The following is a 144,179-nucleotide window of genomic DNA, read 5'->3' on the forward strand; positions in this document are numbered from 1 at the left end:
AAGAAGAAATATCTCGAAATATGTCCGTCAGGCCAGTTCCTTTGAGCTGAATCTGCAAATATCTCGGAAACGAAGCGAGCTATGGCAAAATGTTAAGAGACGTTTTTTGTAGAGAATTATGTTTCCTACAATTTATGTTCTAGGATATTTTTTGATCAGAAGCGTAGTTTTCGAGATATATCGAGATATTTAAAAGTTCCGAAGACGCACCAACATAATAGAGATACAGAAACACCGTGGCCCCTTTCTTTGAGATAACTGTGCACCAGTGCGAGCCGCAAATGCCACTTCCAGCTTAGCTGTGCAGAAGAAGAACAACAAGAAGAAGAAATATCTCGAAATATGTCCGTCAGGCCCCTTCCCTTGAGATATATCTGCAAATATCTCGGAAACGAAGCGAGCTATGGCAAAATGTTAAGAGACCGTTTTTGTAGAGAATTATGTTTCCTACTTTTTATGTTCTATGATATTTTTTGATCAGACGCGTAGTTCTCGAGATATATCAAGATATTTAAAAGTTCCGAAGCCGCACCAACATAATAGAGATACAGAAACACCGTGGCCCCTTTCTTTGAGATAACTCTGCACTATTGCGAGCTGCAAATGCCACTTCCAGCTTAGCTGTGCAGAAGAAGAACAACAAGAAGAAGAAATATCTCGAAATATGTCCGTCAGGCCCCTTCCCTTGAGATAAATCTGCAAATATCTCGGAAACGAAGAGGGCTATGGCAAAATGTTAAGAGACCTTTTTTGTAGAGAATTAAGTTTCCTACTTTTCATGTTCTATGATATTTTTTGATCAGATGCGTAGTTCTCGAGATATATCAAGATATTTAAAAGTTCCGAAGCCGCACCAACATAATAGAGATACAGAAACACCGTGGCCCCTTTCTTTGAGATAACTCTGCACTAGTGCGAGCCGCAAATGCCACTTCCAGCTTAGCTGTGCAGAAGAAGAGCAACAAGAAGAAGAAATATCTCGAAATATGTCCGACAGGCCCCTTCCCTTGAGATAAATCTGCAAATATCTCGGAAACGAAGCGAGCTATGGCAAAATGTTAAGAGACCTTTTTTGTAGAGAATTATGTTTCCTACAATTTATGTTCTATGATATTTTTTGATCAGAAGCGTAGTTTTCGAGATATATCGAGATATTTAAAAGTTCCGAAGCCGCACCAACATAATAGAGATACCGAAACATCGTGGCCCCTTTCTTTGGGATAACTCTGCACTATTGCGAGCTGGAAATGCCACTTCCAGTTTAGCTGTGCAGAAGAAGAACAACAAGAAGAAGAAATATCTCGAAATATATCCGTCAGGACCCTTCCCTTGAGATAAATCTGCAAATATCTCGGAAACGAAGCGAGCTATTGCAAAACGTTAAGAGACCTTTTTTGTAGAGAATTATGTTTCCTACTTTTTATGTTGTATGATATTTTTTATCAGAAGCGTAGTTTTCGAGATATATCGAGATATTTAAAAGTTCCGAAGCCGCACCAACATAATAGAGATACAGAAACACCGTGGCCCCTTTCTTTGGGATAACTCTGCACTATTGCGAGCTGCAAATGCCACTTCCAGCTTAGCTGTGCAGAAGAAGAACAACAAGAAGAAGAAATATCTCGAAATATGTCCGTCAGGCCAGTTCCTTTGAGCTGAATCTGCAAATGTCTCGGAAACGAAGCGAGCTATGGCAAAATGTTAAGAGACGTTTTTTGTAGAGAATTATGTTTCCTACAATTTATGTTCTAGCATATTTTTTGATCAGATGCGCAGTTCTCGAGATATATCAAGATATTTAAAAGTTCCGAAGCTGCACCAACATAATAGAGGTACTGAAACACCGTGGCCTCTTTCTTTGAGATAACTCTGCACTATTGCGAGCTGCAAATGCCACTTCGAGCTTAGCTGTGCAGAAGAAGAACAACAAGAAGAAGAAATATCTCGAAATATGTCCGTCAGACCCCTTCCCTTGAGATGAATCTGCAAATATCTCGGAAACGAAGCGAGCTATGGCAAAATGTTAAGAGACCTTTTTTGTAGAGAATTAAGTTTCCTACTTTTTATGTTCTATGATATTTTTTGATCAGATGCGTAGTTCTCGAGATATATCAAGATATTTAAAAGTTCCGAAGCCGCACCAACATAATAGAGATACAGAAACACCGTGGCCCCTTTCTTTGAGATAACTCTGCACTAGTGCGAGCCGCAAATGCCACTTCCAGCTTAGCTGTGCAGAAGAAGAACAACAAGAAGAAGAAATATCTCGAAATATGTCCGTCAGGCCCCTTCCCTTGAGATAAATCTGCAAATATCTCGGAAACGAAGCGAGCTATGGCAAAATGTTAAGAGACCTTTTTTGTAGAGAATTAAGTTTCCTACTTTTTATGTTCTATGATATTTTTTGATCAGATGCGTAGTTCTCGAGATATATCAAGATATTTAAAAGTTCCGAAGCCGCACCAACATAATAGAGATACAGAAACACCGTGGCCCCTTTCTTTGAGATAACTCTGCACTAGTGCGAGCCGCAAATGCCACTTCCAGCTTAGCTGTGCAGAAGAAGAGCAACAAGAAGAAGAAATATCTCGAAATATGTCCGACAGGCCCCTTCCCTTGAGATAAATCTGCAAATATCTCGGAAACGAAGCGAGCTATGGCAAAATGTTAAGAGACCTTTTTTGTAGAGAATTATGTTTCCTACAATTTATGTTCTATGATATTTTTTGATCAGAAGCGTAGTTTTCGAGATATATCGAGATATTTAAAAGTTCCGAAGCCGCACCAACATAATAGAGATACCGAAACATCGTGGCCCCTTTCTTTGGGATAACTCTGCACTATTGCGAGCTGGAAATGCCACTTCCAGTTTAGCTGTGCAGAAGAAGAACAACAAGAAGAAGAAATATCTCGAAATATATCCGTCAGGACCCTTCCCTTGAGATAAATCTGCAAATATCTCGGAAACGAAGCGAGCTATTGCAAAACGTTAAGAGACCTTTTTTGTAGAGAATTATGTTTCCTACTTTTTATGTTGTATGATATTTTTTATCAGAAGCGTAGTTTTCGAGATATATCGAGATATTTAAAAGTTCCGAAGCCGCACCAACATAATAGAGATACAGAAACACCGTGGCCCCTTTCTTTGGGATAACTCTGCACTATTGCGAGCTGCAAATGCCACTTCCAGCTTAGCTGTGCAGAAGAAGAACAACAAGAAGAAGAAATATCTCGAAATATGTCCGTCAGGCCAGTTCCTTTGAGCTGAATCTGCAAATGTCTCGGAAACGAAGCGAGCTATGGCAAAATGTTAAGAGACGTTTTTTGTAGAGAATTATGTTTCCTACAATTTATGTTCTAGCATATTTTTTGATCAGATGCGCAGTTCTCGAGATATATCAAGATATTTAAAAGTTCCGAAGCTGCACCAACATAATAGAGGTACTGAAACACCGTGGCCTCTTTCTTTGAGATAACTCTGCACTATTGCGAGCTGCAAATGCCACTTCGAGCTTAGCTGTGCAGAAGAAGAACAACAAGAAGAAGAAATATCTCGAAATATGTCCGTCAGACCCCTTCCCTTGAGATGAATCTGCAAATATCTCGGAAACGAAGCGAGCTATGGCAAAATGTTAAGAGACCTTTTTTGTAGAGAATTAAGTTTCCTACTTTTTATGTTCTATGATATTTTTTGATCAGATGCGTAGTTCTCGAGATATATCAAGATATTTAAAAGTTCCGAAGCCGCACCAACATAATAGAGATACAGAAACACCGTGGCCCCTTTCTTTGAGATAACTCTGCACTAGTGCGAGCCGCAAATGCCACTTCCAGCTTAGCTGTGCAGAAGAAGAACAACAAGAAGAAGAAATATCTCGAAATATGTCCGTCAGGCCCCTTCCCTTGAGATAAATATGCAAATATCTCGGAAACGAAGCGAGCTATGGCAAAATGTTAAGAGACCTTTTTTGTAGAGAATTAAGTTTCCTACTTTTTATGTTCTATGATATTTTTTGATCAGATGCGTAGTTCTCGAGATATATCAAGATATTTAAAAGTTCCGAAGCCGCACCAACATAATAGAGATACAGAAACACCGTGGCCCCTTTCTTTGAGATAACTCTGCACTAGTGCGAGCCGCAAATGCCACTTCCAGCTTAGCTGTGCAGAAGAAGAACAACAAGAAGAAGAAATATCTCGAAATATGTCCGTCAGGCCCCTTCCCTTGAGATAAATCTGCAAATATCTCGGAAACGAAGCGAGCTATGGCAGAATGTTAAGAGACCTTTTTTGTAGAGAATTAAGTTTCCTACTTTTTATGTTCTATGATATTTTTTGATCAGATGCGTAGTTCTCGAGATATATCAAGATATTTAAAAGTTCCGAAGCCGCACCAACATAATAGGGATACAGAAACACCGTGGCCCCTTTCTTTGAGATAACTCTGCACTAGTGCGAGCCGCAAATGCCACCTCCAGCTTAGCTGTGCAGAAGAAGAACAACAAGAAGAAGAAATATCTCGAAATATGTCCGTCAGGCCCCTTCCCTTGAGATAAATCTGCAAATATCTCGGAAACGAAGCGAGCTATGGCAAAACGTTAAGAGACCTTTTTTGTAGAGAATTATGTTTCCTACAATTTATGTTCTATGATATTTTTTGATCAGAAGCGTAGTTTTCGAGATATATCGAGATATTTAAAAGTTCCGAAGCCGCACCAACATAATAGAGATACAGAAACACCGTGGCCCCTTTCTTTGAGATAACTCTGCACTATTGCGAGCTGTAAATGCCACTTCCAGCTTAGCTGTGCAGAAGAAGAACAACAAGAAGAAGAAATATCTCGAAATATGTCCGTCAGGCCCCTTCCCTTGAGATATATCTGCAAATATCTCGGAAACGAAGCGAGCTATGGCAAAATGTTAAGAGACCTTTTTTGTAGAGAATTAAGTTTCCTACTTTTCAGGTTCTATGATATTTTTTGATCAGATGCGTAGTTCTCGAGATATATCAAGATATTTAAAAGTTCCGAAGCCGCACCAACATAATAGAGATACAGAAACACCGTGGCCCCTTTCTTTGAGATAACTCTGCACTATTGCGAGCTGTAAATGCCACTTCCAGCTTAGCTGTGCAGAAGAAGAACAACAAGAAGAAGAAATATCTCGAAATATGTCCGTCAGGCCCCTTCCCTTGAGATATATCTGCAAATATCTCGGAAACGAAGCGAGCTATGGCAAAATGTTAAGAGACCTTTTTTGTAGAGAATTATGTTTCCTACAATTTATGTTCTATGATATTTTTTGATCAGAAGCGTAGTTTTCGAGATATATCGAGATATTTAAAAGTTCCGAAGCCGCACCAACATAATAGAGATACAGAAACACCGTGGCCCCTTTCTTTGAGATAACTCTGCACTAGTGCGAGCCGCAAATGCCACTTCCAGCTTAGCTGTGCAGAAGAAGAACAACAAGAAGAAGAAATATCTCGAAATATGTCCGTCAGGCCCCTTCCCTTGAGATAAATCTGCAAATATCTCGGAAACGAAGCGAGCTATGGCAAAATGTTAAGAGACCTTTTTTGTAGAGAATTAAGTTTCCTACTTTTTATGTTCTATGATATTTTTTGATCAGATGCGTAGTTCTCGAGATATATCAAGATATTTAAAAGTTCCGAAGCCGCACCAACATAATAGGGATACAGAAACACCGTGGCCCCTTTCTTTGAGATAACTCTGCACTAGTGCGAGCCGCAAATGCCACTTCCAGCTTAGCTGTGCAGAAGAAGAACAACAAGAAGAAGAAATATCTCGAAATATGTCCGTCAGGCCCCTTCCCTTGAGATAAATCTGCAAATATCTCGGAAACGAAGCGAGCTATGGCAAAACGTTAAGAGACCTTTTTTGTAGAGAATTATGTTTCCTACAATTTATGTTCTATGATATTTTTTGATCAGAAGCGTAGTTTTCGAGATATATCGAGATATTTAAAAGTTCCGAAGCTGCACCAACATAATAGAGATACAGAAACACCGTGGCCCCTTTCTTTGAGATAACTCTGCACTATTGCGAGCTGCAAATGCCACTTCCAGCTTAGCTGTGCAGAGGAAGAACAACAAGAAGAAGAAATATCTCGAAATATGTCCGTCAGGCCAGTTCCTTTGAGCTGAATCTGCAAATATCTCGGAAACGAAGCGACCTATGGCAAAATGTTAAGAGACGTTTTTTGTAGAGAATTATGTTTCCTACAATTTATGTTCTATGATATTTTTTGATCAGAAGCGTAGTTTTCGAGATATATCGAGATATTTAAAAGTTCCGAAGACGCACCAACATAATAGAGATACAGAAACACCGTGGCCCCTTTCTTTGAGATAACTGTGCACTAGTGCGAGCCGCAAATGCCACTTCCAGCTTAGCTGTGCAGAAGAAGAACAACAAGAAGAAGAAATATCTCGAAATATGTCCGTCAGGCCCCTTCCCTTGAGATATATCTGCAAATATCTCGGAAACGGAGCGAGCTGTGGCAAAATGTTAAGAGACCTTTTTTGTAGAGAATTATGTTTCCTACTTTTTATCTTCTATGATATTTTTTGATCAGATGCGTAGTTCTCGAGATATATCAAGATATTTAAAAGTTCCGAAGCCGCACCAACATAATAGGGATACAGAAACACCGTGGCCCCTTTATTTGAGATAACTCTGCACTAGTGCGAGCCGCAAATGCCACTTCCAGCTTAGCTGTGCAGAAGAAGAACAACAAGAAGAAGAAATATCTCGAAATATGTCCGTCAGGCCCCTTCCCTTGAGATAAATCTGCAAATATCTCGGAAACGAAGCGAGCTATGGCAAAACGTTAAGAGACCTTTTTTGTAGAGAATTATGTTTCCTACAATTTATGTTCTATGATATTTTTTGATCAGAAGCGTAGTTTTCGAGATATATCGAGATATTTAAAAGTTCCGAAGCTGCACCAACATAATAGAGATACAGAAACACCGTGGCCCCTTTCTTTGAGATAACTCTGCACTATTGCGAGCTGCAAATGCCACTTCCAGCTTAGCTGTGCAGAGGAAGAACAACAAGAAGAAGAAATATCTCGAAATATGTCCGTCAGGCCAGTTCCTTTGAGCTGAATCTGCAAATATCTCGGAAACGAAGCGACCTATGGCAAAATGTTAAGAGACGTTTTTTGTAGAGAATTATGTTTCCTACAATTTATGTTCTATGATATTTTTTGATCAGAAGCGTAGTTTTCGAGATATATCGAGATATTTAAAAGTTCCGAAGACGCACCAACATAATAGAGATACAGAAACACCGTGGCCCCTTTCTTTGAGATAACTGTGCACTAGTGCGAGCCGCAAATGCCACTTCCAGCTTAGCTGTGCAGAAGAAGAACAACAAGAAGAAGAAATATCTCGAAATATGTCCGTCAGGCCCCTTCCCTTGAGATATATCTGCAAATATCTCGGAAACGGAGCGAGCTGTGGCAAAATGTTAAGAGACCTTTTTTGTAGAGAATTATGTTTCCTACTTTTTATCTTCTATGATATTTTTTGATCAGATGCGTAGTTCTCGAGATATATCAAGATATTTAAAAGTTCCGAAGCCGCACCAACATAATAGAGATACAGAAACACCGTGGCCCCTCTCTTTGAGATAACTCTGCACTATTGCGAGCTGCAAATGCCACTTCCAGCTTAGCTGTGCAGAAGAAGAACAACAAGAAGAAGAAATATCTCGAAATATGTCCGTCAGGCCCCTTCCCTTGAGATAAATCTGCAAATATCTCGGAAACGAAGCGAGCTATGGCAAAATGTTAAGAGACCTTTTTTGTAGAGAATTAAGTTTCCTACTTTTTATGTTCTATGATATTTTTTGATCAGATGCGTAGTTCTCGAGATATATCAAGATATTTAAAAGTTCCGAAGCCGCACCAACATAATAGAGATACAGAAACGCCGTGGCCCCTTTCTTTGAGATAACTCTGCACTATTGCGAGCTGCAAATGCCACTTCCAGCTTAGCTGTGCAGAGGAAGAACAACAAGAAGAAGAAATATCTCGAAATATGTCCGTCAGGCCAGTTCCTTTGAGATGAATCTGCAAATATCTCGGAAACGAAGCGAGCTATGGCAAAATGTTAAGAGACGTTTTTTATAGAGAATTATGTTTCCTACAATTTATGTTCTATGATATTTTTTGATCAGAAGCGTAGTTTTCGAGATACATCGAGATATTTAAAAGTTCCGAAGCCGCACCAACATAATAGAGATACAGAAACACCGTGGCCCCTTTCTTTGAGATAACTCTGCACTAGTGCGAGCCGCAAATGCCACTTCCAGCTTAGCTGTGCAGAAGAAGAACAACAAGAAGAAGAAATATCTCGAAATATGTCCGTCAGGCCCCTTCCCTTGAGATAAATCTGCAAATATCTCGGAAACGAAGAGAGCTATGGCAAAATGTTAAGAGACGTTTTTTATAGAGAATTATGTTTCCTACAATTTATGTTCTATGATATTTTTTGATCAGATGCGTAGTTCTCGAGATATATCAAGATATTTAAAAGTTCCGAAGCCGCACCAACATAATAGAGATACAGAAACGCCGTGGCCCCTTTCTTTGAGATAATTCTGCACTATTGCGAGCTGCAAATGCCACTTCCAGCTTAGCTGTGCAGAAGAAGAACAACAAGAAGAAGAAATATCTCGAAATATGTCCGTCAGGCCCCTTCCCTTGAGATATATCTGCAAATATCTCGGAAACGAAGCTAGCTATGGCAAAATGTTAAGACACCTTTTTTGTAGAGAATTACGTTTCCTACAATTTATGTTCTATGATATTTTTTGATCAGAAGCGTAGTTTTCGAGATATATCGAGATATTTAAAAGTTCCGAAGCCGCACCAACATAATAGGGATACAGAAACACCGTGGCCCCTTTCTTTGAGATAACTCTGCACTAGTGCGAGCCGCAAATGCCACTTCCAGCTTAGCTGTGCAGAAGAAGAACAACAAGAAGAAGAAATATCTCGAAATATGTCCGTCAGGCCCCTTCCCTTGAGATAAATCTGCAAATATCTCGGAAACGAAGCGAGCTATGGCAAAATGTTAAGAGACCTTTTTTGTAGAGAATTAAGTTTCCTACTTTTTATCTTGTATGATATTTTTTGATCAGATGCGTAGTTCTCGAGATATATCAAGATATTTAAAAGTTCCGAAGCCGCACCAACATAATAGAGATACAGAAACACCGTGGCCCCTTTCGTTGAGATAACTCTGCACTAGTGCGAGCCGCAAATGCCACTTCCAGCTTAGATGTGCAGAAGAAGAACAACAAGAAGAAGAAATATCTCGAAATATGTCCGTCAGGCCCCTTCCCTTGAGATAAATCTGCACATATCTCGGAAACGAAGCGAGCTATGGCTAAATGTTAAGAGACCTTTTTTGTAGAGAATTAAGTTTCCTACTTTTTATGTTCTATGATATTTTTTGATCAGATGCGTTGTTCTCGAGATATATCAAGTTATTTAAAAGTTCCGAAGCCGCACCAACATAATAGAGATACAGAAACACCGTGGCCCCTTTCTTTGAGATAACTCTGCACTATTGCGAGCTGCAAATGCCACTTCCAGCTTAGCTGTGCAGAGGAAGAACAACAAGAAGAAGAAATATCTCGAAATATGTCCGTCAGGCCAGTTCCTTTGAGCTGAATCTGCAAATATCTCGGAAACGAAGCGAGCTATGGCAAAATGTTAAGAGACGTTTTTTGTAGAGAATTATGTTTCCTACAATTTATGTTCTATGATATTTTTTGATCAGAAGCGTAGTTTTCGAGATATATCGAGATATTTAAAAGTTCCGAAGACGCACCAACATAATAGAGATACAGAAACACCGTGGCCCCTTTCTTTGAGATAACTGTGCACTAGTGCGAGCTGCAAATGCCACTTCCAGCTTAGCTGTGCAGAAGAAGAACAACAAGAAGAAGAAATATCTCGAAATATGTCCGTCAGGCCCCTTCCCTTGAGATATATCTGCAAATATCTCGGAAACGAAGCGAGCTATGGCAAAATGTTAAGAGACCTTTTTTGTAGAGAATTATGTTTCCTACAATTTATGTTGTATGATATTTTTTGATCAGAAGCGTAGTTTTCGAGATACATCGAGATATTTAAAAGTTCCGAAGCCGCACCAACATAATAGAGATACAGAAACACCGTGGCCCCTTTCTTTGAGATAACTCTGCACTAGTGCGAGCCGCAAATGCCACTTCCAGCTTAGCTGTGCAGAAGAAGAACAACAAGAAGAAGAAATATCTCGAAATATGTCCGTCAGGCCCCTTCCCTTGAGATAAATCTGCAAATATCTCGGAAACGAAGCGAGCTATGGCAAAATGTTAAGAGACCTTTTTTGTAGAGAATTAAGTTTCCTACTTTTCATGTTCTATGATATTTTTTGATCAGATGCGTAGTTCTCCAGATATATCAAGATATTTAAAAGTTCCGAAGCACCACCAACATAATAGAGATACAGAAACACCGTGGCCCCTTTCTTTGAGATAACTCTGCACTATTGCGACCTGCAAATGCCACTTCCAGCTCAGCTGTGCAGAGGAAGAACAACAAGAAGAAGAAATATCTCGAAATATGTCCGTCAGGCCCCTTCCCTTGAGATATATCTGCAAATATCTCGGAAACAAAGCGAGCTATGGCAAAATGTTAAGAGACCTTTTTTGTAGAGAATTATGCTTCCTACAATTTATGTTCTATGATATTTTTTGATCAGAAGCGTAGTTTTCGAGGTATATCGAGATATTTAAAAGTTCCGAAGCCGCACCAACATAATAGAGATACAGAAGCACCGTGGCCCCTTTCGTTGAGATAACTCTGCACTATTGCGAGCTGCAAATGCCACTTCCAGCTTAGCTGTGCAGAGGAAGAACAACAAGAAGAAGAAATATCTCGAAATATGTCCGTCAGGCCAGTTCCTTTGAGCTGAATCTGCAAATATCTCGGAAACGAAGCGAGCTATGGCAAAATGTTAACAGACGTTTTTTGTAGAGAATTATGTTTCCTACAATTTATGTTCTATGATATTTTTTGATCAGAAGCGTAGTTTTCGAGATATATCGAGATATTTAAAAGTTCCGAAGACGCACCAACATAATAGAGATACAGAAACACCGTGGCCCCTTTCTTTGAGATAACTCTGCACTAGTGCGAGCCGCAAATGCCACTTCCAGCTTAGCTGTGCAGAAGAAGAACAACAAGAAGAAGAAATATCTCGCAATATGTCCGTCAGGCCCCTTCCCTTGAGATATATCTGCAAATATCTCGGAAACGAAGAGAGCTATGGCAAAATGTTAAGAGACCTTTTTTGTAGAGAATTAAGTTTCCTACTTTTCATGTTCTATGATATTTTGTGATCGGATGCGTAGTTCTCGAGATATATCAAGATATTTAAAAGTTCCGAAGCCGCACCAACATAATAGAGATACAGAAACACCGTGGCCCCTTTCTTTGAGATAACTCTGCACTATTGCGAGCTGCAAATGCCACTTCCAGCTTAGCTGTGCAGAAGAAGAACAACTAGAAGAAGAAATATCTCGAAATATGTCCGTCAGGCCCCTTCCCTTGAGATATATCTGCAAATATCTCGGAAACGAAGAGAGCTACGGCAAAATGTTAAGAGACCTTTTTTGTAGAGAATTAAGTTTCCTACTTTTCATGTTCTATGATATTTTTTGATCAGATGCGTAGTTCTCGAGATATATCAAGATATTTAAAAGTTCCGAAGCCGCACCAACGTAATAGAGATACAGAAACACCGTGGCCCCTTTCTTTGAGATAACTCTGCACTATTGCGAGCTGTAAATGCCACTTCCAGCTTAGCTGTGCAGAAGAAGAACAACAAGAAGAAGAAATATCTCGAAATATGTCCATCAGGACCCTTCCCTTGAGATAAATCTGCAGATATCTCGGAAACGAAATGAGCTATGGCAAAATGTTAAGAGACCTTTTTTGTAGAGAATTATGTTTCCTACAATTTATGTTCTATGATATTTTTTGATCAGAAGCGTAGTTTTCGAGATATATCGAGATATGTAAAAGTTCCGAAGCCGCACCAACATAATAGAGATACAGAAACACCGTGGCCCCTTTCTTTGGGATAACTCTGCACTCTTGCGAGCTGCAAATGCCACTTCCTGCTTAGCTGTGCAGAAGAAGAACAACAAGAAGAAGAAATATCTCGAAATATGTCCGTCAGGCCACTTCCCTTGAGATAAATCTGCAAATATCTCGGAAACGAAGCGAGCTATGGCAAAATGTTAAGAGACCTTTTTTGTAGAGAATTAAGTTTCCTACTTTTTATGTTCGATGATATTTTTTGATCAGATGCGTAGTTCTCGAGATATATCAAGATATTTAAAAGTTCCGAAGCTGCACCAACATAATAGAGGTACAGAAACACCGTGGCCTCTTTCTTTGAGATAACTCTGCACTATTGCGAGCTGCAAATGCCACTTCGAGCTTAGCTGTGCAGAAGAAGAACAACAAGAAGAAGAAATATCTCGAAATATGTCCGTCAGGCCCCTTCCCTTGAGATATATCTGCAAATATCTCGGAAACGAAGAGAGCTATGGCAAAATGTTAAGAGACCTTTTTTGTAGAGAATTAAGTTTCCTACTTTTCATGTTCTATGATATTTTTTGATCAGATGCGTAGTTCTCGAGATATATCAAGATATTTAAAAGTTCCGAAGCACCACCAACATAATAGAGATACAGAAACACCGTGGCCCCTTTCTTTGAGATAACTCTGCACTATTGCGAGCTGTAAATGCCACTTCCAGCTTAGCTGTGCAGAAGAAGAACAACAAGAAGAAGAAATATCTCGAAATATGTCCGTCAGGCCCCTCCCCTTGAGATAAATATGCAAATATCTCGGAAACGAAGCGAGCTATGGCAAAATGTTAAGAGACCTTTTTTGTAGAGAATTAAGTTTCCTACTTTTTATGTTCTATGATATTTTTTGATCAGATGCGTAGTTCTCGAGATATATCAAGATATTTAAAAGTTCCGAAGCCGCACCAACATAATAGAGATACAGAAACACCGTGGCCCCTTTCTTTGAGATAACTGTGCACTATTGCGAGCTGCAAATGCCACTTCCAGCTTAGCTGTGCAGAGGAAGCACAACAAGAAGAAGAAATATCTCGAAATATGTCCGTCAGGCCAGTTCCTTTGAGCTGAATCTGCAAATATCTCGGAAACGAAACGAGCTATGGCAAAATGTTAAGAGACGTTTTTTGTAGAGAATTATGTTTCCTACAATTTATGTTCTATGATATTTTTTGATCAGAAGCGTAGTTTTCGAGATATATCGAGATATTTAAAAGTTCCGAAGACGCACCAACATAATAGAGATACAGAAACACCGTGGCCCCTTTCTTTGAGATAACTCTGCACTAGTGCGAGCCGCAAATGCCACTTCCAGCTTAGCTGTGCAGAAGAAGAACAACAAGAAGAAGAAATATCTCGAAATATGTCCGTCGGGCCCCTTCCCTTGAGATATATCTGCAAATATCTCGGAAACGAAGAGAGCTATGGCAAAATGTTAAGCGACCTTTTTTGTAGAGAATTAAGTTTCCTACTTTTTATGTTCTATGATATTTTTTGATCAGATGCGTAGTTCTCGAGATATATCAAGATATTTAAAAGTTCCGAAGCCGCACCAACATAATAGAGATACAGAAACACCGTGGCCCCTTTCTTTGAGATAACTGTACACTATTGCGCGCTGCAAATGCCACTTCCAGCTTAGCTGTGCAGAAGAAGAACAACTAGAAGAAGAAATATCTCGAAATATGTCCGTCAGGCCCCTTCCCTTGAGATATATCTGCAAATATCTCGGAAACGAAGAGAGCTACGGCAAAATGTTAAGAGACCTTTTTTGTAGAGAATTAAGTTTCCTACTTTTCATGTTCTATGATATTTTTTGATCAGATGCGTAGTTCTCGAGATATATCAAGATATTTAAAAGTTCCGAAGCCGCACCAACATAATAGAGATACAGAAACACCGTGGCCCCTTTCTTTGAGATAACTCTGCACTATTGCGAGCTGTAAATGCCACTTCCAGCTTAGCTGTGCAGAAGAAGAACAACAAGAAGAAGAAATATCTCGAAATATGTCCGTCAGGCCCCTTCCCTTGAGATAAATCTGCAAATATCTCGGTAACGAAGCGAGCTATGGCAAAATGTTAAGAGACCTTTTTTGTACAGAATTATGTTTCCTACTTTTTACGTTCTATGATATTTTTTGATCAGACGCGTAGTTCTCGAGATATATCAAGATATTTAAAAGTTCCGAAGCCGCACCAACATAATAGAGATACAGAAACACCGTGGCCCCTTTCTTTGAGATAACTCTGCACTATTGCGAGCTGCAAATGCCACTTCCAGCTTAGCTGTGCAGAAGAAGAACAACAAGAAGAAGAAATATCTGGAAATATGTGCGTCAGGCCCCTTCCCTTGAGATAAATCTGCAGATATCTCGGAAACGAAGCGAGCTACGGCAAAATGTTAAGAGACCTTTTTTGTAGAAAATTAGGATTCCTACTTTTTATGTTCTATGATATTTTTTGAACAGATGCGTAGTTCTCGAGATATATCAAGATATTTAAAAGTTCCGAAGCCGCACCAACATAATAGAGATTCAGAAACAACGTGGCCCCTTTCTTTGAGATAACTCTGCACTATTGCGCGCAGCAAATGCCACTTCCAGCTTAGCTGTGCAGAAGAAGAACAACAAGAAGAAGAAATATCTCGAAATATGTCCGTCAGGCCCCTTCCCTTGAGATAGATCTGCAAATATCTCGGAAACGAAGCGAGCTATGGCAAAATGTTAAGAGACCTTTTTTGTAGAGAATTAAGTTTTCTACTTTTTATGTTCTATGATATTTTTTGATCAGATGCGTAGTTCTCGAGATATATCAAGATATTTAAAAGTTCCGAAGCCGCACCAACATAATAGAGATACAGAAACACCGTGGCCCCTTTCTTTGAGGTAACTCTGCACTATTGCGAGCTGCAAATGCTACTTCCAGCTTAGCTGTGCAGAAGAAGAACAACAAGAAGAAGAAATATCTCGAAATATGTCCGTCAGGCCCCTTCCCTTGAGATAAATCTGCAAATATCTCGGAAACCAAGCGAGCTATCGCAAAATGTTAAGAGACCTTATTTGTAGAGAATTAAGTTTCCTACTTTTTATGTTCTACGATATTTTTTGATCAGATGCGTAGTTCTCGAGATATATCAAGATATTTAAAAGTTCCGAAGCCGCACCAACAGAATAGAGATACAGAAACACCGTGGCCCCTTTCTTTGAGATAACTCTGCACTATTGCGAGCTGCAAATGCCACTTCCAGCTTAGCTGTGCAGAAGAAGAACAACAAGAAGAAGAAATATCTGGAAATATGTCCGTCAGGCCCCTTCCCTTGAGATAAATCTGCAAATATCTCGGAAACGAAGCGAGCTACGGCAAAATGTTAAGAGACCTTTTTTGTAGAAAATTAGGATTCCTACTTTTTATGTTCTATGATATTTTTTGATCAGATGCGTAGTTCTCGAGATATATCCTGATATTTAAAAGTTCCGAAGCGGCACCAACATAATAGAGATACAGAAACACCGTGGCCCCTTTCTTTGAGGTAACTCTGCACTATTGCGAGCTGCAAATGCCACTTCCAGCTTAGCTGTGCAGAAGAAGAACAACAAGAAGAAGAAATATCTCGAAATATGTCCGTCAGGCCCCTTCCCTTGAGATAAATCTGCAAATATCTCGGAAACGAAGCGAGCTATGGCAAAATGTTAAGAGACCTTATTTGTAGAGCTTTAAGTTTCCTACTTTTTATGTTCTACGATATTTTTTGATCAGATGCGTAGTTCTCGAGATATATCAAGATATTTAAAAGTTCCGAAGCCGCACCAACATAATAGAGATACAGAAACACCGTGGCCCCTTTCTTTGAGATAACTCTGCACTATTGCGAGCTGCAAATGCCACTTCCAGCTTAGCTGTGCAGAAGAAGAACAACAAGAAGAAGAAATATCTGGAAATATGTCCGTCAGGCCCCTTCCCTTGAGATAATTCTGCAAATATCTCGGAAACGAAGCGAGCTACGGCAAAATGTTAAGAGACCTTTTTTGTAGAAAATTAGGATTCCTACTTTTTATGTTCTATGATATTTTTTGAACAGATGCGTAGTTCTCGAGATATATCAAGATATTTAAAAGTTCCGAAGCCGCACCAACATAATAGAGATACAGAAACACCGTGGCCCCTTTCTTTGAGATAACTGTGCACTATTGCGAGCTGCAAATGCCACTTCCAGCTTAGCTGTGCAGAGGAAGAACAACAAGAAGAAGAAATATCTCGAAATATGTCCGTCAGGCCAGTTCCTTTGAGCTGAATCTGCAAATATCTCGGAAACGAAACGAGCTATGGCAAAATGTTAAGAGACGTTTTTTGTAGAGAATTATGTTTCCTACAATTTATGTTCTATGATATTTTTTGATCAGAAGCGTAGTTTTCGAGATATATCGAGATATTTAAAAGTTCCGAAGACGCACCAACATAATAGAGATACAGAAACACCGTGGCCCCTTTCTTTGAGATAACTCTGCACTAGTGCGAGCCGCAAATGCCACTTCCAGCTTAGCTGTGCAGAAGAAGAACAACAAGAAGAAGAAATATCTCGAAATATGTCCGTCGGGCCCCTTCCCTTGAGATATATCTGCAAATATCTCGGAAACGAAGAGAGCTATGGCAAAATGTTAAGCGACCTTTTTTGTAGAGAATTAAGTTTCCTACTTTTTATGTTCTATGATATTTTTTGATCAGATGCGTAGTTCTCGAGATATATCAAGATATTTAAAAGTTCCGAAGCCGCACCAACATAATAGAGATACAGAAACACCGTGGCCCCTTTCTTTGAGATAACTGTACACTATTGCGCGCTGCAAATGCCACTTCCAGCTTAGCTGTGCAGAAGAAGAACAACTAGAAGAAGAAATATCTCGAAATATGTCCGTCAGGCCCCTTCCCTTGAGATATATCTGCAAATATCTCGGAAACGAAGAGAGCTACGGCAAAATGTTAAGAGACCTTTTTTGTAGAGAATTAAGTTTCCTACTTTTCATGTTCTATGATATTTTTTGATCAGATGCGTAGTTCTCGAGATATATCAAGATATTTAAAAGTTCCGAAGCCGCACCAACATAATAGAGATACAGAAACACCGTGGCCCCTTTCTTTGAGATAACTCTGCACTATTGCGAGCTGTAAATGCCACTTCCAGCTTAGCTGTGCAGAAGAAGAACAACAAGAAGAAGAAATATCTCGAAATATGTCCGTCAGGCCCCTTCCCTTGAGATAAATCTGCAAATATCTCGGAAACGAAGCGAGCTATGGCAAAATGTTAAGAGACCTTTTTTGTACAGAATTATGTTTCCTACTTTTTACGTTCTATGATATTTTTTGATCAGACGCGTAGTTCTCGAGATATATCAAGATATTTAAAAGTTCCGAAGCCGCACCAACATAATAGAGATACAGAAACACCGTGGCCCCTTTCTTTGAGATAACTCTGCACTATTGCGAGCTGCAAATGCCACTTCCAGCTTAGCTGTGCAGAAGAAGAACAACAAGAAGAAGAAATATCTGGAAATATGTCCGTCAGGCCCCTTCCCTTGAGATAAATCTGCAGATATCTCGGAAACGAAGCGAGCTACGGCAAAATGTTAAGAGACCTTTTTTGTAGAAAATTAGGATTCCTACTTTTTATGTTCTATGATATTTTTTGAACAGATGCGTAGTTCTCGAGATATATCAAGATATTTAAAAGTTCCGAAGCCGCACCAACATAATAGAGATTCAGAAACAACGTGGCCCCTTTCTTTGAGATAACTCTGCACTATTGCGCGCAGCAAATGCCACTTCCAGCTTAGCTGTGCAGAAGAAGAACAACAAGAAGAAGAAATATCTCGAAATATGTCCGTCAGGCCCCTTCCCTTGAGATAGATCTGCAAATATCTCGGAAACGAAGCGAGCTATGGCAAAATGTTAAGAGACCTTTTTTGTAGAGAATTAAGTTTTCTACTTTTTATGTTCTATGATATTTTTTGATCAGATGCGTAGTTCTCGAGATATATCAAGATATTTAAAAGTTCCGAAGCCGCACCAACATAATAGAGATACAGAAACACCGTGGCCCCTTTCTTTGAGGTAACTCTGCACTATTGCGAGCTGCAAATGCTACTTCCAGCTTAGCTGTGCAGAAGAAGAACAACAAGAAGAAGAAATATCTCGAAATATGTCCGTCAGGCCCCTTCCCTTGAGATAAATCTGCAAATATCTCGGAAACCAAGCGAGCTATCGCAAAATGTTAAGAGACCTTATTTGTAGAGAATTAAGTTTCCTACTTTTTATGTTCTACGATATTTTTTGATCAGATGCGTAGTTCTCGAGATATATCAAGATATTTAAAAGTTCCGAAGCCGCACCAACAGAATAGAGATACAGAAACACCGTGGCCCCTTTCTTTGAGATAACTCTGCACTATTGCGAGCTGCAAATGCCACTTCCAGCTTAGCTGTGCAGAAGAAGAACAACAAGAAGAAGAAATATCTGGAAATATGTCCGTCAGGCCCCTTCCCTTGAGATAAATCTGCAAATATCTCGGAAACGAAGCGAGCTACGGCAAAATGTTAAGAGACCTTTTTTGTAGAAAATTAGGATTCCTACTTTTTATGTTCTATGATATTTTTTGATCAGATGCGTAGTTCTCGAGATATATCCTGATATTTAAAAGTTCCGAAGCGGCACCAACATAATAGAGATACAGAAACACCGTGGCCCCTTTCTTTGAGGTAACTCTGCACTATTGCGAGCTGCAAATGCCACTTCCAGCTTAGCTGTGCAGAAGAAGAACAACAAGAAGAAGAAATATCTCGAAATATGTCCGTCAGGCCCCTTCCCTTGAGATAAATCTGCAAATATCTCGGAAACGAAGCGAGCTATGGCAAAATGTTAAGAGACCTTATTTGTAGAGCTTTAAGTTTCCTACTTTTTATGTTCTACGATATTTTTTGATCAGATGCGTAGTTCTCGAGATATATCAAGATATTTAAAAGTTCCGAAGCCGCACCAACATAATAGAGATACAGAAACACCGTGGCCCCTTTCTTTGAGATAACTCTGCACTATTGCGAGCTGCAAATGCCACTTCCAGCTTAGCTGTGCAGAAGAAGAACAACAAGAAGAAGAAATATCTGGAAATATGTCCGTCAGGCCCCTTCCCTTGAGATAATTCTGCAAATATCTCGGAAACGAAGCGAGCTACGGCAAAATGTTAAGAGACCTTTTTTGTAGAAAATTAGGATTCCTACTTTTTATGTTCTATGATATTTTTTGAACAGATGCGTAGTTCTCGAGATATATCAAGATATTTAAAAGTTCCGAAGCCGCACCAACATAATAGAGATACAGAAACACCGTGGCCCCTTTCTTTGAGATAACTCTGCACTATTGCGCGCTGCAAATGCCACTTCCAGCTTAGGTGTGCAGAAGAAGAACAACAAGAAGAAGAAATATCTGGAAATATGTCCGTCAGGCCCCTTCCCTTGAGATAAATCTGCAAATATCTCGGAAACGAAGCGAGCTATGGCAAAATGTTAAGAGACCTTTTTTGTAGAGAATTAAGTTTCCTACTTTTTATGTTCTATGATATTTTCTGATCAGATGCGTAGTTCTCGAGATATATCAGGATATTTAAAAGTTCCGAAGCCGCACCAACATAATAGAGATACAGAAAAACCGTGGCCCCTTTCTTTGAGATAACTCTGCACTACTGCGAGCTGCAAATGCCACTTCCAGCTTAGCTGTGCAGAAGAAGAACAACAAGAAGAAGAAATATCTCGAAATATGTCCGTCAGGCCCCTTCCCTTGAGATAAATCTGCAAATATCTCGGAAACGAAGCGAGCTATGGCAAAATGTTAAGAGACCTTTTTTGTAGAGAATTACGTTTCCTACAATTTATGTTCTATGATATTTTTTGATCAGATGCGTAGTTCTCGAGATATATCCTGATATTTAAAAGTTCCGAAGCGGCACCAACATAATAGAGATACAGAAACACCGTGGCCCCTTTCTTTGAGGTAACTCTGCACTATTGCGAGCTGCAAATGCCACTTCCAGCTTAGCTGTGCAGAAGAAGAACAACAAGAAGAAGGAATATCTCGAAATATGTCCGTCAGGCCCCTTCCCTTGAGATAAATCTGCAAATATCTCGGAAACCAAGCGAGCTATGGCAAAATGTTTAGAGACCTTATTTGTAGACAATTAAGTTTCCTACTTTTTATGTTCTACGATATTTTTTGATCAGATGCGTAGTTCTCGAGATATATCAAGATATTTAAAAGTTCCGAAGCCGCACCAACATAATAGAGATACAGAAACACCGTGGCCCCTTTCTTTGAGATAACTCTGCACTATTGCGAGCTGCAAATGCCACTTCCAGCTTAGCTGTGCAGAAGAAGAACAACAAGAAGAAGAAACATCTCGAAATATGTCCGTCAGGCCCCTTCCCTTGAGATAAATCTGCAAATATCTCGGAAACGAAGCGAGCTATGGCAAAATGTTTAGAGACCTTTCTTGTAGAGAATTAAGTTTCCTACTTTTTATGTAGTATGATATTTTTTGATCAGATGCGTAGTTCTCGAGATATATCAAGATATTTAAAAGTTCCGAAGCCGCACCAACATAATAGAGATACAGAAACACCGTGGCCCCTTTCTTTGAGATAACTCTGCACTATTGCGAGCTGCAAATGCCACTTCCAGCTTAGCTGTGCAGAAGAAGAACAACAAGAAGAAGAAACATCTCGAAATATGTCCGTCAGGCCCCTTCCCTTGAGATAAATCTGCAAATATCTCGGAAACGAAGCGAGCTATGGCAAAATGTTTAGAGACCTTTCTTGTAGAGAATTAAGTTTCCTACTTTTTATGTAGTATGATATTTTTTGATCAGATGCGTAGTTCTCGAGATATATCAAGATATTTAAAAGTTCCGAAGCCGCACCAACATAATAGAGATACAGAAACACCGTGGCCCCTTTCTTTGAGATAACTCTGCACTATTGCGCGCTGCAAATGCCACTTCCAGCTTAGCTGTGCAGAAGAAGAACAACAAGAAGAAGAAATATCTCGAAATATGTCCGTCAGGCCCCTTCCCTTGAGATAAATCTGCAAATATCTCGGAAACGAAGCGAGCTATGGCAAAATGTTAAGAGACGTTTTTTGTAGAGAATTAAGTTTCCTACTTTTTATGTTCTATGATATTTTTCGATCAGAGGCGTAGTTCTCGAGATATATCAAGATATTTAAAAGTTCCGAAGCCGCACCAACATAATAGAGATACAGAAACACCGTGGCCCCTTTCTTTGAGATAACTCTGCACGATTGCGAGCTGGAAATGCCACTTCCAGTTTAGCTGTGCAGAAGAAGAACAACAAGAAGAAGAAATATCTCGAAATATGTCCGTCAGACCCCTTCCCTTGAGATGAATCTGCAAATATCTCGGAAACGAAGCGAGCTATGGCAAAATGTTAAGAGACCTTTTTTGTAGAGAATAATGTTTCCTACAATTTACGTTCTATGATATTTTTCGATCAGAAGCGTAGTTTTCGAGATATATCGAGATATTTAAAAGTTCCGAAGACGCACCAACATAATAGAGATACAGAAACACCGTGGCCCCTTTCTTTGAGATAACTGTGCACTAGTGCGAGCCGCAAATGCCACTTCCAGCTTAGCTGTGCAGAAGAAGAACAACAAGAAGAAGAAATATCTCGAAATATGTCCGTCAGGCCCCTTCCCTTGAGATATATCTGCAAATATCTCGGAAACGAAGCGAGCTATGGCAAAATGTTAAGAGACGGTTTTTGTAGAGAATTAAGTTTCCTACTTTTTATGTTCTATGATATTTTTTGATCAGACGCGTAGTTCTCGAGATATATCGAGATATTTAAAAGTTCCGAAGCCGCACCAACATAATAGAGATACAGAAACACCGTGGCCCCTTTCTTTGAGATAACTGTGCACTAGTGCGAGCCGCAAATGCCACTTCCAGCGTAGCTGTGCAGAAGAAGAACAACAAGAAGAAGAAATATCTCGAAATATGTCCGTCAGGCCCCTTCCCTTGAGATATATCTGCAAATATCTCGGAAAAGAAGCGAGCTATGGCAAAATGTTAAGAGACCTTTTTTGTAGAGAATTAAGTTTCCTACTTTTTATGTTCTATGATATTTTTCGATCAGAGGCGTAGTTCTCGAGATATATCAAGATATTTAAAAGTTCCGAAGCCGCACCAACATAATAGAGATACAGAAACACCGTGGCCCCTTTCTTTGAGATAACTCTGCACTAGTGCGAGCCGCAAATGCCGCTTCCAGCTTAGCTGTGCAGAAGAAGAACAACAAGAAGAAGAAATATCTCGAAATATGTCCGTCAGGCCCCTTCCCTCGAGATAAATCTGCAAATATCTCGGAAACGAAGCGAGCTATGGCAAAATGTTAAGAGACCTTTTTTGTAGAGAATTAAGTTTCCTACTTTTTATGTTCTATGATATTTTTTGATCGGATGCGTAGTTCTCGAGATATATCGAGATATTTAAAAGTTCCGAAGCGGCACCAAGATAATAGAGATACAGAAACACCGTGGCCCCTTTCTTTGAGGTAACTCTGCACTATTGCGAGCTGCAAATGCCACTTCCAGCTTAGCTGTGCAGAAGAAGAACAACAAGAAGAAGAAATATCTCGAAATATGTCCGTCAGGCCCCTTCCCTTGAGATAAATCTGCAAATATCTCGGAAACCAAGCGAGCTATGGCAAAATGTTAAGAGACCTTATTTGTAGAGAATTAAGTTTCCTACTTTTTATGTTCTACGATATTTTTTGATCAGATGCGTAGTTCTCGAGATATATCAAGATATTTAAAAGTTCCGAAGCCGCACCAACATAATAGAGATACAGAAACACCGTGGCCCCTTTCTTTGAGATAACTCTGCACTATTGCGAGCTGCAAATGCCACTTCCAGCTTAGCTGTGCAGAAGAAGAACAACAAGAAGAAGAAATATCTGGAAATATGTCTGTCAGGCCCCTTCCCTTGAGATAATTCTGCAAATATCTCGGAAACGAAGCGAGCTACGGCAAAATGTTAAGAGACCTTTTTTGTAGAAAATTAAGTTTCCTACTTTTTATGTTCTATGATATTTTTTGATCGGATGCGTAGTTCTCGAGATATATCGAGATATTTAAAAGTTCCGAAGACGCACCAACATAATAGAGATACAGAAACACCGTGGCCCCTTTCTTTGAGATAACTCTGCACTATTGCGCGCTGCAAATGCCACTTCCAGCTTAGGTGTGCAGAAGAAGAACAACAAGAAGAAGAAATATCTGGAAATATGTCCGTCAGGCCCCTTCCCTTGAGATAAATCTGCAAATATCTCGGAAACGAAGCGAGCTATGGCAAAATGTTAAGAGACCTTTTTTGTAGAGAATTAAGTTTCCTACTTTTTATGTTCTATGATATTTTCTGATCAGATGCGTAGTTCTCGAGATATATCAGGATATTTAAAAGTTCCGAAGCCGCACCAACATAATAGAGATACAGAAAAACCGTGGCCCCTTTCTTTGAGATAACTCTGCACTACTGCGAGCTGCAAATGCCACTTCCAGCTTAGCTGTGCAGAAGAAGAACAACAAGAAGAAGAAATATCTCGAAATATGTCCGTCAGGCCCCTTCCCTTGAGATAAATCTGCAAATATCTCGGAAACGAAGCGAGCTATGGCAAAATGTTAAGAGACCTTTTTTGTAGAGAATTACGTTTCCTACAATTTATGTTCTATGATATTTTTTGATCAGATGCGTAGTTCTCGAGATATATCCTGATATTTAAAAGTTCCGAAGCGGCACCAACATAATAGAGATACAGAAACACCGTGGCCCCTTTCTTTGAGGTAACTCTGCACTATTGCGAGCTGCAAATGCCACTTCCAGCTTAGCTGTGCAGAAGAAGAACAACAAGAAGAAGGAATATCTCGAAATATGTCCGTCAGGCCCCTTCCCTTGAGATAAATCTGCAAATATCTCGGAAACCAAGCGAGCTATGGCAAAATGTTTAGAGACCTTATTTGTAGACAATTAAGTTTCCTACTTTTTATGTTCTACGATATTTTTTGATCAGATGCGTAGTTCTCGAGATATATCAAGATATTTAAAAGTTCCGAAGCCGCACCAACATAATAGAGATACAGAAACACCGTGGCCCCTTTCTTTGAGATAACTCTGCACTATTGCGAGCTGCAAATGCCACTTCCAGCTTAGCTGTGCAGAAGAAGAACAACAAGAAGAAGAAACATCTCGAAATATGTCCGTCAGGCCCCTTCCCTTGAGATAAATCTGCAAATATCTCGGAAACGAAGCGAGCTATGGCAAAATGTTTAGAGACCTTTCTTGTAGAGAATTAAGTTTCCTACTTTTTATGTAGTATGATATTTTTTGATCAGATGCGTAGTTCTCGAGATATATCAAGATATTTAAAAGTTCCGAAGCCGCACCAACATAATAGAGATACAGAAACACCGTGGCCCCTTTCTTTGAGATAACTCTGCACTATTGCGAGCTGCAAATGCCACTTCCAGCTTAGCTGTGCAGAAGAAGAACAACAAGAAGAAGAAACATCTCGAAATATGTCCGTCAGGCCCCTTCCCTTGAGATAAATCTGCAAATATCTCGGAAACGAAGCGAGCTATGGCAAAATGTTTAGAGACCTTTCTTGTAGAGAATTAAGTTTCCTACTTTTTATGTAGTATGATATTTTTTGATCAGATGCGTAGTTCTCGAGATATATCAAGATATTTAAAAGTTCCGAAGCCGCACCAACATAATAGAGATACAGAAACACCGTGGCCCCTTTCTTTGAGATAACTCTGCACTATTGCGCGCTGCAAATGCCACTTCCAGCTTAGCTGTGCAGAAGAAGAACAACAAGAAGAAGAAATATCTCGAAATATGTCCGTCAGGCCCCTTCCCTTGAGATAAATCTGCAAATATCTCGGAAACGAAGCGAGCTATGGCAAAATGTTAAGAGACGTTTTTTGTAGAGAATTAAGTTTCCTACTTTTTATGTTCTATGATATTTTTCGATCAGAGGCGTAGTTCTCGAGATATATCAAGATATTTAAAAGTTCCGAAGCCGCACCAACATAATAGAGATACAGAAACACCGTGGCCCCTTTCTTTGAGATAACTCTGCACGATTGCGAGCTGGAAATGCCACTTCCAGTTTAGCTGTGCAGAAGAAGAACAACAAGAAGAAGAAATATCTCGAAATATGTCCGTCAGACCCCTTCCCTTGAGATGAATCTGCAAATATCTCGGAAACGAAGCGAGCTATGGCAAAATGTTAAGAGACCTTTTTTGTAGAGAATAATGTTTCCTACAATTTACGTTCTATGATATTTTTCGATCAGAAGCGTAGTTTTCGAGATATATCGAGATATTTAAAAGTTCCGAAGACGCACCAACATAATAGAGATACAGAAACACCGTGGCCCCTTTCTTTGAGATAACTGTGCACTAGTGCGAGCCGCAAATGCCACTTCCAGCTTAGCTGTGCAGAAGAAGAACAACAAGAAGAAGAAATATCTCGAAATATGTCCGTCAGGCCCCTTCCCTTGAGATATATCTGCAAATATCTCGGAAACGAAGCGAGCTATGGCAAAATGTTAAGAGACGGTTTTTGTAGAGAATTAAGTTTCCTACTTTTTATGTTCTATGATATTTTTTGATCAGACGCGTAGTTCTCGAGATATATCGAGATATTTAAAAGTTCCGAAGCCGCACCAACATAATAGAGATACAGAAACACCGTGGCCCCTTTCTTTGAGATAACTGTGCACTAGTGCGAGCCGCAAATGCCACTTCCAGCGTAGCTGTGCAGAAGAAGAACAACAAGAAGAAGAAATATCTCGAAATATGTCCGTCAGGCCCCTTCCCTTGAGATATATCTGCAAATATCTCGGAAAAGAAGCGAGCTATGGCAAAATGTTAAGAGACCTTTTTTGTAGAGAATTAAGTTTCCTACTTTTTATGTTCTATGATATTTTTCGATCAGAGGCGTAGTTCTCGAGATATATCAAGATATTTAAAAGTTCCGAAGCCGCACCAACATAATAGAGATACAGAAACACCGTGGCCCCTTTCTTTGAGATAACTCTGCACTAGTGCGAGCCGCAAATGCCGCTTCCAGCTTAGCTGTGCAGAAGAAGAACAACAAGAAGAAGAAATATCTCGAAATATGTCCGTCAGGCCCCTTCCCTCGAGATAAATCTGCAAATATCTCGGAAACGAAGCGAGCTATGGCAAAATGTTAAGAGACCTTTTTTGTAGAGAATTAAGTTTCCTACTTTTTATGTTCTATGATATTTTTTGATCGGATGCGTAGTTCTCGAGATATATCGAGATATTTAAAAGTTCCGAAGCGGCACCAAGATAATAGAGATACAGAAACACCGTGGCCCCTTTCTTTGAGGTAACTCTGCACTATTGCGAGCTGCAAATGCCACTTCCAGCTTAGCTGTGCAGAAGAAGAACAACAAGAAGAAGAAATATCTCGAAATATGTCCGTCAGGCCCCTTCCCTTGAGATAAATCTGCAAATATCTCGGAAACCAAGCGAGCTATGGCAAAATGTTAAGAGACCTTATTTGTAGAGAATTAAGTTTCCTACTTTTTATGTTCTACGATATTTTTTGATCAGATGCGTTGTTCTCGAGATATATCAAGATATTTAAAAGTTCCGAAGCCGCACCAACATAATAGAGATACAGAAACACCGTGGCCCCTTTCTTTGAGATAACTCTGCACTATTGCGAGCTGCAAATGCCACTTCCAGCTTAGCTGTGCAGAAGAAGAACAACAAGAAGAAGAAATATCTCGAAATATGTCTGTCAGGCCCCTTCCCTTGAGATATATCTGCAAATATCTCGGAAACGAAGCGAGCTATGGCAAAATGTTGAAAGACCTTTTTTGTAGAAAATTAAGTTTCCTACTTTTTATGTTCTATGATATTTTTTGATCGGATGCGTAGTTCTCGAGATATATCGAGATATTTAAAAGTTCCGAAGACGCACCAACATAATAGAGATACAGAAACACCGTGGCCCCTTTCTTTGAGATAACTGTGCACTAGTGCGAGCCGCAAATGCCACTTCCAGCTTAGCTGTGCAGAAGAAGAACAACAAGAAGAAGAAATATCTCGAAATATGTCCGTCAGGCCCCTTCCCTTGAGATATATCTGCAAATATCTCGGAAACGAAGCGAGCTATGGCAAAATGTTAAGAGACGGTTTTTGTAGAGAATTAAGTTTCCTACTTTTTATGTTCTATGATATTTTTTGATCAGACGCGTGGTTCTCGAGATATATCGAGATATTTAAAAGTTCCGAAGCCGCACCAACATAATAGAGATACAGAAACACCGTGGCCCCTTTCTTTGAGATAACTGTGCACTAGTGCGAGCCGCAAATGCCACTTCCAGCTTTGCTGTGCAGAAGAAGAACAACAAGAAGAAGAAATATCTCGAAATATGTCCGTCAGGCCCCTTCCCTTGAGATATATCTGCAAATATCTCGGAAACGAAGCGAGCTATGGCAAAATGTTAAGAGACCTTTTTTGTAGAGAATTAAGTTTCCTACTTTTTATGGTCTATGATATTTTTCGATCAGAGGCGTAGTTCTCGAGATATATCAAGATATTTAAAAGTTCCGAAGCCGCACCAACAAAATAGAGATACAGAAACACCGTGGCCCCTTTCTTTGAGATAACTCTGCACTATTGCGCGCTGCAAATGCCACTTCCAGCTTAGCTGTGCAGAAGAAGAACAACAAGAAGAAGAAATATCTCGAAATATGTCCGTCAGACCCCTTCCCTTGAGATAAATCTGCAAATATCTCGGAAACGAAGCGAGCTATGGCAAAATGTTAAGAGACCTTTTTTGTAGAGAATTAAGTTTCCTACTTTTGATGTTCTATGATATTTTTTGATCAGATGCGTAGTTCTCGAGATATATCGAGATATTTAAAAGTTCCGAAGCCGCACCAACATAATAGAGATACAGAAACACCGTGGCCCCTTTCTTTGAGATAACTCTGCACTAGTGCGAGCCGCAAATGCCACTTCCAGCTTAGCTGTGCAGAAGAAGAACAACAAGAAGAAGAAATATCTCGAAATATGTCCGTCAGGCCCCTTCCCTTGAGATAAATATGCAAATATCTCGGAAACGAAGCGAGCTATGGCAAAATGTTAAGAGACCTTTTTTGTAGAGAATTAAGTTTCCTACTTTTTATGTTCTATGATATTTTTTGATCAGATGCGTTGTTTTCGAGATATATCAAGATATTTAAAAGTTCCGAAGCCGCACCAACATAATAGAGATACAGAAACACCGTGGCCCCTTTCTTTGAGATAACTCTGCACTATTGCGAGCTGCAAATGCCACTTCCAGCTTAGCTGTGCAGAAGAAGAACAACAGGAAGAAGAAATATGTCGAAATATGTCTGTCAGGCCCCTTCCCTTGAGATATATCTGCAAATATCTCGGAAACGAAGCGAGCTATGGCAAAATGTTGAGAGACCTTTTTTGTAGAGAATTAAGTTTCCTACTTTTTATGTTCTATGATATTTTTTGATCGGATGCGTAGTTCTCGAGATATATCAAGATATTTAAAAGTTCCGAAGCCGCACCAACATAATAGAGATACAGAAACACCGTGGCCCCTTTCTTTGAGATAACTCTGCACTATTGCGCGCTGCAAATGCCACTTCCAGCTTAGCTGTGCAGAAGAAGAACAACAAGAAGAAGAAATATCTCGAAATATGCCCGTCAGGCCCCTTCCATTGAGATAAATCTGCAAATATCTCGGAAACGAAGCGAGCTATGGCAAAATGTTAAGAGACCTTTTTTGTAGAGAATTAAGTTTCCTACTTTTTATGTTCTATGATATTTTTTGATCAGATGCGTAGTTCTCGAGATATATCAAGATATTTAAAAGTTCCGAAGCCGCACCAACATAATAGAGATACAGAAACACCGTGGCCCCTTTCTTTGAGGTAACTCTGCACTATTGCGAGCTGCAAATGCCACTTCCAGCTTAGCTGTGCAGAAGAAGAACAACAAGAAGAAGAAATATCTCGAAATATGTCCGTCAGGCCCCTTCCCTTGAGATAAATCTGCAAATATCTCGGAAACCAAGCGAGCTATGGCAAAATGTTAAGAGACCTTATTTGTAGAGAATTAAGTTTCCTACTTTTTATGTTCTACGATATTTTTTGATCAGATGCGTAGTTCTCGAGATATATCAAGATATTTAAAAGTTCCGAAGCCGCACCAACATAATAGAGATACAGAAACACCGTGGCCCCTTTCTTTGAGATAACTCTGCACTATTGCGCGCTGCAAATGCCACTTCCAGCTTAGCTGTGCAGAAGAAGAACAACAAGAAGAAGAAATATCTCGAAATATGCCCGTCAGGCCCCTTCCATTGAGATAAATCTGCAAATATCTCGGAAACGAAGCGAGCTATGGCAAAATGTTAGGAGACCTTTTTTGTAGAGAATTAAGTTTCCTACTTTTTATGTTCTATGATATTTTTTGATCAGATGCGTAGTTCTCGAGATATATCAAGATATTTAAAAGTTCCGAAGGCGCACCAACATAATAGAGATACAGAAACACCGTGGCCCCTTTCTTTGAGGTAACTCTGCGCTATTGCTAGCTGCAAATGCCACTTCCAGCTTAGCTGTGCAGAAGAAGAACAACAAGAAGAAGACATATCTCGAAATATGTCCGTCAGGCCCCTTCCCTTGAGATAAATCTGCAAATATCTGGGAAACCAAGCGAGCTATGGCAAAATGTTAAGAGACCTTATTTGTAGAGAATTAAGTTTCCTACTTTTTATGTTCTACGATATTTTTTGATCAGATGCGTAGTTCTCGAGATATATCAAGATATTTAAAAGTTCCGAAGCCGCACCAACATAATAGAGATACAGAAACACCGTGGCCCCTTTCTTTGAGATAACTCTGCACTATTGCGAACTGCAAATGCCACTTCCAGCTTAGCTGTGCAGAAGAAGAACAACAAGAAGAAGAAATATCTCGAAATATGTCCGTCAGACCCCTTCCCATGAGATAAATCTGCAAATATCTCGGAAACGAAGCGAGCTATGGCAAAATGTTAAGAGACCTTTTTTGTAGAGAATTAAGTTTCCTACTTTTTATGTTCTATGATATTTTTTGATCAGACGCGTGGTTCTCGAGATATATCGAGATATTTAAAAGTTCCGAAGCCGCACCAACATAATAGAGATACAGAAACACCGTGGCCCCTTTCTTTGAGATAACTGTGCACTAGTGCGAGCCGCAAATGCCACTTCCAGCTTAGCTGTGCAGAAGAAGAACAACAAGAAGAAGAAATATCTCGAAATATGTCCGTCAGGCCCCTTCCCTTGAGATATATCTGCAAATATCTCGGAAACGAAGCGAGCTATGGCAAAATGTTAAGAGACCTTTTTTGTAGAGAATTAAGTTTCCTACTTTTTATGGTCTATGATATTTTTCGATCAGAGGCGTAGTTCTCGGGATATATCAAGATATTTAAAAGTTCCGAAGCCGCACCAACAAAATAGAGATACAGAAACACCGTGGCCCCTTTCTTTGAGATAACTCTGCACTATTGCGCGCTGCAAATGCCACTTCCAGCTTAGCTGTGCAGAAGAAGAACAACAAGAAGAAGAAATATCTCGAAATATGTCCGTCAGACCCCTTCCCTTGAGATAAATCTGCAAATATCTCGGAAACGAAGCGAGCTATGGCAAAATGTTAAGAGACCTTTTTTGTAGAGAATTAAGTTTCCTACTTTTGATGTTCTATGATATTTTTTGATCAGATGCGTAGTTCTCGAGATATATCGAGATATTTAAAAGTTCCGAAGCCGCACCAACATAATAGAGATACAGAAACACCGTGGCCCCTTTCTTTGAGATAACTCTGCACTAGTGCGAGCCGCAAATGCCACTTCCAGCTTAGCTGTGCAGAAGAAGAACAACAAGAAGAAGAAATATCTCGAAATATGTCCGTCAGGCCCCTTCCCTTGAGATAAATATGCAAATATCTCGGAAACGAAGCGAGCTATGGCAAAATGTTAAGAGACCTTTTTTGTAGAGAATTAAGTTTCCTACTTTTTATGTTCTATGATATTTTTTGATCAGATGCGTTGTTTTCGAGATATATCAAGATATTTAAAAGTTCCGAAGCCGCACCAACATAATAGAGATACAGAAACACCGTGGCCCCTTTCTTTGAGATAACTCTGCACTATTGCGAGCTGCAAATGCCACTTCCAGCTTAGCGGTGCAGAAGAAGAACAACAAGAAGAAGAAATATGTCGAAATATGTCTGTCAGGCCCCTTCCCTTGAGATATATCTGCAAATATCTCGGAAACGAAGCGAGCTATGGCAAAATGTTGAGAGACCTTTTTTGTAGAGAATTAAGTTTCCTACTTTTTATGTTCTATGATATTTTTTGATCGGATGCGTAGTTCTCGAGATATATCAAGATATTTAAAAGTTCCGAAGCCGCACCAACATAATAGAGATACAGAAACACCGTGGCCCCTTTCTTTGAGATAACTCTGCACTATTGCGCGCTGCAAATGCCACTTCCAGCTTAGCTGTGCAGAAGAAGAACAACAAGAAGAAGAAATATCTCGAAATATGCCCGTCAGGCCCCTTCCATTGAGATAAATCTGCAAATATCTCGGAAACGAAGCGAGCTATGGCAAAATGTTAAGAGACCTTTTTTGTAGAGAATTAAGTTTCCTACTTTTTATGTTCTATGATATTTTTTGATCAGATGCGTAGTTCTCGAGATATATCAAGATATTTAAAAGTTCCGAAGCCGCACCAACATAATAGAGATACAGAAACACCGTGGCCCCTTTCTTTGAGGTAACTCTGCACTATTGCGAGCTGCAAATGCCACTTCCAGCTTAGCTGTGCAGAAGAAGAACAACAAGAAGAAGAAATATCTCGAAATATGTCCGTCAGGCCCCTTCCCTTGAGATAAATCTGCAAATATCTCGGAAACCAAGCGAGCTATGGCAAAATGTTAAGAGACCTTATTTGTAGAGAATTAAGTTTCCTACTTTTTATGTTCTACGATATTTTTTGATCAGATGCGTAGTTCTCGAGATATATCAAGATATTTAAAAGTTCCGAAGCCGCACCAACATAATAGAGATACAGAAACACCGTGGCCCCTTTCTTTGAGATAACTCTGCACTATTGCGCGCTGCAAATGCCACTTCCAGCTTAGCTGTGCAGAAGAAGAACAACAAGAAGAAGAAATATCTCGAAATATGCCCGTCAGGCCCCTTCCATTGAGATAAATCTGCAAATATCTCGGAAACGAAGCGAGCTATGGCAAAATGTTTAGAGACCTTTTTTGTAGAGAATTAAGTTTCCTACTTTTTATGTTCTATGATATTTTTTGATCAGATGCGTAGTTCTCGAGATATATCAAGATATTTAAAAGTTCCGAAGGCGCACCAACATAATAGAGATACAGAAACACCGTGGCCCCTTTCTTTGAGGTAACTCTGCGCTATTGCTAGCTGCAAATGCCACTTCCAGCTTAGCTGTGCAGAAGAAGAACAACAAGAAGAAGAAATATCTCGAAATATGTCCGTCAGGCCCCTTCCCTTGAGATAAATCTGCAAATATCTCGGAAACCAAGCGAGCTATGGCAAAATGTTAAGAGACCTTATTTGTAGAGAATTAAGTTTCCTACTTTTTATGTTCTACGATATTTTTTGATCAGATGCGTAGTTCTCGAGATATATCAAGATATTTAAAAGTTCCGAAGCCGCACCAACATAATAGAGATACAGAAACACCGTGGCCCCTTTCTTTGAGATAACTCTGCACTATTGCGAACTGCAAATGCCACGTCCAGCTTAGCTGTGCAGAAGAAGAACAACAAGAAGAAGAAATATCTCGAAATATGTCCGTCAGACCCCTTCCCATGAGATAAATCTGCAAATATCTCGGAAACGAAGCGAGCTATGGCAAAATGTTAAGAGACCTTTTTTGTAGAGAATTAAGTTTCCTACTTTTTATGTTCTATGATATTTTTTGATCAGATGCGTAGTTCTCGAGATATATCGAGATATTTAAAAGTTCCGAAGCCGCACCAACATAATAGAGATACAGAAACACCGTGGCCCCTTTCTTTGAGATAACTCTGCACTATTGCGAACTGCAAATGCCACTTCCAGCTTAGCTGTGCAGAAGAAGAACAACAAGAAGAAGAAATATCTCGAAATATGTCCGTCAGACCCCTTCCCATGAGATAAATCTGCAAATATCTCGGAAACGAAGCGAGCTATGGCAAAATGTTAAGAGACCTTTTTTGTAGAGAATTAAGTTTCCTACTTTTTATGTTCTATGATATTTTTTGATCAGATGCGTAGTTCTCGAGATATATCGAGATATTTAAAAGTTCCGAAGCCGCACCAACATAATAGAGATACAGAAACACCGTGGCCTCTTTCTTTGAGATAACTCTGCACTAGTGCGAGCCGCAAATGCCACTTCCAGCTTAGCTGTGCAGAAGAAGAACAACAAGAAGAAGAAATATCTCGAAATATGTCCGTCAGGCCCCTTCCCTTGAGATAAATATGCAAATATCTCGGAAACGAAGCGAGCTATGGCAAAATGTTAAGAGACCTTTTTTGTAGAGAATTAAGTTTCCTACTTTTTATGTTCTATGATATTTTTTGATCAGATGCGTTGTTCTCGAGATATATCAAGATATTTAAAAGTTCCGAAGCCGCACCAACATAATAGAGATACAGAAGCACCGTGGCCCCTTTCTTTGAGATAACTCTGCACTATTGCGAGCTGCAAATGCCACTTCCAGCTTAGCTGTGCAGAAGAAGAACAACAAGAAGAAGAAATATGTCGAAATATGTCTGTCAGGCCCCTTCCCTTGAGATATATCTGCAAATATCTCGGAAACGAAGCGAGCTATGGCAAAATGTTGAGAGACCTTTTTTGTAGAGAATTAAGTTTCCTACTTTTTATGTTCTATGATATTTTTTGATCGGATGCGTAGTTCTCGAGATATATCAAGATATTTAAAAGTTCCGAAGCCGCACCAACATAATAGAGATACAGAAACACCGTGGCCCCTTTCTTTGAGATAACTCTGCACTATTGCGCGCTGCAAATGCCACTTCCAGCTTAGCTGTGCAGAAGAAGAACAACAAGAAGAAGAAATATCTCGAAATATGCCCGTCAGGCCCCTTCCATTGAGATAAATCTGCAAATATCTCGGAAACGAAGCGAGCTATGGCAAAATGTTAAGAGACCTTTTATGTAGAGAATTAAGTTTCCTACTTTTTATGTTCTATGATATTTTTTGATCAGATGCGTAGTTCTCGAGATATATCAAGATATTTAAAAGTTCCGAAGCCGCACCAACATAATAGAGATACAGAAACACCGTGGCCCCTTTCTTTGAGGTAACTCTGCACTATTGCGAGCTGCAAATGCCACTTCCAGCTTAGCTGTGCAGAAGAAGAACAACAAGAAGAAGAAATATCTCGAAATATGTCCGTCAGGCCCCTTCCCTTGAGATAAATCTGCAAATATCTCGGAAACCAAGCGAGCTATGGCAAAATGTTAAGAGACTTTATTTGTAGAGAATTAAGTTTCCTACTTTTTATGTTCTACGATATTTTTTGATCAGATGCGTAGTTCTCGAGATATATCGAGATATTTAAAAGTTCCGAAGCCGCACCAACATAATAGAGATACAGAAACACCGTGGCCCCTTTCTTTGAGATAACTCTGCACTATTGCGCGCTGCAAATGCCACTTCCAGCTTAGCTGTGCAGAAGAAGAACAACAAGAAGAAGAAATATCTCGAAATATGCCCGTCAGGCCCCTTCCATTGAGATAAATCTGCAAATATCTCGGAAACGAAGCGAGCTATGGCAAAATGTTAAGAGACCTTTTATGTAGAGAATTAAGTTTCCTACTTTTTATGTTCTATGATATTTTTTGATCAGATGCGTAGTTCTCGAGATATATCAAGATATTTAAAAGTTCCGAAGCCGCACCAACATAATAGAGATACAGAAACACCGTGGCCCCTTTCTTTGAGGTAACTCTGCACTATTGCGAGCTGCAAATGCCACTTCCAGCTTAGCTGTGCAGAAGAAGAACAACAAGAAGAAGAAATATCTCGAAATATGTCCGTCAGGCCCCTTCCCTTGAGATAAATCTGCAAATATCTCGGAAACCAAGCGAGCTATGGCAAAATGTTAAGAGACTTTATTTGTAGAGAATTAAGTTTCCTACTTTTTATGTTCTACGATATTTTTTGATCAGATGCGTAGTTCTCGAGATATATCGAGATATTTAAAAGTTCCGAAGCCGCACCAACATAATAGAGATACAGAAACAGCGTGGCCCCTTTCTTTGGGATAACTCTGCACTATTGCGAGCTGGAAATGCCACTTCCAGTTTAGCTGTGCAGAAGAAGAAGAACAAGAAGAAGAAATATCTCGAAATATGTCCGTCAGGACCCCTCCCTTGAGATAAATCTGCAAATATCTCGGAAACGAAGCGAGCTATTGCAAAACGTTAAGAGACCTTTTTTGTAGAGAATTAGGTTTCCTACTTTTTATGTTCTATGATATTTTTTGATCAGATGCGTAGTTCTCGAGATATATCAAGATATTTAAAAGTTCCGAAGCCGCACCAACATAATAGAGATACAGAAACACCGTGGCCCCTTTCTTTGAGATAACTCTGCACTATTGCGAACTGCAAATGCCACTTCCAGCTTAGCTGTGCAGAAGAAGAACAACAAGAAGAAGAAATATCTCGAAATATGTCCGTCAGACCCCTTCCCATGAGATAAATCTGCAAATATCTCGGAAACGAAGCGAGCTATGGCAAAATGTTAAGAGACCTTTTTTGTAGAGAATTAAGTTTCCTACTTTTTATGTTCTATGATATTTTTTGATCAGAAGCGTAGTTTTCGAGATATATCGAGATATTTAAAAGTTCCGAAGCCGCACCAACATAATAGAGATACAGAAACACCGTGGCCCCTTTCTTTGAGATAACTCTGCACTAGTGCGAGCTGTAAATGCCACTTCCAGCTTAGCTGTGCAGAAGAAGAACAACAAGAAGAAGAAATATCTCGAAATATGTCCGTCAGGCCCCTTCCCTTGAGATAAATATGCAAATATCTCGGAAACGAAGCGAGCTATGGCAAAATGTTAAGAGACCTTTTTTGTAGAGAATTAAGTTTCCTACTTTTTATGTTCTATGATATTTTTTGATCAGATGCGTAGTTCTCGAGATATATCAAGATATTTAAAAGTTCCGAAGCCGCACCAACATAATAGAGATACAGAAACACCGTGGCCCCTTTCTTTTTGATAACTCTGCACTATTGCGAGCTGCAGATGCCACTTCCAGCTTAGCTGTGCAGAGGAAGAACAACAAGAAGAAGAAATATCTCGAAATATGTCCGTCAGGCCAGTTCCTTTGAGCTGAATCTGCAAATATCTCGGAAACGAAGCGAGCTATGGCAAAATGTTAAGAGACGTTTTTTGTAGAGAATTATGTTTTCTACAATTTATGTTCTATGATATTTTTTGATCAGAAGCGTAGTTTTCGAGATATATCGAGATATTTAAAAGTTCCGAAGCCTTACCAACATAATAGAGATACAGAAACACCGTGGCCCCTTTCTTTGAGATAACTGTGCACTAGTGCGAGCCGCAAATGCCACTTCCAGCTTAGCTGTGCAGAAGAAGAACAACAAGAAGAAGAAATATCTCGAAATATGTCCGTCAGGCCCCTTCCCTTGAGATAAATCTGCAAATATCTCGGAAACGAAGCGAGCTATGGCAAAATGTTAAGAGACCGTTTTTGTAGAGAATTAAGTTTCCTACTTTTTATGTTCTATGATATTTTTTGATCAGACGCGTAGTTCTCGAGATATATCAAGATATTTAAAAGTTCCGAAGCCGCACCAACATAATAGAGATACAGAAACACCGTGGCCCCTTTCTTTGAGATATCTCTGCACTATTGCGAGCTGCAAATGCCACTTGCAGCTTAGCTGTGCAGAAGAAGAACAACAAGAAGAAGAAATATCTCGAAATATGTCCGTCAGGCCCCTTCCCTTGAGATAAATCTGCAAATATCTCGGAAACGAAGCGAGCTATGGCAAAATGTTAAGAGACGTTTTTCGTAGAGAATTATGTTTGCTACAATTTATGTTCTATGATATTTTTTGATCAGAAGCGTAGTTTTCGAGATATATCGAGATATTTAAAAGTTCCGAAGCCGCACCAACATAATAGAGATACAGAAACACCGTGGCCCCTTTCTTTGAGATAACTCTGCACTATTGCGCGCTGCAAATGCCACTTCCAGCTTAGCTGTGCAGAAGAAGAACAACAAGAAGAAGAAATATCTCGAAATATGCCCGTCAGGCCCCTTCCATTGAGATAAATCTGCAAATATCTCGGAAACGAAGCGAGCTATGGCAAAATGTTAAGAGACCTTTTTTGTAGAGAATTAAGTTTCCTACTTTTTATGTTCTATGATATTTTTTGATCAGATGCGTAGTTCTCGAGATATATCAAGATATTTAAAAGTTCCGAAGCCGCACCAACATAATAGAGATACAGAAACACCGTGGCCCCTTTCTTTGAGGTAACTCTGCACTATTGCGAGCTGCAAATGCCACTTCCAGCTTAGCTGTGCAGAAGAAGAACAACAAGAAGAAGAAATATCTCGAAATATGTCCGTCAGGCCCCTTCCCTTGAGATAAATCTGCAAATATCTCGGAAACCAAGCGAGCTATGGCAAAATGTTAAGAGACCTTATTTGTAGAGAATTAAGTTTCCTACTTTTTATGTTCTACGATATTTTTTGATCAGATGCGTAGTTCTCGAGATATATCGAGATATTTAAAAGTTCCGAAGCCGCACCAACATAATAGAGATACAGAAACAGCGTGGCCCCTTTCTTTGGGATAACTCTGCACTATTGCGAGCTGGAAATGCCACTTCCAGTTTAGCTGTGCAGAAGAAGAAGAACAAGAAGAAGAAATATCTCGAAATATGTCCGTCAGGACCCCTCCCTTGAGATAAATCTGCAAATATCTCGGAAACGAAGCGAGCTATTGCAAAACGTTAAGAGACCTTTTTTGTAGAGAATTATGCTTCCTACAATTTATGTTCTATGATATTTTTTGATCAGAAGCGTAGTTTTCGAGATATATCGAGATATTTAAAAGTTCCGAAGCCGCACCAACATAATAGAGATACAGAAACACCGTGGCCCCTTTCTTTGAGATAACTCTGCACTAGTGCGAGCCGCAAATGCCACTTCCAGCTTAGCTGTGCAGAAGAAGAACAACAAGAAGAAGAAATATCTCGAAATATGTCCGTCAGGCCCCTTCCCTTGAGATAAATCGGCAAGTATCTCGGAAACGAAGCGAGCTATGGCAAAATGTTAAGAGACCTTTTCTGTAGAGAATTAAGTTTTCTACTTTTTATGTTCCATGATATTTTTTGATCAGATGCGTAGTTCTCGAGATATATCAAGATATTTAAAAGTTCCGAAGCCGCACCAACATAATAGAGATACAGAAACACCGTGGCCCCTTTCTTTGAGATAACTCTGCACTATTGCGAGCTGCAAATGCCACTTCCAGCTTAGCTGTGCAGAGGAAGAACAACAAGAAGAAGAAGTATCTCGAAATATGTCCGTCAGGCCCGTTCCTTTGAGCTGAATCTGCAAATATCTCGGAATCGAAGCGAGCTATGGCAAAATGTTAAGAGACGTTTTTTGTAGAGAATTATGTTTCCTACAATTTATGTTCTATGATATTTTTTGATCAGAAGCGTAGTTTTCGAGATATATCGAGATATTTAAAAGTTCCGAAGCCGCACCAACATAATAGAGATACAGAAACACCGTGGCCCCTTTCTTTGAGATAACTCTGCGCTAGTGCGAGCCGCAAATGCCACTTCCAGCTTAGCTGTGCAGAAGAAGAACAACAAGAAGAAGAAATATCTCGAAATATGTCCGACAGGCCCCTTCCCTTGAGATAAATCTGCAAATATCTCGGAAACGAAGCGAGCTATGGCGAAATGTTAAGAGACCTTTTTTGTAGAGAATTAAGTTTCCTACTTTTTATCTTCTATGATATTTTTTGATCAGATGCGTAGTTCTCGAAATATATCAAGATATTTAAAAGTTCCGAAGCCGCACCAACATAATAGAGATACAGAAACACCGTGGCCCCTCTCTTTGAGATAACTCTGCACTATTGTGAGCTGCAAATGCCACTTCCAGCTTAGCTGTGCAGAAGAAGAACAACAAGAAGAAGAAATATCTCGAAATATGTCCGTCACGCCCCTTCCCTTGAGATAAATCTGCAAATATCTCGGAAACGAAGCGAGCTATGGCAAAATGTTTAGAGACCTTTCTTGTAGAGAATTAAGTTTCCTACTTTTTATGTAGTATGATATTTTTTGATCAGATGCGTAGTTCTCGAGATATATCAAGATATTTAAAAGTTCCGAAGCCGCACCAACATAATAGAGATACAGAAACACCGTGGCCCCTTTCTTTGATATAACTCTGCACTATTGCGCGCTGCAAATGCCACTTCCAGCTTAGCTGTGCAGAAGAAGGACAACAAAAAGAAGAAATATCTCGAAATATGTCCGTCAGGCCCCTTCCCTTGAGATAAATCTGCAAATATCTCGGAAACGAAGCGAGCTATGGCAAAATGTTAAGAGACCTTTTTTGTAGAGAATTAAGTTTCCTACTTTTTATGTTCTATGATATTTTTTGATCAGAAGCGTAGTTTTCGAGATATATCGAGATATTTAAAAGTTCCGAAGCCGCACCAACATAATAGAGATACAGAAACACCGTGGCCCCTTTCTTTGAGATAACTCTGCACTAGTGCGAGCCGCAAATGCCACTTCCAGCTTAGCTGTGCAGAAGAAGAACAACAAGAAGAAGAAATATCTCGAAATATGTCCGTCAGGCCCCTTCCCTTGAGATAAATATGCAAATATCTCGGAAACGAAGCGAGCTCTGGCAAAATGTTAAGAGACCGTTGTTGTAGAGAATTAAGTTTCCCACTTTTTATGTTCTATGACATTTTTTGATCAGACGCGTAGTTCTCGAGATATATCAAGATATTTAAAAGTTCCGAAGCCGCACCAACATAATAGAGATACAGAAACACCGTGGCCCCTTTCTTTGAGATAACTCTGCACTATTGCGAGCTGCAAATGCCACTTCCAGCTTAGCTGTGCAGAAGAAGAACAACAAGAAAAAGAAATATCTCGAAATATGTCCGTCAGGCCCCTTCCCTTGAGATAAATCTGCAAATATCTCGGAAACGAAGAGAGCTATGGCAAAATGTTAAGAGACCTTTTTTGTAGAGAATTATGTTTCCTACAATTTATGTTCTATGATATTTTTTGATCAGAAGCGTAGTTTTCGAGATATATCGAGATATTTAAAAGTTCCGAAGCCGCACCAACATAATAGAGATACAGAAACACCGTGGCCCCTTTCTTTGAGATAACTCTGCACTAGTGCGAGCCGCAAATGCCACTTCCAGCTTAGCTGTGCAGAAGAAGAACAACAAGAAGAAGAAATATCTCGAAATATGTCCGTCAGGCCAGTTCCTTTGAGCTGAATCTGCAAATATCTCGGAAACGAAGCGAGCTGTGGCAAAATGTTAAGAGACCGTTGTTGTAGAGAATTAAGTTTCCTACTTTTTATGTTCTATGACATTTTTTGATCAGACGCGTAGTTCTCGAGATATATCAAGATATTTAAAAGTTCCGAAGCCGCACCAACATAATAGAGATACAGAAACACCGTGGCCCCTTTCTTTGAGATAACTCTGCGCTATTGCGAGCTGCAAATGCCACTTCCAGCTTAGCTGTGCAGAAGAAGAACAACAAGAAGAAGAAATATCTCGAAATATGTCCGTCAGGCCCCTTCCCTTGAGATAAATCTGCAAATATCTCGGAAACGAAGCGAGCTATGGCAAAATGTTAAGAGACCTTTTTTGTAGAGAATTAAGTTTCCTACTTTTTATGTTCTATGATATTTTTTGATCAGAAGCGTAGTTTTCGAGATATATCGAGATATTTAAAAGTTCCGAAGCCGCACCAACATAATAGACATACAGAAACACCGTGGCCCCTTTCTTTGAGATAACTCTGCACTAGTGCGAGTCGCAAATGCCACTTCCAGCTTAGCTGTGCAGAGGAAGAACAACAAGAAGAAGAAATATCTCGAAATATGTCCGTCAGGCCAGTTCCTTTGAGCTGAATCTGCAAATATCTCGGAAACGAAGCGAGCTATGGCAAAATGTTAAGAGACCTTTTTTGTAGAGAATTAAGTTTCCTACTTTTTATGTTCGATGATATTTTTTGATCAGATGCGTAGTTCTCGAGATATATCAAGATATTTAAAAGTTCCGAAGCCGCACCAACATAATAGAGATACAGAAACACCGTTGCCCCTTTCTTTGAGATAACTCTGCACTATTGCGAGCTGGAAATGCCACTTCCAGTTTAGCTGTGCAGAAGAAGAACAACAAGAAGAAGAAATATCTCGAAATATGTCCGTCACGCCCCTTCCCTTGAGATAAATCTGCAAATATCTCGGAAACGAAGCGAGCTATGGCAAAATGTTTAGAGACCTTTCTTGTAGAGAATTAAGTTTCCTACTTTTTATGTAGTATGATATTTTTTGATCAGATGCGTAGTTCTCGAGATATATCAAGATATTTAAAAGTTCCGAAGCCGCACCAACATAATAGAGATACAGAAACACCGTGGCCCCTTTCTTTGATATAACTCTGCACTATTGCGCGCTGCAAATGCCACTTCCAGCTTAGCTGTGCAGAAGAAGGACAACAAAAAGAAGAAATATCTCGAAATATGTCCGTCAGGCCCCTTCCCTTGAGATAAATCTGCAAATATCTCGGAAACGAAGCGAGCTATGGCAAAATGTTAAGAGACCTTTTTTGTAGAGAATTAAGTTTCCTACTTTTTATGTTCTATGATATTTTTTGATCAGAAGCGTAGTTTTCGAGATATATCGAGATATTTAAAAGTTCCGAAGCCGCACCAACATAATAGAGATACAGAAACACCGTGGCCCCTTTCTTTGAGATAACTCTGCACTAGTGCGAGCCGCAAATGCCACTTCCAGCTTAGCTGTGCAGAAGAAGAACAACAAGAAGAAGAAATATCTCGAAATATGTCCGTCAGGCCCCTTCCCTTGAGATAAATATGCAAATATCTCGGAAACGAAGCGAGCTCTGGCAAAATGTTAAGAGACCGTTGTTGTAGAGAATTAAGTTTCCCACTTTTTATGTTCTATGACATTTTTTGATCAGACGCGTAGTTCTCGAGATATATCAAGATATTTAAAAGTTCCGAAGCCGCACCAACATAATAGAGATACAGAAACACCGTGGCCCCTTTCTTTGAGATAACTCTGCACTATTGCGAGCTGCAAATGCCACTTCCAGCTTAGCTGTGCAGAAGAAGAACAACAAGAAAAAGAAATATCTCGAAATATGTCCGTCAGGCCCCTTCCCTTGAGATAAATCTGCAAATATCTCGGAAACGAAGAGAGCTATGGCAAAATGTTAAGAGACCTTTTTTGTAGAGAATTATGTTTCCTACAATTTATGTTCTATGATATTTTTTGATCAGAAGCGTAGTTTTCGAGATATATCGAGATATTTAAAAGTTCCGAAGCCGCACCAACATAATAGAGATACAGAAACACCGTGGCCCCTTTCTTTGAGATAACTCTGCACTAGTGCGAGCCGCAAATGCCACTTCCAGCTTAGCTGTGCAGAAGAAGAACAACAAGAAGAAGAAATATCTCGAAATATGTCCGTCAGGCCAGTTCCTTTGAGCTGAATCTGCAAATATCTCGGAAACGAAGCGAGCTGTGGCAAAATGTTAAGAGACCGTTGTTGTAGAGAATTAAGTTTCCTACTTTTTATGTTCTATGACATTTTTTGATCAGACGCGTAGTTCTCGAGATATATCAAGATATTTAAAAGTTCCGAAGCCGCACCAACATAATAGAGATACAGAAACACCGTGGCCCCTTTCTTTGAGATAACTCTGCGCTATTGCGAGCTGCAAATGCCACTTCCAGCTTAGCTGTGCAGAAGAAGAACAACAAGAAGAAGAAATATCTCGAAATATGTCCGTCAGGCCCCTTCCCTTGAGATAAATCTGCAAATATCTCGGAAACGAAGCGAGCTATGGCAAAATGTTAAGAGACCTTTTTTGTAGAGAATTAAGTTTCCTACTTTTTATGTTCTATGATATTTTTTGATCAGAAGCGTAGTTTTCGAGATATATCGAGATATTTAAAAGTTCCGAAGCCGCACCAACATAATAGACATACAGAAACACCGTGGCCCCTTTCTTTGAGATAACTCTGCACTAGTGCGAGTCGCAAATGCCACTTCCAGCTTAGCTGTGCAGAGGAAGAACAACAAGAAGAAGAAATATCTCGAAATATGTCCGTCAGGCCAGTTCCTTTGAGCTGAATCTGCAAATATCTCGGAAACGAAGCGAGCTATGGCAAAATGTTAAGAGACCTTTTTTGTAGAGAATTAAGTTTCCTACTTTTTATGTTCGATGATATTTTTTGATCAGATGCGTAGTTCTCGAGATATATCAAGATATTTAAAAGTTCCGAAGCCGCACCAACATAATAGAGATACAGAAACACCGTTGCCCCTTTCTTTGAGATAACTCTGCACTATTGCGAGCTGGAAATGCCACTTCCAGTTTAGCTGTGCAGAAGAAGAACAACAAGAAGAAGAAATATCTCGAAATATGTCCGTTAGGCCCCTTCCCTTGAGATAAATCTGCAAATATCTCGGAAACGAAGCGAGCTATGGCAAAATGTTCAGAGACCTTTTTTGTAGAGAATTAAGTTTCCTACTTTTTACGTTCTATGATATTTTTTGATCAGAAGCGTAGTTTTCGAGATATATCGAGATATTTAAAAGTTCCGAAGCCGCACCAACATAATAGAGATACAGAAACACCGTGGCCCCTTTCTTTGAGATAACTCTGCACTAGTGCGAGCCGCAAATGCCACTTCCAGCTTAGCTGTGCAGAAGAAGAACAACAAGAAGAAGAAATATCTCGAAATATGTCCGTCAGGCCCCTTCCCTTGAGATAAATATGCAAATATCTCGGAAACGAAGCGAGCTATGGCAAAATGTTAAGAGACCTTTTTTGTAGAGAATTAAGCTTCCTAGCTTTTATGTTCTATGATATTTTTTGATCAGATGCGTAGTTCTCGAGATATATCAAGATATTTAAAAGTTCCGAAGCCGCACCAACATAATAGAGATACAGAAACACCGTGGCCCCTTTCTTTGAGATAACTCTGCACTATTGCGAGCTGCAAATGCCACTTCCAGCTTAGCTGTGCAGAGGAAGAACAACAAGAAGAAGAAATATCTCGAAATATGTCCGTCAGGCCCCTTCCCTTGAGATATATCTGCAAATATCTCGGAAACGAAGCGAGCTATGGCAAAATGTTAAGAGACCTTTTTTGTAGAGAATTATGTTTCCTACAATTTATGTTCTATGATATTTTTTGATCAGAAGCGTAGTTTTCGAGATATATCGAGATATTTAAAAGTTCCGAAGCCGCACCAACATAATAGAGATACAGAAACACCGTGGCCCCTTTCTTTGAGATAACTCTGCACTAGTGCGAGTCGCAAATGCCACTTCCAGCTTAGCTGTGCAGAGGAAGAACAACAAGAAGAAGAAATATCTCGAAATATGTCCGTCAGGCCAGTCCCTTTGAGCTGAATCTGCAAATATCTCGGAAACGAAGCGAGCTATGGCAAAATGTTAAGAGACCTTTTTTGTAGAGAATTAAGTTTCCTACTTTTTATGTTCGATGATATTTTTTGATCAGATGCGTAGTTCTCGAGATATATCAAGATATTTAAAAGTTCCGAAGCCGCACAAACATAATAGAGATACAGAAACACCGTGGCCCCTTTCTTTGAGATAACTCTGCACTATTGCGAGCTGGAAATGCCACTTCCAGTTTAGCTGTGCAGAAGAAGAACAACAAGAAGAAGAAATATCTCGAAATATGTCCGTTAGGCCCCTTCCCTTGAGATAAATCTGCAAATATCTCGGAAACGAAGCGAGCTATGGCAAAATGTTAAGAGACCTTTTTTGTAGAGAATTAAGTTTCCTACTTTTTACGTTCTATGATATTTTTTGATCAGATGCGTAGTTCTCGAGAAAATATCAAGATATTTAAAAGTTCCGAAGCCGCACCAACATAATAGAGATACAGAAACACCGTGGCCCCTTTCTTTGAGATAACTCTGCACTAGTGCGAGCCGCAAATGCCACTTCCAGCTTAGCTGTGCAGAAGAAGAACAACAAGAAGAAGAAATATCTCGAAACATGTCCGTCAGGCCCCTTCCCTTGAGATAAATATGCAAATATCTCGGAAACGAAGCGAGCTATGGCAAAATGTTAAGAGACCTTTTTTGTAGAGAATTAAGTTTCCTACTTTTTATGTTCTATGATATTTTTTGATCAGATGCGTAGTTCTCGAGATATATCAAGATATTTAAAAGTTCCGAAGCCGCACCAACATAATAGAGATACAGAAACACCGTGGCCCCTTTCTTTGAGATAACTCTGCACTAGTGCGAGCCGCAAATGCCACTTCCAGCTTAGCTGTGCAGAAGAAGAACAACAAGAAGAAGAAATATCTCGAAATATGTCCGTCAGGCCCCTTCCCTTGAGATAAATCTGCAAATATCTCGGAAACGAAGCGAGCTATGGCAAAATGTTAAGAGACCTTTTTTGTAGAGAATTAAGTTTCCTACTTTTTATGTTCTATGATATTTTTTGATCAGATGCGTAGTTCTCGAGATATATCAAGATATTTAAAAGTTCCGAAGCCGCACCAACATAATAGAGATACAGAAACACCGTGGCCCCTTTCTTTGAGATAACTCTGCACTATTGCGAGTTGGAAATGCCGCTTCCAGTTTAGCTGTGCAGAAGAAGAACAACAAGAAGAAGAAATATCTCGAAATATGTCCGTTAGGCCCCTTCCCTTGAGATAAATCTGCAAATATCTCGGAAACGAAGCGAGCTATGGCAAAATGTTAAGAGACCTTTTTTGTAGAGAATTAAGTATCCTACTTTTTATGTTCTATGATATTTTTTGATCAGATGCGTAGTTCTCGAGATATATCAAGATATTTAAAAGTTCCGAAGCCGCACCAACATAATAGAGATACAGAAACACCGTGGCCCCTTTCTTTGAGGTAACTCTGCACTATTGCGAGCTGCAAATGCCACTTCCAGCTTAGCTGTGCAGAAGAAGAACAACAAGAAGAAGAAATATCTCGAAATATGTCCGTCAGGACCCCTCCCTTGAGATAAATCTGCAAATATCTCGGAAACGAAGCGAGCTATTGCAAAACGTTAAGAGACCTTTTTTGTAGAGAATTAGGTTTCCTACTTTTTATGTTCTATGATATTTTTTGATCAGATGCGTAGTTCTCGAGATATATCAAGATATTTAAAAGTTCCGAAGCCGCACCAACATAATAGAGATACAGAAACACCGTGGCCCCTTTCTTTGAGATAACTCTGCACTATTGCGAGCTGCAAATGCCACTTCCAGCTTAGCTGTGCAGAAGAAGAACAACAAGAAGAAGAAATATCTCGAAATATGTCCGTCAGGCCCCTTCCCTTGAGATATATCTGCAAATATCTCGGAAACGAAGCGAGCTATGGCAAAATGTTAAGAGACCTTTTTTGTAGAGAATTATGTTTCCTACAATTTATGTTCTATGATATTTTTTGATCAGAAGCGTAGTTTTCGAGATATATCGAGATATTTAAAAGTTCCGAAGCCGCACCAACATAATAGAGATACAGAAACACTGTGGCCCCTTTCTTTGAGATAACTCTGCACTAGTGCGAGTCGCAAATGCCACTTCCAGCTTAGCTGTGCAGAGGAAGAACAACAAGAAGAAGAAATATCTCGAAATATGTCCGTCAGGCCAGTTCCTTTGAGCTGAATCTGCAAATATCTCGGAAACGAAGCGAGCTATGGCAAAATGTTAAGAGATCTTTTTTGTAGAGAATTAAGTTTCCTACTTTTTATGTTCGATGATATTTTTTGATCAGATGCGTAGTTCTCGAGATATATCAAGATATTTAAAAGTTCCGAAGCCGCACAAACATAATAGAGATACAGAAACACCGTGGCCCCTTTCTTTGAGATAACTCTGCACTATTGCGAGCTGGAAATGCCACTTCCAGTTTAGCTGTGCAGAAGAAGAACAACAAGAAGAAGAAATATCTCGAAATATGTCCGTTAGGCCCCTTCCCTTGAGATAAATCTGCAAATATCTCGGAAACGAAGCGAGCTATGGCAAAATGTTAAGAGACCTTTTTTGTAGAGAATTAAGTTTCCTACTTTTTATGTTCTATGATATTTTTTGATCAGAAGCGTAGTTTTCGAGATATATCGAGATATTTAAAAGTACCGAAGCCGCACCAACATAATAGCGATACAGAAACACCGTGGCCCCTTTCTTTGAGATAACTCTGCACTAGTGCGAGCCGCAAATGCCACTTCCAGCTTAGCTGTGCAGAAGAAGAACAACAAGAAGAAGAAATATCTCGAAATATGTCCCTCAGGCCCCTTCCCTTGAGATAAATATGCAAATATCTCGGAAACGAAGCGAGCTATGGCAAAATGTTAAGAGACCTTTTTTGTAGAGAATTAAGTTTCCTACTTTTTATGTTCTATGATATTTTTTGATCAGATGCGTAGTTCTCGAGATATATCAAGATATTTAAAAGTTCCGAAGCCGCACCAACATAATAGAGATACAGAAACACCGTGGCCCCTTTCTTTGAGATAACTCTGCACTAGTGCGAGCCGCAAATGCCACTTCCAGCTTAGCTGTGCAGAAGAAGAACAACAAGAAGAAGAAATATCTCGAAATATGTCCGTCAGGCCCCTTCCCTTGAGATAAATCTGCAAATATCTCGGAAACGAAGCGAGCTATGGCAGAATGTTAAGAGACCTTTTTTGTAGAGAATTAAGTTTCCTACTTTTTATGTTCTATGATATTTTTTGATCAGATGCGTAGTTCTCGAGATATATCAAGATATTTAAAAGTTCCGAAGCCGCACCAACATAATAGAGATACAGAAACACCGTGGCCCCTTTCTTTGAGATAACTCTGCACTATTGCGAGCTGGAAATGCCGCTTCCAGTTTAGCTGTGCAGAAGAAGAACAACAAGAAGAAGAAATATCTCGAAATATGTCCGTTAGGCCCCTTCCCTTGAGATAAATCTGCAAATATCTCGGAAACGAAGCGAGCTATGGCAAAATGTTAAGAGACCTTTTTTGTAGAGAATTAAGTATCCTACTTTTTATGTTCTATGATATTTTTTGATCAGATGCGTAGTTCTCGAGATATATCAAGATATTTAAAAGTTCCGAAGCCGCACCAACATAATAGAGATACAGAAACACCGTGGCCCCTTTCTTTGAGGTAACTCTGCACTATTGCGAGCTGCAAATGCCACTTCCAGCTTAGCTGTGCAGAAGAAGAACAACAAGAAGAAGAAATATCTCGAAATATGTCCGTCAGGACCCCTCCCTTGAGATAAATCTGCAAATATCTCGGAAACGAAGCGAGCTATTGCAAAACGTTAAGAGACCTTTTTTGTAGAGAATTAGGTTTCCTACTTTTTATGTTCTATGATATTTTTTGATCAGATGCGTAGTTCTCGAGATATATCAAGATATTTAAAAGCTCCGAAGCTGCACCAACATAATAGAGGTACAGAAACACCGTGGCCCCTTTCTTTGAGATAACTCTGCACTAGTGCGAGCCGCAAATGCCACTTCCAGCTTAGCTGTGCAGAAGAAGAACAACAAGAAGAAGAAATATCTCGAAATATGTCCGTCAGGCCCCTTCCCTTGAGATAAATCGGCAAGTATCTCGGAAACGAAGCGAGCTATGGCAAAATGTTAAGAGACCTTTTCTGTAGAGAATTAAGTTTTCTACTTTTTATGTTCCATGATATTTTTTGATCAGATGCGTAGTTCTCGAGATATATCAAGATATTTAAAAGTTCCGAAGCCGCACCAACATAATAGAGATACAGAAACACCGTGGCCCCTTTCTTTGAGATATCTCTGCACTATTGCGAGCTGCAAATGCCACTTCCAGCTTAGCTGCGCAGAAGAAGAACAACAAGAAGAAGAAATATCTCGAAATATGTCCGTCAGGCCCCTTCCCTTGAGATAAATCTGCAAATATCTCGGAAACGAAGCGAGCTATGGCAAAATGTTAAGAGACCTTTTTTGTAGAGAATTATGTTTCCTACTTTTTATGTTCTATGATATTTTTTGATCCGACGCGTAGTTCTCGAGATATATCAAGATATTTAAAAGTTCCGAAGCCGCACCAACATAATAGAGATACAGAAACACCGTGGCCCCTTTCTTTGAGATAACTCTGCACTATTGCGAGCTGCAAATGCCACTTCCAGCTTAGCTGTGCAGAAGAAGGACAACAAGAAGAAGAAATATCTCGAAATATGTCCGTCAGGCCCCTTCCCTTGAGATAAATCTGCAAATATCTCGGAAACGAAGAGAGCTATGGCAAAATGTTAAGCGACCTTTTTTGTAGAGAATTAAGTTTCCTACTTTTTATGTTCTATGATATTTTTTGATCAGATGCGTAGTTCTCGAGATATATCAAGATATTTAAAAGTTCCGAAGCCGCACCAACATAATAGAGATACAGAAACACCGTGGCCCCTTTCTTTGAGATAACTCTGCACTATTGCGAGCTGGAAATGCCACTTCCAGTTTAGCTGTGCACAAGAAGAACAACAAGAAGAAGAAATATCTCGAAATATGTCCGTTAGGCCCCTTCCCTTGAGATAAATCTGCAAATATCTCGGAAACGAAGCGAGCTATGGCAAAATGTTAAGAGACCTTTTTTGTAGAGAATTAAGTATCCTACTTTTTATGTTCTATGATATTTTTTGATCAGATGCGTAGTTCTCGAGATATATCAAGATATTTAAAAGTTCCGAAGCCGCACCAACATAATAGAGATACAGAAACACCGTGGCCCCTTTCTTTGAGGTAACTCTGCACTATTGCGAGCTGCAAATGCCACTTCCAGCTTAGCTGTGCAGAAGAAGAACAACAAGAAGAAGAAATATCTCGAAATATGTCCGTCAGGACCCCTCCCTTGAGATAAATCTGCAAATATCTCGGAAACGAAGCGAGCTATTGCAAAACGTTAAGAGACCTTTTTTGTAGAGAATTAGGTTTCCTACTTTTTATGTTCTATGATATTTTTTGATCAGATGCGTAGTTCTCGAGATATATCAAGATATTTAAAAGCTCCGAAGCTGCACCAACATAATAGAGGTACAGAAACACCGTGGCCCCTTTCTTTGAGATAACTCTGCACTAGTGCGAGCCGCAAATGCCACTTCCAGCTTAGCTGTGCAGAAGAAGAACAACAAGAAGAAGAAATATCTCGAAATATGTCCGTCAGGCCCCTTCCCTTGAGATAAATCGGCAAGTATCTCGGAAACGAAGCGAGCTATGGCAAAATGTTAAGAGACCTTTTCTGTAGAGAATTAAGTTTTCTACTTTTTATGTTCCATGATATTTTTTGATCAGATGCGTAGTTCTCGAGATATATCAAGATATTTAAAAGTTCCGAAGCCGCACCAACATAATAGAGATACAGAAACACCGTGGCCCCTTTCTTTGAGATATCTCTGCACTATTGCGAGCTGCAAATGCCACTTCCAGCTTAGCTGCGCAGAAGAAGAACAACAAGAAGAAGAAATATCTCGAAATATGTCCGTCAGGCCCCTTCCCTTGAGATAAATCTGCAAATATCTCGGAAACGAAGCGAGCTATGGCAAAATGTTAAGAGACCTTTTTTGTAGAGAATTAAGTTTCCTACTTTTTATGTTCGATGATATTTTTTGATCAGATGCGTAGTTCTCGAGATATATCAAGATATTTAAAAGTTCCGAAGCTGCACCAACATAATAGAGATACAGAAACACCGTGGCCCCTTTCTTTGAGATAACTCTGCACTATTGCGAGCTGCAAATGCCACTTCCAGCTTAGCTGTGCAGAAGAAGGACAACAAGAAGAAGAAATATCTCGAAATATGTCCGTCAGGCCCCTTCCCTTGAGATAAATCTGCAAATATCTCGGAAACGAAGAGAGCTATGGCAAAATGTTAAGCGACCTTTTTTGTAGAGAATTAAGTTTCCTACTTTTTATGTTCGATGATATTTTTTGATCAGATGCGTAGTTCTCGAGATATATCAAGATATTTAAAAGTTCCGAAGCTGCACCAACATAATAGAGGTACAGAAACACCGTGGCCTCTTTCTTTGAGATAACACTGCACTATTGCGAGCTGCAAATGCCACTTCGAGCTTAGCTGTGCAGAAGAAGAACCACAAGAAGAAGAAATATCTCGAAATATGTCCGTCAGACCCCTTCCCTTGAGATGAATCTGCAAATATCTCGGAAACGAAGCGAGCTATGGCAAAATGTTAAGAGACCTTTTTTGTAGAGAATTAAGTTTCCTACTTTTTATGTTCTATGATATTTTTTGATCAGAAGTGTAGTTTTCGAGATATATCGAGATATTTCAAAGTTCCGAAGCCGCACCAATATAATAGAGATACAGAAACACCGTGGCCCCTTTCTTTGAGATAACTCTGCACTATTGCGCGCTGCAAATGCCACTTCCAGCTTAGCTGTGCAGAAGAAGAACAACAAAAAGAAGAAATATCTCGAAATATGTCCGTCAGGCCCCTTCCCTTGAGATAAATCTGCAAATATCTCGGAAACGAAGCGAGCTATGGCAAAATGTTAAGAGACCTTTTTTGTAGAGAATTAAGTTTCCTACTTTTTATGTTCTATGATATTTTTTGATCAGAAGCGTAGTTTTCGAGATATATCGAGATATTTAAAAGTTCCGAAGCCGCACCAACATAATAGAGATACAGAAACACCGTGGCCCCTTTCTTTGAGATAACTCTGCACTATTGCGAGCTGCAAATGCCACTTCCAGCTTAGCTGTGCAGAAGAAGAACAACAAGAAGAAGAAATATCTCGAAATATGTCCGTCAGGCCCCTTCCCTTGAGATAAATCTGCAAATATCTCGGAAACGAAGCGAGCTATGGCAAAATGTTAAGAGACCTTTGTTGTAGAGAATTAAGTTTCCTACTTTTTATGTTCGATGATATTTTTTGATCAGATGCGTAGTTCTCGAGATATATCAAGATATTTAAAAGTTCCGAAGCTGCACCAACATAATAGAGGTACAGAAACACCGTGGCCTCTTTCTTTGAGATAACACTGCACTATTGCGAGCTGCAAATGCCACTTCGAGCTTAGCTGTGCAGAAGAAGAACCACAAGAAGAAGAAATATCTCGAAATATGTCCGTCAGACCCCTTCCCTTGAGATGAATCTGCAAATATCTCGGAAACGAAGCGAGGTATGGCAAAATGTTAAGAGACCTTTTTTGTAGAGAATTAAGTTTCCTACTTTTTATGTTCTATGATATTTTTTGATCAGAAGCGTAGTTTTCGAGATATATCGAGATATTTAAAAGTTCCGAAGCCGCACCAACATAATAGAGATACAGAAACACCGTGGCCCCTTTCTTTGAGATAACTCTGCACTAGTGCGAGTCGCAAATGCCACTTCCAGCTTAGCTGTGCAGAGGAAGAACAACAAGAAGAAGAAATATCTCGAAATATGTCCGTCAGGCCAGTTCCTTTGAGCTGAATCTGCAAATATCTCGGAAACGAAGAGAGCTATGGCAAAATGTTAAGAGACCTTTTTTGTAGAGAATGAAGTTTCCTACTTTTTATGTTCGATGATATTTTTTGATCAGATGCGTAGTTCTCGAGATATATCAAGATATTTAAAAGTTCCGAAGCCGCACCAACATAATAGAGATACAGAAACACCGTGGCCCCTTTCTTTGAGATAACTCTGCACTATTGCGAGCTGGAAATGCCACTTCCAGTTTAGCTGTGCAGAAGAAGAACAACAAGAAGAAGAAATATCTCGAAATATGTCCGTTAGGCCCCTTCCCTTGAGATAAATCTGCAAATATCTCGGAAACGAAGCGAGCTATGGCAAAATGTTAAGAGACCTTTTTTGTAGAGAATTAAGTTTCCTACTTTTTACGTTCTATGATATTTTTTGATCAGAAGCGTAGTTTTCGAGATATATCGAGATATTTAAAAGTTCCGAAGCCGCACCAACATAATAGAGATACAGAAACACCGTGGCCCCTTTCTGTGAGATAACTCTGCAATATTGCGAGCTGCAAATGCCACTTCCAGCTTAGCTGTGCAGAGGAAGAACAACAAGAAGAAGAAATATCTCGAAATATGTCCGTCAGTCCAGTTCCTTTGAGCTGAATCTGCAAATATCTCGGAAACGAAGCGAGCTATGGCAAAATGTTAAGAGACCTTTTTTGTAGAGAATTAAGTTTCCTACTTTTTATGTTCGATGATATTTTTTGATCAGATGCGTAGTTCTCGAGACATATCAAGATATTTAAAAGTTCCGAAGCTGCACCAACATAATAGAGGTACAGAAACACCGTGGCCTCTTTCTTTGAGATAACTCTGCACTATTGCGAGCTGCAAATGCCACTTCGAGCTTAGCTGTGCAGAAGAAGAACAACAAGAAGAAGAAATATCTCGAAATATGTCCGTCAGACCCCTTCCCTTGAGATGAATCTGCAAATATCTCGGAAACGAGGCGAGCTATGGCAAAATGTTAAGAGACCTTTTTTGTAGAGAATTATGTTTCCTACAATTTATGTTCTATGATATTTTTTGATCAGAAGCGTAGTTTTCGAGATATATCGAGATATTTAAAAGTTCCGAAGCCGCACCAACATAATAGAGATACAGAAACACCGTGGCCCCTTTCTTTGAGATAACTCTGCACTAGTGCGAGCCGCAAATGCCACTTCCAGCTTAGCTGTGCAGAAGAAGAACAACAAGAAGAAGAAATATCTCGAAATATGTCCGTCAGGCCCCTTCCCTTGAGATAAATATGCAAATATCTCGGAAACGAAGTGAGCTGTGGCAAAATGTTAAGAGACAGTTGTGGTAGAGAATTAAGTTTCCTACTTTTTATGTTCTATGATATTTTTTGATCAGACGCGTAGTTCTCGAGATATATCAAGATATTTAAAAGTTCCGAAGCCGCACCAACATAATAGAGATACAGAAACACCGTGGCCCCTTTCTTTGAGATAACTCTGCACTATTGCGAGCTGCAAATGCCACTTCCAGCTTAGCTGTGCAGAAGAAGAACAACAAGAAGAAGAAATATCTCGAAATATGTCCGTCAGGCCCCTTCCCTTGAGATAAATCTGCAAATATCTCGGAAACGAAGAGAGCTATGGCAAAATGTTAAGAGACCTTTTTTGTAGAGAATTATGTTTCCTACAATTTATGTTCTATGATATTTTTTGATCAGAAGCGTAGTTTTCGAGATATATCGAGATATTTAAAAGTTCCGAAGCCGCACCAACATAATAGAGATACAGAAACACCGTGGCCCCTTTCTTTGAGATAACTCTGCACTAGTGCGAGCCGCAAATGCCACTTCCAGCTTAGCTGTGCAGAAGAAGAACAACAAGAAGAAGAAATATCTCGAAATATGTCCGTCAGGCCCCTTCCCTTGAGATAAATCTGCAAATATCTCGGAAACGAAGCGAGCTATGGCAAAATGTTAAGAGACCTTTTTTGTAGAGAATTAAGTTTCCTACTTTTTATGTTCTATGATATTTTTTGATCAGATGCGTAGTTCTCGAGATATATCAAGGTATTTAAAAGTTCCGAAGCCGCACCAACATAATAGAGATACAGAAACACCGTGGCCCCTTTCTTTGAGATAACTCTGCACTATTGCGAGCTCGAAATGCCACTTCCAGTTTAGCTGTGCAGAAGAAGAACAACAAGAAGAAGAAATATCTCGAAATATGTCCGTTAGGCCCCTTCCCTTGAGATAAATCTGCAAATATCTCGGAAACGAAGCGAGCTATGGCAAAATGTTAAGAGACCTTTTTTGTAGAGAATTAAGTTTCCTACTTTTTATGTTCTATGATATTTTTTGATCAGAAGCGTAGTTTTCGAGATATATCGAGATATTTAAAAGTTCCGAAGCCGCACCAACATAATAGAGATACAGAAACACCGTGGCCCCTTTCTTTGAGATAACTCTGCACTAGTGCGAGCCGCAAATGCCACTTCCAGCTTAGCTGTGCAGAAGAAGAACAACAAGAAGAAGAAATATTTCGAAATATGTCCGTCAGGCCCCTTCCCTTGAGATAAATATGCAAATATCTCGGAAACGAAGCGAGCTGTGGCAAAATGTTAAGAGACCGTTGTGGTAGAGAACTAAGTTTCCTACTTTTTATGTTCTATGATATTTTTTGATCAGACGCGTAGTTCTCGAGATATATCAAGATATTTAAAAGTTCCGAAGCCGCACCAACATAATAGAGATACAGAAACACCGTGGCCCCTTTCTTTGAGATAACTCTGCACTATTGCGAGCCGCAAATGCCACCTCCAGCTTAGCTGTGCAGAAGAAGAACAACAAGAAGAAGAAATATCTCGAAATATGTCCGTCAGGCCCCTTCCCTTGAGATAAATATGCAAATATCTCGGAAACGAAGCGAGCTATGGCAAAATGTTAAGAGACTTTTTTTGTAGAGAATTAAGTTTCCTACTTTTTATGTTCTATGATATTTTTTGATCAGATGCTTAGTTCTCGAGATATATCAAGATATTTAAAAGTTCCGAAGCCGCACCAACATAATAGAGATACAGAAACACCGTGGCCCCTTTCTGTGAGATAACTCTGCAATATCGCTAGCTGCAAATGCCACTTCCAGCTTAGCTGTGCAGAGGAAGAACAACAAGAAGAAGAAATATCTCGAAATATGTCCGTCAGGCCAGTTCCTTTGAGCTGAATCTGCAAATATCTCGGAAACGAAGCGAGCTATGGCAAAATGTTAAGAGACCTTTTTTGTAGAGAATTAAGTTTCCTACTTTTTATGTTCGATGATATTTTTTGATCGGATGCGTAGTTCTCGAGATATATCAAGATATTTAAAAGTTCCGAAGCTGCACCAACATAATAGAGGTACAGAAACACCGTGGCCTCTTTCTTTGAGATAACTCTGCACTATTGCGAGCTGCAAATGCCACTTCGAGCTTAGCTGTGCAGAAGAAGAACAACAAGAAGAAGAAATATCTCGAAATATGTCCGTCAGACCCCTTCCCTTGAGATGAATCTGCAAATATCTCGGAAACGAAGCGAGCTATGGCAAAATGTTAAGAGACCTTTTTTGTCGAGAATTATGTTTCCTACAATTTATGTTCTATGATATTTTTTGATCAGAAGCGTAGTTTTCGAGATATATCGAGATATTTAAAAGTTCCGAAGCCGCACCAACATAATAGAGATACAGAAACACCGTGGCCCCTTTCTTTGAGATAACTCTGCACTAGTGCGAGCCGCAAATGCCACTTCCAGCTTAGCTGTGCAGAAGAAGAACAACAAGAAGAAGAAATATCTCGAAATATGTCCGTCAGGCCCCTTACCTTGAGATAAATATGCAAATATCTCGGAAACGAAGCGTGCTATGGCAAAATGTTAAGAGACCTTTTTTGTAGAGAATTAAGTTTCCTACTTTTTATGTTCTATGATATTTTTTGATCAGATGCGTAGTTCTCGAGATATATCAAGATATTTAAAAGTTCCGAAGCCGCACCAACATAATAGAGATACAGAAACACCGTGGCCCCTTTCTTTGAGATAACTCTGCACTATTGCGAGCTGCAAATGCCACTTCCAGCTTAGCTGTGCAGAGGAAGAACAACAAGAAGAAGAAATATCTCGAAATATGTCCGTCAGGCCCCTTCCCTTGAGATATATCTGCAAATATCTCGGAAACGAAGCGAGCTATGGCAAAATGTTAAGAGACCTTTTTTGTAGAGAATTATGTTTCCTACAATTTATGTTCTATGATATTTTTTGATCAGAAGCGTAGTTTTCGAGCTATATCGAGATATTTAAAAGTTCCGAAGCCGCACCAACATAATAGAGATACAGAAACACCGTGGCCCCTTTCTTTGAGATAACTCTGCACTAGTGCGAGCCGCAAATGCCACTTCCAGCTTAGCTGTGCAGAAGAAGAACAACAAGAAGAAGAAATATCTCGAAATATGTCCGTCAGGCCCCTTACCTTGAGATAAATATGCAAATATCTCGGAAACGAAGCGTGCTATGGCAAAATGTTAAGAGACCTTTTTTGTAGAGAATTAAGTTTCCTACTTTTTATGTTCTATGATATTTTTTGATCAGATGCGTAGTTCTCGAGATATATCAAGATATTTAAAAGTTCCGAAGCCGCACCAACATAATAGAGATACAGAAACACCGTGGCCCCTTTCTTTGAGATAACTCTGCACTATTGCGAGCTGCAAATGCCACTTCCAGCTTAGCTGTGCAGAGGAAGAACAACAAGAAGAAGAAATATCTCGAAATATGTCCGTCAGGCCCCTTCCCTTGAGATATATCTGCAAATATCTCGGAAACGAAGCGAGCTATGGCAAAATGTTAAGAGACCTTTTTTGTAGAGAATTATGTTTCCTACAATTTATGTTCTATGATATTTTTTGATCAGAAGCGTAGTTTTCGAGCTATATCGAGATATTTAAAAGTTCCGAAGCCGCACCAACATAATAGAGATACAGAAACACCGTGGCCCCTTTCTTTGAGATAACTCTGCACTAGTGCGAGCCGCAAATGCCACTTCCAGCTTAGCTGTGCAGAAGAAGAACAACAAGAAGAAGAAATATCTCGAAATATGTCCGTTAGGCCCCTTCCCTTGAGATAAATCTGCAAATATCTCGGAAACGAAGCGAGCTATGGCAAAATGTTAAGAGACCTTTTTTGTAGAGAATTAAGTATCCTACTTTTTATGTTCTATGATATTTTTTGATCAGAAGCGTAGTTTTCGAGATATATCGAGATATTTAAAAGTTCCGAAGCCGCACCAACATAATAGAGATACAGAAACACCGTGGCCCCTTTCTTTGAGATAACTCTGCACTAGTGCGAGCCGCAAATGCCACTTCCAGCTTAGCTGTGCAGAAGAAGAACAACAAGAAGAAGAAATATCTCGAAATATGTCCGTCAGGCCCCTTCCCTTGAGATAAATATGCAAATATCTCGGAAACGAAGCGAGCTGTGGCAAAATGTTAAGAGACCGTTGTGGTAGAGAATTAAGTTTCCTACTTTTTATGTTCTATGATATTTTTTGATCAGACGCGTAGTTCTCGAGATATATCAAGATATTTAAAAGTTCCGAAGCCGCACCAACATAATAGAGATACAGAAACACCGTGGCCCCTTTCTTTGAGATAACTCTGCACTATTGCGAGCTGCAAATGCCACTTCCAGCTTAGCTGTGCAGAAGAAGAACAACAAGAAGAAGAAATATCTCGAAATATGTCCGTCAGGCCCCTTCCCTTGAGATAAATCTGCAAATATCTCGGAAACGAAGAGAGCTATGGCAAAATGTTAAGAGACCTTTTTTGTAGAGAATTATGTTTCCTACAATTTATGTTCTATGATATTTTTTGATCAGAAGCGTAGTTTTCGAGATATATCGAGATATTTAAAAGTTCCGAAGCCGCACCAACATAATAGAGATACAGAAACACCGTGGCCCCTTTCTTTGAGATAACTCTGCACTAGTGCGAGCCGCAAATGCCACTTCCAGCTTAGCTGTGCAGAAGAAGAACAACAAGAAGAAGAAATATCTCGAAATATGTCCGTCAGGCCCCTTCCCTTGAGATAAATATGCAAATATCTCGGAAACGAAGCGAGCTATGGCAAAATGTTAAGAGACCTTTTTTGTAGAGAATTAAGTTTCCTACTTTTTATGTTCTATAATATTTTTTGATCAGATGCTTAGTTCTCGAGATATATCAAGATATTTAAAAGTTCCGAAGCCGCACCAACATAATAGAGATACAGAAACACCGTGGCCCCTTTCTGTGAGATAACTCTGCAATATTGCGAGCTGCAAATGCCACTTCCAGCTTAGCTGTGCAGAGGAAGAACAACAAGAAGAAGAAATATCTCGAAATATGTCCGTCAGTCCAGTTCCTTTGAGCTGAATCTGCAAATATCTCGGAAACGAAGCGAGCTATGGCAAAATGTTAAGAGACCTTTTTTGTAGAGAATTAAGTTTCCTACTTTTTATGTTCGATGATATTTTTTGATCAGATGCGTAGTTCTCGAGACATATCAAGATATTTAAAAGTTCCGAAGCTGCACCAACATAATAGAGGTACAGAAACACCGTGGCCTCTTTCTTTGAGATAACTCTGCACTATTGCGAGCTGCAAATGCCACTTCGAGCTTAGCTGTGCAGAAGAAGAACAACAAGAAGAAGAAATATCTCGAAATATGTCCGTCAGACCCCTTCCCTTGAGATGAATCTGCAAATATCTCGGAAACGAAGCGAGCTATGGCAAAATGTTAAGAGACCTTTTTTGTAGAGAATTATGTTTCCTACAATTTATGTTCTATGATATTTTTTGATCAGAAGCGTAGTTTTCGAGATATATCGAGATATTTAAAAGTTCCGAAGCCGCACCAACATAATAGAGATACAGAAACACCGTGGCCCCTTTCTTTGAGATAACTCTGCACTAGTGCGAGCCGCAAATGCCACTTCCAGCTTAGCTGTGCAGAAGAAGAACAACAAGAAGAAGAAATATCTCGAAATATGTCCGTCAGGCCCCTTCCCTTGAGATAAATATGCAAATATCTCGGAAACGAAGTGAGCTGTGGCAAAATGTTAAGAGACAGTTGTGGTAGAGAATTAAGTTTCCTACTTTTTATGTTCTATGATATTTTTTGATCAGACGCGTAGTTCTCGAGATATATCAAGATATTTAAAAGTTCCGAAGCCGCACCAACATAATAGAGATACAGAAACACCGTGGCCCCTTTCTTTGAGATAACTCTGCACTATTGCGAGCTGCAAATGCCACTTCGAGCTTAGCTGTGCAGAAGAAGAACAACAAGAAGAAGAAATATCTCGAAATATGTCCGTCAGACCCCTTCCCTTGAGATGAATCTGCAAATATCTCGGAAACGAAGCGAGCTATGGCAAAATGTTAAGAGACCTTTTTTGTAGAGAATTATGTTTCCTACAATTTATGTTCTATGATATTTTTTGATCAGAAGCGTAGTTTTCGAGATATATCGAGATATTTAAAAGTTCCGAAGCCGCACCAACATAATAGAGATACAGAAACACCGTGGCCCCTTTCTTTGAGATAACTCTGCACTAGTGCGAGCCGCAAATGCCACTTCCAGCTTAGCTGTGCAGAAGAAGAACAACAAGAAGAAGAAATATCTCGAAATATGTCCGTCAGGCCCCTTCCCTTGAGATAAATCTGCAAATATCTCGGAAACGAAGCGAGCTATGGCAAAATGTTAAGAGACCTTTTTTGTAGAGAATTAAGTTTCCTACTTTTTATGTTCTATGATATTTTTTGATCAGATGCGTAGTTCTCGAGATATATCAAGATATTTAAAAGTTCCGAAGCCGCACCAACATAATAGAGATACAGAAACACCGTGGCCCCTTTCTTTGAGATAACTCTGCACTATTGCGAGCTCGAAATGCCACTTCCAGTTTAGCTGTGCAGAAGAAGAACAACAAGAAGAAGAAATATCTCGAAATATGTCCGTTAGGCCCCTTCCCTTGAGATAAATCTGCAAATATCTCGGAAACGAAGCGAGCTATGGCAAAATGTTAAGAGACCTTTTTTGTAGAGAATTAAGTTTCCTACTTTTTATGTTCTATGATATTTTTTGATCAGAAGCGTAGTTTTCGAGATATATCGAGATATTTAAAAGTTCCGAAGCCGCACCAACATAATAGAGATACAGAAACACCGTGGCCCCTTTCTTTGAGATAACTCTGCACTAGTGCGAGCCGCAAATGCCACTTCCAGCTTAGCTGTGCAGAAGAAGAACAACAAGAAGAAGAAATATTTCGAAATATGTCCGTCAGGCCCCTTCCCTTGAGATAAATATGCAAATATCTCGGAAACGAAGCGAGCTGTGGCAAAATGTTAAGAGACCGTTGTGGTAGAGAACTAAGTTTCCTACTTTTTATGTTCTATGATATTTTTTGATCAGACGCGTAGTCCTCGAGATATATCAAGATATTTAAAAGTTCCGAAGCCGCACCAACATAATAGAGATACAGAAACACCGTGGCCCCTTTCTTTGAGATAACTCTGCACTATTGCGAGCCGCAAATGCCACCTCCAGCTTAGCTGTGCAGAAGAAGAACAACAAGAAGAAGAAATATCTCGAAATATGTCCGTCAGGCCCCTTCCCTTGAGATAAATATGCAAATATCTCGGAAACGAAGCGAGCTATGGCAAAATGTTAAGAGACCTTTTTTGTAGAGAATTAAGTTTCCTACTTTTTATGTTCTATGATATTTTTTGATCAGATGCTTAGTTCTCGAGATATATCAAGATATTTAAAAGTTCCGAAGCCGCACCAACATAATAGAGATACAGAAACACCGTGGCCCCTTTCTGTGAGATAACTCTGCAATATCGCTAGCTGCAAATGCCACTTCCAGCTTAGCTGTGCAGAGGAAGAACAACAAGAAGAAGAAATATCTCGAAATATGTCCGTCAGGCCAGTTCCTTTGAGCTGAATCTGCAAATATCTCGGAAACGAAGCGAGCTATGGCAAAATGTTAAGAGACCTTTTTTGTAGAGAATTAAGTTTCCTACTTTTTATGTTCGATGATATTTTTTGATCGGATGCGTAGTTCTCGAGATATATCAAGATATTTAAAAGTTCCGAAGCCGCACCAACATAATAGAGATACAGAAACACCGTGGCCCCTTTCTTTGAGATAACTCTGCACTAGTGCGAGCCGCTAATGCCACTTCCAGCTTAGCTGTGCAGAAGAAGAACAACAAGAAGAAGAAATATCTCGAAATATGTCCGTCAGGCCCCTTCCCTTGAGATAAATATGCAAATATCTCGGAAACGAAGCGAGCGATGGCAAAATGTTAAGAGACCTTTTTTGTAGAGAATTAAGTTTCCTACTTTTTATGTTCTATGATATTTTTTGATCAGATGCGTAGTGCTCGAGATATATCAAGATATTTAAAAGTTCCGAAGCCGCACCAACATAATAGAGATACAGAAACACCGTGGCCCCTTTCTTTGAGATAACTCTGCACCAGTGCGAGCCGCAAATGCCACTTCCAGCTTACCTGTGCAGAAGAAGAACAACAAGAAGAAGAAATATCTCGAAATATGTCCGCCAGGCCCCTTCCCTTGAGATAAATCTGCAAATATCTCGGAAACGAAGCGAGCTGTGGCAAAATGTTAAGAGACCTTTTTTGTAGAGAATTAAGTTTCCTACTTTTTATGTTCTATGATATTTTTTGATCAGATGCGTAGTTCTCGAGATATATCAAGATATTTAAAAGTTCCGAAGCCGCACCAACATAATAGAGATACAGAAACACCGTGGCCCCTTTCTTTGAGATAACTCTGCACTATTGCGAGCTCGAAATGCCACTTCCAGTTTAGCTGTGCAGAAGAAGAACAACAAGAAGAAGAAATATCTCGAAATATGTCCGTTAGGCCCCTTCCCTTGAGATAAATCTGCAAATATCTCGGAAACGAAGCGAGCTATGGCAAAATGTTAAGAGACCTTTTTTGTAGAGAATTAAGTTTCCTACTTTTTATGTTCTATGATATTTTTTGATCAGAAGCGTAGTTTTCGAGATATATCGAGATATTTAAAAGTTCCGAAGCCGCACCAACATAATAGAGATACAGAAACACCGTGGCCCCTTTCTTTGAGATAACTCTGCACTAGTGCGAGCCGCAAATGCCACTTCCAGCTTAGCTGTGCAGAAGAAGAACAACAAGAAGAAGAAATATTTCGAAATATGTCCGTCAGGCCCCTTCCCTTGAGATAAATCTGCAAATATCTCGGAAACGAAGCGAGCTATGGCAAAATGTTAAGAGACCTTTTTTGTAGAGAATTAAGTTTCCTACTTTTTATGTTCTATGATATTTTTTGATCAGATGCGTAGTTCTCGAGATATATCAAGATATTTAAAAGTTCCGAAGCCGCACCAACATAATAGAGATACAGAAACACCGTGGCCCCTTTCTGTGAGATAACTCTGCAATATCGCTAGCTGCAAATGCCACTTCCAGCTTAGCTGTGCAGAAGAAGAACAACAAGAAGAAGAAATATCTCGAAATATGTCCGTCAGACCCCTTCCCTTGAGATGAATCTGCAAATATCTCGGAAACGAAGCGAGCTATGGCAAAATGTTAAGAGACCTTTTTTGTAGAGAATTATGTTTCCTACAATTTATGTTCTATGATATTTTTTGATCAGAAGCGTAGTTTTCGAGATATATCGAGATATTTAAAAGTTCCGAAGCCGCACCAACATAATAGAGATACAGAAACACCGTGGCCCCTTTCTTTGAGATAACTCTGCACTAGTGCGAGCCGCAAATGCCACTTCCAGCTTAGCTGTGCAGAAGAAGAACAACAAGAAGAAGAAATATCTCGAAATATGTCCGTCAGGCCCCTTCCCTTGAGATAAATATGCAAATATCTCGGAAACGAAGCGAGCTGTGGCAAAATGTTAAGAGACCGTTGTGGTAGAGAACTAAGTTTCCTACTTTTTATGTTCTATGATATTTTTTGATCAGACGCGTAGTTCTCGAGATATATCAAGATATTTAAAAGTTCCGAAGCCGCACCAACATAATAGAGATACAGAAACACCGTGGCCCCTTTCTTTGAGATAACTCTGCACTATTGCGAGCCGCAAATGCCACCTCCAGCTTAGCTGTGCAGAAGAAGAACAACAAGAAGAAGAAATATCTCGAAATATGTCCGTCAGGCCCCTTCCCTTGAGATAAATATGCAAATATCTCGGAAAAGAAGCGAGCTATGGCAAAATGTTAAGAGACCTTTTTTGTAGAGAATTAAGTTTCCTACTTTTTATGTTCTATGATATTTTTTGATCAGATGCTTAGTTCTCGAGATATATCAAGATATTTAAAAGTTCCGAAGCCGCACCAACATAATAGAGATACAGAAACACCGTGGCCCCTTTCTGTGAGATAACTCTGCAATATCGCTAGCTGCAAATGCCACTTCCAGCTTAGCTGTGCAGAGGAAGAACAACAAGAAGAAGAAATATCTCGAAATATGTCCGTCAGGCCAGTTCCTTTGAGCTGAATCTGCAAATATCTCGGAAACGAAGCGAGCTATGGCAAAATGTTAAGAGACCTTTTTTGTAGAGAATTAAGTTTCCTACTTTTTATGTTCGATGATATTTTTTGATCAGATGCGTAGTTCTCGAGATATATCAAGATATTTAAAAGTTCCGAAGCTGCACCAACATAATAGAGGTACAGAAACACCGTGGCCTCTTTCTTTGAGATAACTCTGCACTATTGCGAGCTGCAAATGCCACTTCGAGCTTAGCTGTGCAGAAGAAGAACAACAAGAAGAAGAAATATCTCGAAATATGTCCGTCAGACCCCTTCCCTTGAGATGAATCTGCAAATATCTCGGAAACGAAGCGAGCTATGGCAAAATGTTAAGAGACCTTTTTTGTAGAGAATTAAGTTTCCTACAATTTATGTTCTATGATATTTTTTGATCAGAAGCGTAGTTTTCGAGATATATCGAGATATTGAAAAGTTCCGAAGCCGCACCAACATAATAGAGATACAGAAACACCGTGGCCCCTTTCTTTGAGATAACTCTGCACTAGTGCGAGCCGCAAATGCCACTTCCAGCTTAGCTGTGCAGAAGAAGAACAACAAGAAGAAGAAATATCTCGAAATATGTCCGTCAGGCCCCTTCCCTTGAGATAAATCTGCAAATATCTCGGAAACGAAGCGAGCTATGGCAAAATGTTAAGAGACCTTTTTTGTAGAGAATTAAGTTTCCTACTTTTTATGTTCTATGATATTTTTTGATCAGATGCGTAGTTCTCGAGATATATCAAGATATTTAAAAGTTCCGAAGCCGCACCAACATAATAGAGATACAGAAACACCGTGGCCCCTTTCTTTGAGATAACTCTGCACTAGTGCGAGCCGCAAATGCCACTTCCAGCTTAGCTGTGCAGAAGAAGAACAACAAGAAGAAGAAATATCTCGAAATATGTCCGTCAGGCCCCTTCCCTTGAGATATATCTGCAAATATCTCGGAAACGAAGCGAGCTATGGCAAAATGTTAAGAGACCTTTTTTGTCGAGAATTATGTTTCCTACAATTTATGTTCTATGATATTTTTTGATCAGAAGCGTAGTTTTCGAGATATATCGAGATATTTAAAAGTTCCGAAGCCGCACCAACATAATAGAGATACAGAAACACCGTGGCCCCTTTCTTTGAGATAACTCTGCACTAGTGCGAGCCGCAAATGCCACTTCCAGCTTAGCTGTGCAGAAGAAGAACAACAAGAAGAAGAAATATCTCGAAATATGTCCGTCAGGCCCCTTACCTTGAGATAAATATGCAAATATCTCGGAAACGAAGCGAGCTATGGCAAAATGTTAAGAGACCTTTTTTGTAGAGAATTAAGTTTCCTACTTTTTATGTTCTATGATATTTTTTGATCAGATGCGTAGTTCTCGAGATATATCAAGATATTTAAAAGTTCCGAAGCCGCACCAACATAATAGAGATACAGAAACACCGTGGCCCCTTTCTTTGAGATAACTCTGCACTATTGCGAGCTGCAAATGCCACTTCCAGCTTAGCTCTGCAGAGGAAGAACAACAAGAAGAAGAAATATCTCGAAATATGTCCGTCAGGCCAGTTCCTTTGAGCTGAATCTGCAAATATCTCGGAAACGAAGCGAGCTATGGCAAAATGTTAAGAGACCGTTTTTGTAGAGAATTAAGTTTCCTACTTTTTATGTTCTATGATATTTTTTGATGAGACGCGTAGTTCTCGAGATATATCAAGATATTTAAAAGTTCCGAAGCCGCACCAACATAATAGAGATACAGAAACACCGTGGCCCCTTTCTTTGAGATATCTCTGCACTATTGCGAGCTGCAAATGCCACTTCCAGCTTAGCTGTGCAGAAGAAGAACAACAAGAAGAAGAAATATCTCGAAATATGTCCGTCAGGCCCCTTCCCTTGACATAACTCTGCAAATATCTCGGAAACGAAGCGAGCTATGGCAAAATGTTAAGAGACCTTATTTGTAGAGAATTAAGTTTCCTACTTTTTACGTTCTACGATATTTTTTGATCAGATGCCTAGTTCTCGAGATATATCAAGATATTTAAAAGTTCCGAAACCGCACCAACATAATAGAGATACAGAAACACCGTGGCCCCTTTCTTTGAGATATCTCTGCACTATTGCGAGCTGCAAATGCCACTTCCAGCTTAGCTGTGCAGAAGAAGAACAACAAGAAGAAGAAATATCTCGAAATATGTCCGTCAGGCCCCTTCCCTTGACATAAATCTGCAAATATCTCGGAAACGAAGCGAGCTATGGCAAAATGTTAAGAGACCTTATTTGTAGAGAATTAAGTTTCCTACTTTTTACGTTCTATGATATTTTTTGATCAGATGCGTAGTTCTCGAGATATATCAAGATATTTAAAAGTTCCGAAACCGCACCAACATAATAGAGATACAGAAACACCGTGGCCCCTTTCTTTGAGATAACTCTACACTAGTGCGAGCCGCAAATGCCACTTCCAGCTTAGCTGTGCAGAGGAAGAACAACAAGAAGAAGAAATATCTCGAAATATGTCCGTCAGGCCCCTTCCCTTGAGATAAATCTGCAAATATCTCGGAAACGCAGCGAGCTATGGCAAAATGTTAAGAGACCGTTTTTGTAGCGAATTAAGTTTCCTACTTTTTATGTTCTATGATATTTTTTGATCAGACGCGTAGTTCTCGAGATATATCAAGATATTTAAAAGTTCCGAAGCCGCACCAACATAATAGAGATACAGAAACACCGTGGCCCCTTTCTTTGAGATAACTCTGCACTATTGCGAGCTGCAAATGCCACTTCCAGCTTAGCTGTGCAGAGGAAGAACAATAAGAAGAAGAAATATCTCGAAATATGTCCGTCAGGCCAGTTCCTTTGAGCTGAATCTGCAAATATCTCGGAAACGAAGCGAGCTATGACAAAATGTTAAGAGACGTTTTTTATAGAGAATTATGTTTCCTACAATTTATGTTTTATGATATTTTTTGATCAGAAGCGTAGTTTTCGAGATATATCGAGATATTTAAAAGTTCCGAAGCCGCACCAACATAATAGGGATACAGAAACACCGTGGCCCCTTTCTTTGAGATAACTCTGCACTAGTGCGAGCCGCAAATGCCACTTCCAGCTTAGCTGTGCAGAAGAAGAACAACAAGAAGAAGAAATATCTCGAAATATGTCCGTCAGGCCCCTTCCCTTGAGATAAATCTGCAAATATCTCGGAAACGAAGCGAGCTATGGCAAAATGTTAGAGACCTTTTTTGTAGAGAATTATGTTTCCTACAATTTATGTTCTATGATATTTTTTGATCAGAAGCGTAGTTTTCGAGATACATCGAGATATTTAAAAGTTCCGAAGCCGCACCAACATAATAGAGATACAGAAACACCGTGGCCCCTTTCTTTGAGATAACTCTGCACTAGTGCGAGCCGCAAATGCCACTTCCAGCTTAGCTGTGCAGAAGAAGAACAACAAGAAGAAGAAATATCTCGAAATATGTCCGTCAGGCCCCTTCCCTTGAGATAAATCTGCAAATATCTCGGAAACGAAGCGAGCTATGGCAAAATGGTAAGAGACCTTTTTTGTAGAGAATTAAGTTTCCTACTTTTTATGTTCTATGAGATTTTTTGATCAGATGCGTAGTTCTCGAGATATATCAAGATATTTAAAAGTTCCGAAGCCGCACCAACATAATAGAGATACAGAAACACCGTGGCCCCTTTCTTTGAGATAACTCTGCACTATTGCGAGCTGCAAATGCCACTTCCAGCTTAGCTGTGCAGAAGAAGAACAACAAGAACAAGAAATATCTCGAAATATGTCCGTTAGGCCCCTTCCCTTGAGATAAATCTGCAAATATCTCGGAAACGAAGCGAGCTATGGCAAAATCTTAAGAGACCTTTTTTGTAGAGAATTAAGTTTCCTACTTTTTATGTTCTATGATATTTTTTGATCAGATGCGTAGTTCTCGAGATATATCAAGATATTTAAAAGTTCCGAAGCCGCACCAACATAATAGAGATACAGAAACACCGTGGCCCCTTTCTTTGAGATAACTCTGCACTATTGCGAGCTGCAAATGCCACTTCCAGCTTAGCTGTGCAGAAGAAGAACAACAAGAAGAAGAAATATCTCGAAATATGTCCGTCAGGCCCCTTCCCTTGAGATATATCTGCAAATATCTCGGAAACGAAGCGAGCTATGGCAAAATGTTAAGAGACCTTTTTTGTAGAGAATTATGTTTCCTACAATTTATGTTCTATGATATTTGTTGGTCAGAAGCGTAGTTTTCGAGATATATCGAGATATTTAAAAGTTCCAAAGCCGCACCAACATAATAGAGACACAGAAACACCGTGGCCCCTTTCTTTGAGATAACTCTGCACTATTGCGAGCTGCAAATGCCACTTCCAGCTTAGCTGTGCAGAAGAAGAACAACAAGAAGAAGAAATATCTCGAAATATGTCCGTCAGGCCAGTTCCTTTGAGCTGAATCTGCAAATATCTCGGAAACGAAGCGAGCTATGGCAGAATGTTAAGAGACGTTTTTTATAGAGAATTATGTTTCCTACAATTTATGTTCTATGATATTTTTTGATCAGAAGCGTAGTTTTCGAGATATATCGAGATATTTAAAAGTTCCGAAGCCGCACCAACATAATAGGGATACAGAAACACCGTGGCCCCTTTCTTTGAGATAACTCTGCACTATTGCGAGCTGGAAATGCCACTTCCAGTTTAGCTGTGCAGAAGAAGAACAACAAGAAGAAGAAATATCTCGAAATATGTCCGTTAGGCCCCTTCCCGTGAGATACATCTGCAAATATCTCGGAAACGAAGCGAGCTATGGCAAAATGTTAAGAGACCTCTTTTGTAGAGAATTAAGTTTCCTACTTTTTATGTTCTATGATATTTTTTGATCAGATGCGTAGTTCTCGAGATATATCAAGATATTTAAAAGTTCCGAAGCCGCACCAACATAATAGAGATACAGAAACACCGTGGCCCCTTTCTTTCAGATAACTATGCACTATTGCGAGCTGCAAATGCCACTTCCAGCTTAGCTGTGCAGAAGAACAACAAGAAGAAGAAATATCTCGAAATATGTCCGTCAGGCCCCTTCCCTTGAGATAAATCTGCAAATATCTCGGAAACGAAGAGAGCTATGGCAAAATGTTAAGAGACTTTTTTTGTAGAGAATTAAGTTTCCTACTTTTCATGTTCTATGATATTTTTTGATCTGATGCGTAGTTCTCGAGATATATCAAGATATTTAAAAGTTCCGAAGCCGCACCAACATAATAGAGATACAGAAACACCGTGGCCCCTTTCTTTGAGATAACTCTGCACTATTGCGAGCTGGAAATGCCACTTCCAGCTTAGCTGTGCAGAAGAAGAACAACAAGAAGAAGAAATATCTCGAAATATGTCCGTCAGGCCCCTTCCCTTGAGATATATCAGCAAATATCTCGGAAACGAAGCGAGCTATGGCAAAATGTTAAGAGACCTTTTTTGTAGAGAATTATATTTCCTACAATTTATGTTCTATGATATTTGTTGGTCAGAAGCGTAGTTTTCGAGATATATCGAGATATTTAAAAGTTCCAAAGCCGCACCAACATAATAGAGATACAGAAACACCGTGGCCCCTTTCTTTGAGATAACTCTGCACTATTGCGAGCTGCAAATGCCACTTCCAGCTTAGCTGTGCAGAAGAAGAACAACAAGAAGAAGAAATATCTCGAAATATGTCCGTCAGGCCAGTTCCTTTGAGCTGAATCTGCAAATATCTCGGAAACGAAGCGAGCTATGGCAGAATGTTAAGAGACGTTTTTTATAGAGAATTATGTTTCCTACAATTTATGTTCTATGATATTTTTTGATCAGAAGCGTAGTTTTCGAGATACATCGAGATATTTAAAAGTTCCGAAGCCGCACCAACATAATAGAGATACAGAAACACCGTGGCCCCTTTCTTTGAGATAACTCTGCACTAGTGCGAGCCGCAAATGCCACTTCCAGCTTAGCTGTGCAGAAGAAGAACAACAAGAAGAAGAAATATCTCGAAATATGTCCGTCAGGCCCCTTCCCTTGAGATAAATCTGCAAATATCTCGGAAACGAAGCGAGCTATGGCAAAATGGTAAGAGACCTTTTTTGTAGAGAATTAAGTTTCCTACTTTTTATGTTCTATGAGATTTTTTGATCAGATGCGTAGTTCTCGAGATATATCAAGATATTTAAAAGTTCCGAAGCCGCACCAACATAATAGAGATACAGAAACACCGTGGCCCCTTTCTTTGAGATAACTCTGCACTATTGCGAGCTGCAAATGCCACTTCCAGCTTAGCTGTGCAGAAGAAGAACAACAAGAACAAGAAATATCTCGAAATATGTCCGTTAGGCCCCTTCCCTTGAGATAAATCTGCAAATATCTCGGAAACGAAGCGAGCTATGGCAAAATCTTAAGAGACCTTTTTTGTAGAGAATTAAGTTTCCTACTTTTTATGTTCTATGATATTTTTTGATCAGATGCGTAGTTCTCGAGATATATCAAGATATTTAAAAGTTCCGAAGCCGCACCAACATAATAGAGATACAGAAACACCGTGGCCCCTTTCTTTGAGATAACTCTGCACTATTGCGAGCTGCAAATGCCACTTCCAGCTTAGCTGTGCAGAAGAAGAACAACAAGAAGAAGAAATATCTCGAAATATGTCCGTCAGGCCCCTTCCCTTGAGATATATCTGCAAATATCTCGGAAACGAAGCGAGCTATGGCAAAATGTTAAGAGACCTTTTTTGTAGAGAATTATGTTTCCTACAATTTATGTTCTATGATATTTGTTGGTCAGAAGCGTAGTTTTCGAGATATATCGAGATATTTAAAAGTTCCAAAGCCGCACCAACATAATAGAGACACAGAAACACCGTGGCCCCTTTCTTTGAGATAACTCTGCACTATTGCGAGCTGCAAATGCCACTTCCAGCTTAGCTGTGCAGAAGAAGAACAACAAGAAGAAGAAATATCTCGAAATATGTCCGTCAGGCCAGTTCCTTTGAGGTGAATCTGCAAATATCTCGGAAACGAAGCGAGCTATGGCAGAATGTTAAGAGACGTTTTTTATAGAGAATTATGTTTCCTACAATTTATGTTCTATGATATTTTTTGATCAGAAGCGTAGTTTTCGAGATATATCGAGATATTTAAAAGTTCCGAAGCGGCACCAACATAATAGGGATACAGAAACACCGTGGCCCCTTTCTTTGAGATAACTCTGCACTATTGCGAGCTGGAAATGCCACTTCCAGTTTAGCTGTGCAGAAGAAGAACAACAAGAAGAAGAAATATCTCGAAATATGTCCGTTAGGCCCCTTCCCGTGAGATACATCTGCAAATATCTCGGAAACGAAGCGAGCTATGGCAAAATGTTAAGAGACCTCTTTTGTAGAGAATTAAGTTTCCTACTTTTTATGTTCTATGATATTTTTTGATCAGATGCGTAGTTCTCGAGATATATCAAGATATTTAAAAGTTCCGAAGCCGCACCAACATAATAGAGATACAGAAACACCGTGGCCCCTTTCTTTCAGATAACTATGCACTATTGCGAGCTGCAAATGCCACTTCCAGCTTAGCTGTGCAGAAGAACAACAAGAAGAAGAAATATCTCGAAATATGTCCGTCAGGCCCCTTCCCTTGAGATAAATCTGCAAATATCTCGGAAACGAAGAGAGCTATGGCAAAATGTTAAGAGACTTTTTTTGTAGAGAATTAAGTTTCCTACTTTTCATGTTCTATGATATTTTTTGATCTGATGCGTAGTTCTCGAGATATATCAAGATATTTAAAAGTTCCGAAGCCGCACCAACATAATAGAGATACAGAAACACCGTGGCCCCTTTCTTTGAGATAACTCTGCACTATTGCGAGCTGGAAATGCCACTTCCAGCTTAGCTGTGCAGAAGAAGAACAACAAGAAGAAGAAATATCTCGAAATATGTCCGTCAGGCCCCTTCCCTTGAGATATATCAGCAAATATCTCGGAAACGAAGCGAGCTATGGCAAAATGTTAAGAGACCTTTTTTGTAGAGAATTATATTTCCTACAATTTATGTTCTATGATATTTGTTGGTCAGAAGCGTAGTTTTCGAGATATATCGAGATATTTAAAAGTTCCAAAGCCGCACCAACATAATAGAGATACAGAAACACCGTGGCCCCTTTCTTTGAGATAACTCTGCACTATTGCGAGCTGCAAATGCCACTTCCAGCTTAGCTGTGCAGAAGAAGAACAACAAGAAGAAGAAATATCTCGAAATATGTCCGTCAGGCCAGTTCCTTTGAGCTGAATCTGCAAATATCTCGGAAACGAAGCGAGCTATGGCAGAATGTTAAGAGACGTTTTTTATAGAGAATTATGTTTCCTACAATTTATGTTCTATGATATTTTTTGATCAGAAGCGTAGTTTTCGAGATATATCGAGATATTTAAAAGTTCCGAAGCCGCACCAACATAATAGGGATACAGAAACACCGTGGCCCCTTTCTTTGAGATAACTCTGCACTATTGCGAGCTGGAAATGCCACTTCCAGTTTAGCTGTGCAGAAGAAGAACAACAAGAAGAAGAAATATCTCGAAATATGTCCGTTAGGCCCCTTCCCGTGAGATACATCTGCAAATATCTCGGAAACGAAGCGAGCTATGGCAAAATGTTAAGAGACCTCTTTTGTAGAGAATTAAGTTTCCTACTTTTTATGTTCTATGATATTTTTTGATCAGATGCGTAGTTCTCGAGATATATCAAGATATTTAAAAGTTCCGAAGCCGCACCAACATAATAGAGATACAGAAACACCGTGGCCCCTTTCTTTCAGATAACTATGCACTATTGCGAGCTGCAAATGCCACTTCCAGCTTAGCTGTGCAGAAGAACAACAAGAAGAAGAAATATCTCGAAATATGTCCGTCAGGCCCCTTCCCTTGAGATAAATCTGCAAATATCTCGGAAACGAAGAGAGCTATGGCAAAATGTTAAGAGACTTTTTTTGTAGAGAATTAAGTTTCCTACTTTTCATGTTCTATGATATTTTTTGATCTGATGCGTAGTTCTCGAGATATATCAAGATATTTAAAAGTTCCGAAGCCGCACCAACATAATAGAGATACAGAAACACCGTGGCCCCTTTCTTTGAGATAACTCTGCACTATTGCGAGCTGGAAATGCCACTTCCAGCTTAGCTGTGCAGAAGAAGAACAACAAGAAGAAGAAATATCTCGAAATATGTCCGTCAGGCCCCTTCCCTTGAGATATATCAGCAAATATCTCGGAAACGAAGCGAGCTATGGCAAAATGTTAAGAGACCTTTTTTGTAGAGAATTATATTTCCTACAATTTATGTTCTATGATATTTTTTGATCAGAAGCGTAGTTTTCGAGATACATCGAGATATTTAAAAGTTCCGAAGCCGCACCAACATAATAGAGATACAGAAACACCGTGGCCCCTTTCTTTGAGATAACTCTGCACTAGTGCGAGCCGCAAATGCCACTTCCAGCTTAGCTGTGCAGAAGAAGAACAACAAGAAGAAGAAATATCTCGAAATATGTCCGTCAGGCCCCTTCCCTTGAGATATATCTGCAAATATCTCGGAAACGAAGCGAGCTATGGCAAAATGTTAAGAGACCTTTTTTGTAGAGAATTCTGTTTCCTACAATTTATGTTCTATGATATTTTTTGATCAGAAGCGTAGTTTTCGAGATATATCGAGATATTTAAAAGTTCCGAAGCCGCACCAACATAATAGAGATACAGAAACACCGTGGCCCCTTTCTTTGAGATAACTCTGCACTAGTGCGAGCCGCAAATGCCACTTCCAGCTTAGCTGTGCAGAAGAAGAACAACAAGAAGAAGAAATATTTCGAAATATGTCCGTCAGGCCCCTTCCCTTGAGATAAATCTGCAAATATCTCGGAAACGAAGCGAGCTATGGCAAAATGTTAAGAGACCTTTTTTGTAGAGAATTAAGTTTCCTACTTTTTATGTTCTATGATATTTTTTGATCAGATGCGTAGTTCTCGAGATATATCAAGATATTTAAAAGTTCCGAAGCCGCACCAACATAATAGAGATACAGAAACACCGTGGCCCCTTTCTTTGAGATAACTCTGCACTATTGCGAGCTGCAAATGCCACTTCCAGCTTAGCTGTGCAGAGGAAGAACAACAAGAAGAAGAAATATCTCGAAATATGTCCGTCAGGCCAGTTCCTTTGAGCTGAATCTGCAAATATCTCGGAAAGGAAGCGAGCTATGACAAAATGTTAAGAGACGTTTTTTGTAGAGAATTATGTTTCCTACAATTTATGTTCTATGATATTTTTTGATCAGAAGCGTAGTTTTCGAGATATATCGAGATATTTAAAAGTTCCGAAGCCGCACCAACATAATAGGGATACAGAAACACCGTGGCCCCTTTCTTTGAGATAACTCTGCACTAGTGCGAGCCGCAAATGCCACTTCCAGCTTAGCTGTGCAGAAGAAGAACAACAAGAAGAAGAAATATCTCGAAATATGTCCGTCAGGCCCCTTCCCTTGAGATAAATCTGCAAATATCTCGGAAACGAAGCGAGCTATGGCAAAATGTTAAGAGACCTTTTTTGTAGAGAATTAAGTTTCCTACTTTTTATGTTCTATGATATTTTTTGATCAGATGCGTAGTTCTCGAGATATATCAAGATATTTAAAAGTTCCGAAGCCGCACCAACATAATAGAGATACAGAAACACCGTGGCCCCTTTCTTTGAGATAACTCTGCACTATTGCGAGCTGCAAATGCCACTTCCAGCTTAGCTGTGCAGAAGAAGAACAACAAGAAGAAGAAATATCTCGAAATATGTCCGTCAGGCCCCTTCCCTTGAGATATATCTGCAAATATCTCGGAAACGAAGCGAGCTATGGCAAAATGTTAAGAGACCTTTTTTGTAGAGAATTATGTTTCCTACAATTTATGTTCTATGATATTTGTTGGTCAGAAGCGTAGTTTTCGAGATATATCGAGATATTTAAAAGTTCCAAAGCCGCACCAACATAATAGAGACACAGAAACACCGTGGCCCCTTTCTTTGAGATAACTCTGCACTATTGCGAGCTGCAAATGCCACTTCCAGCTTAGCTGTGCAGAAGAAGAACAACAAGAAGAAGAAATATCTCGAAATATGTCCGTCAGGCCAGTTCCTTTGAGGTGAATCTGCAAATATCTCGGAAACGAAGCGAGCTATGGCAGAATGTTAAGAGACGTTTTTTATAGAGAATTATGTTTCCTACAATTTATGTTCTATGATATTTTTTGATCAGAAGCGTAGTTTTCGAGATATATCGAGATATTTAAAAGTTCCGAAGCGGCACCAACATAATAGGGATACAGAAACACCGTGGCCCCTTTCTTTGAGATAACTCTGCACTATTGCGAGCTGGAAATGCCACTTCCAGTTTAGCTGTGCAGAAGAAGAACAACAAGAAGAAGAAATATCTCGAAATATGTCCGTTAGGCCCCTTCCCGTGAGATACATCTGCAAATATCTCGGAAACGAAGCGAGCTATGGCAAAATGTTAAGAGACCTCTTTTGTAGAGAATTAAGTTTCCTACTTTTTATGTTCTATGATATTTTTTGATCAGATGCGTAGTTCTCGAGATATATCAAGATATTTAAAAGTTCCGAAGCCGCACCAACATAATAGAGATACAGAAACACCGTGGCCCCTTTCTTTCAGATAACTATGCACTATTGCGAGCTGCAAATGCCACTTCCAGCTTAGCTGTGCAGAAGAACAACAAGAAGAAGAAATATCTCGAAATATGTCCGTCAGGCCCCTTCCCTTGAGATAAATCTGCAAATATCTCGGAAACGAAGAGAGCTATGGCAAAATGTTAAGAGACTTTTTTTGTAGAGAATTAAGTTTCCTACTTTTCATGTTCTATGATATTTTTTGATCTGATGCGTAGTTCTCGAGATATATCAAGATATTTAAAAGTTCCGAAGCCGCACCAACATAATAGAGATACAGAAACACCGTGGCCCCTTTCTTTGAGATAACTCTGCACTATTGCGAGCTGGAAATGCCACTTCCAGCTTAGCTGTGCAGAAGAAGAACAACAAGAAGAAGAAATATCTCGAAATATGTCCGTCAGGCCCCTTCCCTTGAGATATATCAGCAAATATCTCGGAAACGAAGCGAGCTATGGCAAAATGTTAAGAGACCTTTTTTGTAGAGAATTATATTTCCTACAATTTATGTTCTATGATATTTGTTGGTCAGAAGCGTAGTTTTCGAGATATATCGAGATATTTAAAAGTTCCAAAGCCGCACCAACATAATAGAGATACAGAAACACCGTGGCCCCTTTCTTTGAGATAACTCTGCACTATTGCGAGCTGCAAATGCCACTTCCAGCTTAGCTGTGCAGAAGAAGAACAACAAGAAGAAGAAATATCTCGAAATATGTCCGTCAGGCCAGTTCCTTTGAGCTGAATCTGCAAATATCTCGGAAACGAAGCGAGCTATGGCAGAATGTTAAGAGACGTTTTTTATAGAGAATTATGTTTCCTACAATTTATGTTCTATGATATTTTTTGATCAGAAGCGTAGTTTTCGAGATATATCGAGATATTTAAAAGTTCCGAAGCCGCACCAACATAATAGGGATACAGAAACACCGTGGCCCCTTTCTTTGAGATAACTCTGCACTATTGCGAGCTGGAAATGCCACTTCCAGTTTAGCTGTGCAGAAGAAGAACAACAAGAAGAAGAAATATCTCGAAATATGTCCGTTAGGCCCCTTCCCGTGAGATACATCTGCAAATATCTCGGAAACGAAGCGAGCTATGGCAAAATGTTAAGAGACCTCTTTTGTAGAGAATTAAGTTTCCTACTTTTTATGTTCTATGATATTTTTTGATCAGATGCGTAGTTCTCGAGATATATCAAGATATTTAAAAGTTCCGAAGCCGCACCAACATAATAGAGATACAGAAACACCGTGGCCCCTTTCTTTCAGATAACTATGCACTATTGCGAGCTGCAAATGCCACTTCCAGCTTAGCTGTGCAGAAGAACAACAAGAAGAAGAAATATCTCGAAATATGTCCGTCAGGCCCCTTCCCTTGAGATAAATCTGCAAATATCTCGGAAACGAAGAGAGCTATGGCAAAATGTTAAGAGACTTTTTTTGTAGAGAATTAAGTTTCCTACTTTTCATGTTCTATGATATTTTTTGATCTGATGCGTAGTTCTCGAGATATATCAAGATATTTAAAAGTTCCGAAGCCGCACCAACATAATAGAGATACAGAAACACCGTGGCCCCTTTCTTTGAGATAACTCTGCACTATTGCGAGCTGGAAATGCCACTTCCAGCTTAGCTGTGCAGAAGAAGAACAACAAGAAGAAGAAATATCTCGAAATATGTCCGTCAGGCCCCTTCCCTTGAGATATATCAGCAAATATCTCGGAAACGAAGCGAGCTATGGCAAAATGTTAAGAGACCTTTTTTGTAGAGAATTATATTTCCTACAATTTATGTTCTATGATATTTTTTGATCAGAAGCGTAGTTTTCGAGATACATCGAGATATTTAAAAGTTCCGAAGCCGCACCAACATAATAGAGATACAGAAACACCGTGGCCCCTTTCTTTGAGATAACTCTGCACTAGTGCGAGCCGCAAATGCCACTTCCAGCTTAGCTGTGCAGAAGAAGAACAACAAGAAGAAGAAATATCTCGAAATATGTCCGTCAGGCCCCTTCCCTTGAGATATATCTGCAAATATCTCGGAAACGAAGCGAGCTATGGCAAAATGTTAAGAGACCTTTTTTGTAGAGAATTCTGTTTCCTACAATTTATGTTCTATGATATTTTTTGATCAGAAGCGTAGTTTTCGAGATATATCGAGATATTTAAAAGTTCCGAAGCCGCACCAACATAATAGAGATACAGAAACACCGTGGCCCCTTTCTTTGAGATAACTCTGCACTAGTGCGAGCCGCAAATGCCACTTCCAGCTTAGCTGTGCAGAAGAAGAACAACAAGAAGAAGAAATATTTCGAAATATGTCCGTCAGGCCCCTTCCCTTGAGATAAATCTGCAAATATCTCGGAAACGAAGCGAGCTATGGCAAAATGTTAAGAGACCTTTTTTGTAGAGAATTAAGTTTCCTACTTTTTATGTTCTATGATATTTTTTGATCAGATGCGTAGTTCTCGAGATATATCAAGATATTTAAAAGTTCCGAAGCCGCACCAACATAATAGAGATACAGAAACACCGTGGCCCCTTTCTTTGAGATAACTCTGCACTATTGCGAGCTGCAAATGCCACTTCCAGCTTAGCTGTGCAGAGGAAGAACAACAAGAAGAAGAAATATCTCGAAATATGTCCGTCAGGCCAGTTCCTTTGAGCTGAATCTGCAAATATCTCGGAAAGGAAGCGAGCTATGACAAAATGTTAAGAGACGTTTTTTGTAGAGAATTATGTTTCCTACAATTTATGTTCTATGATATTTTTTGATCAGAAGCGTAGTTTTCGAGATATATCGAGATATTTAAAAGTTCCGAAGCCGCACCAACATAATAGGGATACAGAAACACCGTGGCCCCTTTCTTTGAGATAACTCTGCACTAGTGCGAGCCGCAAATGCCACTTCCAGCTTAGCTGTGCAGAAGAAGAACAACAAGAAGAAGAAATATCTCGAAATATGTCCGTCAGGCCCCTTCCCTTGAGATAAATCTGCAAATATCTCGGAAACGAAGCGAGCTATGGCAAAATGTTAAGAGACCTTTTTTGTAGAGAATTAAGTTTCCTACTTTTTATGTTCTATGATATTTTTTGATCAGATGCGTAGTTCTCGAGATATATCAAGATATTTAAAAGTTCCGAAGCCGCACCAACATAATAGAGATACAGAAACACCGTGGCCCCTTTCTTTGAGATAACTCTGCACTATTGCGAGCTGTAAATGCCACTTCCAGCTTAGCTGTGCAGAAGAAGAACAACAAGAAGAAGAAATATCTCGAAATATGTCCGTCAGGCCCCTTCCCTTGAGATATATCTGCAAATATCTCGGAAACCAAGCAAGCTATGGCAAAATGTTAAGAGACCTTTTTTGTAGAGAATTATGTTTCCTACAATTTATGTTCTATGATATTTTTTGATCAGAAGCGTAGTTTTCGAGATACATCGAGATATTTAAAAGTTCCGAAGCCGCACCAACATAATAGGGATACAGAAACACCGTGGCCCCTTTCTTTGAGATAACTCTGCACTAGTGCGAGCCGCAAATGCCACTTCCAGCTTAGCTGTGCAGAAGAAGAACAACAAGAAGAAGCAATATCTCGAAATATGTCCGTCAGGCCCCTTCCCTTGAGATAAATCTGCAAATATCTCGGAAACGAAGCGAGCTATGGCAAAATGTTAAGAGACCTTTTTTGTAGAGAATTAAGTTTCCTACTTTTTATGTTCTATGATATTTTTTGATCAGATGCGTAGTTCTCGAGATATATCAAGATATTTAAAAGTTCCGAAGCCGCACCAACATAATAGAGATACAGAAACACCGTGGCCCCTTTCTTTGAGATAACTCTGCACTATTGCGAGCTGCACATGCCACTTCCAACTTAGCTGTGCAGAGGAAGAACAACAAGAAGAAGAAATATCTCGAAATATGTCCGTCAGGCCAGTTCCTTTGAGCTGAATCTGCAAATATCTCGGAAAGGAAGCGAGCTATGACAAAATGTTAAGAGACGTTTTTTGTAGAGAATTATGTTTCCTACAATTTATGTTCTATGATATTTTTTGATCAGAAGCGTAGTTTTCGAGATATATCGAGATATTTAAAAGTTCCGAAGCCGCACCAACATAATAGGGATACAGAAACACCGTGGCCCCTTTCTTTGAGATAACTCTGCACTAGTGCGAGCCGCAAATGCCACTTCCAGCTTAGCTGTGCAGAAGAAGAACAACAAGAAGAAGAAATATCTCGAAATATGTCCGTCAGGCCCCTTCCCTTGAGATAAATCTGCAAATATCTCGGAAACGAAGCGAGCTATGGCAAAATGTTAAGAGACCTTTTTTGTAGAGAATTAAGTTTCCTACTTTTTATGTTCTATGATATTTTTTGATCAGATGCGTAGTTCTCGAGATATATCAAGATATTTAAAAGTTCCGAAGCCGCACCAACATAATAGAGATACAGAAACACCGTGGCCCCTTTCTTTGAGATAACTCTGCACTATTGCGAGCTGTAAATGCCACTTCCAGCTTAGCTGTGCAGAAGAAGAACAACAAGAAGAAGAAATATCTCGAAATATGTCCGTCAGGCCCCTTCCCTTGAGATATATCTGCAAATATCTCGGAAACGAAGCAAGCTATGGCAAAATGTTAAGAGACCTTTTTTGTAGAGAATTATGTTTCCTACAATTTATGTTCTATGATATTTTTTGATCAGAAGCGTAGTTTTCGAGATACATCGAGATATTTAAAAGTTCCGAAGCCGCACCAACATAATAGGGATACAGAAACACCGTGGCCCCTTTCTTTGAGATAACTCTGCACTAGTGCGAGCCGCAAATGCCACTTCCAGCTTAGCTGTGCAGAAGAAGAACAACAAGAAGAAGCAATATCTCGAAATATGTCCGTCAGGCCCCTTCCCTTGAGATAAATCTGCAAATATCTCGGAAACGAAGCGAGCTATGGCAAAATGTTAAGAGACCTTTTTTGTAGAGAATTAAGTTTCCTACTTTTTATGTTCTATGATATTTTTTGATCAGATGCGTAGTTCTCGAGATATATCAAGATATTTAAAAGTTCCGAAGCCGCACCAACATAATAGAGATACAGAAACACCGTGGCCCCTTTCTTTGAGATAACTCTGCACTATTGCGAGCTGCACATGCCACTTCCAGCTTAGCTGTGCAGAGGAAGAACAACAAGAAGAAGAAATATCTCGAAATATGTCCGTCAGGCCAGTTCCTTTGAGCTGAATCTGCAAATATCTCGGAAAGGAAGCGAGCTATGACAAAATGTTAAGAGACGTTTTTTGTAGAGAATTATGTTTCCTACAATTTATGTTCTATGATATTTTTTGATCAGAAGCGTAGTTTTCGAGATATATCGAGATATTTAAAAGTTCCGAAGCCGCACCAACATAATAGGGATACAGAAACACCGTGGCCCCTTTCTTTGAGATAACTCTGCACTAGTGCGAGCCGCAAATGCCACTTCCAGCTTAGCTGTGCAGAAGAAGAACAACAAGAAGAAGAAATATCTCGAAATATGTCCGTCAGGCCCCTTCCCTTGAGATAAATCTGCAAATATCTCGGAAACGAAGCGAGCTATGGCAAAATGTTAAGAGACCTTTTTTGTAGAGAATTAAGTTTCCTACTTTTTATGTTCTATGATATTTTTTGATCAGATGCGTAGTTCTCGAGATATATCAAGATATTTAAAAGTTCCGAAGCCGCACCAACATAATAGAGATACAGAAACACCGTGGCCCCTTTCTTTGAGATAACTCTGCACTATTGCGAGCTGTAAATGCCACTTCCAGCTTAGCTGTACAGAAGAAGAACAACAAGAAGAAGAAATATCTCGAAATATGTCCGTCAGGCCCCTTCCCTTGAGATATATCTGCAAATATCTCGGAAACGAAGCGAGCTATGGCAAAATGTTAAGAGACCTTATTTGTAGAGAATTATGTTTCCTACAATTTATGTTCTATGATATTTCTTGATCAGAAGCGTAGTTTTCGAGATACATCGAGATATTTAAAAGTTCCGAAGCCGCACCAACATAATAGGGATACAGAAACACCGTGGCCCCTTTCTTTGAGATAACTCTGCACTAGTGCGAGCCGCAAATGCCACTTCCAGCTTAGCTGTGCAGAAGAAGAACAACAAGAAGAAGAAATATCTCGAAATATGTCCGTCAGGCCCCTTCCCTTGAGATAAATCTGCAAATATCTCGGAAACGAAGCGAGCTATGGCAAAATGTTAAGAGACCTTTTTTGTAGAGAATTAAGTTTCCTACTTTTTATGTTCGATGATATTTTTTGATCAGATGCGTAGTTCTCGAGATATATCAAGATATTTAAAAGTTCCGAAGCCGCACCAACATAATAGAGATACAGAAACACCGTGGCCCCTTTCTTTGAGATAACTCTGCACTATTGCGAGCTGCAAATGCCACTTCCAGCTTAGCTGTGCAGAGGAAGAACAACAAGAAGAAGAAATATCTCGAAATATGTCCGTCAGGCCAGTTCCTTTGAGCTGAATCTGCAAATATCTCGGAAACGAAGCGAGCTATGGCAAAATGTTAAGAGACGTTTTTTATAGAGAATTATGTTTCCTACAATTTATGTTCTATGATATTTTTTGATCAGAAGCGTAGTTTTCGAGATATATCGAGATATTTAAAAGTTCCGAAGCCGCACCAACATAATAGGGATACAGAAACACCGTGGCCCCTTTCTTTGAGATAACTCTGCACTAGTGCGAGCCGCAAATGCCACTTCCAGCTTAGCTGTGCAGAAGAAGAACAACAAGAAGAAGAAATATCTCGAAATATGTCCGTCAGGCCCCTTCCCTTGAGATAAATCTGCAAATATCTCGGAAACGAAGCGAGCTATGGCAAAATGTTAAGAGACCTTTTTTGTAGAGAATTAAGTTTCCTACTTTTATGATCTATGATATTTTTTGATCAGATGCGTAGTTCTCGAGATATATCAAGATATTTAAAAGTTCCGAAGCCGCACCAACATAATAGAGATACAGAAACACCGTGGCCCCTTTCTTTGAGATAACTCTGCACTATTGCGAGCTGTAAATGCCACTTCCAGCTTAGCTGTGCAGAAGAAGAACAACAAGAAGAAGAAATATCTCGAAATATGTCCGTCAGGCCCCTTCCCTTGAGATATATCTGCAAATATCTCGGAAACGAAGCGAGCTATGGCAAAATGTTAAGAGACCTTTTTTGTAGAGAATTCTGTTTCCTACAATTTATGTTCTATGATATTTTTTGATCAGAAGCGTAGTTTTCGAGATATATCGAGATATTTAAAAGTTCCGAAGCCGCACCAACATAATAGAGATACAGAAACACCGTGGCCCCTTTCTTTGAGATAACTCAGCACTATTGCGAGCTGCAAATGCCACTTCCAGCTTAGCTGTGCAGAAGAAGAACAACAAGAAGAAGAAATATCTGGAAATATGTCCGTCAGGCCCCTTCCCTTGAGATAAATCTGCAAATATCTCGGAAACGAAGCGAGCTATGGCAAAATGTTAAGAGACCTTTTTTGTAGAGAATTAAGTTTCCTACTTTTTATGTTCTATGATATTTTTTGATCAGAAGCGTAGTTTTCGAGATATATCGAGATATTTAAAAGTTCCGAAGCCGCACCAACATAATAGGGATACAGAAACACCGTGGCCCCTTTCTTTGAGATAACTCTGCACTAGTGCGAGCCGCAAATGCCACTTCCAGCTTAGCTGTGCAGAAGAAGAACAACAAGAAGAAGAAATATCTCGAAATATGTCCGTCAGGCCCCTTCCCTTGAGATAAATCTGCAAATATCTCGGAAACGAAGCGAGCTATGGCAAAATGTTAAGAGACCTTTTTTGTAGAGAATTAAGTTTCCTACTTTTTATGTTCTATGATATTTTTTGATCAGATGCGTAGTTCTCGAGATATATCAAGATATTTAAAAGTTCCGAAGCCGCACCAACATAATAGAGATACAGAAACACCGTGGCCCCTTTCTTTGAGATAACTCTGCACTATTGCGAGCTGTAAATGCCACTTCCAGCTTAGCTGTGCAGAAGAAGAACAACAAGAAGAAGAAATATCTCGAAATATGTCCGTCAGGCCCCTTCCCTTGAGATATATCTGCAAATATCTCGGAAACGAAGCGAGCTATGGCAAAATGTTAAGAGACCTTTTTTGTAGAGAATTATGTTTCCTACAATTTATGTTCTATGATATTTTTTGATCAGAAGCGTAGTTTTCGAGATATATCGAGATATTTAAAAGTTCCGAAGCCGCACCAACATAATAGGGATACAGAAACCCCGTGGCCCCTTTCTTTGAGATAACTCTGCACTAGTGCGAGCCGCAAATGCCACTTCCAGCTTAGCTGTGCAGAAGAAGAACAACAAGAAGAAGAAATATCTCGAAATATGTCCGTCAGGCCCCTTCCCTTGCGATATATCTGCAAATATCTCGGAAACGAAGCGAGCTATGGCAAAATGTTAAGAGACCTTTTTTGTAGAGAATTAAGTTTCCTACTTTTTATGTTCTATAATATTTTTTGATCAGATGCGTAGTTCTCGAGATATATCAAGATATTTAAAAGTTCCGAAGCCGCACCAACATAATAGAGATACAGAAACACCGTGGCCCCTTTCTTTGAGATAACTCTGCACTATTGCGAGCTGTAAATGCCACTTCCAGCTTAGCTGTGCAGAAGAAGAACAACAAGAAGAAGAAATATCTCGAAATATGTCCGTCAGGCCCCTTCCCTTGAGATATATCTGCAAATATCTCGGAAACGAAGCGAGCTATGGCAAAATGTTAAGAGACCTTTTTTGTAGAGAATTATGTTTCCTACAAATTATGTTCTATGATATTTTTTGATCAGAAGCGTAGTTTTCGAGATACATCGAGATATTTAAAAGTTCCGAAGCCGCACCAACATAATAGGGATACAGAAACACCGTGGCCCCTTTCTTTGAGATAACTCTGCACTAGTGCGAGCCGCAAATGCCACTTCCAGCTTAGCTGTGCAGAAGAAGAACAACAAGAAGAAGAAATATCTCGAAATATGTCCGTCAGGCCCCTTCCCTTGAGATAAATCTGCAAATATCTCGGAAACGAAGCGAGCTATGGCAAAATGTTAAGAGACCTTTTTTGTAGACAATTAAGTTTCCTACTTTTTATGTTCTATGATATTTTTTGATCAGATGCGTAGTTTTCGAGATATATCGAGATATTTAAAAGTTCCGAAGCCGCACCAACATAATAGGGATACAGAAACACCGTGACCCCTTTCTTTGAGATAACTCTGCACTAGTGCGAGCCGCAAATGCCACTTCCAGCTTAGCTGTGCAGAAGAAGAACAACAAGAAGAAGAAATATCTCGAAATATGTCCGTCAGGCCCCTTCCCTTGAGATAAATCTGCAAATATCTCGGAAACGAAGCAAGCTATGGCAAAATGTTAAGAGACCTTTTTTGTAGAGAATTAAGTTTCCTACTTTTTATGTTCTATGATATTTTTTGATCAGATGCGTAGTTCTCGAGATATATCAAGATATTTAAAAGTTCCGAAGCCGCACCAACATAATAGAGATACAGAAACACCGTGGCCCCTTTCTTTGAGATAACTCTGCACTATTGCGAGCTGTAAATGCCACTTCCAGCTTAGCTGTGCAGAAGAAGAACAACAAGAAGAAGAAATATCTCGAAATATGTCCGTCAGGCCCCTTCCCTTGAGATATATCTGCAAATATCTCGGATACGAAGCGAGCTATGGCAAAATGTTAAGAGACCTTTTTTGTAGAGAATTATGTTTCCTACAATTCACGTTCTATGATATTTTTTGATCAGATGCGTAGTTCTCGAGATATATCAAGATATTTAAAAGTTCCGAAGCCGCACCAACATAATAGAGATACAGAAACACCGTGGCCCCTTTCTTTGAGATAACTCTGCACTATTGCGAGCTGCAAATGCCACTTCCAGCTTAGCTGTGCAGAGGAAGAGCAACAAGAAGAAGAAATATCTCGAAATATGTCCGTCAGGCCAGTTCCTTTGAGCTGAATCTGCAAATATCTCGGAAACGAAGCGAGCTATGGCAAAATGTTAAGAGACGTTTTTTATAGAGAATTATGTTTCCTACAATTTATGTTCTATGATATTTTTTGATCAGAAGCGTAGTTTTCGAGATACATCGAGATATTTAAAAGTTCCGAAGCCGCACCAACATAATAGAGATACAGAAACACCGTGGCCCCTTTCTTTGAGATAACTCTGCACTATTGCGAGCTGCAAATGCCACTTCCAGCTTAGCTGTGCAGAAGAAGAACAACAAGAAGAAGAAATATCTCGAAATATGTCCGTCAGGCCCCTTCCCTTGAGATAAATCTGCAAATATCTCGGAAACGAAGCGAGCTATGGCAAAATGTTAAGAGACCTTTTTTGTAGAGAATTAAGTTTCCTACTTTTTATGTTCTATGATATTTTTTGATCAGATGCGTAGTTCTCGAGATATATCAAGATATTTAAAAGTTCCGAAGCCGCACCAACATAATAGAGATACTGAAACACCGTGGCCCCTTTCTTTGAGATAACTCTGCGCTATTGCGAGCTGCAAATGCCACTTCCAGCTTAGCTGTGCAGAAGAAGAACAACAAGAAGAAGAAATATCTCGAAATATGTCCGTCAGGCCCCTTCCCTTGAGATAAATCTGCAAATATCTCGGAAACGAAGCGAGCTATGGCAAAATGTTAAGAGACCTTTTTTGTAGACAATTAAGTTTCCTACTTTTTATGTTCTATGATATTTTTTGATCAGATGCGTAGTTTTCGAGATATATCGAGATATTTAAAAGTTCCGAAGCCGCACCAACATAATAGGGATACAGAAACACCGTGACCCCTTTCTTTGAGATAACTCTGCACTAGTGCGAGCCGCAAATGCCACTTCCAGCTTAGCTGTGCAGAAGAAGAACAACAAGAAGAAGAAATATCTCGAAATATGTCCGTCAGGCCCCTTCCCTTGAGATAAATCTGCAAATATCTCGGAAACGAAGCAAGCTATGGCAAAATGTTAAGAGACCTTTTTTGTAGAGAATTAAGTTTCCTACTTTTTATGTTCTATGATATTTTTTGATCAGATGCGTAGTTCTCGAGATATATCAAGATATTTAAAAGTTCCGAAGCCGCACCAACATAATAGAGATACAGAAACACCGTGGCCCCTTTCTTTGAGATAACTCTGCACTATTGCGAGCTGTAAATGCCACTTCCAGCTTAGCTGTGCAGAAGAAGAACAACAAGAAGAAGAAATATCTCGAAATATGTCCGTCAGGCCCCTTCCCTTGAGATATATCTGCAAATATCTCGGATACGAAGCGAGCTATGGCAAAATGTTAAGAGACCTTTTTTGTAGAGAATTATGTTTCCTACAATTCACGTTCTATGATATTTTTTGATCAGATGCGTAGTTCTCGAGATATATCAAGATATTTAAAAGTTCCGAAGCCGCACCAACATAATAGAGATACAGAAACACCGTGGCCCCTTTCTTTGAGATAACTCTGCACTATTGCGAGCTGCAAATGCCACTTCCAGCTTAGCTGTGCAGAGGAAGAGCAACAAGAAGAAGAAATATCTCGAAATATGTCCGTCAGGCCAGTTCCTTTGAGCTGAATCTGCAAATATCTCGGAAACGAAGCGAGCTATGGCAAAATGTTAAGAGACGTTTTTTATAGAGAATTATGTTTCCTACAATTTATGTTCTATGATATTTTTTGATCAGAAGCGTAGTTTTCGAGATACATCGAGATATTTAAAAGTTCCGAAGCCGCACCAACATAATAGAGATACAGAAACACCGTGGCCCCTTTCTTTGAGATAACTCTGCACTATTGCGAGCTGCAAATGCCACTTCCAGCTTAGCTGTGCAGAAGAAGAACAACAAGAAGAAGAAATATCTCGAAATATGTCCGTCAGGCCCCTTCCCTTGAGATAAATCTGCAAATATCTCGGAAACGAAGCGAGCTATGGCAAAATGTTAAGAGACCTTTTTTGTAGAGAATTAAGTTTCCTACTTTTTATGTTCTATGATATTTTTTGATCAGATGCGTAGTTCTCGAGATATATCAAGATATTTAAAAGTTCCGAAGCCGCACCAACATAATAGAGATACTGAAACACCGTGGCCCCTTTCTTTGAGATAACTCTGCGCTATTGCGAGCTGCAAATGCCACTTCCAGCTTAGCTGTGCAGAGGAAGAACAACAAGAAGAAGAAATATCTCGAAATATGTCCGTCAGGCCAGTTCCTTTGAGCTGAATCTGCAAATATCTCGGAAACGAAGCGAGCTATGACAAAATGTTAAGAGACGTTTTTTATAGAGAATTATGTTTCCTACAATTTATGTTCTATGATATTTTTTGATCAGAAGCGTAGTTTTCGAGATATATCGAGATATTTAAAAGTTCCGAAGCCGCACCAACATAATAGGGATACAGAAACACCGTGGCCCCTTTCTTTGAGATAACTCTGCACTAGTGCGAGCCGCAAATGCCACTTCCAGCTTAGCTGTGCAGAAGAAGAACAACAAGAAGAAGAAATATCTCGAAATATGTCCGTCAGGCCCCTTCCCTTGAGATAAATCTGCAAATATCTCGGAAACGAAGCGAGCTATGGCAAAATGTTAAGAGACCTTTTTTGTAGAGAATTAAGTTTCCTACTTTTTATGTTCTATGATATTTTTTGATCAGATGCGTAGTTCTCGAGATATATCAAGATATTTAAAAGTTCCGAAGCCGCACCAACATAATAGAGATACAGAAACACCGTGGCCCCTTTCTTTGACATAACTCTGCACTATTGCGAGCTGTAAATGCCACTTCCAGCTTAGCTGTGCAGAAGAAGAACAACAAGAAGAAGAAATATCTCGAAATATGTCCGTCAGGCCCCTTCCCTTGAGATATATCTGCAAATATCTCGGATACGAAGCGAGCTATGGCAAAATGTTAAGAGACCTTTTTTGTAGAGAATTATGTTTCCTACAATTTATGTTCTATGATATTTTTTGATCAGATGCGTAGTTCTCGAGATATATCAAGATATTTAAAAGTTCCGAAGCCGCACCAACATAATAGAGATACAGAAACACCGTGGCCCCTTTCTTTGAGATAAGTCTGCACTATTGCGAGCTGCAAATGCCACTTCCAGCTTAGCTGTGCAGAGGAAGAACAACAAGAAGAAGAAATATCTCGAAATATGTCCGTCAGGCCAGTTCCTTTGAGCTGAATCTGCAAATATCTCGGAAACGAAGCGAGCTATGACAAAATGTTAAGAGACGTTTTTTATAGAGAATTATGTTTCCTACAATTTATGTTCTATGATATTTTTTGATCAGAAGCGTAGTTTTCGAGATACATCGAGATATTTAAAAGTTCCGAAGCCGCACCAACATAATAGGGATACAGAAACACCGTGGCCCCTTTCTTTGAGATAACTCTGCACTAGTGCGAGCCGCAAATGCCACTTCCAGCTTAGCTGTGCAGAAGAAGAACAACAAGAAGAAGAAATATCTCGAAATATGTCCGTCAGGCCCCTTCCCTTGATATAAATCTGCAAATATCTCGGAAACGAAGCGAGCTATGGCAAAATGTTAAGAGACCTTTTTTGTAGAGAATTAAGTTTCCAACTTTTTATGTTCTATGATATTTTTTGATCAGATGCGTAGTTCTCGAGATATATCAAGATATTTAAAAGTTCCGAAGCCGCACCAACATAATAGAGATACAGAAACACCGTGGCCCCTTTCTTTGAGATAACTCTGCACTATTGCGAGCTGTAAATGCCACTTCCAGCTTAGCTGTGCAGAAGAAGAACAACAAGAAGAAGAAATATCTCGAAATATGTCCGTCAGGCCCCTTCCCTTGAGATATATCTGCAAATATCTCGGAAACGAAGCGAGCTATGGCAAAATGTTAAGAGACCTTTTTTGTAGAGAATTATGTTTCCTACAATTTATGTTCTATGATATTTTTTGATCAGAAGCGTAGTTTTCGAGATATATCGAGATATTTAAAAGTTCCGAAGCCGCACCAACATAATAGGGATACAGAAACACCGTGGCCCCTTTCTTTGAGATAACTCTGCACTAGTGCGAGCCGCAAATGCCACTTCCAGCTTAGCTGTGCAGAAGAAGAGCAACAAGAAGAAGAAATATCTCGAAATATGTCCGTCAGGCCCCTTCCCTTGAGATAAATCTGCAAATATCTCGGAAACGAAGCGAGCTATGGCAAAATGTTAAGAGACCTTTTTTGTAGAGAATTAAGTTTCCTACTTTTTATGTTCTATGATATTTTTTGATCAGATGCGTAGTTCTCGAGATATATCAAGATATTTAAAAGTTCCGAAGCCGCACCAACATAATAGAGATACAGAAACACCGTGGCCCCTTTCTTTGAGATAACTCTGCACTATTGCGAGCTGCAAATGCCATTTCCAGCTTAGCTGTGCAGAAGAAGAACAACAAGAAGAAGAAATATCTCGAAATATGTCCGTCAGGCCCCTTCCCTTGAGATAAATCTGCAAATATCTCGGAAACGAAGCGAGCTATGGCAAAATGTTAAGAGACCTTTTTTGTAGAGAATTAAGTTTCCTACTTTTTATGTTCTATGATATTTTTTGATCAGATGCGTAGTTCTCGAGATATATCAAGATATTTAAAAGTTCCGAAGCCGCACCAACATAATAGAGATACAGAAACACCGTGGCCCCTTTCTTTGAGATAAGTCTGCACTATTGCGAGCTGCAAATGCCACTTCCAGCTTAGCTGTGCAGAGGAAGAACAACAAGAAGAAGAAATATCTCGAAATATGTCCGTCAGGCCAGTTCCTTTGAGCTGAATCTGCAAATATCTCGGAAACGAAGCGAGCTATGACAAAATGTTAAGAGACGTTTTTTATAGAGAATTATGTTTCCTACAATTTATGTTCTATGATATTTTTTGATCAGAAGCGTAGTTTTCGAGATATATCGAGATATTTAAAAGTTCCGAAGCCGCACCAACATAATAGGGATACAGAAACCCCGTGGCCCCTTTCTTTGAGATAACTCTGCACTAGTGCGAGCCGCAAATGCCACTTCCAGCTTAGCTGTGCAGAAGAAGAACAACAAGAAGAAGAAATATCTCGAAATATGTCCGTCAGGCCCCTTCCCTTGAGATATATCTGCAAATATCTCGGAAACGAAGCGAGCTATGGCAAAATGTTAAGAGACCTTTTTTGTAGAGAATTATGTTTCCTACAATTTATGTTCTATGATATTTTTTGATCAGAAGCGTAGTTTTCGAGATACATCGAGATATTTAAAAGTTCCGAAGCCGCACCAACATAATAGGGATACAGAAACACCGTGGCCCCTTTCTTTGAGATAACTCTGCACTAGTGCGAGCCGCAAATGCCACTTCCAGCTTAGCTGTGCAGAAGAAGAACAACAAGAAGAAGAAATATCTCGAAATATGTCCGTCAGGCCCCTTCCCTTGAGATAAATCTGCAAATATCTCGGAAACGAAGCGAGCTATGGCAAAATGTTAAGAGACCTTTTTTGTAGAGAATTAAGTTTCCTACTTTTTATGTTCTATGATATTTTTTGATCAGATGCGTAGTTCTCGAGATATATCAAGATATTTAAAAGTTCCGAAGCCGCACCAACATAATAGAGATACAGAAACACCGTGGCCCCTTTCTTTGAGATAACTCTGCACTATTGCGAGCTGCAAATGCCACTTCCAGCTTAGCTGTGCAGAGGAAGAGCAACAAGAAGAAGAAATATCTCGAAATATGTCCGTCAGGCCAGTTCCTTTGAGCTGAATCTGCAAATATCTCGGAAACGAAGCGAGCTATGGCAAAATGTTAAGAGACGTTTTTTATAGAGAATTATGTTTCCTACAATTTATGTTCTATGATATTTTTTGATCAGAAGCGTAGTTTTCGAGATATATCGAGATATTTAAAAGTTCCGAAGCCGCACCAACATAATAGGGATACAGAAACACCGTGGCCCCTTTCTTTGAGATAACTCTGCACTAGTGCGAGCCGCAAATGCCACTTCCAGCTTAGCTGTGCAGAAGAAGAACAACAAGAATAAGAAATATCTCGAAATATGTCCGTCAGGCCCCTTCCCTTGATATAAATCTGCAAATATCTCGGAAACGAAGCGAGCTATGGCAAAATGTTAAGAGACCTTTTTTGTAGAGAATTAAGTTTCCAACTTTTTATGTTCTATGATATTTTTTGATCAGATGCGTAGTTCTCGAGATATATCAAGATATTTAAAAGTTCCGAAGCCGCACCAACATAATAGAGATACAGAAACACCGTGGCCCCTTTCTTTGAGATAACTCTGCACTATTGCGAGCTGTAAATGCCACTTCCAGCTTAGCTGTGCAGAAGAAGAACAACAAGAAGAAGAAATATCTCGAAATATGTCCGTCAGGCCCCTTCCCTTGAGATATATCTGCAAATATCTCGGAAACGAAGCGAGCTATGGCAAAATGTTAAGAGACCTTTTTTGTAGAGAATTAAGTTTCCAACTTTTTATGTTCTATGATATTTTTTGATCAGATGCGTAGTTCTCGAGATATATCAAGATATTTAAAAGTTCCGAAGCCGCACCAACATAATAGAGATACAGAAACACCGTGGCCCCTTTCTTTGAGATAACTCTGCACTATTGCGAGCTGTAAATGCCACTTCCAGCTTAGCTGTGCAGAAGAAGAACAACAAGAAGAAGAAATATCTCGAAATATGTCCGTCAGGCCCCTTCCCTTGAGATATATCTGCAAATATCTCGGAAACGAAGCGAGCTATGGCAAAATGTTAAGAGACCTTTTTTGTAGAGAATTATGTTTCCTACAATTTATGTTCTATGATATTTTTTGATCAGAAGCGTAGTTTTCGAGATACATCGAGATATTTAAAAGTTCCGAAGCCGCACCAACATAATAGAGATACAGAAACACCGTGGCCCCTTTCTTTGAGATAACTCTGCACTAGTGCGAGCCGCAAATGCCACTTCCAGCTTAGCTGTGTAGAAGAAGAACAACAAGAAGAAGAAATATCTCGAAATATGTCCGTCAGGCCCCTTCCCTTGAGATAAATCTGCAAATATCTCGGAAACGAAGCGAGCTATGGCAAAATGTTAAGAGACCTTTTTTGTAGAGAATTAAGTTTCCTACTTTTTATGTTCTATGATATTTTTTGATCAGATGCGTAGTTCTCGAGATATATCAAGATATTTAAAAGTTCCGAAGCCGCACCAACATAATAGAGATACAGAAACACCGTGGCCCCTTTCTTTGAGATAAGTCTGCACTATTGCGAGCTGCAAATGCCACTTCCAGCTTAGCTGTGCAGAGGAAGAACAACAAGAAGAAGAAATATCTCGAAATATGTCCGTCAGGCCAGTTCCTTTGAGCTGAATCTGCAAATATCTCGGAAACGAAGCGAGCTATGACAAAATGTTAAGAGACGTTTTTTATAGAGAATTATGTTTCCTACAATTTATGTTCTATGATATTTTTTGATCAGAAGCGTAGTTTTCGAGATATATCGAGATATTTAAAAGTTCCGAAGCCGCACCAACATAATAGGGATACAGAAACACCGTGGCCCCTTTCTTTGAGATAACTCTGCACTAGTGCGAGCCGCAAATGCCACTTCCAGCTTAGCTGTGCAGAAGAAGAACAACAGGAAGAAGAAATATCTCGAAATATGTCCGTCAGGCCCCTTCCCTTGAGATAAATCTGCAAATATCTCGGAAACGAAGCGAGCTATGGCAAAATGTTAAGAGACCTTTTTTGTAGAGAATTAAGTTTCCTACTTTTTATGTTCTATGATATTTTTTGATCAGATGCGTAGTTCTCGAGATATATCAAGATATTTAAAAGTTCCGAAGCCGCACCAACATAATAGAGATACAGAAACACCGTGGCCCCTTTCTTTGAGATAAGTCTGCACTATTGCGAGCTGCAAATGCCACTTCCAGCTTAGCTGTGCAGAGGAAGAACAACAAGAAGAAGAAATATCTCGAAATATGTCCGTCAGGCCAGTTCCTTTGAGCTGAATCTGCAAATATCTCGGAAACGAAGCGAGCTATGGCAAAATGTTAAGAGACGTTTTTTATAGAGAATTATGTTTCCTACAATTTATGTTCTATGATATTTTTTGATCAGAAGCGTAGTTTTCGAGATACATCGAGATATTTAAAAGTTCCGAAGCCGCACCAACATAATAGAGATACAGAAACACCGTGGCCCCTTTCTTTGAGATAACTCTGCACTAGTGCGAGCCGCAAATGCCACTTCCAGCTTAGCTGTGCAGAAGAAGAACAACAAGAAGAAGAAATATCTCGAAATATGTCCGTCAGGCCCCTTCCCTTGAGATAAATCTGCAAATATCTCGGAAACGAAGCGAGCTATGGCAAAATGTTAAGAGACCTTTTTTGTAGAGAATTAAGTTTCCTACTTTTTATGTTCTATGATATTTTTTGATCAGATGCGTAGTTCTCGAGATATATCAAGATATTTAAAAGTTCCGAAGCCGCACCAACATAATAGAGATACAGAAACACCGTGGCCCCTTTCTTTGAGATAACTCTGCACTATTGCGAGCTGCAAATGCCATTTCCAGCTTAGCTGTGCAGAAGAAGAACAACAAGAAGAAGAAATATCTCGAAATATGTCGGTCAGGCCCCTTCCCTTGAGATAAATCTGCAAATATCTCGGAAACGAAGCGAGCTATGGCAAAATGTTAAGAGACCTTTTTTGTAGAGAATTAAGTTTCCTACTTTTTATGTTCTATGATATTTTTTGATCAGATGCGTAGTTCTCGAGATATATCAAGATATTTAAAAGTTCCGAAGCCGCACTAACATAATAGAGATACAGAAACACCGTGGCCCCTTTCTTTGAGATAAGTCTGCACTATTGCGAGCTGCAAATGCCACTTCCAGCTTAGCTGTGCAGAGGAAGAACAACAAGAAGAAGAAATATCTCGAAATATGTCCGTCAGGCCAGTTCCTTTGAGCTGAATCTGCAAATATCTCGGAAACGAAGCGAGCTATGACAAAATGTTAAGAGACGTTTTTTATAGAGAATTATGTTTCCTACAATTTATGTTCTATGATATTTTTTGATCAGAAGCGTAGTTTTCGAGATATATCGAGATATTTAAAAGTTCCGAAGCCGCACCAACATAATAGGGATACAGAAACCCCGTGGCCCCTTTCTTTGAGATAACTCTGCACTAGTGCGAGCCGCAAATGCCACTTCCAGCTTAGCTGTGCAGAAGAAGAACAACAAGAAGAAGAAATATCTCGAAATATGTCCGTCAGGCCCCTTCCCTTGAGATATATCCGCAAATATCTCGGAAACGAAGCGAGCTATGGCAAAATGTTAAGAGACCTTTTTTGTAGAGAATTATGTTTCCTACAATTTATGTTCTATGATATTTTTTGATCAGAAGCGTAGTTTTCGAGATACATCGAGATATTTAAAAGTTCCGAAGCCGCACCAACATAATAGGGATACAGAAACACCGTGGCCCCTTTCTTTGAGATAACTCTGCACTAGTGCGAGCCGCAAATGCCACTTCCAGCTTAGCTGTGCAGAAGAAGAACAACAAGAAGAAGAAATATCTCGAAATATGTCCGTCAGGCCCCTTCCCTTGAGATAAATCTGCAAATATCTCGGAAACGAAGCGAGCTATGGCAAAATGTTAAGAGACCTTTTTTGTAGAGAATTAAGTTTCCTACTTTTTATGTTCTATGATATTTTTTGATCAGATGCGTAGTTCTCGAGATATATCAAGATATTTAAAAGTTCCGAAGCCGCACCAACATAATAGAGATACAGAAACACCGTGGCCCCTTTCTTTGAGATAACTCTGCACTATTGCGAGCTGCAAATGCCACTTCCAGCTTAGCTGTGCAGAGGAAGAGCAACAAGAAGAAGAAATATCTCGAAATATGTCCGTCAGGCCAGTTCCTTTGAGCTGAATCTGCAAATATCTCGGAAACGAAGCGAGCTATGGCAAAATGTTAAGAGACGTTTTTTATAGAGAATTATGTTTCCTACAATTTATGTTCTATGATATTTTTTGATCAGAAGCGTAGTTTTCGAGATATATCGAGATATTTAAAAGTTCCGAAGCCGCACCAACATAATAGGGATACAGAAACACCGTGGCCCCTTTCTTTGAGATAACTCTGCACTAGTGCGAGCCGCAAATGCCACTTCCAGCTTAGCTGTGCAGAAGAAGAACAACAAGAATAAGAAATATCTCGAAATATGTCCGTCAGGCCCCTTCCCTTGATATAAATCTGCAAATATCTCGGAAACGAAGCGAGCTATGGCAAAATGTTAAGAGACCTTTTTTGTAGAGAATTAAGTTTCCAACTTTTTATGTTCTATGATATTTTTTGATCAGATGCGTAGTTCTCGAGATATATCAAGATATTTAAAAGTTCCGAAGCCGCACCAACATAATAGAGATACAGAAACACCGTGGCCCCTTTCTTTGAGATAACTCTGCACTATTGCGAGCTGTAAATGCCACTTCCAGCTTAGCTGTGCAGAAGAAGAACAACAAGAAGAAGAAATATCTCGAAATATGTCCGTCAGGCCCCTTCCCTTGAGATATATCTGCAAATATCTCGGAAACGAAGCGAGCTATGGCAAAATGTTAAGAGACCTTTTTTGTAGAGAATTATGTTTCCTACAATTTATGTTCTATGATATTTTTTGATCAGAAGCGTAGTTTTCGAGATACATCGAGATATTTAAAAGTTCCGAAGCCGCACCAACATAATAGAGATACAGAAACACCGTGGCCCCTTTCTTTGAGATAACTCTGCACTAGTGCGAGCCGCAAATGCCACTTCCAGCTTAGCTGTGTAGAAGAAGAACAACAAGAAGAAGAAATATCTCGAAATATGTCCGTCAGGCCCCTTCCCTTGAGATAAATCTGCAAATATCTCGGAAACGAAGCGAGCTATGGCAAAATGTTAAGAGACCTTTTTTGTAGAGAATTAAGTTTCCTACTTTTTATGTTCTATGATATTTTTTGATCAGATGCGTAGTTCTCGAGATATATCAAGATATTTAAAAGTTCCGAAGCCGCACCAACATAATAGAGATACAGAAACACCGTGGCCCCTTTCTTTGAGATAACTCTGCACTATTGCGAGCTGCAAATGCCACTTCCAGCTTAGCTGTGCAGAAGAAGAACAACAAGAAGAAGAAATATCTCGAAATATGTCCGTCAGGCCAGTTCCTTTGAGCTGAATCTGCAAATATCTCGGAAACGAAGCGAGCTATGACAAAATGTTAAGAGACGTTTTTTATAGAGAATTATGTTTCCTACAATTTATGTTCTATGATATTTTTTGATCAGAAGCGTAGTTTTCGAGATATATCGAGATATTTAAAAGTTCCGAAGCCGCACCAACATAATAGGGATACAGAAACACCGTGGCCCCTTTCTTTGAGATAACTCTGCACTAGTGCGAGCCGCAAATGCCACTTCCAGCTTAGCTGTGCAGAAGAAGAACAACAGGAAGAAGAAATATCTCGAAATATGTCCGTCAGGCCCCTTCCCTTGAGATAAATCTGCAAATATCTCGGAAACGAAGCGAGCTATGGCAAAATGTTAAGAGACCTTTTTTGTAGAGAATTAAGTTTCCTACTTTTTATGTTCTATGATATTTTTTGATCAGATGCGTAGTTCTCGAGATATATCAAGATATTTAAAAGTTCCGAAGCCGCACCAACATAATAGAGATACAGAAACACCGTGGCCCCTTTCTTTGAGATAAGTCTGCACTATTGCGAGCTGCAAATGCCACTTCCAGCTTAGCTGTGCAGAGGAAGAACAACAAGAAGAAGAAATATCTCGAAATATGTCCGTCAGGCCCCTTCCCTTGAGATAAATCTGCAAATATCTCGGAAACGAAGCGAGCTATGGCAAAATGTTAAGAGACCTTTTTTGTAGAGAATTAAGTTTCCTACTTTTTATGTTCTATGATATTTTTTGATCAGATGCGTAGTTCTCGAGATATATCAAGATATTTAAAAGTTCCGAAGCCGCACCAACATAATAGAGATACAGAAACACCGTGGCCCCTTTCTTTGAGATAAGTCTGCACTATTGCGAGCTGCAAATGCCACTTCCAGCTTAGCTGTGCAGAGGAAGAACAACAAGAAGAAGAAATATCTCGAAATATGTCCGTCAGGCCAGTTCCTTTGAGCTGAATCTGCAAATATCTCGGAAACGAAGCGAGCTATGACAAAATGTTAAGAGACGTTTTTTATAGAGAATTATGTTTCCTACAATTTATGTTCTATGATATTTTTTGATCAGAAGCGTAGTTTTCGAGATATATCGAGATATTTAAAAGTTCCGAAGCCGCACCAACATAATAGGGATACAGAAACCCCGTGGCCCCTTTCTTTGAGATAACTCTGCACTAGTGCGAGCCGCAAATGCCACTTCCAGCTTAGCTGTGCAGAAGAAGAACAACAAGAAGAAGAAATATCTCGAAATATGTCCGTCAGGCCCCTTCCCTTGAGATATATCCGCAAATATCTCGGAAACGAAGCGAGCTATGGCAAAATGTTAAGAGACCTTTTTTGTAGAGAATTATGTTTCCTACAATTTATGTTCTATGATATTTTTTGATCAGAAGCGTAGTTTTCGAGATACATCGAGATATTTAAAAGTTCCGAAGCCGCACCAACATAATAGGGATACAGAAACACCGTGGCCCCTTTCTTTGAGATAACTCTGCACTAGTGCGAGCCGCAAATGCGACTTCCAGCTTAGCTGTGCAGAAGAAGAACAACAAGAAGAAGAAATATCTCGAAATATGTCCGTCAGGCCCCTTCCCTTGAGATAAATCTGCAAATATCTCGGAAACGAAGCGAGCTATGGCAAAATGTTAAGAGACCTTTTTTGTAGAGAATTAAGTTTCCTACTTTTTATGTTCTATGATATTTTTTGATCAGATGCGTAGTTCTCGAGATATATCAAGATATTTAAAAGTTCCGAAGCCGCACCAACATAATAGAGATACAGAAACACCGTGGCCCCTTTCTTTGAGATAACTCTGCACTATTGCGAGCTGCAAATGCCACTTCCAGCTTAGCTGTGCAGAGGAAGAGCAACAAGAAGAAGAAATATCTCGAAATATGTCCGTCAGGCCAGTTCCTTTGAGCTGAATCTGCAAATATCTCGGAAACGAAGCGAGCTATGGCAAAATGTTAAGAGCCGTTTTTTATAGAGAATTATGTTTCCTACAATTTATGTTCTATGATATTTTTTGATCAGAAGCGTAGTTTTCGAGATATATCGAGATATTTAAAAGTTCCGAAGCCGCACCAACATAATAGGGATACAGAAACACCGTGGCCCCTTTCTTTGAGATAACTCTGCACTAGTGCGAGCCGCAAATGCCACTTCCAGCTTAGCTGTGCAGAAGAAGAACAACAAGAATAAGAAATATCTCGAAATATGTCCGTCAGGCCCCTTCCCTTGATATAAATCTGCAAATATCTCGGAAACGAAGCGAGCTATGGCAAAATGTTAAGAGACCTTTTTTGTAGAGAATTAAGTTTCCTACTTTTTATGTTCTATGATATTTTTTGATCAGATGCGTAGTTCTCGAGATATATCAAGATATTTAAAAGTTCCGAAGCCGCACCAACATAATAGAGATACAGAAACACCGTGGCCCCTTTCTTTGAGATAACTCTGCACTATTGCGAGCTGTAAATGCCACTTCCAGCTTAGCTGTGCAGAAGAAGAACAACAAGAAGAAGAAATATCTCGAAATATGTCCGTCAGGCCCCTTCCCTTGAGATATATCTGCAAATATCTCGGAAACGAAGCGAGCTATGGCAAAATGTTAAGAGACCTTTTTTGTAGAGAATTATGTTTCCTACAATTTATGTTCTATGATATTTTTTGATCAGAAGCGTAGTTTTCGAGATACATCGAGATATTTAAAAGTTCCGAAGCCGCACCAACATAATAGAGATACAGAAACACCGTGGCCCCTTTCTTTGAGATAACTCTGCACTAGTGCGAGCCGCAAATGCCACTTCCAGCTTAGCTGTGTAGAAGAAGAACAACAAGAAGAAGAAATATCTCGAAATATGTCCGTCAGGCCCCTTCCCTTGAGATAAATCTGCAAATATCTCGGAAACGAAGCGAGCTATGGCAAAATGTTAAGAGACCTTTTTTGTAGAGAATTAAGTTTCCTACTTTTTATGTTCTATGATATTTTTTGATCAGATGCGTAGTTCTCGAGATATATCAAGATATTTAAAAGTTCCGAAGCCGCACCAACATAATAGAGATACAGAAACACCGTGGCCCCTTTCTTTGAGATAACTCTGCACTATTGCGAGCTGCAAATGCCACTTCCAGCTTAGCTGTGCAGAGGAAGAGCAACAAGAAGAAGAAATATCTCGAAATATGTCCGTCAGGCCAGTTCCTTTGAGCTGAATCTGCAAATATCTCGGAAACGAAGCGAGCTATGGCAAAATGTTAAGAGCCGTTTTTTATAGAGAATTATGTTTCCTACAATTTATGTTCTATGATATTTTTTGATCAGAAGCGTAGTTTTCGAGATATATCGAGATATTTAAAAGTTCCGAAGCCGCACCAACATAATAGGGATACAGAAACACCGTGGCCCCTTTCTTTGAGATAACTCTGCACTAGTGCGAGCCGCAAATGCCACTTCCAGCTTAGCTGTGCAGAAGAAGAACAACAAGAATAAGAAATATCTCGAAATATGTCCGTCAGGCCCCTTCCCTTGATATAAATCTGCAAATATCTCGGAAACGAAGCGAGCTATGGCAAAATGTTAAGAGACCTTTTTTGTAGAGAATTAAGTTTCCTACTTTTTATGTTCTATGATATTTTTTGATCAGATGCGTAGTTCTCGAGATATATCAAGATATTTAAAAGTTCCGAAGCCGCACCAACATAATAGAGATACAGAAACACCGTGGCCCCTTTCTTTGAGATAACTCTGCACTATTGCGAGCTGTAAATGCCACTTCCAGCTTAGCTGTGCAGAAGAAGAACAACAAGAAGAAGAAATATCTCGAAATATGTCCGTCAGGCCCCTTCCCTTGAGATATATCTGCAAATATCTCGGAAACGAAGCGAGCTATGGCAAAATGTTAAGAGACCTTTTTTGTAGAGAATTATGTTTCCTACAATTTATGTTCTATGATATTTTTTGATCAGAAGCGTAGTTTTCGAGATACATCGAGATATTTAAAAGTTCCGAAGCCGCACCAACATAATAGAGATACAGAAACACCGTGGCCCCTTTCTTTGAGATAACTCTGCACTAGTGCGAGCCGCAAATGCCACTTCCAGCTTAGCTGTGTAGAAGAAGAACAACAAGAAGAAGAAATATCTCGAAATATGTCCGTCAGGCCCCTTCCCTTGAGATAAATCTGCAAATATCTCGGAAACGAAGCGAGCTATGGCAAAATGTTAAGAGACCTTTTTTGTAGAGAATTAAGTTTCCTACTTTTTATGTTCTATGATATTTTTTGATCAGATGCGTAGTTCTCGAGATATATCAAGATATTTAAAAGTTCCGAAGCCGCACCAACATAATAGAGATACAGAAACACCGTGGCCCCTTTCTTTGAGATAACTCTGCACTATTGCGAGCTGCAAATGCCACTTCCAGCTTAGCTGTGCAGAAGAAGAACAACAAGAAGAAGAAATATCTCGAAATATGTCCGTCAGGCCAGTTCCTTTGAGCTGAATCTGCAAATATCTCGGAAACGAAGCGAGCTATGACAAAATGTTAAGAGACGTTTTTTATAGAGAATTATGTTTCCTACAATTTATGTTCTATGATATTTTTTGATCAGAAGCGTAGTTTTCGAGATATATCGAGATATTTAAAAGTTCCGAAGCCGCACCAACATAATAGGGATACAGAAACACCGTGGCCCCTTTCTTTGAGATAACTCTGCACTAGTGCGAGCCGCAAATGCCACTTCCAGCTTAGCTGTGCAGAAGAAGAACAACAGGAAGAAGAAATATCTCGAAATATGTCCGTCAGGCCCCTTCCCTTGAGATAAATCTGCAAATATCTCGGAAACGAAGCGAGCTATGGCAAAATGTTAAGAGACCTTTTTTGTAGAGAATTAAGTTTCCTACTTTTTATGTTCTATGATATTTTTTGATCAGATGCGTAGTTCTCGAGATATATCAAGATATTTAAAAGTTCCGAAGCCGCACCAACATAATAGAGATACAGAAACACCGTGGCCCCTTTCTTTGAGATAAGTCTGCACTATTGCGAGCTGCAAATGCCACTTCCAGCTTAGCTGTGCAGAGGAAGAACAACAAGAAGAAGAAATATCTCGAAATATGTCCGTCAGGCCAGTTCCTTTGAGCTGAATCTGCAAATATCTCGGAAACGAAGCGAGCTATGACAAAATGTTAAGAGACGTTTTTTATAGAGAATTATGTTTCCTACAATTTATGTTCTATGATATTTTTTGATCAGATGCGTAGTTCTCGAGATATATCAAGATATTTAAAAGTTCCGAAGCCGCACCAACATAATAGAGATACAGAAACACCGTGGCCCCTTTCTTTGAGATAAGTCTGCACTATTGCGAGCTGCAAATGCCACTTCCAGCTTAGCTGTGCAGAAGAAGAACAACAAGAAGAAGAAATATCTCGAAATATGTCCGTCAGGCCCCTTCCCTTGAGATAAATCTGCAAATATCTCGGAAACGAAGCGAGCTATGGCAAAATGTTAAGAGACCTTTTTTGTAGAGAATTAAGTTTCCTACTTTTTATGTTCTATGATATTTTTTGATCAGATGCGTAGTTCTCGAGATATATCAAGATATTTAAAAGTTCCGAAGCCGCACCAACATAATAGAGATACAGAAACACCGTGGCCCCTTTCTTTGAGATAACTCTGCACTATTGCGAGCTGTAAATGCCACTTCCAGCTTAGCTGTGCAGAAGAAGAACAACAAGAAGAAGAAATATCTCGAAATATGTCCGTCAGGCCCCTTCCCTTGAGATATATCTGCAAATATCTCGGAAACGAAGCGAGCTATGGCAAAATGTTAAGAGACCTTTTTTGTAGAGAATTATGTTTCCTACAATTTATGTTCTATGATATTTTTTGATCAGAAGCGTAGTTTTCGAGATACATCGAGATATTTAAAAGTTCCGAAGCCGCACCAACATAATAGGGATACAGAAACACCGTGGCCCCTTTCTTTGAGATAACTCTGCACTAGTGCGAGCCGCAAATGCCACTTCCAGCTTAGCTGTGCAGAAGAAGAACAACAAGAAGAAGAAATATCTCGAAATATGTCCGTCAGGCCCCTTCCCTTGAGATAAATCTGCAAATATCTCGGAAACGAAGCGAGCTATGGCAAAATGTTAAGAGACCTTTTTTGTAGAGAATTAAGTTTCCTACTTTTTATGTTCTATGATATTTTTTGATCAGATGCGTAGTTCTCGAGATATATCAAGATATTTAAAAGTTCCGAAGCCGCACCAACATAATAGAGATACAGAAACACCGTGGCCCCTTTCTTTGAGATAACTCTGCACTATTGCGAGCTGCAAATGCCACTTCCAGCTTAGCTGTGCAGAAGAAGAACAACAAGAAGAAGAAATATCTCGAAATATGTCCGTCAGGCCAGTTCCTTTGAGTTGAATCTGCAAATATCTCGGAAACGAAGCGAGCTATGGCAAAATGTTAAGAGACGTTTTTTGTAGAGAGTTATGTTTCCTACAATTTATGTTCTATGATATTTTTTGATCAGAAGCGTAGTTTTCGAGATATATCGAGATATTTAAAAGTTCCGAAGCCGCACCAACATAATAGAGATACAGAAACACCGTGGCCGCTTTCTTTGAGATAACTCTGCACTAGTGCGAGCCGCAAATGCCACTTCCAGCTTAGCTGTGCAGAAGAAGAACAACAAGAAGAAGAAATATCTCGAAATATGTCCGTCAGGCCCCTTCCCTTGAGATAAATCTGCAAATATCTCGGAAACGAAGCGAGCTATGGCAAAATGTTAAGAGACCTTTTTTGTAGGGAATTAAGTTTCCTACTCTTTATGTTCTATGATATTTTTTGATCAGATGCGTAGTTCTCTAGATATATCAAGATATTTAAAAGTTCCGAAGCCGCACCAACATAATAGAGATACAGAAACACCGTGGCCCCTTTCTTTGAGATAACTCTGCACTATTGCGAGCTGCAAATGCCACTTCCAGCTTAGCTGTGCAGAGGAAGAACAACAAGAAGAAGAAATATCTCGAAATATGTCCGTCAGGCCAGTTCCTTTGAGCTGAATCTGCAAATATCTCGGAAACGAAGCGAGCTATGGCAAAATGTTAAGAGACGTTTTTTATAGAGAATTATGTTTCCTACAATTTATGTTCTATGATATTTTTTGATCAGAAGCGTAGTTTTCGAGATATATCGAGATATTTAAAAGTTCCGAAGCCGCACCAACATAATAGGGATACAGAAACACCGTGGCCCCTTTCTTTGAGATAACTCTGCACTAGTGCGAGCCGCAAATGCCACTTCCAGCTTAGCTGTGCAGAAGAAGAACAACAAGAAGAAGAAATATCTCGAAATATGTCCGTCAGGCCCCTTCCCTTGAGATAAATCTGCAAATATCTCGGAAACGAAGCGAGCTATGGCAAAATGTTAAGAGACCTTTTTTGTAGAGAATTAAGTTTCCTACTTTTTATGTTCTATGATATTTTTTAATCAGATGCGTAGTTCTCGAGATATATCAAGATATTTAAAAGTTCCGAAGCCGCACCAACACAATAGAGATACAGAAACACCGTGGCCCCTTTCTTTGAGATAACTCTGCACTATTGCGAGCTGGAAATGCCAGTTCCAGTTTAGCTGTGCAGAAGAAGAACAACAAGAAGAAGAAATATCTCGAAATATGTCCGTTAGGCCCCTTCCCTTGAGATAAATCTGCAAATATCTCGGAAACGAAGCGAGCTATGGCAAAATGTTAAGAGACCTTTTTTGTAGAGAATTACGTTTCCTACTTTTTATGTTCTATGATATTTTTTGATCAGATGCGTAGTTCTCGAGATATATCAAGATATTTAAAAGTTCCGAAGCCGCACCAACATAATAGAGATACGGAAACACCGTGGCCCCTTTCTTTGAGATAACTCTGCACTATTGCGAGCTGCAAATGCCACTTCCAGCTTAGCTGTGCAGAGGAAGAACAACAAGAAGAAGAAATATCTCGAAATATGTCCGTCAGGCCAGTTCCTTTGAGCTGAATCTGCAAATATCTCGGAAACGAAGCGAGCTATGACAAAATGTTAAGAGACGTTTTTTATAGAGAATTATGTTTCCTACAATTTATGTTCTATGATATTTTTTGATCAGAAGCGTAGTTTTCGAGATATATCGAGATATTTAAAAGTTCCGACGCCGCACCAACATAATAGGGATACAGAAACACCGTGGCCCCTTTCTTTGAGATAACTCTGCACTAGTGCGAGCCGCAAATGCCACTTCCAGCTTAGCTGTGCAAAAGAAGAACAACAAGAAGAAGAAATATCTCGAAATATGTCCGTCAGGCCCCTTCCCTTGAGATAAATCTGCAAATATCTCGGAAACGAAGCGAGAAATGGCAAAATGTTAAGAGACCTTTTTTGTAGAGAATTAAGTTTCCTACTTTTTATGTTCTATGATATTTTTTGATCAGATGCGTAGTTCTCGAGATATATCAAGATATTTAAAAGTTCCGAAGCCGCACCAACATAATAGAGATACAGAAACACCGTGGCCCCTTTCTTTGAGATAACTCTGCACTATTGCGAGCTGTAAATGCCACTTCCAGCTTAGCTGTGCAGAAGAAGAACATCAAGAAGAAGAAATATCTCGAAATATGTCCGTCAGGCCCCTTCCCTTGAGATAAATCTGCAAATATCTCGGAAACGAAGCGAGCTATGGCAAAATGTTCAGAGACCTTTTTTGTACAGAATTAAGTTTCCTACTTTTTATGTTCTATGATATTTTTTGATCAGATGCGTAGTTCTCGAGATATATCAAGATATTTAAAAGTTCCGAAGCCGCACCAACATAATAGAGATACAGAAACACCGTGGCCCCTTTCTTTGAGATAACTCTGCACTATTGCGAGCTGCAAATGCCACTTCCAGCTTAGCTGTGCAGAAGAAGAACAACAAGAAGAAGAAATATCTCGAAATATGTCCGTTAGGCCCCTTCCCGTGAGATAAATCTGCAAATATCTCGGAAACGAAGCGAGCTATGGCAAAATGTTAAGAGACCTCTTTTGTAGAGAATTAAGTTTCCTACTTTTTATGTTCTATGATATTTTTTGATCAGATGCGTAGGTCTCGAGATATATCAAGATATTTAAAAGTTCCGAAGCCGCACCAACATAATAGAGATACAGAAACACCGTGGCCCCTTTCTTTGAGATAACTCTGCACTATTGCGAGCTGCAAATGCCACTTCCAGCTTAGCTGTGCAGAAGAAGAACAACAAGAAGAAGAAATATCTCGAAATATGTCCGTCAGGCCAGTTCCTTTGAGCTGAATCTGCAAATATCTCGGAAACGAAGCGAGCTATGGCAAAATGTTAAGAGACGTTTTTTGTAGAGAGTTATGTTTCCTACAATTTATGTTCTATGATATTTATTGATCAGAAGCGTAGTTTTCGAGATATATCGAGATATTTAAAAGTTCCGAAGCCGCACCAACATAATAGAGATACAGAAACACCGTGGCCGCTTTCTTTGAGATAACTCTGCACTAGTGCGAGCCGCAAATGCCACTTCCAGCTTAGCTGTGCAGAAGAAGAACAACAAGAAGAAGAAATATCTCGATATATGTCCGTCAGGCCCCTTCCCTTGAGATAAATCTGCAAATATCTCGGAAACGAAGCGAGCTATGGCAAAATGTTAAGAGACCTTTTTTGTAGAGAATTAAGTTTCCTACTTTTTATCTTCTATGATATTTTTTGATCAGATGCGTAGTTCTCGAGATATATCAAGATATTTAAAAGTTCCGAAGCCGCACCAACATAATAGAGATACAGAAACACCGTGGCCCCTCTCGTTGAGATAACTCTGCACTATTGCGAGCTGCAAATGCCACTTCCAGCTTAGCTGTGCAGAGGAAGAACAACAAGAAGAAGAAATATCTCGAAATACGTCCGTCAGGCCCCTTCCCTTGAGATAAATCTGCAAATATCTCGGAAACGAAGCGAGCTATGGCAAAATGTTTAGAGACCTTTCTTGTAGAGAATTAAGTTTCCTACTTTTTATGTAGTATGATATTTTTAGATCAGATGCGTAGTTCTCGAGATATATCAAGATATTTAAAAGTTCCGAAGTCGCACCAACATAATAGAGATACAGAAACACCGTGGCCCCTTTCTTTGAGATAACTCTGCACTATTGCGCGCTGCAAATGCCACTTCCAGCTTAGCTGTGCAGAAGAAGAACAACAAGAAGAAGAAATATCTCGAAATATGTCCGTCAGGCCCCTTCCCTTGAGATAAACCTGCAAATATCTCGGAAACGAAGCGAGCTATGGCAAAATGTTAAGAGACCTTTTTTGTAGAGAATTACGTTTCCTACTTTTTATGTTCTATGATATTTTTCGATCAGAGGCGTAGTTCTCGAGATATATCAAGATATTTAAAAGTTCCGAAGCCGCACCAACATAATAGAGATACAGAAACACCGTGGCCCCTTTCTTTGAGATAACTCTGCACGATTGCGAGCTGGAAATGCCACTTCCAGTTTAGCTGTGCAGAAGAAGAACAACAAGAAGAAGAAATATCTCGAAATATGTCCGTTAGGCCCCTTCCCGTGAGATAAATCTGCAAATATCTCGGAAACGAAGCGAGCTATGGCAAAATGTTAAGAGACCTCTTTTGTAAAGAATTAAGTTTCCTACTTTTTATGTTCTATGATATTTTTTGATCAGATGCGTAGTTCTCGAGATATATCAAGATATTTAAAAGTTCCGAAGCCGCACCAACATAATAGAGATACAGAAACACCGTGGCCCCTTTCTTTGAGATAACTCTGCACTATTGCGAGCTGCAAATGCCACTTCCAGCTTAGCTGTGCAGAAGAAGAACAACAAGAAGAAGAAGTATCTCGAAATATGTCCGTCAGGCCAGTTCCTTTGAGCTGAATCTGCAAATATCTCGGAAACGAAGCGAGCTATGGCAAAATGTTAAGAGACGTTTTTTGTAGAGAGTTATGTTTCCTACAATTTATCTTCTATGATATTTTTTGATCAGAAGCGTAGTTTTCGAGATATATCGAGATATTTAAAAGTTCCGAAGCCGCACCAACATAATAGAGATACAGAAACACCGTGGCCGCTTTCTTTGAGATAACTCTGCACTAGTGCGAGCCGCAAATGCCACTTCCAGCTTAGCTGTGCAAAAGAAGAACAACAAGAAGAAGAAATATCTCGAAATATGTCCGTCAGGCCCCTTCCCTTGAGATAAATCTGCAAATATCTCGGAAACGAAGCGAGAAATGGCAAAATGTTAAGAGACCTTTTTTGTAGAGAATTAAGTTTCCTACTTTTTATGTTCTATGATATTTTTTGATCAGATGCGTAGTTCTCGAGATATATCAAGATATTTAAAAGTTCCGAAGCCGCACCAACATAATAGAGATACAGAAACACCGTGGCCCCTTTCTTTGAGATAACTCTGCACTATTGCGAGCTGTAAATGCCACTTCCAGCTTAGCTGTGCAGAAGAAGAACAACAAAAAGAAGAAATATCTCGAAATATGTCCGTCAGGCCCCTTCCCTTGAGATATATCTGCAAATATCTCGGAAACGAAGCGAGCTATGGCAAAATGTTAAGAGACCTTTTTTGTAGAGAATTAAGTTTCCTACTTTTTATGTTCTATGATATTTTTTGATCAGATGCGTAGTTCTCGAGATATATCAAGATATTTAAAAGTTCCGAAGCCGCACCAACATAATAGAGATACAGAAACACCGTGGCCCCTTTCTTTGAGATAACTCTGCACTATTGCGAGCTGTAAATGCCACTTCCAGCTTAGCTGTGCAGAAGAAGAACAACAAGAAGAAGAAATATCTCGAAATATGTCCGTCAGGCCCCTTCCCTTGAGATAAATCTGCAAATATCTCGGAAACGAAGCGAGCTATGGCAAAATGTTCAGAGACCTTTTTTGTACAGAATTAAGTTTCCTACTTTTTATGTTCTATGATATTTTTTGATCAGATGCGTAGTTCTCGAGATATATCAAGATATTTAAAAGTTCCGAAGCCGCACCAACATAATAGAGATACAGAAACACCGTGGCCCCTTTCTTTGAGATAACTCTGCACTATTGCGAGCTGCAAATGCCACTTCCAGCTTAGCTGTGCAGAAGAAGAACAACAAGAAGAAGAAATATCTCGAAATATGTCCGTCAGGCCAGTTCCTTTGAGCTGAATCTGCAAATATCTCGGAAACGAAGCGAGCTATGGCAAAATGTTAAGAGACGTTTTTTGTAGAGAGTTATGTTTCCTACAATTTATGTTCTATGATATTTATTGATCAGAAGCGTAGTTTTCGAGATATATCGAGATATTTAAAAGTTCCGAAGCCGCACCAACATAATAGAGATACAGAAACACCGTGGCCGCTTTCTTTGAGATAACTCTGCACTAGTGCGAGCCGCAAATGCCACTTCCAGCTTAGCTGTGCAGAAGAAGAACAACAAGAAGAAGAAATATCTCGATATATGTCCGTCAGGCCCCTTCCCTTGAGATAAATCTGCAAATATCTCGGAAACGAAGCGAGCTATGGCAAAATGTTAAGAGACCTTTTTTGTAGAGAATTAAGTTTCCTACTTTTTATCTTCTATGATATTTTTTGATCAGATGCGTAGTTCTCGAGATATATCAAGATATTTAAAAGTTCCGAAGCCGCACCAACATAATAGAGATACAGAAACACCGTGGCCCCTCTCGTTGAGATAACTCTGCACTATTGCGAGCTGCAAATGCCACTTCCAGCTTAGCTGTGCAGAGGAAGAACAACAAGAAGAAGAAATATCTCGAAATACGTCCGTCAGGCCCCTTCCCTTGAGATAAATCTGCAAATATCTCGGAAACGAAGCGAGCTATGGCAAAATGTTTAGAGACCTTTCTTGTAGAGAATTAAGTTTCCTACTTTTTATGTAGTATGATATTTTTAGATCAGATGCGTAGTTCTCGAGATATATCAAGATATTTAAAAGTTCCGAAGTCGCACCAACATAATAGAGATACAGAAACACCGTGGCCCCTTTCTTTGAGATAACTCTGCACTATTGCGCGCTGCAAATGCCACTTCCAGCTTAGCTGTGCAGAAGAAGAACAACAAGAAGAAGAAATATCTCGAAATATGTCCGTCAGGCCCCTTCCCTTGAGATAAACCTGCAAATATCTCGGAAACGAAGCGAGCTATGGCAAAATGTTAAGAGACCTTTTTTGTAGAGAATTACGTTTCCTACTTTTTATGTTCTATGATATTTTTCGATCAGAGGCGTAGTTCTCGAGATATATCAAGATATTTAAAAGTTCCGAAGCCGCACCAACATAATAGAGATACAGAAACACCGTGGCCCCTTTCTTTGAGATAACTCTGCACGATTGCGAGCTGGAAATGCCACTTCCAGTTTAGCTGTGCAGAAGAAGAACAACAAGAAGAAGAAATATCTCGAAATATGTCCGTTAGGCCCCTTCCCGTGAGATAAATCTGCAAATATCTCGGAAACGAAGCGAGCTATGGCAAAATGTTAAGAGACCTCTTTTGTAAAGAATTAAGTTTCCTACTTTTTATGTTCTATGATATTTTTTGATCAGATGCGTAGTTCTCGAGATATATCAAGATATTTAAAAGTTCCGAAGCCGCACCAACATAATAGAGATACAGAAACACCGTGGCCCCTTTCTTTGAGATAACTCTGCACTATTGCGAGCTGCAAATGCCACTTCCAGCTTAGCTGTGCAGAAGAAGAACAACAAGAAGAAGAAATATCTCGAAATATGTCCGTCAGGCCAGTTCCTTTGAGCTGAATCTGCAAATATCTCGGAAACGAAGCGAGCTATGGCAAAATGTTAAGAGACGTTTTTTGTAGAGAGTTATGTTTCCTACAATTTATCTTCTATGATATTTTTTGATCAGAAGCGTAGTTTTCGAGATATATCGAGATATTTAAAAGTTCCGAAGCCGCACCAACATAATAGAGATACAGAAACACCGTGGCCGCTTTCTTTGAGATAACTCTGCACTAGTGCGAGCCGCAAATGCCACTTCCAGCTTAGCTGTGCAAAAGAAGAACAACAAGAAGAAGAAATATCTCGAAATATGTCCGTCAGGCCCCTTCCCTTGAGATAAATCTGCAAATATCTCGGAAACGAAGCGAGAAATGGCAAAATGTTAAGAGACCTTTTTTGTAGAGAATTAAGTTTCCTACTTTTTATGTTCTATGATATTTTTTGATCAGATGCGTAGTTCTCGAGATATATCAAGATATTTAAAAGTTCCGAAGCCGCACCAACATAATAGAGATACAGAAACACCGTGGCCCCTTTCTTTGAGATAACTCTGCACTATTGCGAGCTGTAAATGCCACTTCCAGCTTAGCTGTGCAGAAGAAGAACAACAAAAAGAAGAAATATCTCGAAATATGTCCGTCAGGCCCCTTCCCTTGAGATATATCTGCAAATATCTCGGAAACGAAGCGAGCTATGGCAAAATGTTAAGAGACCTTTTTTGTAGAGAATTATGTTTCCTACAATTTATGTTCTATGATATTTTTTGATCAGAAGCGTAGTTTTCGAGATACATCGAGATATTTAAAAGTTCCGAAGCCGCACCAACATAATAGAGATACAGAAACACCGTGGCCCCTTTCTTTGAGATAACTCTGCACTAGTGCGAGCCGCAAATGCCACTTCCAGCTTAGCTGTGCAGAAGAAGAACAACAAGAAGAAGAAATATCTCGAAATATGTCCGTCAGGCCCCTTCCCTTGAGATAAATCTGCAAATATCTCGGAAACGAAGCGAGCTATGGCAAAATGTTAAGAGACCTTTTTTGTAGGGAATTAAGTTTCCTACTCTTTATGTTCTATGATATTTTTTGATCAGATGCGTAGTTCTCGAGATATATCAAGATATTTAAAAGTTCCGAAGCCGCACCAACATAATAGAGATACAGAAACACCGTGGCCCCTTTCTTTGAGATAACTCTGCACTATTGCGAGCTGCAAATGCCACTTCCAGCTTAGCTGTGCAGAAGAAGAACAACAAGAAGAAGAAATATCTCGAAATATGTCCGTCAGGCCAGTTCCTTTGAGCTGAATCTGCAAATATCTCGGAAACGAAGCGAGCTATGGCAAAATGTTAAGAGACGTTTTTTGTAGCGAGTTATGTTTCCTACAATTTATGTTCTATGATATTTATTGATCAGAAGCGTAGTTTTCGAGATATATCGAGATATTTAAAAGTTCCGAAGCCGCACCAACATAATAGAGATACAGAAACACCGTGGCCGCTTTCTTTGAGATAACTCTGCACTAGTGCGAGCCGCAAATGCCACTTCCAGCTTAGCTGTGCAGAAGAAGAACAACAAGAAGAAGAAATATCTCGAAATATGTCCGTCAGGCCCCTTCCCTTGAGATAAATCTGCAAATATCTCGGAAACGAAGCGAGCTATGGCAAAATGTTAAGAGACCTTTTTTGTAGAGAATTAAGTTTCCTACTTTTTATCTTCTATGATATTTTTTGATCAGATGCGTAGTTCTCGAGATATATCAAGATATTTAAAAGTTCCGAAGCCGCACCAACATAATAGAGATACAGAAACACCGTGGCCCCTCTCGTTGAGATAACTCTGCACTATTGCGAGCTGCAAATGCCACTTCCAGCTTAGCTGTGCAGAGGAAGAACAACAAGAAGAAGAAATATCTCGAAATACGTCCGTCAGGCCCCTTCCCTTGAGATAAATCTGCAAATATCTCGGAAACGAAGCGAGCTATGGCAAAATGTTTAGAGACCTTTCGTGTAGAGAATTAAGTTTCCTACTTTTTATGTAGTATGATATTTTTAGATCAGATGCGTAGTTCTCGAGATATATCAAGATATTTAAAAGTTCCGAAGCCGCACCAACATAATAGAGATACAGAAACACCGTGGCCCCTTTCTTTGAGATAACTCTGCACTATTGCGCGCTGCAAATGCCACTTCCAGCTTAGCTGTGCAGAAGAAGAACAACAAAAAGAAGAAATATCTCGAAATATGTCCGTCAGGCCCCTTCCCTTGAGATATATCTGCAAATATCTCGGAAACGAAGCGAGCTATGGCAAAATGTTAAGAGACCTTTTTTGTAGAGAATTATGTTTCCTACAATTTATGTTCTATGATATTTTTTGATCAGAAGCGTAGTTTTCGAGATACATCGAGATATTTAAAAGTTCCGAAGCCGCACCAACATAATAGAGATACAGAAACACCGTGGCCCCTTTCTTTGAGATAACTCTGCACTAGTGCGAGCCGCAAATGCCACTTCCAGCTTAGCTGTGCAGAGGAAGAACAACAAGAAGAAGAAATATCTCGAAATATGTCCGTCAGGCCAGTTCCTTTGAGCTGAATCTGCAAATATCTCGGAAACGAAGCGAGCTATGGCAAAATGTTAAGAGACGTTTTTTATAGAGAATTATGTTTCCTACAATTTATGTTCTATGATATTTTTTGATCAGAAGCGTAGTTTTCGAGATATATCGAGATATTTAAAAGTTCCGAAGCCGCACCAACATAATAGGGATACAGAAACACCGTGGCCCCTTTCTTTGAGATAACTCTGCACTAGTGCGAGCCGCAAATGCCACTTCCAGCTTAGCTGTGCAGAAGAAGAACAACAAGAAGAAGAAATATCTCGAAATATGTCCGTCAGGCCCCTTCCCTTGAGATAAATCTGCAAATATCTCGGAAACGAAGCGAGCTATGGCAAAATGTTAAGAGACCTTTTTTGTAGAGAATTAAGTTTCCTACTTTTTATGTTCTATGATATTTTTTGATCAGATGCGTAGTTCTCGAGATATATCAAGATATTTAAAAGTTCCGAAGCCGCACCAACACAATAGAGATACAGAAACACCGTGGCCCCTTTCTTTGAGATAACTCTGCACTATTGCGAGCTGGAAATGCCAGTTCCAGTTTAGCTGTGCAGAAGAAGAACAACAAGAAGAAGAAATATCTCGAAATATGTCCGTTAGGCCCCTTCCCTTGAGATAAATCTGCAAAGATCTCGGAAACGAAGCGAGCTATGGCAAAATGTTAAGAGACCTTTTTTGTAGAGAATTACGTTTCCTACTTTTTATGTTCTATGATATTTTTTGATCAGATGCGTAGTTCTCGAGATATATCAAGATATTTAAAAGTTCCGAAGCCGCACCAACATAATAGAGATACGCAAACACCGTGGCCCCTTTCTTTGAGATAACTCTGCACTATTGCGAGCTGCAAATGCCACTTCCAGCTTAGCTGTGCAGAGGAAGAACAACAAGAAGAAGAAATATCTCGAAATATGTCCGTCAGGCCAGTTCCTTTGAGCTGAATCTGCAAATATCTCGGAAACGAAGCGAGCTATGACAAAATGTTAAGAGACGTTTTTTATAGAGAATTATGTTTCCTACAATTTATGTTCTATGATATTTTTTGATCAGAAGCGTAGTTTTCGAGATATATCGAGATATTTAAAAGTTCCGAAGCCGCACCAACATAATAGGGATACAGAAACACCGTGGCCCCTTTCTTTGAGATAACTCTGCACTAGTGCGAGCCGCAAATGCCACTTCCAGCTTAGCTGTGCAAAAGAAGAACAACAAGAAGAAGAAATATCTCGAAATATGTCCGTCAGGCCCCTTCCCTTGAGATAAATCTGCAAATATCTCGGAAACGAAGCGAGAAATGGCAAAATGTTAAGAGACCTTTTTTGTAGAGAATTAAGTTTCCTACTTTTTATGTTCTATGATATTTTTTGATCAGATGCGTAGTTCTCGAGATATATCAAGATATTTAAAAGTTCCGAAGCCGCACCAACATAATAGAGATACAGAAACACCGTGGCCCCTTTCTTTGAGATAACTCTGCACTATTGCGAGCTGTAAATGCCACTTCCAGCTTAGCTGTGCAGAAGAAGAACAACAAGAAGAAGAAATATCTCGAAATATGTCCGTCAGGCCCCTTCCCTTGAGATATATCTGCAAATATCTCGGAAACGAAGCGAGCTATGGCAAAATGTTAAGAGACCTTTTTTGTAGAGAATTATGTTTCCTACAATTTATGTTCTATGATATTTTTTGATCAGAAGCGTAGTTTTCGAGATACATCGAGATATTTAAAAGTTCCGAAGCCGCACCAACATAATAGAGATACAGAAACACCGTGGCCCCTTTCTTTCAGATAACTATGCACTATTGCGAGCTGCAAATGCCACTTCCAGCTTAGCTGTGCAGAAGAACAACAAGAAGAAGAAATATCTCGAAATATGTCCGTCAGGCCCCTTCCCTTGAGATAAATCTGCAAATATCTCGGAAACGAAGCGAGAAATGGCAAAATGTTAAGAGACCTTTTTTGTAGAGAATTAAGTTTCCTACTTTTTATGTTCTATGATATTTTTTGATCAGATGCGTAGTTCTCGAGATATATCAAGATATTTAAAAGTTCCGAAGCCGCACCAACATAATAGAGATACAGAAACACCGTGGCCCCTTTCTTTGAGATAACTCTGCACTATTGCGAGCTGTAAATGCCACTTCCAGCTTAGCTGTGCAGAAGAAGAACAACAAAAAGAAGAAATATCTCGAAATATGTCCGTCAGGCCCCTTCCCTTGAGATATATCTGCAAATATCTCGGAAACGAAGCGAGCTATGGCAAAATGTTAAGAGACCTTTTTTGTAGAGAATTATGTTTCCTACAATTTATGTTCTATGATATTTTTTGATCAGAAGCGTAGTTTTCGAGATACATCGAGATATTTAAAAGTTCCGAAGCCGCACCAACATAATAGAGATACAGAAACACCGTGGCCCCTTTCTTTGAGATAACTCTGCACTAGTGCGAGCCGCAAATGCCACTTCCAGCTTAGCTGTGCAGAAGAAGAACAACAAGAAGAAGAAATATCTCGAAATATGTCCGTCAGGCCCCTTCCCTTGAGATAAATCTGCAAATATCTCGGAAACGAAGCGAGCTATGGCAAAATGTTAAGAGACCTTTTTTGTAGGGAATTAAGTTTCCTACTCTTTATGTTCTATGATATTTTTTGATCAGATGCGTAGTTCTCTAGATATATCAAGATATTTAAAAGTTCCGAAGCCGCACCAACATAATAGAGATACAGAAACACCGTGGCCCCTTTCTTTGAGATAACTCTGCACTATTGCGAGCTGCAAATGCCACTTCCAGCTTAGCTGTGCAGAGGAAGAACAACAAGAAGAAGAAATATCTCGAAATATGTCCGTCAGGCCAGTTCCTTTGAGCTGAATCTGCAAATATCTCGGAAACGAAGCGAGCTATGGCAAAATGATAAGAGACGTTTTTTATAGAGAATTATGGTTCCTACAATTTATGTTCTATGATATTTTTTGATCAGAAGCGTAGTTTTCGAGATATATCGAGATATTTAAAAGTTCCGAAGCCGCACCAACATAATAGGGATACAGAAACACCGTGGCCCCTTTCTTTGAGATAACTCTGCACTAGTGCGAGCCGCAAATGCCACTTCCAGCTTAGCTGTGCAGAAGAAGAACAACAAGAAGAAGAAATATCTCGAAATATGTCCGTCAGGCCCCTTCCCTTGAGATAAATCTGCAAATATCTCGGAAACGAAGCGAGCTATGGCAAAATGTTAAGAGACCTTTTTTGTAGAGAATTAAGTTTCCTACTTTTTATGTTCTATGATATTTTTTGATCAGATGCGTAGTTCTCGAGATATATCAAGATATTTAAAAGTTCCGAAGCCGCACCAACACAATAGAGATACAGAAACACCGTGGCCCCTTTCTTTGAGATAACTCTGCACTATTGCGAGCTGGAAATGCCAGTTCCAGTTTAGCTGTGCAGAAGAAGAACAACAAGAAGAAGAAATATCTCGAAATATGTCCGTTAGGCCCCTTCCCTTGAGATAAATCTGCAAAGATCTCGGAAACGAAGCGAGCTATGGCAAAATGTTAAGAGACCTTTTTTGTAGAGAATTACGTTTCCTACTTTTTATGTTCTATGATATTTTTTGATCAGATGCGTAGTTCTCGAGATATATCAAGATATTTAAAAGTTCCGAAGCCGCACCAACATAATAGAGATACGCAAACACCGTGGCCCCTTTCTTTGAGATAACTCTGCACTATTGCGAGCTGCAAATGCCACTTCCAGCTTAGCTGTGCAGAGGAAGAACAACAAGAAGAAGAAATATCTCGAAATATGTCCGTCAGGCCAGTTCCTTTGAGCTGAATCTGCAAATATCTCGGAAACGAAGCGAGCTATGACAAAATGTTAAGAGACGTTTTTTATAGAGAATTATGTTTCCTACAATTTATGTTCTATGATATTTTTTGATCAGAAGCGTAGTTTTCGAGATATATCGAGATATTTAAAAGTTCCGAAGCCGCACCAACATAATAGGGATACAGAAACACCGTGGCCCCTTTCTTTGAGATAACTCTGCACTAGTGCGAGCCGCAAATGCCACTTCCAGCTTAGCTGTGCAAAAGAAGAACAACAAGAAGAAGAAATATCTCGAAATATGTCCGTCAGGCCCCTTCCCTTGAGATAAATCTGCAAATATCTCGGAAACGAAGCGAGAAATGGCAAAATGTTAAGAGACCTTTTTTGTAGAGAATTAAGTTTCCTACTTTTTATGTTCTATGATATTTTCTGATCAGATGCGTAGTTCTCGAGATATATCAAGATATTTAAAAGTTCCGAAGCCGCACCAACATAATAGAGATACAGAAACACCGTGGCCCCTTTCTTTGAGATAACTCTGCACTATTGCGAGCTGTAAATGCCACTTCCAGCTTAGCTGTGCAGAAGAAGAACAACAAGAAGAAGAAATATCTCGAAATATGTCCGTCAGGCCCCTTCCCTTGAGATATATCTGCAAATATCTCGGAAACGAAGCGAGCTATGGCAAAATGTTAAGAGACCTTTTTTGTAGAGAATTATGTTTCCTACAATTTATGTTCTATGATATTTTTTGATCAGAAGCGTAGTTTTCGAGATACATCGAGATATTTAAAAGTTCCGAAGCCGCACCAACATAATAGAGATACAGAAACACCGTGGCCCCTTTCTTTCAGATAACTATGCACTATTGCGAGCTGCAAATGCCACTTCCAGCTTAGCTGTGCAGAAGAACAACAAGAAGAAGAAATATCTCGAAATATGTCCGTCAGGCCCCTTCCCTTGAGATAAATCTGCAAATATCTCGGAAACGAAGAGAGCTATGGCAAAATGTTAAGAGACTTTTTTTGTAGAGAATTAAGTTTCCTACTTTTTATGTTCTATGATATTTTTTGATCTGATGCGTAGTTCTCGAGATATATCAAGATATTTAAAAGTTCCGAAGCCGCACCAACATAATAGAGATACAGAAACACCGTGGCCCCTTTCCTTGAGATAACTCTGCACTATTGCGAGCTGGAAATGCCACTTCCAGCTTAGCTGTGCAGAAGAAGAACAACAAGAAGAAGAAATATCTCGAAAGATGTCCGTCAGGCCCCTTCCCTTGAGATATATCAGCAAATATCTCGGAAACGAAGCGAGCTATGGCAAAATGTTAAGAGACCTTTTTTGTAGAGAATTATGTTTCCTACAATTTATGTTCTATGATATTTTTTGATCAGAAGCGTAGTTTTCGAGATAGATCGAGATATTTAAAAGTTCCGAAGCCGCAACCAACATAATAGAGATACAGAAACACCGTGGCCCCTTTCTTTGAGATAACTCTGCACTAGTGCGAGCCGCAAATGCCACTTCCAGCTTAGCTGTGCAGAAGAAGAACAACAAGAAGAAGAAATATCTCGAAATATGTCCGTCAGGCCCCTTCCCTTGAGAAATATCTGCAAATATCTCGGAAACGAAGCGAGCTATGGCAAAATGTTAAGAGACCTTTTTTGTAGAGAATTCTGTTTGCTACAATTTATGTTCTATGATATTTTTTGATCAGAAGCGTAGTTTTCGAGATATATCGAGATATTTAAAAGTTCCGAAGCCGCACCAACATAATAGGGATACAGAAACACCGTGGCCCCTTTCTTTGAGATAACTCTGCACTAGTGCGAGCCGCAAATGCCACTTCCAGCTTAGCTGTGCAGAAGAAGAACAACAAGAAGAAGAAATATCTCGAAATATGTCCGTCAGGCCCCTTCCCTTGAGATAAATCTGCAAATATCTCGGAAACGAAGCGAGCTATTGCAAAATGTTAAGAGACCTTTTTTGTAGAGAATTAAGTTTCTTACTTTTTATGTTCTATGATATTTTTTGATCAGATGCGTAGTTCTCGAGATATATCAAGATATTTAAAAGTTCCGAAGCCGCACCAACATAATAGAGATACAGAAACACCGTGGCCCCTTTCTTTGAGATAACTCTGCACTATTGCGAGCTGCAAATGCCACTTCCAGCTTAGCTGTGCAGAGGAAGAACAACAAGAAGAAGAAATATCTCGAAATATGTCCGTCAGGCCAGTTCCTTTGAGCTGAATCTGCAAATATCTCGGAAACGAAGCGAGCTATGGCAAAATGTTAAGAGACGTTTTTTATAGAGAATTATGTTTCCTACAATTTATGTTGTATGATATTTTTTGATCAGAAGCGTAGTTTTCGAGATATATCGAGATATTTAAAAGTTCCGAAGCCGCACCAACATAATAGGGATACAGAAACACCGTGGCCCCTTTCTTTGAGATAACTCTGCACTAGTGCGAGCCGCAAATGCCACTTCCAGCTTAGCTGTGCAGAAGAAGAACAACAAGAAGAAGAAATATCTCGCAATATGTCCGTCAGGCCCCTTCCCTTGAGATAAATCTGCAAATATCTCGGAAACGAAGCGAGCTATGGCAAAATGTTAAGAGACCTTTTTTGTAGAGAATTAAGTTTCCTACTTTTTATGTTCTATGATATTTTTTGATCAGACGCGTAGTTCTCGAGATATATCAAGATATTTAAAAGTTCCGAAGCCGCACCAACATAATAGAGATACAGAAACACCGTGGCCCCTTTCTTTGAGATAACTCTGCACTATTGCGAGCTGCAAATGCCACTTCCAGCTTAGCTGTGCAGAGGAAGAACAACAAAAAGAAGAAATATCTCGAAATATGTCCGTCAGGCCAGTTCCTTTGAGCTGAATCTGCAAATATCTCGGAAACGAAGCGAGCTATGGCAAAATGTTGAGAGACGTTTTTTGTAGAGAATTATGTTTCCTACAATTTATGTTCTATGATATTTTTTGATCAGAAGCGTAGTTTTCGAGATATATCGAGATATTTAAAAGTTCCGAAGCCGCACCAACATAATAGGGATACAGAAACACCGTGGCCCCTTTCTTTGAGATAACTCTGCACTAGTGCGAGCCGCAAATGCCACTTCCAGCTTAGCTGTGCAGAAGAAGAACAACAAGAAGAAGAAATATCTCGAAATATGTCCGTCAGGCCCCTTCCCTTGAGATAAATCTGCAAATATCTCGGAAACGAAGCGAGCTATGGCAAAATGTTAAGAGACCTTTTTTGTAGAGAATTAAGTTTCCTACTTTTTATGTTCTATGATATTTTTTGATCAGATGCGTAGTTCTCGAGATATATCAAGATATTTAAAAGTTCCGAAGCCGCACCAACATAATAGAGATACAGAAACACCGTGGCCCCTTTCTTTGAGATAACTCTGCACTATTGCGAGCTGTAAATGCCACTTCCAGCTTAGCTGTGCAGAAGAAGAACAACAAGAAGAAGAAATATCTCGAAATATGTCCGTCAGGCCCCTTCCCTTGAGATATATCTGCAAATATCTCGGAAACGAAGCGAGCTATGGCAAAATGTTAAGAGACCTTTTTTGTAGAGAATTCTGTTTCCTACAGTTTATGTTCTATGATATTTTTTGATCAGAAGCGTAGTTTTCGAGATATATCGAGATATTTAAAAGTTCCGAAGCCGCACCAACATAATAGAGATACAGAAACACCGTGGCCCCTTTCTTTGAGATAACTCTGCACTAGTGCGAGCCGCAAATGCCACTTCCAGCTTAGCTGTGCAGAAGAAGAACAACAAGAAGAAGAAATATCTCGAAATATGTCCGTCAGGCCCCTTCCCTTGAGATAAATCTGCAAATATCTCGGAAACGAAGCGAGCTATGGCAAAATGTTCAGAGACCTTTTTTGTAGAGAATTAAGTTTCCTACTTTTTATGTTCTATGATATTTTTTGATCAGATGCGTAGTTCTCGAGATATATCAAGATATTTAAAAGTTCCGAAGCCGCACCAACATAATAGAGATACAGAAACACCGTGGCCCCTTTCTTTGATAACTCTGCACTATTGCGAGCTGCATTTGCACTTCCAGCTTAGCTGTGCAGAGGAAGAACAACAAGAAGAAGAAATATCTCGAAATATGTCCGTCAGGCCAGTTCCTTTGAGCTGAATCTGCAAATATCTCGGAAACGAAGCGAGCTATGGCAAAATGTTAAGAGACGTTTTTTATAGAGAATTATGTTTCCTACAATTTATGTTCTATGATATTTTTTGATCAGAAGCGTAGTTTTCGAGATATATCGAGATATTTAAAAGTTCCGAAGCCGCACCAACATAATAGGGATACAGAAACACCGTGGCCCCTTTCTTTGAGATAACTCTGCACTAGTGCGAGCCGCAAATGCCACTTCCAGCTTAGCTGTGCAGAAGAAGAACAACAAGAAGAAGAAATATCTCGAAATATGTCCGTCAGGCCCCTTTCCTTGAGATAAATCTGCAAATATCTCGGAAACGAAGCGAGCTATGGCAAAATGTTAAGAGACCTTTTTTGTAGAGAATTAAGTTTCCTACTTTTTATCTTCTATGATATTTTTTGATCAGATGCGTACTTCTCGAGATATATCAAGATATTTAAAATTTCCGAAGCCGCACCAACATAATAGAGATACAGAAACACCGTGGCCCCTCTCTTTGAGATAACTCTGCACTATTGCGAGCTGGAAATGCCACTTCCAGTTTAGCTGTGCAGAAGAAGGACAACAAGAAGAAGAAATATCTCGAAATATGTCCGTTAGGCCCCTTCCCTTGAGATAAATCTGCAAATATCTCGGAAACGAAGCGACCTATGGCAAAATGTTAAGAGACCTTTTTTGTAGAGAATTAAGTTTCCTACTTTTTACGTTCTATGATATTTTTTGATCAGATGCGTAGTTCTCGAGATATATCAAGATATTTAAAAGTTCCGAAGCCGCACCAACCTAATAGAGATACAGAAACACCGTGGCCCCTTTCTTTGAGATAACTCTGCACTATTGCGAGCTGCTAATGCCACTTCCAGCTTAGCTGTGCAGAGGAAGAACAACAAGAAGAAGAAATATCTCGAAATATGTCAGTCAGGCCAGTTCCTTTGAGCTGAATCTGCAAATATCTCGGAAACGAAGCGAGCTATGGCAAAATGTTAAGAGACGTTTTTTGTAGAGAATTGTGTTTCCTACAATTTATGTTCTATGATATTTTTTGATCAGAAGCGTAGTTTTCGAGATATATCGAGATATTTAAAAGTTCCGAAGCCGCACCAACATAATAGGGATACAGAAACACCGTGGCCCCTTGTTTTGAGATAACTCTGCACTAGTGCGAGCCGCAAATGCCACTTCCAGCTTAGCTGTGCAGAAGAAGAACAACAAGAAGAAGAAATATCTCGAAATATGTCCGTCAGGCCCCTTCCCTTGAGATAAATCTGCAAATATCTCGGAAACGAAGCGAGCTATGGCAAAATGTTAAGAGACCTTTTTTGTAGAGAATTAAGTTTCCTACTTTTTATGTTCTATGATATTTTTTGATGAGATGCGTAGTTCTCGAGATATATCAAGATATTTAAAAGTTCCGAAGCCGCACCAACATAATAGAGATACAGAAACACCGTGGCCCCTTTCTTTGAGATAACTCTGCACTATTGCGAGCTGCAAATGCCACTTCCAGCTTAGCTGTGCAGAGGAAGAACAACAAGAAGAAGAAATATCTCGAAATATGTCCGTCAGGCCAGTTCCTTTGAGCTGAATCTGCAAATATCTCGGAAACGAAGCGAGCTATGGCAAAATGTTAAGAGACGTTTTTTGTAGAGAATTATGTTTCCTACAATTTATGTTCTATGATATTTTTTGATCAGAAGCGTAGTTTTCGAGATATATCGAGATATTTAAAAGTTCCGAAGCCGCACCAGCATAATAGGGATACAGAAACACCGTGGCCCCTTTCTTTGAGATAACTCTGCACTAGTGCGAGCCGCGAATGCCACTTCCAGCTTAGCTGTGCAGAAGAAGAACAACAAGAAGAAGAAATATCTCGAAATATGTCCGTCAGGCCCCTTCCCTTGAGATAAATCTGCAAATATCTCGGAAGCGAAGCGAGCTATGGCAAAATGTTAAGAGACCTTTTTTGTAGAAAATTAAGTTTCCTACTTTTTATGGTCTATGATATTTTTTGATCAGATGCGTAGTTCTCGAGATACATCAAGATATTTAAAAGTTCCGAAGCCGCACCAACATAATAGAGATACAGAAACACCGTGGCCCCTTTCTTTGAGATAACTCTGCACTATTGCGAGCTGTAAATGCCACTTCCAGCTTAGCTGTGCAGAGGAAGAACAACAAGAAGAAGAAATATCTCGAAATATGTCCGTCAGGCCAGTTCCTTTGAGCTGAATCTGCAAATATCTCGGAAACGAAGCGAGCTATGGCAAAATGTTAAGAGACGTTTTTTGTAGAGAATTATGTTTCCTACAATTTATGTTCTATGATATTTTTTGATTAGAAGCGTAGTTTTCTAGATATATCGAGATATTTAAAAGTTCCGAAGCCGCACCAACATAATAGGGATACAGAAACACCGTGGCCCCTTTCTTTGAGATAACTCTGCACTAGTGCGAGCCGCGAATGCCACTTCCAGCTTAGCTGTGCAGAAGAAGAACAACAAGAAGAAGAAATATCTCGAAATATGTCCGTCAGGCCCCTTCCCTTGAGATAAATCTGCAAATATCTCGGAAGCGAAGCGAGCTATGGCAAAATGTTAAGAGACCTTTTTTGTAGAGAATTAAGTTTCCTACTTTTTATGTTCTATGATATTTTTTGATCAGATGCGTAGTTCTCGAGATACATCAAGATATTTAAAAGTTCCGAAGCCGCACCAACATAATAGAGATACAGAAACACCGTGGCCCCTATCTTTGAGATAACTCTGCACTATTGCGAGCTGTAAATGCCACTTCCAGCTTAGCTGTGCAGAGGAAGAACAACAAGAAGAAGAAATATCTCGAAATATGTCCGTCAGGCCAGTTCCTTTGAGCTGAATCTGCAAATATCTCGGAAACGAAGCGAGCTATGGCAAAATGTTAAGAGACGTTTTTTGTAGAGAATTATGTTTCCTACAATTTATGTTCTATGATATTTTTTGATCAGAAGCGTAGTTTTCTAGATATATCGAGATATTTAAAAGTTCCGAAGCCGCACCAACATAATAGGGATACAGAAACACCGTGGCCCCTTTCTTTGAGATAACTCTGCACTAGTGCGAGCCGCGAATGCCACTTCCAGCTTAGCTGTGCAGAAGAAGAACAACAAGAAGAAGAAATATCTCGAAATATGTCCGTCAGGCCCCTTCCCTTGAGATAAATCTGCAAATATCTCGGAAACGAAGCGAGCTATGGCAAAATGTTAAGAGACCTTTTTTGTAGAGAATAATGTTTCCTACAATTTACGTTCTATGATATTTTTTGATCAGAAGCGTAGTTTTCGAGATATATCGAGATATTTAAAAGTTCCGAAGCCGCACCAACATAATAGAGATACAGAAACACCGTGGCCCCTTTCTTTGAGATAACTCTGCACTATTGCGACCTGCAAATGCCACTTCCAGCTCAGCTGTGCAGAAGAAAAACAACAAGAAGAAGAAATATCTCGAAATATGTCCGTCAGGCCCCTTCCCTTGAGATAAATCTGCAAATATCTCGGAAACGAAGCGAGCTATGGCAAAATGTTAAGAGACCTTTTTTGTAGAGAATTAAGTTTCCTACTTTTTACGTTCTATGATATTTTTTGATCAGATGCGTAGTTCTTGAGATATATCAAGATATTTAAAAGTTCCGAAGCCGCACCAACATAATAGAGATACAGAAACACCGTGGCCCCTTTCTTTGAGATAACTCTGCACTATTGCGAGCTGCAAATGCCACTTCCAGCTTAGCTGTGCAGAGGAAGAACAACAAGAAGGAGAAGTATCTCGAAATATGTCCGTCAGGCCCGTTCCTTTGAGCTGAATCTGCAAATATCTCGGAAACGAAGCGAGCTATGGCAAAATGTTGAGAGACGTTTTTTGTAGAGAATTATGTTTCCTACAATTTATGTTCTATGATATTTTTTGATCAGAAGCGTAGTTTTCGAGATATATCGAGATATTTAAAAGTTCCGAAGCCGCACCAACATAATAGAGATACAGAAACACCGTGGCCCCTTTCTTTGAGATAACTCTGCACTAGTGCGAGCCGCAAATGCCACTTCCAGCTTAGCTGTGCAGAAGAAGAACAACAAGAAGAAGAAATATCTCGAAATATGTCCGACAGGCCCCTTCCCTTGAGATAAATCTGCAAATATCTCGGAAACGAAGCGAGCTATGGCGAAATGTTAAGAGACCTTTTGTGTAGAGAATTAAGTTTCCTACTTTTTATCTTCTATGATATTTTTTGATCAGATGCGTAGTTCTCGAGATATATCAAGATATTTAAAAGCTCCGAAGCCGCACCAACATATTAGAGATACAGAAACACCGTGGCCCCTTTCTTTGAGATAACTCTGCACGATTGCGAGCTGGAAATGCCACTTCCAGTTTAGCTGTGCAGAAGAAGAACAACAAGAAGAAGAAATATCTCGAAATATGTCCATCAGGACCCTTCCCTTGAGATAAATCTGCAAATATCTCGGAAACGAAGCGAGCTATGGCAAAATGTTAAGAGACCTTTTTTGTAGAGAATAATGTTTCCTACAATTTACGTTCTATGATATTTTTTGATCAGAAGCGTAGTTTTCGAGATATATCGAGATATTTAAAAGTTCCGAAGCCGCACCAACATAATAGAGATACAGAAACACCGTGGCCCCTTTCTTTGAGATAACTCTGCACTATTGCGACCTGCAAATGCCACTTCCAGCTCAGCTGTGCAGAAGAAGAACAACAAGAAGAAGAAATATCTCGAAATATGTCCGTCAGGCCCCTTCCCTTGAGATAAATCTGCAAATATCTCGGAAACGAAGCGAGCTATGGCAAAATGTTAAGAGACCTTTTTTGTAGAGAATTAAGTTTCCTACTTTTTACGTTCTATGATATTTTTTGATCAGATGCGTAGTTCTCGAGATATATCAAGATATTTAAAAGTTCCGAAGCCGCACCAACATAATAGAGATACAGAAACACCGTGGCCCCTTTCTTTGAGATAACTCTGCACTATTGCGAGCTGCAAATGCCACTTCCAGCTTAGCTGTGCAGAGGAAGAACAACAAGAAGGAGAAGTATCTCGAAATATGTCCGTCAGGCCCGTTCCTTTGAGCTGAATCTGCAAATATCTCGGAAACGAAGCGAGCTATGGCAAAATGTTAAGAGACGTTTTTTGTAGAGAATTATGTTTCCTACAATTTATGTTCTATCATATTTTTTGATCAGAAGCGTAGTTTTCGAGATATATCGAGATATTTAAAAGTTCCGAAGCCGCACCAACATAATAGAGATACAGAAACACCGAGGCCCCTTTCTTTGAGATAACTCTGCACTAGTGCGAGCCGCAAATGCCACTTCCAGCTTAGCTGTGCAGAAGAAGAACAACAAGAAGAAGAAATATCTCGAAATATGTCCATCAGGACCCTTCCCTTGAGATAAATCTGCAAATATCTCGGAAACGAAGCGAGCTATGGCAAAATGTTAAGAGACCTTTTTTGTAGAGAATAATGTTTCCTACAATTTACGTTGTATGATATTTTTTGATCAGAAGCGTAGTTTTCGAGATATATCGAGATATTTAAAAGTTCCGAAGCCGCACCAACATAATAGAGATACAGAAACACCGTGGCCCCTTTCTTTGAGATAACTCTGCACTATTGCGACCTGCAAATGCTACTTCCAGCTCAGCTGTGCAGAAGAAGAACAACAAGAAGAAGAAATATCTCGAAATATGTCCGTCAGGCCCCTTCCCTTGAGATAAATCTGCAAATATCTCGGAAACGAAGCGAGCTATGGCAAAATGTTAAGAGACCTTTTTTGTAGAGAATTAAGTTTCCTACTTTTTATGTTCTATGATATTTTTTGATCAGATGCGTAGTTCTCGAGATATATCAAGATATTTAAAAGTTCCGAAGCCGCACCAACATAATAGAGATACAGAAACACCGTGGCCCCTTTCTTTGAGATAACTCTGCACTATTGCGAGCTGCAAATGCCACTTCCAGCTTAGCTGTGCAGAGGAAGAACAACAAGAAGAAGAAGTATCTCGAAATATGTCCGTCAGGCCCGTTCCTTTGAGCTGAATCTGCAAATATCTCGGAAACGAAGCGAGCTATGGCAAAATGTTAAGAGACGTTTTTTGTAGAGAATTATGTTTCCTACAATTTATGTTCTATCATATTTTTTGATCAGAAGCGTAGTTTTCGAGATATATCGAGATATTTAAAAGTTCCGAAGCCGCACCAACATAATAGGGATACAGAAACACCGTGGCCCCTTTCTTTGAGATAACTCTGCACTAGTGCGAGCCGCAAATGCCACTTCCAGCTTAGCTGTGCAGAAGAAGAACAACAAGAAGAAGAAATATCTCGAAATATGTCCGTCAGGCCCCTTCCCTTGAGATAAATCTGCAAATATCTCGGAAGCGAAGCGAGCTATGGCAAAATGTTAAGAGACCTTTTTTGTAGAGAATTAAGTTTCCTACTTTTTATGTTCTATGATATTTTTTTATCAGATGCGTAGTTCTCGAGATACATCAAGATATTTAAAAGTTCCGAAGCCGCACCAACATAATAGAGATACAGAAACCCCGTGGCCCCTTTCTTTGAGATAACTCTGCACTATTGCGAGCTGTAAATGCCACTTCCAGCTTAGCTGTGCAGAGGAAGAACAACAAGAAGAAGAAATATCTCGAAATATGTCCGTCAGGCCAGTTCCTTTGAGCTGAATCTGCAAATATCTCGGAAACGAAGCGAGCTATGGCAAAATGTTAAGAGACGTTTTTTGTAGAGAATTATGTTTCCTACAATTTATGTTCTATGATATTTTTTGATCAGAAGCGTAGTTTTCTAGATATATCGAGATATTTAAAAGTTCCGAAGCCGCACCAACATAATAGGGATACAGAAACACCGTGGCCCCTTTCTTTGAGATAACTCTGCACTAGTGCGAGCCGCGAATGCCACTTCCAGCTTAGCTGTGCAGAAGAAGAACAACAAGAAGAAGAAATATCTCGAAATATGTCCGTCAGGCCCCTTCCCTTGAGATAAATCTGCAAATATCTCGGAAGCGAAGCGAGCTATGGCAAAATGTTAAGAGACCTTTTTTGTAGAGAATTAAGTTTCCTACTTTTTATGTTCTATGATATTTTTTGATGAGATGCGTAGTTCTCGAGATATATCAAGATATTTAAAAGTTCCGAAGCCGCACCAACATAATAGAGATACAGAAACACCGTGGCCCCTTTCTTTGAGATAACTCTGCACTATTGCGAGCTGCAAATGCCACTTCCAGCTTAGCTGTGCAGAGGAAGAACAACAAGAAGAAGAAATATCTCGAAATATGTCCGTCAGGCCAGTTCCTTTGAGTTGAATCTGCAAATATCTCGGAAACGAAGCGAGCTATGGCAAAATGTTAAGAGACGTTTTTTGTAGAGAATTATGTTTCCTACAATTTATGTTCTATGATATTTTTTGATCAGAAGCGTAGTTTTCTAGATATATCGAGATATTCAAAAGTTCCGAAGCCGCACCAACATAATAGGGATACAGAAACACCGTGGCCCCTTTCTTTGAGATAACTCTGCACTAGTGCGAGCCGCGAATGCCACTTCCAGCTTAGCTGTGCAGAAGAAGAACAACAAGAAGAAGAAATATCTCGAAATATGTCCGTCAGGCCCCTTCCCTTGAGATAAATCTGCAAATATCTCGGAAGCGAAGCGAGCTATGGCAAAATGTTAAGAGACCTTTTTTGTAGAGAATTAAGTTTCCTACTTTTTATGTTCTATGATATTTTTTGATCAGATGCGTAGTTCTCGAGATACATCAAGATATTTAAAAGTTCCGAAGCCGCACCAACATAATAGAGATACAGAAACACCGTGGCCCCTTTCTTTGAGATAACTCTGCACTATTGCGAGCTGTAAATGCCACTTCCAGCTTAGCTGTGCAGAGGAAGAACAACAAGAAGAAGAAATATCTCGAAATATGTCCGTCAGGCCAGTTCCTTTGAGCTGAATCTGCAAATATCTCGGAAACGAAGCGAGCTATGGCAAAATGTTAAGAGACGTTTTTTGTAGAGAATTATGTTTCCTACAATTTATGTTCTATGATATTTTTTGATCAGAAGCGTAGTTTTCGAGATATATCGAGATATTTAAAAGTTCCGAAGCCGCACCAACATAATAGAGATACAGAAACACCGTGGCCCCTCTCTTTGAGATAACTCTGCACTAGAGCGAGCCGCAAATGCCACTTCCAGCTTAGCTGTGCAGAAGAAGAACAACAAGAAGAAGAAATATCTCGAAATATGTCCGACAGCCCCCTTCCCTTGAGATAAATCTGCAAATATCTCGGAAACGAAGCGAGCTATGGCGAAATGTTAAGAGACCTTTTGTGTAGAGAATTAAGTTTCCTACTTTTTATCTTCTATGATATTTTTTGATCAGATGCGTAGTTCTCGAGATATATCAAGATATTTAAAAGTTCCGAAGCCGCACCAACATAATAGAGATACAGAAACACCGTGGCCCCTTTCTTTGAGATAACTCTGCACGATTGCGAGCTGGAAATGCCACTTCCAGTTTAGCTGTGCAGAAGAAGAACAACAAGAAGAAGAAATATCTCGAAATATGTCCATCAGGACCCTTCCCTTGAGATAAATCTGCAAATATCTCGGAAACGAAGCGAGCTATGGCAAAATGTTAAGAGACCTTTTTTGTAGAGAATAATGTTTCCTACAATTTACGTTCTATGATATTTTTTGATCAGAAGCGTAGTTTTCGAGATATATCGAGATATTTAAAAGTTCCGAAGCCGCACCAACATAATAGAGATACAGAAACACCGTGGCCCCTTTCTTTGAGATAACTCTGCACTATTGCGACCTGCAAATGCCACTTCCAGCTCAGCTGTGCAGAAGAAGAACAACAAGAAGAAGAAATATCTCGAAATATGTCCGTCAGGCCCCTTCCCTTGAGATAAATCTGCAAATATCTCGGAAACGAAGCGAGCTATGGCAAAATGTTAAGAGACCTTTTTTGTAGAGAATTAAGTTTCCTACTTTTTACGTTCTATGATATTTTTTGATCAGATGCGTAGTTCTTGAGATATATCAAGATATTTAAAAGTTCCGAAGCCGCACCAACATAATAGAGATACAGAAACACCGTGGCCCCTTTCTTTGAGATAACTCTGCACTATTGCGAGCTGCAAATGCCACTTCCAGCTTAGCTGTGCAGAGGAAGAACAACAAGAAGGAGAAGTATCTCGAAATATGTCCGTCAGGCCCGTTCCTTTGAGCTGAATCTGCAAATATCTCGGAAACGAAGCGAGCTATGGCAAAATGTTAAGAGACATTTTTTGTAGAGAATTATGTTTCCTACAATTTATGTTCTATCATATTTTTTGATCAGAAGCGTAGTTTTCGAGATATATCGAGATATTTAAAAGTTCCGAAGCCGCACCAACATAATAGAGATACAGAAACACCGTGGCCCCTTTCTTTGAGATAACTCTGCACTAGTGCGAGCCGCAAATGCCACTTCCAGCTTAGCTGTGCAGAAGAAGAACAACAAGAAGAAGAAATATCTCGAAATATGTCCATCAGGACCCTTCCCTTGAGATAAATCTGCAAATATCTCGGAAACGAAGCGAGCTATGGCAAAATGTTAAGAGACGTTTTTTGTAGAGAATTATGTTTCCTACAATTTATGTTCTATGATATTTTTTGATCAGAAGCGTAGTTTTCGAGATATATCGAGATATTTAAAAGTTCCGAAGCCGCACCAACATAATAGAGATACAGAAACACCGTGGCCCCTTTCTTTGAGATAACTCTGCACTAGTGCGAGCCGCAAATGCCACTTCCAGCTTAGCTGTGCAGAAGAAGAACAACAAGAAGAAGAAATATCTCGAAATATGTCCGACAGGCCCCTTCCCTTGAGATAAATCTGCAAATATCTCGGAAACGAAGCGAGCTATGGCGAAATGTTAAGAGACCTTTTGTGTAGAGAATTAAGTTTCCTACTTTTTATCTTCTATGATATTTTTTGATCAGATGCGTAGTTCTCGAGATATATCAAGATATTTAAAAGTTCCGAAGCCGCACCAACATATTAGAGATACAGAAACACCGTGGCCCCTTTCTTTGAGATAACTCTGCACGATTGCGAGCTGGAAATGGCACTTCCAGTTTAGCTGTGCAGAAGAAGAACAACAAGAAGAAGAAATATCTCGAAATATGTCCATCAGGACCCTTCCCTTGAGATAAATCTGCAAATATCTCGGAAACGAAGCGAGCTATGGCAAAATGTTAAGAGACCTTTTTTGTAGAGAATAATGTTTCCTACAATTTATGTTCTATGATATTTTTTGATCAGAAGCGTAGTTTTCGAGATATATCGAGATATTTAAAAGTTCCGAAGCCGCACCAACATAATAGAGATACAGAAACACCGTGGCCCCTTTCTTTGAGATAACTCTGCACTATTGCGACCTGCAAATGCCACTTCCAGCTCAGCTGTGCAGAAGAAGAACAACAAGAAGAAGAAATATCTCGAAATATGTCCGTCAGGCCCCTTCCCTTGAGATAAATCTGCAAATATCTCGGAAACGAAGAGAGCTATGGCAAAATGTTAAGAGACTTTTTTTGTAGAGAATTAAGTTTCCTACTTTTTATGTTCTATGATATTTTTTGATCTGATGCGTAGTTCTCGAGATATATCAAGATATTTAAAAGTTCCGAAGCCGCACCAACATAATAGAGATACAGAAACACCGTGGCCCCTTTCTTTGAGATAACTCTGCACTATTGCGAGCTGCAAATGCCACTTCCAGCTTAGCTGTGCAGAGGAAGAACAACAAGAAGGAGAAGTATCTCGAAATATGTCCGTCAGGCCCGTTCCTTTGAGCTGAATCTGCAAATATCTCGGAAACGAAGCGAGCTATGGCAAAATGTTAAGAGACGTTTTTTGTAGAGAACTATGTTTCCTACAATTTATGTTCTATCATATTTTTTGATCAGAAGCGTAGTTTTCGAGATATATCGAGATATTTAAAAGTTCCGAAGCCGCACCAACATAATAGAGATACAGAAACACCGTGGCCCCTTTCTTTGAGATAACTCTGCACTAGTGCGAGCCGCAAATGCCACTTCCAGCTTAGCTGTGCAGAAGAAGAACAACAAGAAGAAGAAATATCTCGAAATATGTCCATCAGGACCCTTCCCTTGAGATAAATCTGCAAATATCTCGGAAACGAAGCGAGCTATGGCAAAATGTTAAGAGACCTTTTTTGTAGAGAATAATGTTTCCTACAATTTACGTTCTATGATATTTTTTGATCAGAAGCGTAGTTTTCGAGATATATCGAGATATTTAAAAGTTCCGAAGCCGCACCAACATAATAGAGATACAGAAACACCGTGGCCCCTTTCTTTGAGATAACTCTGCACTATTGCGACCTGCAAATGCTACTTCCAGCTCAGCTGTGCAGAAGAAGAACAACAAGAAGAAGAAATATCTCGAAATATGTCCGTCAGGCCCCTTCCCTTGAGATAAATCTGCAAATATCTCGGAAACGAAGCGAGCTATGGCAAAATGTTAAGAGACCTTTTTTGTAGAGAATTAAGTTTCCTACTTTTTATGTTCTATGATATTTTTTGATCAGATGCGTAGTTCTCGAGATATATCAAGATATTTAAAAGTTCCGAAGCCGCACCAACATAATAGAGATACAGAAACACCGTGGCCCCTTTCTTTGAGATAACTCTGCACTATTGCGAGCTGCAAATGCCACTTCCAGCTTAGCTGTGCAGAGGAAGAACAACAAGAAGAAGAAGTATCTCGAAATATGTCCGTCAGGCCCGTTCCTTTGAGCTGAATCTGCAAATATCTCGGAAACGAAGCGAGCTATGGCAAAATGTTAAGAGACGTTTTTTGTAGAGAATTATGTTTCCTACAATTTATGTTCTATCATATTTTTTGATCAGAAGCGTAGTTTTCGAGATATATCGAGATATTTAAAAGTTCCGAAGCCGCACCAACATAATAGGGATACAGAAACACCGTGGCCCCTTTCTTTGAGATAACTCTGCACTAGTGCGAGCCGCAAATGCCACTTCCAGCTTAGCTGTGCAGAAGAAGAACAACAAGAAGAAGAAATATCTCGAAATATGTCCGTCAGGCCCCTTCCCTTGAGATAAATCTGCAAATATCTCGGAAGCGAAGCGAGCTATGGCAAAATGTTAAGAGACCTTTTTTGTAGAGAATTAAGTTTCCTACTTTTTATGTTCTATGATATTTTTTGATCAGAAGCGTAGTTCTCGAGATATATCGAGATATTTAAAAGTTCCGAAGCCGCACCAACATAATAGAGATACAGAAACACCGTGGCCCCTTTCTTTGAGATAACTCTGCACTATTGCGAGCTGCAAATGCCACTTCCAGCTTAGCTGTGCAGAGGAAGAACAACAAGAAGAAGAAGTATCTCGAAATATGTCCGTCAGGCCCGTTCCTTTGAGCTGAATCTGCAAATATCTCGGAAACGAAGCGAGCTATGGCAAAATGTTAAGAGACGTTTTTTGTAGAGAATTATGTTTCCTACAATTTATGTTCTATCATATTTTTTGATCAGAAGCGTAGTTTTCGAGATATATCGAGATATTTAAAAGTTCCGAAGCCGCACCAACATAATAGAGATACAGAAACACCGTGGCCCCTTTCTTTGAGATAACTCTGCACTAGTGCGAGCCGCAAATGCCACTTCCAGCTTAGCTGTGCAGAAGAAGAACAACAAGAAGAAGAAATATCTCGAAATATGTCCGACAGGCCCCTTCCCTTGAGATAAATCTGCAAATATCTCGGAAACGAAGCGAGCTATGGCGAAATGTTAAGAGACCTTTTTTGTAGAGAATTAAGTTTCCTACTTTTTATCTTCTACGATATTTTTTGATCAGATGCGTAGTTCTCGAGATATATCAAGATATTTAAAAGTTCCGAAGCCGCACCAACATAATAGAGATACAGAAACACCGTGGCCCCTTTCTTTGAGATAACTCTGCACTATTGCGAGCTGGAAATGCCACTTCCAGTTTAGCTGTGCAGAAGAAGAACAACAAGAAGAAGAAATATCTCGAAATATGTCCGTTAGGCCCCTTCCCTTGAGATATATCTGCAAATATCTCGGAAACGAAGCGAGCTATGGCAAAATGTTAAGAGACCTTTTTTGTAGAGAATTAAATTTCCTACTTTTTATGTTCGACGATATTTTTTGATCAGATGCGTAGTTCTCGAGATATATCAAGATATTTAAAAGTTCCGAAGCTGCACCAACATAATAGAGGTACAGAAACACCGTGGCCTCTTTCTTTGAGATAACTCTGCACTATTGCGAGCTGCAAATGCCACTTCGAGCTTAGCTGTGCAGAAGAAGAACAACAAGAAGAAGAAATATCTCGAAATATGTCCGTCAGACCCCTTCCCTTGAGATGAATCTGCAAATATCTCGGAAACGAAGCGAGCTATGGCAAAATGTTAAGAGACCTTTTTTGTAGAGAATAATGTTTCCTACAATTTACGCTCTATGATATTTTTTGATCAGAAGCGTAGTTTTCGAGATATATCGAAATATTTAAAAGTTCCGAAGCCGCACCAACATAATAGAGATACAGAAACACCGTGGCCCCTTTCTTTGAGATAACTCTGCACTAGTGCGAGCCGCAAATGCCACTTCCAGCTTAGCTGTGCAGAAGAAGAACAACAAGAAGAAGAAATATCTGGAAATATGTCCGTCAGGCCCCTTCCCTTGAGATAAATCTGCAAATATCTCGGAAACGAAGCGAGCTATGGCAAAATGTTAAGAGACCTTTTTTGTAGAGAATTAAGTTTCCTACTTTTTATGTTCTATGATATTTTTTGATCAGATGCGTAGTTCTCGAGATATATCAAGATATTTAAAAGTTCCGAAGCCGCACCAACATAATACAGATACAGAAACACCGTGGCCCCTGTCTTTGAGATAACTCTGCACTAGTGCGAGCCGCAAATGCCACTTCCAGCTTAGCTGTGCAGAAGAAGAACAACAAGAAGAAGAAATATCTCGAAATATGTCCGTCAGGCCCCTTCCCTTGAGATAAATCTGCAAATATCTCGGAAACGAAGCGAGGTATGGCAAAATGTTAAGAGAACTTTTTTGTAGAGAATTAAGTTTCCTACTTTTTATGTTCTATGATATTTTTTGATCAGATGCGTAGTTCTCGAGATATATCAAGATATTTAAAAGTTCCGAAGCCGCACCAACATAATAGAGATACAGAAACACCGTGGCCCCTCTCTTTGAGATAACTCTGCACTATTGCGAGCTGCAAATGCCACTTCCAGCTTAGCTGTGCAGAAGAAGAACAACAAGAAGAAGAAATATCTCGAAATATGTCCGTCAGGCCCCTTCCCTTGAGATAAATATGCAAATATCTCGGAAACGAAGCGAGCTATGGCAAAATGTTGAGAGACGTTTTTTGTAGAGAATTATGTTTCCTACAATTTATGTTCTATGATATTTTTCGATCAGAAGCGTAGTTTTCGAGATATATCGAGATATTTAAAAGTTCCGAAGCCGCACCAACATAATAGAGATACAGAAACACCGTGGCCCCTTTCTTTGAGATAACTCTGCACTAGTGCGAGCCGCAAATGCCACTTCCAGCTTAGCTGTGCAGAAGAAGAACAACAAGAAGAAGAAATATCTCGAAATATGTCCGTTAGGCCCCTTCCCTTGAGATAAATCTGCAAATATCTCGGAAACGAAGCGAGCTATGGCAAAATGTTTAGAGACCTTTTTTGTAGAGAATAATGTTTCCTACAATTTACGCTTTATGATATTTTTTGATCAGAAGCGTAGTTTTCGAGATATATCGAGATATTTAAAAGTTCCGAAGCCGCACCAACATAATAGAGATACAGAAACACCGTGGCCCCTTTCTTTGAGATAACTCTGCACTATTGCGACCTGCAAATGCCACTTCCAGCTCAGCTGTGCAGAAGAAGAACAACAAGAAGAAGAAATATCTCGAAATATGTCCGTCAGGCCCCTTCCCTTGAGATAAATCTGCAAATATCTCGGAAACGAAGCGAGCTATGGCAAAATGTTAAGAGACCTTTTTTGTAGAGAATTAAGTTTCCTACTTTTTGTGTTCTATGATATTTTTTGATCAGATGCGTAGTTCTCGAGATATATCAAGATATTTAAAAGTTCCGAAGCCGCACCAACATAATAGAGATACAGAAACACCGTGGCCCCTTTCTTTGAGATAACTCTGCACTAGTGCGAGCCGCAAATGCCACTTCCAGCTTAGCTGTGCAGAAGAAGAACAACAAGAAGAAGAAATATCTGGAAATATGTCCGTCAGGCCCCTTCCCTTGAGATAAATCTGCAAATATCTCGGAAACGAAGCGAGCTATGGCAAAATGTTAAGAGACCTTTTTTGTAGAGAATTAAGTTTCCTACTTTTTATGTTCTATGATATTTTTTGATCAGATGCGTAGTTCTCGAGATATATCAAGATATTTAAAAGTTCCGAAGCCGCACCAACATAATACAGATACAGAAACACCGTGGCCCCTGTCTTTGAGATAACTCTGCACTAGTGCGAGCCGCAAATGCCACTTCCAGCTTAGCTGTGCAGAAGAAGAACAACAAGAAGAAGAAATATCTCGAAATATGTCCGTCAGGCCCCTTCCCTTGAGATAAATCTGCAAATATCTCGGAAACGAAGCGAGGTATGGCAAAATGTTAAGAGAACTTTTTTGTAGAGAATTAAGTTTCCTACTTTTTATGTTCTATGATATTTTTTGATCAGATGCGTAGTTCTCGAGATATATCAAGATATTTAAAAGTTCCGAAGCCGCACCAACATAATAGAGATACAGAAACACCGTGGCCCCTCTCTTTGAGATAACTCTGCACTATTGCGAGCTGCAAATGCCACTTCCAGCTTAGCTGTGCAGAAGAAGAACAACAAGAAGAAGAAATATCTCGAAATATGTCCGTCAGGCCCCTTCCCTTGAGATAAATATGCAAATATCTCGGAAACGAAGCGAGCTATGGCAAAATGTTGAGAGACGTTTTTTGTAGAGAATTATGTTTCCTACAATTTATGTTCTATGATATTTTTCGATCAGAAGCGTAGTTTTCGAGATATATCGAGATATTTAAAAGTTCCGAAGCCGCACCAACATAATAGAGATACAGAAACACCGTGGCCCCTTTCTTTGAGATAACTCTGCACTAGTGCGAGCCGCAAATGCCACTTCCAGCTTAGCTGTGCAGAAGAAGAACAACAAGAAGAAGAAATATCTCGAAATATGTCCGTTAGGCCCCTTCCCTTGAGATAAATCTGCAAATATCTCGGAAACGAAGCGAGCTATGGCAAAATGTTTAGAGACCTTTTTTGTAGAGAATAATGTTTCCTACAATTTACGCTTTATGATATTTTTTGATCAGAAGCGTAGTTTTCGAGATATATCGAGATATTTAAAAGTTCCGAAGCCGCACCAACATAATAGAGATACAGAAACACCGTGGCCCCTTTCTTTGAGATAACTCTGCACTATTGCGACCTGCAAATGCCACTTCCAGCTCAGCTGTGCAGAAGAAGAACAACAAGAAGAAGAAATATCTCGAAATATGTCCGTCAGGCCCCTTCCCTTGAGATAAATCTGCAAATATCTCGGAAACGAAGCGAGCTATGGCAAAATGTTAAGAGACCTTTTTTGTAGAGAATTAAGTTTCCTACTTTTTGTGTTCTATGATATTTTTTGATCAGATGCGTAGTTCTCGAGATATATCAAGATATTTAAAAGTTCCGAAGCCGCACCAACATAATAGAGATACAGAAACACCGTGGCCCCTTTCTTTGAGATAACTCTGCACTATTGCGAGCTGGAAATGCCACTTCCAGTTTAGCTGTGCAGAAGAAGAACAACAAGAAGAAGAAATATCTCGAAATATGTCCGTTAGGCCCCTTCCCTTGAGATAAATCTGCAAATATCTCGGAAACGAAGCGAGCTATGGCAAAATGTTAAGAGACCTTTTTTGTAGAGAATTATGTTTCCTACAATTTATGTTCTATGATATTTTTTGATCAGAAGCGTAGTTTTCGAGATATATCGAGATATTTAAAAGTTCCGAAGCCGCACCAACATAATAGAGATACAGAAACACGGTGGCCCCTTTCTTTGAGATAACTCTGCACTAGTGCGAGCCGCAAATGCCACTTCCAGCTTAGCTGTGCAGAAGAAGAACAACAAGAAGAAGAAATATCTCGAAATATGTCCGTCAGGCCCCTTCCCTTGAGATAAATATGCAAATATCTCGGAAACGAAGCGAGCTATGGCAAAATGTTAAGAGACCTTTTTTGTAGAGAATTAAGTTTCCTACTTTTTATGTTCTATGACATTTTTTGATCAGATGCGTAGTTCTCGAGATATATCAAGATATTTAAAAGTTCCGAAGCCGCACCAACATAATAGAGATACAGAAACACCGTGGCCCCTTTCTTTAAGATAACTCTGCACTATTGCGAGCTGCAAATGCCACTTCCAGCTTAGCTGTGCAGAGGAAGAACAACAAGAAGAAGAAATATCTCGAAATATGTCCGTCAGGCAAGTTCCTTTGAGCTGAATCTGCAAATATCTCGGAAACCAAGAGAGCTATGGCAAAATGTTAAGAGACCTTTTTTGTAGAGAATTAAGTTTCCTACTTTTTATGTTCGATGATATTTTTTGATCAGATGCGTAGTTCTCGAGATATATCAAGATATTTAAAAGTTCCGAAGCTGCACCAACATAATAGAGGTACAGAAACACCGTGGCCTCTTTCTTTGAGATAACTCTGCACTATTGCGAGCTGCAAATGCCACTTCGAGCTTAGCTGTGCAGAAGAAGAACAACAAGAAGAAGAAATATCTCGAAATATGTCCGTCAGGCCCCTTCCCTTGAGATAAATCTGCAAATATCTCGGAAACGAAGCGAGGTATGGCAAAATGTTAAGAGACCTTTTTTGTAGAGAATTAAGTTTCCTACTTTTTATGTTCGATGATATTTTTTGATCAGATGCGTAGTTCTCGAGATATATCAAGATATTTAAAAGTTCCGAAGCCGCACCAACATAATAGATACAGAAACACCGTGGCCCCTTTCTTTGAGATAACTCTGCACTATTGCGAGCTGCAAATGCCACTTCCAGCTTAGCTGTGCAGAGGAAGAACAACAAGAAGAAGAAATATCTCGAAATATGTCCGTCAGGCCAGTTCCTTTGAGCTGAATCTGCAAATATCTCGGAAACGAAGCGAGCTATGGCAAAATGTTAAGAGACGTTTTTTGTACAGAATTATGTTTCCTACAATTTATGTTCTATGATATTTTTTGATCAGAAGCGTAGTTTTCGAGATATATCGAGATATTTAAAAGTTCCGAAGCCGCACCAACATAATAGAGATACAGAAACACCGTGGCCCCTTTCTTTGAGATAACTCTGCACTAGTGCGAGCCGCAAATGCCACTTCCAGCTTAGCTGTGCAGAAGAAGAACAACAAGAAGAAGAAATATCTCGAAATATGTCCGTTAGGCCCCTTCCCTTGAGATAAATCTGCAAATATCTCGGAAACGAAGCGAGCTATGGCAAAATGTTTAGAGACCTTTTTTGTAGAGAATAATGTTTCCTACAATTTACGCTTTATGATATTTTTTGATCAGAAGCGTAGTTTTCGAGATATATCGAGATATTTAAAAGTTCCGAAGCCGCACCAACATAATAGAGATACAGAAACACCGTGGCCCCTTTCTTTGAGATAACTCTGCACTATTGCGACCTGCAAATGCCACTTCCAGCTCAGCTGTGCAGAAGAAGAACAACAAGAAGAAGAAATATCTCGAAATATGTCCGTCAGGCCCCTTCCCTTGAGATAAATCTGCAAATATCTCGGAAACGAAGCGAGCTATGGCAAAATGTTAAGAGACCTTTTTTGTAGAGAATTAAGTTTCCTACTTTTTGTGTTCTATGATATTTTTTGATCAGATGCGTAGTTCTCGAGATATATCAAGATATTTAAAAGTTCCGAAGCTGCACCAACATAATAGAGGTACAGAAACACCGTGGCCTCTTTCTTTGCGATAACTCTGCACTATTGCGAGCTGCAAATGCCACTTCGAGCTTAGCTGTGCAGAAGAAGAACAACAAGAAGAAGAAATATCTCGAAATATGTCCGTCAGGCCCCTTCCCTTGAGATAAATCTGCAAATATCTCGGAAACGAAGCGAGGTATGGCAAAATGTTAAGAGACCTTTTTTGTAGAGAATTAAGTTTCCTACTTTTTATGTTCTATGATATTTTTTGATCAGATGCGTAGTTCTCGAGATATATCAAGATACTTAAAAGTTCCGAAGCCGCACCAACATAATAGAGATACAGAAACACCGTGGCCCCTCTCTTTGAGATAACTCTGCACTATTGCGAGCTGCAAATGCCACTTCCAGCATAGCTGTGCAGAAGAAGAACAACAAGAAGAAGAAATATCTCGAAATATGTCCGTCAGGCCCCTTCCCTTGAGATAAATATGCAAATATCTCGGAAACGAAGCGAGCTATGGCAAAATGTTAAGAGACGTTTTTTGTAGAGAATTATGTTTCCTACAATTTATGTTCTATGATATTTTTCGATCAGAAGCGTAGTTTTCGAGATATATCGAGATATTTAAAAGTTCCGAAGCCGCACCAACATAATAGAGATACAGAAACACCGTGGCCCCTTTCTTTGAGATAACTCTGCACTAGTGCGAGCCGCAAATGCCACTTCCAGCTTAGCTGTGCAGAAGAAGAACAACAAGAAGAAGAAATATCTCGAAATATGTCCGTTAGGCCCCTTCCCTTGAGATAAATCTGCAAATATCTCGGAAACGAAGCGAGCTATGGCAAAATGTTTAGAGACCTTTCTTGTAGAGAATTAAGTTTCCTACTTCTTATGTAGTATGATATTTTTTGATCAGATGCGTAGTTCTCGAGATATATCAAGATATTTAAAAGTTCCGAAGCTGCACCAACATAATAGAGGTACAGAAACACCGTGGCCTCTTTCTTTGAGATAACTCTGCACTATTGCGAGCTGCAAATGCCGCTTCGAGCTTAGCTGTGCAGAAGAAGAACAACAAGAAGAAGAAATATCTCGAAATATGTCCGTCAGACCCCTTCCCTTGAGATGAATCTGCAAATATCTCGGAAACGAAGCGAGCTATGGCAAAATGTTAAGAGACCTTTTTTGTAGAGAATAATGTTTCCTACAATTTACGCTTTATGATATTTTTTGATCAGAAGCGTAGTTTTCGAGATATATCGAGATATTTAAAAGTTCCGAAGCCGCACCAACATAATAGAGATACAGAAACACCGTGGCCCCTTTCTTTGAGATAACTCTGCACTATTGCGAGCTGGAAATGCCACTTCCAGTTTAGCTGTGCAGAAGAAGAACAACAAGAAGAAGAAATATCTCGAAATATGTCCGTTAGGCCCCTTCCCTTGAGATAAATCTGCAAATATCTCGGAAACGAAGCGAGCTATGGCAAAATGTTAAGAGACCTTTTTTGTAGAGAATTAAGTTTCCTACAATTTATGTTCTATGATATTTTTTGATCAGAAGCGTAGTTTTCGAGATATATCGAGATACTTAAAAGTTCCGAAGCCGCACCAACATATTAGAGATACAGAAACACCGTGGCCCCTTTCTTTGAGATAACTGTGCACTAGTGCGAGCCGCAAATGCCACTTCCAGCTTAGCTGTGCAGAAGAAGAACAACAAGAAGAAGAAACTTCTCGAAATATGTCCGTCAGGCCCCTTCCCTTGAGATAAATCTGCAAATATCTCGGAAACGAAGCGAGCTATGGCAAAATGTTAAGAGAGCTTTTTTGTAGAGAATTATGTTTCCTACTTTTTATGTTCTATGATATTTTTTGATCAGACGCGTAGTTCTCGAGATATATCAAGATATTTAAAAGTTCCGAAGCCGCACCAACATAATAGAGATACAGAAACACCGTGGCCCCTTTCTTTGAGATAACTCTGCACTAGTGCGAGCCGCAAATGCCACTTCCAGCTTAGCTGTGCAGAAGAAGAACAACAAGAAGAAGAAATATCTCGAAATATGTCCGTCAGGCCCCTTCCCTTGAGATAAATATGCAAATATCTCGGAAACGAAGCGAGCTATGGCAAAATGTTAAAAGACCTTTTTTGTAGAGAATTAAGTTTCCTACTTTTTATGTTCTATGATATTTTTTGATCAGATGCGTAGTTCTCGAGATATATCAAGATATTTAAAAGTTCCGAAGCCGCACCAACATAATAGAGATACAGAAACACCGTGGCCCCTCTCTTTGAGATAACTCTGCACTATTGCGAGCTGCAAATGCCACTTCCAGCTTAGCTGTGCAGAAGAAGAACAACAAGAAGAAGAAATATCTCGAAATATGTCCGTCAGACCCCTTCCCTTGAGATGAATCTGCAAATATCTCGGAAACGAAGCGAGCTATGGCAAAATGTTAAGAGACCTTTTTTGTAGAGAATAATGTTTCCTACAATTTACGCTCTATGATATTTTTTGATCAGAAGCGTAGTTTTCGAGATATATCGAAATATTTAAAAGTTCCGAAGCCGCACCAACATAATACAGATACAGAAACACCGTGGCCCCTTTCTTTGAGATAACTCTGCAATAGTGCG

The sequence above is a fragment of the Osmia lignaria genome, unplaced genomic scaffold, assembly GCF_051020975.1.
Source record: "Osmia lignaria lignaria isolate PbOS001 unplaced genomic scaffold, iyOsmLign1 scaffold0011, whole genome shotgun sequence".
NCBI lineage: Eukaryota > Metazoa > Arthropoda > Insecta > Hymenoptera > Megachilidae > Osmia > Osmia lignaria.